This window comes from Xenopus tropicalis, chromosome 7 (assembly GCF_000004195.4).
Source record: "Xenopus tropicalis strain Nigerian chromosome 7, UCB_Xtro_10.0, whole genome shotgun sequence".
Taxonomy (NCBI): Eukaryota; Metazoa; Chordata; class Amphibia; order Anura; family Pipidae; genus Xenopus; species Xenopus tropicalis.
Window position 1 is genome coordinate 119011084 of NC_030683.2, and position 119417 is coordinate 119130500.

General features: G+C 44.8%; 4 protein-coding genes across 5 annotated transcripts in view; 2 read left to right on the forward strand and 2 right to left on the reverse strand.

The window, feature by feature from the left end:
* ethe1 (ethylmalonic encephalopathy 1) overlaps positions 1 to 6189 on the forward strand; it is an 11164-nt gene extending 4975 nt beyond the window's left edge. The window contains exons 3-7 of the mRNA NM_001005706.2: positions 3001 to 3149; positions 3947 to 4076; positions 4168 to 4257; positions 5394 to 5510; positions 5807 to 6189. Coding sequence (NP_001005706.1) covers positions 3001 to 3149; positions 3947 to 4076; positions 4168 to 4257; positions 5394 to 5510; positions 5807 to 5853 — 533 coding nt within the window. The 3' untranslated portion in view covers positions 5854 to 6189. The remainder of the gene's footprint in view (positions 1 to 3000; positions 3150 to 3946; positions 4077 to 4167; positions 4258 to 5393; positions 5511 to 5806) is intronic.
* A 19257-nt stretch (positions 6190 to 25446) lies between these two features.
* On the forward strand, positions 25447 to 80313 carry phldb3 (pleckstrin homology-like domain, family B, member 3). 2 transcript variants are annotated; one of them, XM_002939142.5, is made up of 15 exons: positions 25447 to 26056; positions 46596 to 46849; positions 52529 to 52660; positions 63986 to 64123; positions 64572 to 64700; positions 64885 to 65040; positions 65320 to 65430; positions 65733 to 65816; positions 66532 to 66622; positions 67873 to 68062; positions 71653 to 71731; positions 76064 to 76186; positions 76552 to 76765; positions 76854 to 76939; positions 78096 to 80313. In XM_002939142.5, exons 2-15 carry the CDS (start codon positions 46616 to 46618, stop codon positions 78228 to 78230), a joined length of 1902 nt encoding a protein of 633 aa, XP_002939188.2. In that variant the 5' UTR covers positions 25447 to 26056; positions 46596 to 46615; the 3' UTR covers positions 78231 to 80313. The 2 variants fall into 2 exon arrangements, with proteins under 2 accessions (XP_002939188.2, XP_004916448.1); XM_004916391.4 differs by having other exon boundaries at positions 52532 to 52660.
* Positions 80314 to 84661: 4348 nt separating this feature from the next.
* On the reverse strand, positions 84662 to 101244 carry lypd3 (LY6/PLAUR domain containing 3). Its single transcript, XM_031906727.1, has 5 exons — positions 101092 to 101244; positions 99695 to 99829; positions 95889 to 96050; positions 86991 to 87137; positions 84662 to 85397 (listed from the first exon to the last, which is right to left on the reverse strand). Exons 1-5 carry the CDS (start codon positions 101168 to 101170, stop codon positions 85165 to 85167), a joined length of 756 nt encoding a protein of 251 aa, XP_031762587.1. The 5' UTR covers positions 101171 to 101244; the 3' UTR covers positions 84662 to 85164.
* Positions 101245 to 110485: 9241 nt separating this feature from the next.
* Positions 110486 to 115094, reverse strand: pinlyp (phospholipase A2 inhibitor and LY6/PLAUR domain containing). Its single transcript, XM_002939143.4, has 5 exons — positions 115034 to 115094; positions 113436 to 113543; positions 112539 to 112688; positions 111169 to 111321; positions 110486 to 110766 (listed from the first exon to the last, which is right to left on the reverse strand). Exons 1-5 carry the CDS (start codon positions 115083 to 115085, stop codon positions 110621 to 110623), a joined length of 609 nt encoding a protein of 202 aa, XP_002939189.2. The 5' UTR covers positions 115086 to 115094; the 3' UTR covers positions 110486 to 110620.
* Between the last annotated feature and the right edge of the window lie 4323 nt (positions 115095 to 119417).

A 119417-nucleotide genomic window follows, 5' to 3' on the forward strand; every position in this document is an offset into this window, starting at 1 on the left:
ACAAAGGGTGCAAGCGTTTCTATGGCAGATCAGATGGGTATAAACAGTGCAGTCATTTTATATTTGCTGCTGGGTGTGGCATTAACACGGTTTAGTGCACTATAAAGGGACATTATATTGATCACGCTAAAGGTTTTTGCATGGTTTTATTGCTAAAAAGCAGCGCCTTTTTTAGCAATAAAACCATGCAAAAACCTTTAGTCTAAAAGATGTATCATTAAAAAGTTATTACTGGGTGACATGCAACCCTATCTCTGTATCCTTAGACGTATGCTCTTTCCCAGTGTCGGAATGGGGTGTCCAGGGCCCACCGGTGCTGACGCCTCACCCCAGTCTGGAGCTGCCCCCCCCCCACTACGTACCACATCTTGCATCCATGCGATTGCGTTGGGAGGGGGAGCTCCGGTGCTCACATTCATTGGTGGGGAGAGTGGGCCTGGGTTGGTCTGACGCTGCTCTTTCCTTTAAAGCAGGGGTCCTCAAGCTACGGCCCACGGGCCAGATACGGCCCCCCAAGGTCATTTACCCGGCCCCTGCCTCTGCTGCATCCTTACCCCTGGCTACTACCTGTTTGCCTCAGTGTGGTCCTCGGCCCCAGGACACCACGTTGCTGAGGACCACCCTGAGACAAACAGGTAGTAGTACCAAGCCGCAAACTATAGTCCGGCCCCCCAACATTCTGAGGGACCATGAACTGGCCCCCTGTTTAAAACGGTTGAGAACCCCTGCTTTAAAGGAAACTAAAAAAGTAGACTAGAAATGTTGTACATTATGTTTTGGGCTTCTGTACCAGCCCAAGGCAACCACAGCCCTTTAGCAGGGAAGATCTAAGCCCCCAAAGATGCTCCCAGTAGCCCCCCATCTTCTTTTCTTACCTGAGCTTAGGGGCCGACACACACTATACTGTATATATAGAATACAAATGTCACAATATAAGGCTGACTAGTAAATAATTTAGATTATTGGTTCATAGCAGCCCTGAAACCAGTGCATTCTGCATCAGAATTTAATAATCAGCCATGTAGCATCAGTTAATGTTAAAGGTAAACCTAATTTTCTGCTTGATTATTGGCAACGACCCCTAAGCTTAACTTCCTGCTGCCTAGAGCCCACTGAGCATGTGCAGTGTCACTGGCATTTCTAACAAAATCCAAGATGGGGAGCTCATGTTCACAACCTTGAAAGCCTGAATAATTGCTGCTATAGAGATGCTGAACCTTTAGGGTGGTTCAGTAAGTTCATTTTATAAAATAAGGTATTTCAAACCATTTTAATTTTTTGGGTTTAGTTCTCCTTTAAACCCAACAGAGTGAGCAGTGTGGCAGCCTATAACAAATACAGATAATAAAGCCATTATGCACTATAGCCCCAGCACTCCCAAGCACTCTCAGCTGTGTGAGTTGTAGTTGATCAACATCTGCACACAAACTGTGCAGCTGTGATTGGGCAAGAGAGTTCCCACAAAGCCGAGCGGCTGTAAAAAAGCAATTGGACTCTGTACCCTTGATAATGGCAGGAATATTAAACTCATTTCCTGGTTTTGGGCAAAGCAGGGTAATTAGCAGTAACCATGCCGGCAGTGCCAGCCTTTGCACTGGCATTCTGGGATATAACCTTCCCCGCCCAGCAGCTTGATCAATCTCATTATGTGTGGGTACTTTTCACTAGGGATGCACCGAATCCACTATTTTAGTGAAAAACGTTCTACTTCCGTGTTTATGTGACAAAAAGTCATGTGAGTTTAAAGGAATACTGTCATGGGAAAACATGTTTTTTCCAAAACCCATCAGTTAATAGAGTTCCTCCAGCAGAATCCTGCATTGTAATCTGTTTTTCCCATGGGGCTAGCCATATTCTTCATTTCCCAGGGTGCCACAGCCATGTGACCTGTGCTCTGATAAACTTCAGTCACACTTTACTGCTGCGCTGCAAGTTGGAGTGATATCCCCCCTCCCCCCCCGCAGCCGATCAGCAGAACAGTGGGAAGGGAGCAAGATAGCAGCTCCCAGTAGGTATCAGAATAGCACTCAATAGTAAGAAATCCAAGTCCGGCTTGGGACTCCTCCAGTTACATGGGAGTAGGAGAAACAATAGGTTAGCTCAAAGCAGTTCTAATGTGTAGCCCTGGCTCCTTCTGAAAGCTCAGACTCAGGCACACTTTACTGCTGCGCTGCAAGTTGGAGTGATATCCCCCCCTCACCCCCAGCAGCCTATCAGCAGAACAATGGGAAGGGAGCAAGATAGCAGCTCCCAGTAGGTATCAGAATAGCACTCAATAGTAAGAAATCCAAGTCCGGCTTGGGACTCCTCCAGTTACATGGGAGTAGGAGAAACAATAGGTTAGCTGAAAGCAGTTCTAATGTGTAGCCCTGGCTCCTTCTGAAAGCTCAGACTCAGGCACACTTTACTGCTGCGCTGCAAGTTGGAGTGATATCCCCCCCTCACCCCCAGCAGCCTATCAGCAGAACAATGGGAAGGGAGCAAGATAGCAGCTCCCAGTAGGTATCAGAATAGCACTCAATAGTAAGAAATCCAAGTCTGGCTTGGGACTCCTCCAGTTACATGGGAGTAGGAGAAACAATAGGTTAGCTGAAAGCAGTTCTAAAGTGTAGCGCTGGCTGAAAGCTCAGACTCAGGCACAATGCACTGAGATGGCGCCTACACACCAATATTACAGCTACAAATACATTTGTTGGTTCAAGAATAAAAGGTTAAATGGCAGAGGGAATTATTTGCTATGTTAACAGTGTAATTTAGAAATAAAAAGTACCCCATAAAAATCATGACAGTAAGGAGTCGGCTTTGGTTCAGCCAGAGGCATGAATTTGGCTGAATCTGAATCCTGCTGAAAAAGGCTGAATTTTGGCCGAATCTGGAACCCAATCCTGGATTTAGTGCATCCCCACTTTTCCCTCAGACCTTTGCACTTGTAGCCATGTTATAAACAGAATCGCCTTAGAATGTAACACAGAATAATTGATGTCTATCTCTTTGCCACAGCCAACACTCACTGCCACGCAGACCATATCACTGGCACCGGCGTGCTGAAGAAGCTTCTACCTGGGTGCAAAAGTGTCATCTCCAAGGACAGCGGCGCTCGGGCCGACGTCTACATACAAGAGGGGGATCAAATCAAGTTTGGGAAATTTGTAAGTGTTGCAAGTCTGGCGTTGTGCAGTTTTTATCTTCTGAGCGGATAAATGACGCCACAGTTGCAGGGAGGGACTATTTTGCCATTGCTAAATTCAGATTAACGTTTTATTATGATGTAGTGAGTGCTGTTCTGAGAAAAATTGCAGTTGGTCTTCATTTTTTATTATTTGCAGTTTTTGAATTATTTAGCTTTTTGTTCAGCAGCTCTCCAGTTTGCAATTTCTGCAGCTATCTGGTTGCTTGGGTCCCAATTTAACCTAGCAACAACCAGGCAGTGGTTTGAAAGAGACAGAAATCTGAATAGAGGAGGGCCTAAATAGAAAGATAAGTAATAAAACGTAACAATAAAACTGTAGCCTCACAGAGCAGTAATTTTTGGGCTTTTGGGGTCAGTGACCCCCCATTTGAAACTTGCAATAATAGGCCATTCTGTAACATACTAGAAGGTGCACCACCCCTTTAATTTCCCCCACGGATTTGTTTTAATGGAAATACCTTTAATTTCCCCCACAGAAAGTTTTTTTTGAAGCTGGCAGTTGGAGCCTTCCCTAGACAGCCATTGTCTCTGTTTCTTTCCTTATGATTCCTTAGGCCTCCTGTTGTGTTATAAACCCATCACAGTACAAACGTCCTAGACTTCTCGTTGCAGTGTAAGTAAATGGCATAAATACCTAATAGAGTGCAGAATAGGGGCAAAACAAACAGAGTGCTGAGAGCCAACAGACTTGCTGGGGATTACCAGAAAGTAACCTGCTAGAGTTAACTAACCAGAGGCTGTGTTGCTTTATGGCAGTGGGTGGAGGCGCGTTCCACTCCCGGACACACAGATGGCTGCCTCACCTACGTATTGAATGATCAGAGCATGGCATTTACTGGAGATGCACTCCTCATCAGAGGCTGCGGACGGACAGATTTCCAGCAGGGTAAGCATCCTCACCGTAATCCTCATTTCTATTTCCCAAGCCTCTGTGTTGTTGTTGTTGTTGTTACATATGGCGTTGTTGCTCTTTGCAGGTTGCCCCAAAACCCTGTACCACTCCGTGCACACCAAGATATTCTCCTTGCCCGACAGCTGCCTACTGTACCCTGGGCATGACTACACAGGTGGGTGGAGCAGGGTATGATGCTCGCTATCATTGGCTGGGCACACTGTGGGTGCTTGTATTGCAGGCAATTGGGAACCCTCTTTCTAAAGAGCAAGCTTTGTCTCTTGGGAAATCCTGCATGAAGTTAAGGTGGCCATACATGGGCCGATCCTAGCTGCCGATATCAGTCCTTTAGACAGATTCGGCAGCTTATCTGCCCATGTATGGGCATGAACAATGGGCCTACCTGACCAACATCTAGCTTTAAATCTGGCAGGTTTGATTTCTTCGTCAGATTGGGACAGCTTGGCTTGTTGATGCAGTCCCCGAACTGATGGCGGCTATACCCGCCATGTTAATTTGATTGTTAGGCCCCAGAGCCAAACGACCAAATTAGCCTGATATCGCCCACCCGTAGGTGGGGATATCGGGAGAAGATCCGCTCACTTGGTGACCTTGTATAGCCACCTTTATAGTCACCATATAGTGCAATCATTGGCTCTCTTTGTTTGCAGCCATTGTCTACCCCCTACTGACAATTATAGACCTAAGATATTTACTAAAGGACAGGGCAAATACCTTGGTGCCTGTTCTTAGTTGATATATATATGTATCTTTATTTGTGAAAAATGAGACAGGAACACTATATATATATATATATATATATATATAATATATATATATATATATATATATATGTGTGTAGTTCTCAGAGAAACCCCCTAGTGGTCAAAGGAGGAAAATCCATTTGGGGTTGTTAATGCTTTTAATGGACTGAAATAAATAATATCTTTTTAACTATTTCTTGAGTAGTATAGGAGTTTATAATTGGCATATTTCTGTTTGTGGTCTTGGTGTAGACCAGAACAGTTATTGTGGTTTTAACAGTGTAACTTCTAATAGGTAGTGGGTCAGCATTGGATCCCAAATACAGATTGTGGGAGGGGGGATTAGGTGAACTGGTCTGGGGGAAAGTTGCTTCATCCCTTCAGCATAATGCAGGTGAAAACTGTGACTGGCCTCACAACATATTGGGATTCTTCTCATTTACAGAGCCTTTTGCTTAAGTTTGGCTTTTATATTGTTCATTAATAGTCTCGGGGGCGATACCCCTGCATCCATCCATCCCCTGACCTCTTGCTCCCTTTCCTACAGGTCAGACAGTGTCATCAGTGGAGGAAGAGAAGCGCCTGAACCCCCGACTCACTAAAGACGAAGCTGAGTTTGTGAAGATCATGAATAACTTAAACCTGCCTAAACCTAAACAGATAGGTGAGACGCAAACACTACATACACGGTATCATGTGATTCTTGCATCAGGGTCTCACTGGCCACTTGGATGTCCCTCCTTGCTACCTGTCCCAAGGCCTAATCCTATTGAAGGCAAAGCCATATCTATAAGGGCAGTTAACAGGGACACTTGCAGAGTGTGCTTTCTGCTCTGCAGAGTGCCAGGGGGTGGGGCTTCCACTGCTGCCCAAGCTGTGAGAAGCCGATGCACTTGCCCATCTGTTTATTGAGATTCGATATTAGTCCACATAATTCATTCTTTATTCTCCTTTCTCCAGATGTTGCTGTTCCAGCCAACTTGAAATGCGGAATTCAGGATCCTTGATGACATCACGTTTATCCCGATGACCTCATTCCGACTCGTATAATCAGCCAGTGGCCTTAACAGATGAACGACAATGAACTCGCTGTTTCTAGCATATTTTTGTATGAGGGGAAGGTGGCTAAATGCTCCTTTTGTTTTTAATAAGATGAACCAATGTTAGTCCTGTTCTTTCGGGGGGAGATGGTTTTGCTTGCCTTTTTATCGTTCTCACAATGAGCTCATACCTGCTTGATGCCTTCCGGCTAATGATCTCCTCGTTAGCCTGCGCAGAGGTACGGAGCCTGCATTGCTGTATATTTTGTAAATTATTTGTTTTCCAGTAAAATATTGATCCTACCTCAGTGTCCTATTTTATATTATATTCCCTGGTTCTTTGAACTGGGAGTGTTGGATTTATGAGCCATGGGGGGCTGGAGGGAAGGGATCTGTGCTGGAGAAACCATTCTTTGCTTGAGACCTCAGCCAGAAGGTGGTATTTATGGTCACCCAGAGCCCCGGGGTGCATTCAGAGTGCAGGGCAAGAGGGGGTGCTGAACATTGAATCACAGTTATGGGGTATGTTTATGCAGACACTACACTATGGAGCACTGTGCAACATCTGTTTGACTTCTATACAACCCACTATGAAGATCTTATGGTGCATTGTGGGATATGTAGTTTTAATGCGCTTGTGTATTTCTTCTGAATGAGAGTGTAAGTTACGATTCAGCAACACATGAGCCCTGAATATTCTGTAAATGATATCCTTATAAACGGTGTTTAGTGATGTCGCCAGTTATAATCGATGCTTAGTAATGTCACATAGCTCACTGGAATGTGTTTATTATAATAAATATTGTACAATATTAGAAGTCGCTGAGATTAAAAGGCCAGAATTGCATGGGTAGGGCTTGCAGATGAGTGGGTGGGGTTTAAGTAGTTTGTGGGTGGGAGTGGGGCATGATCAGGCAGTTTTTGTTTTTGCATTGAGGCCTCATTCTGCTTAATTGACAGGACTCACTGTTTAGGGGTCCCGAACCTGGGCAGTAAACTAATAACCCTGGTACCATGGGCCCTGCTGACTAAATAGTACGGGGTCCATGATTTATGATGGTGACCCTGCCTACATGTAGCAGCGCTCTTCCAGGAGAATCACAACTGCGGCCTCCCCCTTCTCTCCATAAGGCTGAACTATTTTTCCTGTGACAGGTCCTGTTCCCCTTTACACAAAAAGAAACGGATCTGTGTGGCTAAACCCATACCAGTAACTCATGATGGTATATACATTATAATCATTTGCTGGTTGTTAAAGCCAATCCTGACTTAGTTATGTTCTCTGAGTTAATCGCTACGTACAATAGGGAGAAAACATAATCACAAAGTACCAAAATGACTGCTAAATGAATGCTGCTCATCCCGCAGCCCCTCGGCTCAGTTGGTATAGAAGCAGAACTACTGGGGAGATTGGGGGTGCCCCTGCTCCAACCCCCCACTAATATATATATGCAAACTGTGCTATTGATAAGGAGTATGGCAAGTAGAGTGTGGGGGGGGGGGGGGGGGGTTGCCTATATTGTACCACAGGCCTATAGAGCTTTAGTTGTGTTTTGGCAGAGGCTTATCAATAAAAATAAGTCGGTTTTGCCCCAGTAGTCCCCACATCTAAACACGAAAAAACCCAGCCCTGGTTATTAATAGTTGATGCGGCAATTTCTAACAACTTTTAGCAATTGTGAAAGCATTATAAATGCGAAGTGCGCCATCTAGTGGTAAGAGTGTGCATTCTGCAAATCTTCACTAATAATAATAATTGTAATATAGCTAACATGAATTTATAAAGTACCTCCATATACGCAGTGCTGTACACTAAATGGGTGTGTACACTGAACATACAGATTACAAAAATATAACCCATAACAGACACAAGAGCTTACAGTCCAAAATCACATATAAGAATTACTTTTTCTCTGTTTGCTTTATATAAATCAGAACTGCAAAAGTGGAGCCTATAAAGAGTGTATTGTCTACAGTCATTTTAAGCCTCATTCAGTATCATTATGTACATGCTGTTTCCCAGTGTCAGTTATATTTGTCAGTATCTAAAGATGTATTATGTTATAGGCATTTAGTCTTAAGGTAGGTGCTTACGGCAGAGTAAGGTTCCTCCTGTTTAATTTTATCTGGGAGAACTTGCCAACATTAATAGGAAAAAGTAGCTGAATTGGTATTGTCAGATAAATTTTAGAAGAATGTTACCCATGAAAGGGACGATCTAGTCAGTTTGTATGATGGCTTTGGTATTAAGGATAATAATGGGATTTTAAACTGCAGGTGAAATGAGGTTCCACCTGTTTGATCTAATACATAACACATCAATTATACACTGCACAACACTGCCATCTAGTGTGTGAGTCTCTTATATCATTTGCTACAGCAGAGACCTGTTTGATATCATTAAGACATGGCAGATTACCCCTCTAGAACAGTTGTGGTACTTTTTCAGGCCCTCAGCCTTTAGTCAGGGCGCCCCTTAGCTCATAACAAGGTTTCAGATATAGGAGAACATTGGTTAATCAGTCATTCTTCCATAGTTCCAACAATATCTAGCTAACAGGGTAGGTTTTCAGTTCAAACCTCACTGGGCTTTAGATTGTATAGGCAATTCCCCCCCCAAAAAATGCCAAAATTCACCACCAGGTGGCCTTTTCTATTGTGGCAAGTCTTTGCACTCTAGCACCATCTAGAGGCAGGATTTTACACTCAAAAAATGGTGTCTGGACATGGTGAGAAAAAAGTTTGAAAACTTATTGGCTGCATCTATACAATGCTGCTCTGACATCCTTACCCCGGCGGTTTCACAACAATTCGCACTAACTGTCATGTACATTGAAAGCTGACCCCCTGCCTCAATGAGAATCATGGTACCTTGTGACTGGATCGCACTTTTGCATGTCTGAGAGGTTCAGCCAATACCTAAATGAATAAACTCAATGGAACCATTGTCTGTGTCTGTAGTACCCTAAGGGTTAAATGCCGGTAAATTCCCTAACATTCATTGTAAGTGAAGAAGCTGCTCAGATGAGCAGTGAAATGTTTTCAAGAAAACTCAGTTGCTTTAGACTTAATTCTGCTACATACTGTATCTCCAGAAGGAAAACAGAGAAGGGTTCTGATGTTGCTCTGCTCAGGGGGGAAATGGGAAAGGGCATCTGAGGCTTCTGATCTCCCTGAGCAGAGCAACATCAGAACCCTTCTCTGTTTTTCTTCTCATGTCCCCTGTCAATTTCCATTGCGAAGGGTGACCAGTCGCCAAATTCTGCACACAGTTGCTATTCCCCTAGTGGAACTTATGGCAATCACCACCAATTTACACTCCGTCAGAGAAAGGTAAAGTAAACCCTATCCAGTAACACCTAGCACAGTCCATTAATTATAAACTGCACAACACTGCCATCTAGTGTGTGAGTATGTTAAATCACTTGCTACAACAGAGTAAACTGATACAAAAATGAGCTAAATCAAGGGCAATTCCATATCCACATAAAGGCACAAGGCTGCAGTTTTTATATGTAGTCCATGAAACTCCAGGTTATGATTAATAAGCTTATGATTAACATCAGGGGTAAATAATCACACCTAATTATGTGTATTTAAAAAGGGTTTCTGGGGCCCAGGAAGGCCGGGGTACACCGTGTTTTTTTCCCGGCCGTTCATACAGAGAAGGAGTGATTTAATAAAAAGTTTCACCAGGTCTAGTATACCATAGCGACCAGTCAGCAAGAAGCATTGGTGGATCAGCTGGTTGTGCAGTAGGGGCAGACTGGGCCAGCGGGGCATTGGGAAAAAAACAAAAAAACCCTGGCCTTCCTGGGCCCCGTGGCCCCCGATGACCCAGTCCACTCCCTCCACCCAGGGCCGCCATCAGAAATCACGGGGCCCCTCACAACACAATTTTCTGGGCCCCCCTCCTCCCACGCCCTGCCCCCCAATGGCCCCTCCACACAGACATTGGTAGCCAGGGCCTCCTAAAACATTGGTAGCCAGGGCCCCCCTAAAACATCGGTAGCCAGGGCCCCCCTAAAACATTGGTAGCTAGGGCCCCCCTAAAACATTGGTAGCCAGGGCCCCCCAGCATCCTCCAGTTACCCCCCTCCCCGGTCCTCCGGCTCCCCCCCAGAGTTCTTTCCAGCATTCTCCAGCTCCCACCCCCCCAAGCATCCTTCAGCTCCCCCCCAGAAACCTCCAGCTCCCCCACCAGAGTCCTTCCCAGCATCGTCCAGCTCCCAAACCCCCCAAGCATCCTCCAGCTTCCCCCCAGCTCCCACCAGGCTCCCTGCTGCATTTGCCCAGCGCAACCCCCAGTGACTTCCTCTGGCTCCCCGCCCCAGCTACTTACTCCTGCTTCCTTGCGGCTTCCTCTGGCATCCTCCAGCTCTCCCACTGGCAACTTTCTTCTTCTGCATCCTCCCCGCTGCGTCTTAACATTTTAAAAGGTTGCGCCCGTGCATAGGGACGCACGCATGGGGTGCAACCAATAAAATTTCCCGCTGGCCACCAATGAACCAATGGGGCCCGGAGTTCTTTAAAGGGGGCCCGAGCTAAAAAACTGTATCACGGCCGGGCCCCCTTTAAAGCGCCGATCGTCAGGGCCCGGGACAACTGTCCCCCCTGTGCCCCCCTGATGGCGGCCCTGCCTCCACCAACTGCAGGTTCTGGTACATCTCCCCCCCATTGTGGCTGCAAGGAGGAGGTGGGGGCAAGGGGGTTTGATGTCACAACTGGGGTGGGGGGCCCCCCAGGTGGCAACACCCAAGTCCGACTCTAAACACCAGAAATCTGGAGGACTGTCTGCTGGCAGGAGCCCAAGAGGGGGTGTGGGGGCTCCTTGGGTAGCAGCCTCGGTGGGCCTCACACATCCCAGTCTGACCCTGATAATCAGTAAAGTATATCCTTATAAATGGTGTTTAGTGATGTCATAACTTATGACTGGTGCATAGCGATGTCACTAAGAAACTTGCCCGCTGGGCTGGTATCTCTATAGGGCAACAGGACTCCTGGGAGACTCCCTTACATTTATACACACATGCAAATGCTATTCAGGAGTTCAGGACATGGATAGGGTTGAAGAAATAAATCATAAGCACTGATACAGAATAGCGCAACAATAGGTGTCCACTAGGGGGCAGTCCTGATCTTTCTGATTCCAAGGCACTGTGGGGACTAATAAGCTAGTACTTGTGGGTTTAGTTTGTTAGTGCTGAGACCAAGGTGCAACATACAAAGAACAGACACAAAGCACCCAGCTTTTTGCACCTTGCCGTGCAGGTTGGGCCCAGTGGTGCAGTTCTGTGAGCCCCCAGAATGTGGTGCAGGCAGGGCTGCCATCAGAACATTTGGGGCCCTGTATAAGTTACTTATATGAGCCCCCCATAAACACAAGCGCGCAGTACTCTATAATAAGCAGTTCATATAAAGAGTTCTATCAATTAATGTTCTAATTATTAGTTCATTGGGGGGCAGTGGAGTTTGGCCCAAGTTTAAACCCGACGCTCCTTCCTGCCCCTGCTCTGCGCTGTCAGTGCTGCATATGTCAGTTACGTGAGTTTTTGCACACGGTTACGTAAACTACGTAAATTTAGGGACGCAATAACTAGTCAGTATTAGTTAAAAAAAAAGTTAAAATAATGTGCAGACTTTTGGGGAGGGGGCAGTGGAGTTTATAAATAAGGTGCATATGTTTATTTGTAAGTATAAGTTACATAAATGGTGTAGGCACAGGGGCCCAATGATCTTGCTTTGGGGCCCAAAAGAAATTGCTGATGTTATTCTATACTGACCAGTTCATCTAAATGGTTAATAAAATAGTTAATTAATGTGCTATTAAGTCAATTAGTTCATTGGGGCAGTGGAATTTGCCCCCTGCCTGCCCACTCAGGCTTCTCTGCATTGTATTTTACTTGATATGTAAGTTTTTTAAGTTTCTAGGCAAGTTATGGTAAGTTATTGCGTGATTTATACATAACTTACGCAAACTGCGTAACTTTCACAACGCGACCGGGCCCCCTTCCCAAGAAGAATTCACCTTGCCCGGCACACCAGGACTCCCTCTCCTCCCCCCCCCTAATGGTGGCCCTGGGTGCAAGACATAACTGCATACAGAGTGTAAGATAGGTGGGTGCTGGGTGGTAGGTGGGTGCCATAAGGGTTTCCCCTGGAATCCCCCAAAGCTTACATGTCATTCAGAGATGCCAGTTGGGGTGAGCTGGGGGACCCTGTACTGACTATCGCTCAATTTTGTGCCCCTTGGTGCTGTAGCACTTGCACCCCTGGCAATGGTAAATGATGCCAAGTTCCATATCTGTGCTCCTTCATCAGGTCCAACGACCGCCCCCCCCCCCAGCAATTGTATGTATGTATGTATGTATGTATATCTTTATTTATAAAGTGCTACTTATGTACCCAGCGCTGTACAGTAGAATACATTAATATAAACAGGGGGTTATTAAGATAATAATAGATAAATACAAAGTATAACAATAAATGCAAATAAATAAAAGATACAGTTACAGTTGCAATAAGTTAAGAGTCAAAGACACAAGAGGATGGAGGTCCCTGCCCCATAGAGCTTACAATCTAGTCATTGCTATGGTTCCAAGTGGGCAGTCCGTGGGTGCCACCCATTGCTCTGGGCCTCCCTAGGGGGCAGTCTGAGAGTTTGCGGAGCTGGTTAGAGAGGATTTCTAGCCCCTTGTAGTATTTACTATAGGCCGTAAATCACTGGTTACTTGGGCGGATCACCTACAAGGAATTTGCTTGAGGTTTGTGTATTTATTTAGAAGTAGCCTAGCATCCTAACATTTACTTAAGTGCTTGGCATCCCTCACAGAGCCTGCGCTTATCCTACTGATACCGGGTCACACCGGGTCGCTCAGCCATAACCAGTGCTAATGGGGGAGACCTGGGTTCCCACTCAGTCAGTCCATTCGGGCATTGGTAATACTTCTAATAATAATTATACCTCTTTGATTGCCGGGCCCCCCTGCAATCAAATCTTTAAAGGGTCTGTAAACCCAACCATAACGCTGTCCCACTGCGCCCCCTAGTTTTGCTATAGAAGTTGCAGAAAAACGGAATTATAGATACAACAAAATTCCCCACTGAGAATTCTACTGATCAAAAACTTTATTATAAGTGCAAGAGAAGTGACCAATGAGAATGCTGATTCCCAGCGCTGTGTCAGGCATCTCCCTGTTACCTTACATATAGAGATAATGATGGCATTTTTCCCGTCATTATATGGCACAGGAATCAGACATGGGGATAAAGGGACAGACTTGTTCAGTGCTGGGAAACTGTGCTTATTGCTCCCAACTCCAATTGCAGGAACAGAGAACAGGGAGCCGGATTTACTCACATCAGCTGGGATTCTCATTGGGGGATTTCTTGCATTTTAATGCAGCCGCTGGCCCTGGGGATTTGGGGGAAGGTTTTATTGTGCAATGTTGCTTTAAGAATACAACCCTGATGTTGCTGCACTACAGCTCCCAGCATGCCTCAGCCTTCATTATATGTTACATTATTATGGGATTTGTAGTCCACCAACGACTGAATAAAATTTGGTTGTGCAGTGCAGTGCCGCAGGGTTTACATCCCCTTTAATAGGCCACTTAATATGATATAAACTTTATGTTGGTTAAGTATTTATCCTGGGGGGTATACTTTTCCTTTAAAGGGGTAGTTCACCTTTAAATTAACTCTTAGTATGCTGTAGAAAGCGCTATTCTGAGACAATTTGCAATTGGTCTTCAATTTTTTATTATTATTGGTGGTTTTTAAATTATTTAGCTTTTTGTTCAGCAGCTCTCCAGTTTTTAATTTCAGCAGCTATCTGGTTGCTAGGGGTCTGATATTTCCTAGCAACCAGACAGTGAATAGAGGAGGGCCTAAATAGAAAGATAAGTAATAAAAAGTAACAATAACAGTACTATAAATGTTCACAGTCACGTCGGAGCCGCACAGGATATTACTGGTTCTGTTTGGCCTGTGAAATAAAAGCAAGTGCCTGTGACAGAAACCATCAAACACATGGAGGCATTAAACCAAGTGGGGAAGGGGGGGGGGCATAGTTATTGCAGAGGGTGGTCTGTACCATAGGCGGAACATGAGGAAGCACTTACAGAGTGAGTAATGGGGCTCGGCAAGGGGGGGCAGAGAGGGAATATGAGCAGGCTTTGGGGGGATACAAAGACTTTCTCTGCCTGTGAAAGGGGCCAATGTGTTGTGGGGCCAGAAGGGGCAATATAATATGTTTTTCTATTTACGCTGCACAGGCTGCTCTCTAGGAATCGACTCCCTGCAGCCCCAGCCTTAATATTCATTCATGGTTAAAAAAATGAATTAAATATTACTATATTATTTAATAACTCCCATGGAAATGTTAGTATTGCTGCATAGATAGCCCCTCCTGTGCCCCAGAGCTGTAGCAGAACTATAATGCTGGTGTTGGAGTCTTGATTTCTTTTCTGGGGGGCGTAAATGCTGCTGCACAGCGCTGCTCAGTCAAACTTTACTCACTTGCTGCTGAACTACAAATCCGAAAATAATCTCCCAGCCTGCTCCCAAAAGGTCCCTTGCCTTAGGGCAGGGATCCCCAACCTTTTATACCCGTGAGCCACATTTAAATGGAAAAAGGGTTAGAGAGCAACACAAGTATGAAAAAGTTTCCTGGTGGTGCCAATAAGAGCTATAATTGGCTATTTAATAGCCCCTATATGGACTGGCAGCCTACAGAAGGCTCTGTTTGGCATTATATTGGATTTTTATGCAACCAAAACTTGCCTTCAAGTCAAGAATTCAACAATGGGCACCTGCTTTGGGGCCACTGGGAGCAACATCCAAGGGGTTGGGGAGCAACATGTTGCTCACGAGCCACTGGTTGGGGATCACTGCCTTAGGGTGTGCTGTTGTACGTAGGGAGGTTAGTTCTACTGTAAGTATCATTTAATTAATTTTAAACAACAGCGCCACCTGCTGGTCATATTACCAACTGTCTACAGTCAGCTGAATGTGGCAAATTAGGGTGGCATAACCTTTGGTTGATATGTGCCACCAGGCCTGGACTGGGATTCAAAATAGGCCCTGGTATTCCAACTACACAGAGGCCCAAACAGCCCCCCACCGGCCCAATACAGCAGCCCCTCTGGCATTTGCCAGAACCCACAGATTGCCAGTCTGGGTCTGTGTGCCACCATACATCAACCCACACAAAATAAAGGGTTAAAATCAGGCTTGATGATGATGATTAAGCCGTAGTGATGAATTAGTTGTCTCATTACACAATTCGGATCCCATAGGTAGGTAACTAAGTGCTGATGGAGTAAAAATCCCATATGGAGATGCAGGGTCGGACTGGGCCGCTGGGACACTGGGAAAATACCTGGTGGCCCAGCGGCCCAGATCCGAGACCTGTTGGCACTTCCCTTGCTGCCGATGTCCTCCCCTGATGTGTTCACAAATGCGCATTCAGGGGTGGAAATCTGGCGGGGGGAGGGTGGGTGTTAGGGGTGCGCGGCGGGGGCCCCTGCAGGGGACGCATACCTTGGGGCGGGAGCCCCGGTGGGCCCTGCACCCCCAGTCTGACCCTGTGGAGATGTATATAGGCCTCTCCTTCTACCCCTTGCCTTACCCTATCTACACTAAGGGGCACATTTACTTGGGCCGGGTTGGAGCTGCAGAGTGCCATTGAGCCCTATGGGAGACTTTCCTTGGGCCAGGTTGGAGCTGCAGAGTGGCATTGAGCCCTATGGGAGACTTTCCTTGGGCCGGGTTGGAGCTGCAGAGTGCCATTGAGTCCTATGGGAGACTTTCCTTGGGCCGGGTTGGAGCTGCAGAGTGCCATTGAGCCCTATGGGAGACTTTCCTTGGGCCGGGTTGGAGCTGCAGAGTGCCATTGAGCCCTATGGGAGGCTTTCCTTGGGCCAGGTTGGAGCTGCAGAGTGCCATTGAGCCCTATGGGAGACTTTCCTTGGGCCGGGTTGGAGCTGCAGAGTGCCATTGAGCCCTATGGGAGACTTTCCTTGGGCCGGGTTGGAGCTGCAGAGTGCCATTGAGCCCTATGGGAGGCTTTCCTTGGGCCGGGTTGGAGCTGCAGAGTGCCATTGAGCCCTATGGGAGACTTTCCTTGGGCCGGGTTGGAGCTGCAGAGTGCCATTGAGCCCTATGGGAGACTTTCCTTGGGCCGGGTTGGAGCTGCAGAGTGCCATTGAGCCCTATGGGAGACTTTCCTTGGGCCGGGTTGGAGCTGCAGAGTGCCATTGAGCCCTATGGGAGACTTTCCTTGGGCCGGGTTGGAGCTGCAGAGTGCCATTGAGCCCTATGGGAGACTTTCCTTGGGCCGGGTTGGAGCTGCAGAGTGCCATTGAGCCCTATGGGAGACTTTCCTTGGGCCGGGTTGGAGCTGCAGAGTGCCATTGAGCCCTATGGGAGACTTTCCTTGGGCCGGGTTGGAGCTGCAGAGTGCCATTGAGCCCTATGGGAGACTTTCCTTGGGCCGGGTTGGAGCTGCAGAGTGCCATTGAGCCCTATGGGAGACTTTCCTTGGGCCGGGTTGGAGCTGCAGAGTGCCATTGAGCCCTATGGGAGACTTTCCTTGGGCCGGGTTGGAGCTGCAGAGTGCCATTGAGTCCTATGGGAGGCTTTCCTTGGGCTGGGTTGGAGCTGCAGAGTGCCATTGAGCCCTATGGGAGACTTTCCTTGGGCCGGGTTGGAGCTGCAGAGTGCCATTGAGCCCTATGGGAGACTTTCCTTGGGCCGGGTTGGAGCTGCAGAGTGCCATTGAGCCCTATGGGAGACTTTCCTTGGGCCGGGTTAGAGCTGCAGAGTGCCATTGAGCCCTATGGGAGACTTTCCTTGGGCCGGGTTGGAGCTGCAGAGTGCCATTGAGCCCTATGGGAGACTTTCCTTGGGCCGGGTTGGAGCTGCAGAGTGCCATTGAGCCCTATGGGAGACTTTCCTTGGGCCGGGTTGGAGCTGCAGGGTGCCATTGAGTCCTATGGGAGGCTTCCAAAATCATGCTAAGTCTGAAAGTTTCGCCCGCCGCTTACGAGCGCTCAATACGAAAAAGTCGCGACAAGATACAAGCGCATCGTAACGGTTACGAAAAATTTGCGTCTTTTCGCGCAAGTCGTAATGGTTACGAAAAAGTCGCGACAATTTCCGAAAAGTTGTAAAGGCTACGAAAAAATCGCAAAAAATACGAAAAAGTCGCAAAATGTTCGTTTTCGAATTTGTGGGTTAGTAAATGTGCCCCTAAGCGTCAGTCTGTATATAGGGGCTGGGCTTGAAAGGTATCAGCCCCGGAGCCTACCCCTGAGCCCCCTTTTACCTGCCATTGCCTTGGGCAATATTTTGGATTGTAAAGGAGGACTTGACTCCAAGAGTTTCAAAACCTCTGGACTAACCCAATAATACAACGAGCCTTACACAAGTTCAGGATAAGCAAGGGAGGGCTGGAATATTCATCACTTAGGGGGCCCTAGGGTACTTGCTTCCTGCACTTAATGAGACCCAATTGACATTAAACATTCATTTGCCCTAGTGAAGTACAGACTGGTAGGCTATGGTAGGGATGCACCCAACTGTTCAGATGCGCCCATAGAGAACTGCTGAGTGTAACGACTGCTACTTGCATACTCTGGCAGTCACAGGGGTCTGGATACTCCCCGTGGAAGCCCCCGCCGCCTTTGTGTCCCAGCATAGGATCCAAGGCCAGATATTCGCTCATGGAAAACATCTGGCACATCACCCTATGCTTAGCACCCTATACACAACAATGTGCAGCATACCATACATGTGACCCAGGGAGCAGAACTCCCAGCATTCTGGGAAATATTCAGTGCCCTGTGCCAGAATAATGACTTGAACACTTAGCACTACATTCATAAAGAGAAAATCTGTCTTTAAACTGCCCATGTTTATTGTGTGGCTTTCCAGCTGTTACCAGAGTACATCTACGAGGAGCTCCGAAGACTCCGGCCAAAGAATCCCACTGTAAAGCATTTATGGCAGGGACTCTGCAGGGCACAATACAGGATTATATCAGAGATGGCTTTTGGGGTGCACCTCGGCTGACATTATAGGGCCCCCCAGAGCAGCAGCTGTAGGTAACTGGAATAGCAGAGTCATAGGGTGACAGTAGGGCAGGTTGGCGTCACTGACACTTTATATCAGTATCAGGGTCTGGAATTCAGGGGTAATATATCACAAATAAGGTGTCAGACAGATGACGGAGTGTTGGTTGGTATGAGGCTATGGCTGCCGGCTGGCATCAGGGTCACTTACTAGTAGTGCCATTCAGCAATGTGTTTGTGCAGACAGAGCCCTGAGCTTCTGGATTGGCTTCTATTGTTCATTCCATTAGAATCTTTATGATAAAAGGGTTTTTTTCTGTTCATTTTGCAAATGGTTTTACCACTTTCATGTGTTCACTGTATCTAACTCACTTTCTATTTAAATAAAAATAAAAACATTTAAGCATGTATATTATATGGGCTCCTCCATGATGATTTGGGGGTACCTGAACAGCTCTGATCCCAAGCAGCTCTCCCCAATTGTGCCCTCCCTTTAGTAGGTCAGTTGCCCTGACTCTGTAAATAAAAATGGAGAATGAATCCCCAATCCTGTTCTGTTCCAAACGGATTCATTTCCCCACCAAAGCCCCCCTGCCTCCACCTAAACTATAGTTGCCCTCCCTGACAGGTCCCTATTCCCCCATACTAGCACTGAATCTGCAGTTGAACAGCAGGGTTGGCCACCTCCATCTTTAGCCGATCCAGTATCTGGCTTCTGGGCAGAACCCGCTGATCAGGAACATGCCTGGTGGAATCTAGAACATGCCAGGTGGAATCCAGAACATTCCAGGTGGAATCCAGAACATGCCCGGTGAAATCCAGAACATGCCCGGTGGAATCCAGAACAGACTGGCAACCACTGCCCATACTCCTGGCTGGAGATTGTTGCCCAGAAGCCAGAAACAGGATCTGATGGGACTGAAGATGGCCACCAACTCCTCTGCACAACTGTCTGGTGTGGGGACCCAGGGACCTTTCAGGCAAGGAAACTTTGTGGTTTGGTGAGGGACAGGGGGGGCCCTGTGGGGAGAGTGTGAGGTTTATAATGGGTGGGGTCTTCTCTTAGGGTGACAACACACAGAGATACTGAGCAGCAGCTACTTGTCACGGCTACTAAATTCCAGAAAATACCTTGCCATAGATAATACAGGTATAGGACCCATTATCCAGAATGCTCGGGACCAAGGGTATTCCAGATAAGGGGTCTTTCCGTAATTTGGATCTCCATACCTTAAGTCTACTAATAAATCAATTAGGATTGTTTTGCATCCAATAAGGGGTAATTATATCTTAGTTGGGATCAAGTACAGGTACTGTTTTATTATTACAGAGAAAAGGGAATCATTTAACCATGAAATAAACCCAATAGGGCTGTTCTGCCCCCAATAAGGGGTAATTATATCTTAGTTGGGATCAAGTACAGGTACTGTTTTATTATTACAGAGAAAAGGGAATCATTTAACCATGAAATAAACCCAATAGGGCTGTTCTGCCCCCAATAAGGGGTAATTATATCTTAGTTGGGATCAAGTACAGGTACTGTTTTATTATTACAGAGAAAAGGAAATACATTTAAAATTCTGATTTATTTGATTAAAATGGAGTCTATGGGACACAGGCTTACCGTAATTCGGAGCTTTCTGGATAACGGGTTTCCCATACCTGTACTGAGAATAGCCTCTGCTAAAACACACGTAGAGACAATTATCAGTAAATGATCAGCATTGTCTGTTTCTGTAGCTGTGCCAAGTAGCTGCTACTAGTAGTGTGTCTTCACCCATATAAGTGCCAGCAGTTTTTGCTTTCTTGCATTTCTATATGTATACCCATATATACCCAGCTCGATACAAAAAATCAGTTCTGATGCCCCCCAGGGAGACATGGGAGCACCCATCCCAAACCCTAATTACACACAGATGCTCACTGAGAATTTGTGTAGTAAAGTAAATGTAATTGCATATAAACATTGAGGTGGTAAAATAACATTTGCACACAATCAACCAATTATAGATCCCCTTGTAAAACCTAATTTGCAGCTCTGTAATTAAATGCATATTAATTAGGGAACATTCTGCTGGCGTGTCAGATACACAAGGGACCCAAGGGAACATATTATGGGAGAATTCATCAAAGGGAATAAAGGGTTTAAGCAGCACATTGTATTCAGATAATCAGATCCCTGTATTACAAGTTGCCCTGTCTGTGTGGTGGATCTGCCCCCCCCGGGTATTTAGATGATTAGTAAATTAGCACAGTGACACCTTCAGGGGCTCCTGGGAATTGTTCTTAATTAATTTGACTTTTTACAGCTCAACCCCTTGTTCTACAAGATGAAGGGTCTCATCCCACAGACAGCCCTGCCCGGTCGCCCCCAGCTACAATTCTCATCCTTAGCCCTGTAGGTTGGTCCTTTGGCCTTCAGGATTGAGCAGGGTCTCCAGGGTGGGACAAGAGCAGTAGAATTGGTTACATCTAGAGTTCCAGATAGAGTTCCATGATAAGTATAAAAGAACGAGGCCAAAGGACCTCTGAGTAGTGATGGGCGAAAGTTTTGCCAGGCATGGATTCGCGGCGAATTTCCACATTTCGCCATTGGCGAAACGGATAAAAAAATTTGCCGCGTAAAAATTCGCCGCACATCCAAAAATTTTCGCCGGCGTCAAAAAAGAATAGTCACGGGCGTCAAAAGAATAGCCGCGCAACAAAATAATAGCCGCGGGCGACGAAACAATAGCCGCGCGACAAAATAATAGCCGCGGGCGACAAAACAATAGCTGCGGGCGACAAAACAATAGCCGCGGGCGACAAAACAATAGCCGCGCGACAAAATAATAGCCGCGGGCGACGGAACAATAGCCGTGCGACAAAATAATAGCCGCAGGCGACAAAAGAATAGCCGCGCAACAAAATAATAGCCGCGGGCGACGAAACAATAGCCGGGCGACAAAATAATAGCCGCGGGCGACAAAACAATAGCCGCGCGACAAAATAATAGCCGCGGGCGACGAAACAATAGCCGGGCGACAAAATAATAGCCGCGGGCGACAAAACAATAGCCACGCGACAAAATAATAGCCGCGGGCGACGAAACAATAGCTGCGGGCGACAAAACAATAGACGCGCGACAAAATAATAGCCGCGGGCGACGAAACAATAGCCGTGCGACAAAATAATAGCCGCGGGCAACAAATCAATAGCCGCGTGACAAAACAATAGCCGTGGGCGACGAAACAATAGCCGCGCGACAAAATAATAGCCGCAGGCGACAAAAGAATAGCCGTGGGCGACAAATTTTTTTGTCGCACGACATTTTCGCCGTTTCGTGAATTTTTCCCCGTTTTGTAGATCTTTTGAAAGATTCGCAAATTTTTCGGCGAAGCGAAACGGAACAGATTCGCTCATCACTACCTCTGAGGTGACTTCTAAACTCCTCGGTGACTTATAATATCCCTATACTTTACAACAGGGGGTACATTATTCACTATATACTATACATGTAATAATAAAGTTTAAGGGCCACTGATGTTGTCTTCTCCTGATTGGAGAAAGGGCCCTACTACATTGTGATCACTATCACTATTATGGTCCTGATTTCTTGAGAAGTGTAAAACTGAGGCCCTACTTTTTTGTTGATTATCACCATCCACTATGGGTCTCATTTCACTACAGGATCCAATGCAGGAGCAGATTTAAAGAACAGGTGGGGGGGGGGGGTCAGGTAAATTGGCGGGGGCCCATTTTAGAACAATGATAATTGGGATTGCTTATCCTGAACCACAAATCTTTGTGATATGTGATACACTTTGGAATTATTTACTGGCATAAGGGGCCCCTCTGATGCTGGGAAGGGGGGGGGCACATACCCTTACTACTCTGCATGTATTATACTTGATTCTCCCCTCTGAGAGAGGCACTGGGGGGGATGAGGTTAGGGGATATTGGGGTGGGTGGAACAGAGGAAGGGGGGAACCCAAATGGCAACCAGACCTACACAAAACACTTCAATATACACAAGTAGAGTCACATTTAACTATGTATTTAGAGAAAGTACTGTATATAATTATCATTATGGCTACAGCTTTCTACTACATACAAGAGGTGCATCTAAATGGGACCCCTATGGGGGGGTCTCCCTGATGAGAAGCTTGTGGTGGCAGGACCAGAATACACACAGCACCAGATTCATCAAAGAAACACAATGTGCCTGGAAGTAATTAGTGGTTCTTTGATCAGTCCCATTCTGCTTTGCTGTGTGCAGCCCTCCAGCTCCCTGCAGATTGTCTGCTCTACAGGCAGCAGTGCTGACAGGCAGCTACTTGGGATCTTGCCAGGGAAAGTATCAGGGCCATGCACAGTGCCACTATAGGGGGGCTCCCACCCAGCTTCTGTAGGAAAGGATATTATATCTATGTATGATCCATTCTCATATTCTGATCTCCCCAGACAGGTATATGCAGTGTCGGACTGGCCCCCCAGGATACCAGGAAAACTCCCGGTGGGCCCAGGGGTCAGTGGGCCCTCCTGCTCCTGACCATTTGGCCTACTTCATGGTTATTCCCTATTTCTGAATGGAAACAAAGAGGAGAAATAGATGGAAGAATAGATGCTAGCATGTAAATAAAAGAGACTGGGAGAATAAAGTGGTTGAGTGAGGAAAGGAGGAAAAATAGTTTCGAGAGTGGCCCATAGTCTAAGGGTTTCTGGTGGGCCCCTGGGGTCCCAGTCCGACACTGGGTATATGACAATTCAGAGTCCTGTCTGCTACAAGGTGCACCTACTATGGCTGCAAGGTATTATGGCTGGAGGTCTGGGGTGGGGTGGTAAAATGACAGGGACAGATTAGCAAAGGTCATTTCCACAACACACAGACATAACAAAATAGTAGCCAACGGGCTGTCGTACAGGGGATGTCCGAAACCAGACAAGAAAGGATCACAAGAATGCATAGTCTGGGGCCTGGGAAACCAGTTACTCCAGAACTACCAGAAATGACCTCTGTAACCCTGACAGGTAAAGATCCACCTGTATGTCGAGCTCCCCAATGTAGGAGACCAGGTGGTCCAAAGTTGGCTTATCCAATCATTGGGCCCCTGGGCACGTGATCAGAATGTAACAGGGGGCCGTCAGGCGAGGGTGCATGAATAAGGGTCACAATAGAAGCAAAGTAGAAATCCCAGCCCCAGTGCTGCCCTCCATATTCCCAGTTTATATGGTGGAACAGAGGTTGGGCCTGTAGATGAGCTCCAAACATGGATACTTCCACTTCTGGGGGTGAACATTGATGTACAAAAATATAAAATACTTTATTATATATTCCATATCTGGGAATTAAGGTGGGCACAAAATGACACACAGGAAGAGCTTGCTTCTTGTATCTCCAAGTCTGGCATCAATATTCCTCTGCACTTAGTACTTAGGGTTGCCCCCTGGCCAATATTTGACCAGCCCAGCCAGTAAATCTCCAGCTAGGGCCGTAATTATTGCCTATAAACCCTATAAACGACTCCCTTCCATGATCCCCCCCTTATATAGAAAGTCCCGCCTATGCCCCACCCATTTTCTTGCCCAATCGGCCCATTTCCTCACCCTCCTGATACTAAGGTGCCACCTTTTATGGTGCCACAGAACCTAAACATTAGACCTGCTCTTGTCCAGGTGTCTTATCAAGGGTTCACCTATGTTTTTTTCCTCTGTACCAAGAAGACAAATACAAAAATACAATAAATCTCTCCGGCTGTATTTCTGGCGCCATATTGTTTCTTGGCACGTTGGGCCATGGCGCCAAAGCTGAGCAAGGTGCAACTTGATTCCCTTTCTAGGGCTCAAATACCATTGCCGTGGGCACGAGTGCAGGAACAGTATGGGGGCAGAGTTGCACCCCTCAGGGCCCGAGAGCAATGAATGCTGCAGGCTGCGCTGGATTAGAACACAGAACAACAGGAGTTGATATTCTGAAAAGAAAATTCCAAGTGTAATCTCCAGACTGTGGGCCTTTGTGTCTGTAGGAATATGTCGTTACCACCTGACATTTCAATAAGAAAATGCTATTTTTACACAAGAAAACACCTCTGGCGTTTGTACGAGAAAAAAAAAGGTTTTCTTCCCCCAACGTTTCCTGTAGCAGAAACACCTCCACATCTGTGATACATTAACGTTATTCCCTAGTCGCCAGCATTCACAAGTAACTGCCTAGGGTACTCGCCATAACAGTTACTCTTAAAGGAACCAACATGCATGGTACAGGTATAGGGTCCGTTATCGGGATACCTGTTATCCAGAAAGCTCCGAATTAGGGGAACGCCATCTCCCATAGACTTAATTTTAATAAAATATTTTATATTTTTGAAAATGAATTTCCTTTTTCTCTGTAATAATAAAGCAGTAACTTGTACTTGATCCCAACTAAGAAATAATTCCCCCTTATTGGGGGCAGAACAGTCCTATTGGGTTTATTTAATGGTTAAATGATTCCCTTTTCTCTGTAATAATAAAACAGTACCTGTACTTGATCCCAACTAAGATATAATTACCCCTTATTGGGGGCAGAACAGCCCTATTGGGTTTATTTAATGGTTAAATGATTCCCTTTTCTCTGTAATAATAAAACAGTACCCGTACTTGGTCCCAACTAAGATATAATTACCCCTTATTGGGGGCAGAACAGCCCTATTGGGTTTATTTCATGGTTAAATTATTCCCTTTTCTCAGTAATAATAAAACAATACCTGTACTTGATCCCAACTAAGATATAATTACCCCTTATTGGGGGCAGAACAGCCCTATTGGGTTTATTTAATGGTTAAATGATTCCCTTTTCTCTGTAATAATAAAACAGTACCTGTACTTGATCCCAACTAAGATATAATTACCCCTTATTGGGGCAGAACAGCCCTATTGGGTTTATTTCATGGTTAAATGATTCCCTTTTCTCTGTAATAATAAAACAGTACCTGTACTTGATCCCAACTAAGATATAATTACCCCTTATTGGGGGCAGAACAGTCCTATTGGGTTAATGGTATGGAGATCCTAATTAAGGAAAGGTCCTTTATCTAGAAAGCCCCAGGTCCTGAGCATTCTGGATAATAGGTCCCATACATGGTACCCCAATGGGCATGATTATTAGGGTACCTTCTGTTTCGCATGGTTACAGACCCATAGGGCACAATGAATGCAGTTGGGTTGGTTTCACACAAACAGCAGGGAACTGGGGGGTTGGCGGTGTCTGTATCGGGGGCCACATAAGCAAACTAAGACCTGGTTTCTCTCCTCTTTCTGTGGTTGTTGTGGGTTTCTGTGGGTTTCTGCAGCCAGGCAGGGGGTGTATTTATTCAGTTTCTGCTCGGAGCGGTGCAAATACACAGAAACTTGCTGCACAACAGAGACAGCCTATTGTACCTACTATAAAGGAGACCTTTTTCTACAATGGAGTTTACATAAGGTTTGTTTTGATAGGCACAAGGCGAGAGGGAAGAGTGACAGGGGAACATGAGTGGATTGAAGGGGGGGAATACAATGGGGCAGAAGCAGAGAGAGACTGAGAGCGAGGAAGAGGAGGAGTGTGCAAAGCAGAGGGCTGGATCTGCTAAGTGCAGGCACTAGAGCTGGAGAAGTGAATTATTCACTCTGTCACAGGCTGCTGGGTGCACCTACTGCTCTGTGCTGCCCGGGAACCCGCCAGCTGTTGGCCATTTCACCCACTCAGGTCCTGGCATAGGAACCCACTCCTCCTTGGAACTGCCATCTTTCTTTAGCCCCTGGCACAGGTATTATTTCTCTTTCTGGCACAGAACCCCTGGCTCAGGTATTCACTCACCCTGGCACAGGCACCCACAGCACAGAACCAACTAACCAGCTGAGCACCACCTTGGCACTGGTACCAGCTAACCCAGCGGATCAGTTACCCATTCATTCCCTAGCTCTGGTACCCACTCCCTGGCACCGGTACCCACTCTGGCTGTGGAACTGTACAGAGAAACCTACAAGGTGTGGGAAACACTGACGTTGGAACTGACGGAGCCCAAGGGAGACTTTGGTCCCGGGGAGCAGCGGGGCAGAGATCAGAAAGCAGTCTGCTAAAAGCAGCCCCCGCCAAGGTAAGCGTATATATATATATATATATTTATATTTATGTACTGTATATATACAGCTGCTCTCTCTCCAGTTACTTCCTATAAATGGGATACAGGTGTGACTTTATACACAGGCAAAAGCAAAATCATTGTTAACCCTTCGTTCACTGTGCAGACACACCAGCTCTCATACAGATGTATGTGTATATATGATTAATTATAAACAGACCTGACCTCTCAGTTCAAGGTTCCCCCGGTTGCATTCAGCTTAATGGAAAACTTGGCAACGCTGGCTGATTTTATTTCTAGTTGTTGAGGTTTAGGATTGTAAAACCCTTGCTGAACTACGGCTCCCAGAATCCTCAGTTGCTGACTGCTGTTGGGAAATCTGTGTGGCTTTGCAGGTGTATACATTAATAATATGCTCACAGCATCCCCACTAACAGCAATTTGCCCCAAAGTGACCCACAACTCCCAGAATTCCTCCAACAGACTCAGACCTTAGGTTATCAGGGGGTGCTGGGAAATAAGGATCATACATTTCAAACCCAGCAATACTGTCTGGATAGTGTACTATGTGTATTTGTGTGTATGTGTGTGTGTTATGAGTGCATTAGTGCTTTCCTGGTTTCACTTTGGGTAAACTCATGTATAATTGCCCAGTTTTTCCGCTTAAAATCATCTCCATAGAAAACATATGGACTCAGGTCCCAGTGATTGGAAGTGACATGTTTATCTGTAAGAGGACCTCTTGCCGAGCTGTTACATATGCCCTAATTGTTATAGTGTATAAGGATACAATGCAAGGAAGTCACAAATAATTTGGAAGACTGTATCCCTATAATATTCCTTTAGCTTCCTTTAGAGCAACCATCTCATTATAAGTGCAAGAGAAGTGGCCAATGAGAATGCTGATTCCCAGCACTGTGTCAGGCATCTCCCTGTTATCTTACATATAGAGATAATGATGGCATTTTTCCCGTCATTATATGGCACAGGAATCAGACATGGGGATAAAGGGACAGACTTGTTCAGTGCTGGGAAACTGTGCTTATTGCTCCCAACTCCAATTGCAGGAACAGAGAACAGGGAGCCGGATTTACTCACATCAGCTGGGATTCTCATTGGGGGATTTCTTGCATTTTAATGCAGCCGCTGGCCCTGGGGATTTGGGAATAAGTTTTGAAACAGTTTTATTGTGCAATATTGCTTTAAGAATACAACCCTGATGTTGCTGGACTACAGCTCCCAGCATGCCTCAACCTTCATTATATGTTACATTATTCTGGGATTTGTAGTCCAGCAACAGCTGAGTAACGTTTGGTTGACCAGTGCAGTGCAGCAGGGTTTAGTATCCCCTTTAATCTACAACTCAAAGCTTCTAGTATGATAATTAACTGCCTACAATTGGCGTCAGCATTGATTTGAGTTGAGGCAAAACAAGGGGGTCAATGTGTCCAGTGTTTGTAAATGAGATTAGTAGGTCTTTATGTCCTTTGCACTTTTATTAACATTGTTCCAATAAATGGGTCATGTGATACTGGGGGTTCCTAGGGGGCAAGTACAACGTCCTTCCTAAGGTCCACTGGCAATGTCACCCTTCCCATCACCATCCTACTGGCTTCACGAGACACACAACAAGGGTTAAATTTGGTGTAACCGAATCAATGACGCCCTGCACACCTGTCTCAGAGCAGCAGTCAGAGAGACATCCCTGGTGGGAACAGATGACAGACTGTGGGGGCAAGCTGCTCGCTATTCCTAAACTTTCCTGCTGGGAAATGTGAGAAGAGGGATCTGCTTTCCTTTGCAGATAATACAAATGATGGGCAAGAACTAAAGTGACTTTGTTGCTTCGGGGCAACTCTGGGGCTGAACTAGTTAGGAACCTGGGCTAATGTTGCCTGTTGGAGCCCCCTAGAACATAAAGAGATCTGTTGGAAGGCTTTGGGTTGGGCAGCACAGATTTAAGTAGTTGTCTGAGGTTAGGGCCTCCATCATTGCCCATGGTACAGTTGAAGGGTGAAGACACACAGAGCTACTTAGTAGCAGCTACTTGTCATGGCTACTAAATGCCAGAAAATACCCTGCCATAGACAATACTGAGAATTGCCTCTACTAAAACACACACAGAGACAGTTATCAGTAAATGATCAGCATTGTCTATTTCTGCAGCCACTACGGGCATGGGACCCCTTATCCGGAAACCCGTTATCCAGAAAGCTCCGAATTACAGAAAGCCCGTCTCCCATAGACTCCATTTTAATCAAATAATTCAGAATTTTAAAACTGATTTCCTTTTTCTCTGTAGAAATAAAACAGTACCTGTACTTGATCCCAATTAAGATATAATTACCCCTTATTGGGGGCAGAACAGCCCTATTGGGTTTATTTAATGGTTAAATGATTCCCTTTTCTCTGTAATAATAAAACAGTACCTGTACTTGATCCCAACTAAGATATAATTACCCCTTATTGGGGGCAGAACAGCCCTATTGGGTTTATTTAATGGTTAAATGATTCCCTTTTCTCTGTAATAATAAAACAGTACCTGTACTTGATCCCAACTAAGATATAATTACCCCTTATTGGGGGCAGAACAGCCCTATTGGGTTTATTTAATGGTTAAATGATTCCCTTTTCTCTGTAATAATAAAACAGTACCTGTACTTGATCCCAACTAAGATATAATTACCCCTTATTGGGGGCAGAACAGCCCTATTGGGTTTATTTAATGGTTAAATGATTCCCTTTTCTCTGTAATAATAAAACAGTACCTGTACTTGATCCCAACTAAGATATAATTACCCCTTATTGGGGGCAGAACAGCCCTATTGGGTTTATTTAATGGTTAAATGATTCCCTTTTCTCTGTAATAATAAAACAGTACCTGTACTTGATCCCAACTAAGATATAATTACCCCTTATTGGGGGCAGAACAGCCCTATTGGGATTATTTAATGGTTATATGATTCCCTTTTCTCTGTAATAATAAAACAGTACCTGTACTTGATCCCAACTAAGATATAATTACCCCTTATTGGGGGCAGAACAGCCCTATTGGGATTATTTAATGGTTAAATGATTCCCTTTTCTCTGTAATAATAAAACAGTACCCGTACTTGATCCCAACTAAGAATTAAATAATCCTTATTGGATGCCAAACAATCCTATTGGGTTTAATTCATGTTTTATTGATTTTTTAGTAGACTTAAGGCATGGAGATCCAAATTACGGAAAGACCCCTTATCTGGAATACCCTTGGTCCCGAGCATTCTGGATAATGGGTCCTATAACTGTACTAGTAGCAGCTACTTTATTATGGCTACTAAATGCCAGAAAATCCACTGCCATAGACAGTACTGAAAATTATTTTTGCTAAAACACACATAGAGACAATTATCAGTAAATGATCAGCATTGTCTACTCCAGTAGCCACTACAAGTAGCTGCTACTATTAGCTCCATGTGTCTTCACCCTAAAGGGAATTTGGGCCGATATCTCCCATCAACCCTCAGCAAGGGGCTGCTGGGAAATACAGTAGTAACTGGGGTCAAAGCCATGGTGTTTTCTTGCCTCGGGCTATGGAAAAGTTTTAAGCACTAATTGTGGTAAATAATTTGCAGGCACTTTGTGGAAGAGTCACAGAAAGGGATTAGAAGGGATTGTCACGGCTAATTGGGTTAGGCGCCCATTCCACTTAATTAAATGCAATAGATTATAACCCTGTCGGGGTTGCCTTTTGGCTTCTCTTTTTGTCACTGATATGGTATATGCAATAGCATAGGGGAGAAGGAACGGCAATGGGCCGGCAAGCACAGCATTAACCAAGAGCAAAGAAAACACACGTCTGGATTAAACTGCTCAAGTGCAGTTGTCAATAGCAACCCATGAGAAATTACTTTTTAATGTCACATATCTGAAATTCTTCTTTATTTCTGGACATTGTGTTTGCAGCGACTGGGTGTCGGGCCCACATACACCTGGCATGCTTTTGTCACTCGCCGGCCAATACCAGCCGCTCGCAGCCTTCGGAATGTGGGGATCTGTGGGTGGGTGTGTTTATTTGTGTAAAGCCAAGCTGTGTGCAAGGTGTGTGCGCGTGCCTTACACGCTAAGATCCGCTTGCTTGGCGACCTCCCGATATCCCCACCTACGGGTGGGCAAAGGGGCCAAACGATCCAAATAGAACAACGGGTATAGACGTCCGGCGGTTCGGGGACCACATCAACGAGCCGCTGTGGTCCCTGATCCGACAAAAAATCAAACCTGCCTGATCGAGATCTGCCCGATTTATAATGGTATAACCTGACGCGTTTTATGCTTCTCATAGCACTCATAGGCAAATGCTACATGTCAGACATTCTGAATTTTATGAGCCAATGGTATTACCCGATGCATTTTATGCTTCTCAAAGCACTGATAGGCAAATGCTTCATGTCAGACATTCTGAATTTTACGAGCCAATGGTATAACCCGACGCATTTTATGCTTCTCATAGCATTCATAGGCAAATGCTACATGTCAGACATTCTGAATTTAACGAGCCAATGGTATAACCCGACGCGTTTTATTCTTCTCATAGCACTCATAGGCAAATGCTACATGTCAGACATTCTGAATTTAACGAGCCAGTGGTATAACTCAACGTGTTTTATGCTTCTCATAGCACTCATAGGCAAATGCTACATGTTAGACATTCTGAATTTAACGAGCCAATGGTATAACCCAACGCGTTTTATGCTTCTCATAGCACTCATGGCAAATGCTACATGTCCGACATTCTGAATTTAACGAGCCAGTGGTATAACTCAACGCATTTTATGCTTCTCATAGCACTCATAGGCAAATTCTGCATGTCAGACATTCTGAATTTAACAAGCCAATGGCATAACCCAACGCGTTTCATGCTTCTCATAGCATTCCTAGGCAAATGCTACATGTCAGACATTCTGAATTTAACGTGCCAATGGTATAACCTAACGCATCTTATGCTTCTCATAGCACTGATAGGCAAATGCTTCATGTCAGACATTCTGAATTTTATGAGCCAATCGTATTACCCGATGCATTTTATGCTTCTCATAGCACTGATAGGCAAATGCTACATGTCAGACATTCTGAATTTTATGAGCCAATGGTATTACCCGATGCATTTTATGCTTCTCATAGCACTGATAGGCAAATGCTACATGTCAGACATTCTGAATTTTATGAGCCAATGGTATAACCCGACGCATTTTATGCTTCTCATAGCATTCATAGGCAAATGCTACATGTCAGACATTCTGAATTTAACGAGCCAATGGTATAACCCGACGCGTTTTATTCTTCTCATAGCACTCATAGGCAAATGCTACATGTCAGACATTCTGAATTTAACGAGCCAGTGGTATAACTCAACGTGTTTTATGCTTCTCATAGCACTCATAGACAAATGCTACATGTCTGACATTCTGAATTTAACGAGCCAGTGGTATAACTCAACGCGTTTTATGCTTCTCATAGCACTCATAGGCAAATGCTACATGTCCGACATTCTGAATTTAACGAGCCAGTGAACTAATCTTAATTAATTATCACCTAGTACTCCTTCTCCTTTCATGATGCTAGGCTACAAATAAAAGTATAATATATATAGGTGTATATACTGTATATATTCGGCATCTGGCGCACCTATAGCAGAATTAAGGGCCCAGTGGCGACACCCCGAACCACCACATCCATTGCAGTAACCCCTGCCCCTTCCCAGCATATGGTTACAGTGAGCAATATTTGTTTAGAACTCTAATCTCTGGCATTTGGAAGTGAGGAATACATGTTCTAGGGGGATGGGAAATATGTGCTGCTGCTGCCTGCACTGCTTTACATATAACCTTGCTGTATCGTGTGTACAGGTCAGACGGGTCCTTCTGCTGCCAGCACTAAATTAGAACTTTTCCGGGCTAGCAGGGATTGCTAAAAGTGCTACACTACTGTGTCATCAAATGTTAAAGAGACAGGAGGCTTCCTAGCTGCTGCCCTACTCCAACTCCCAGCATCCTTCAGCAGTCGTTGGGCTTGTATGGGGATACAATATTATATATATATACTGAATCTTAGAATGCTGTAGATGGAAGAAATCTAAGTGACTCTGAAGCTGCTTAAATCAAAGCTAGAATTTAGTTTTAATTCTTTTTTTCAGCCTACAATATAAACATGCTATGTGGTTGCTTGTGTCAGTTACCTTAGCAACCAGATAATCCAAAGACGGTTAGTATTTTTTAATACCTTTCTGTTCAGGAGTCTTCTGTTTTATCTTATATCTGCAGGGACCCTAGCAACCGCACAAAAATGAAAACTGAAATGCCAGACCTGTGAGCTGTGGAATGAAAAAAGGTCAAATAATGAAAAAAAACACAATAAAAAACGTAAATAATTTGCAAAGTTAATTTTAAGCTGAAGCAATAGCAATGTATATGTATAAATATAATATTTTGGCCCTGGAAACAAAAGCAGTGATTTCACCCGGGCAGTGAATAGCTAACAGAACCAGTATTAGTAGGGCTGCCATCAGAACATTTGGGGCTCCTGTACATTTACATAGGGCCCCCCATAAACACAATAGCACAGTACTAAAATTTTGGCCAGGCCCCTTGTGTGCGCAATATAAACAGTTGATGTTATTTTATAATAAGCAGTGACCAATGAGAATGCTGATTCCTATCACCGTGTCAGGCATCTCCCTGTTACCTTACATATAGAGATAATGATGGCATTTTTCCCGTCATTATATGGCACAGGAATCAGACATGGGGATAAAGGGACAGACTTGTTCAGTGCTGGGAAACTGTGCTTATTGCTCCCAACTCCAATTGCAGGAACAGAGAACAGGGAGCCGGATTTACTCACATCAGCTGGGATTCTCATTGGGGGATTATTTGCATTTTAATGGGGATTTGGGGGAAAGTTTTATTGTGCAATATTGCTTTAAGAATACAACCTGATGTTGCTGAACTACAGCTCCCAGCATGCCTCACCCTTCGTTATATGTTACATTATTCTGGGATTTGTACCTGTTGTACCAAAGAGAAGAAGAGAAGTGAGATGTGTTGCTACCTGCACCCTGCGCTGACACTTTGTGTATAACAATAAGTGCCACCCTGCTCTGGCTGGGAAACGGTTAAGGGCTGGGGCAGCCTGAGGCAGAATGTGGTGTTGTAACTGAGAGAACACAAGGCAAACAGGTCGTGCAAATAGGTGTGAGGTGCATATGACATGTGTGCAACCAGGATGCGCAGACATTTAACCTTTTAGCCGCCCATAAAAACACGGGATGGAAAATACAGGTTGGCTGTAAGGAATGTGCTTAGTGTCACTATAACCCATAAAAAAAATCACTGCAAAATACAAGGGCCATAAGTAATGCCCTTGGGCTACTAGGTGGAACCTGTACTTTGGGGTTTTTCCCCCCCAAAACCTGTGACCAGGGTCGGACTGGGCCACCAGGACACCGGGAAAAATCCCAGTGGGCCCCGGCGGCCAGACCCAACCCGACCCTTGCATTAAATTTACGCACTCGGACGTCGGGTGGGGGGTCCTGTGAGGGGGGTTAGGGGGGCCCTTGTAGGGGGGGGATGGTTAGAGGACATGGCCGGCGGGGGCACCTGCAGGGCCCCTGGAGTGAGAGACCCCCCAGTCCGACCCTGCCTGTGGGGCTATTTGTAATGCTGATTGTTAGGGATGTAGCGAACCTCAAAAAAAAAGTTTGCGAACTTATTCGCGAACTTACGCCAAAAAGTGCGAAAGTTTGCGAACCCCATAGACTTCAATGGGAAGGCGAACTTTAAAACCTAGAAAAGCCATTTCTGGCCAGAAAACTGATTTTAAAGTTGTTTAAAGGGTGCCACGACCTGGGCAGTGGCATGCAGGAGGGGGATCAAGGGCAAAAATTTATCTGAAAAATACTTTGTTGACACAGCATTGCGCAAAACCACAAAGGCAGCTGGCAGACCTAGCGGAAATACGCGGCGTTTTTTGCTATTTCGCACAATTAGCACCATGGAAACGGGATTTGCTGAAAAACGCCATGTGTGGCTTGTGCGGCGTTTTTAGGGCGAGAAAAAACGCAGCGGAAAAAAAATACGCGAACCCAAATTGCGAACATGCGCGAAAAGTTCGCAAACTTGCGGACACCCGATGTTCGCGAGAATTAGTTCGCTACATCTCTACTGATTGTCTGATACAAGTACAGATGGAAATGAAGGCATGGGATTTCCCTATGTTTATACTGCCTGCGCTGTGATGCATCTGTCCTCAGTGCTTCTTTACATGAACGAAGCGTGTCCAGAGAGGCATCTGCTGCTTTGGTGCCCTATAGTGCCGGATTATATTGTAAGTGTTGGAAATACTCAGAATATGTTTATAGGCAGCCTGATAAACACCCAGGATATGAAATACATTATAGGCAAGGCTGCTGCTGCGCCAGATGCTGCACAACCCAGCATGCACTATTTCCCAATGTGCCCATGGGATTGTCACCAGGCCTAGCCGGTAAAACAAATGGTGAGGCTGGGGCCAGTATTATGAATTTACTTGCAATGTGGTTGCTGGAACATTCGCAATACCCTAAAGTTCAGCCCCTGGCTGCCCCCCTATAGGAACAGTTCAGTGTAAAAATAAAACTGGGTAAAATAGACAGACAGCGCAAAATTAACAATATTTGTAATATTGATAGTTAGGCAAAATGTAATCTGTAAAGGCTGGAGTGAGCAGATGTCTAACATAATAGCCAGAACACTACTTCCTGCTTTCAGCTCTTATTTAGTCAGTGACTTTAGGGGGGGCACATGGGACATAACTGTTCAGTTAGTTTGTGAGCCCGCAGGTCAGATTCAGATGCAAACTAACTGACAGTTATGTCCCATATGGCCCCCCTGAAGTCACTGATTGGTTACTGACTGCTAACAGCTTAGGGAGCTGAAATCAGAAAGTAGTGTTCTGGCCATTATGTTAGACATGTGCCCACTCCAGCCTTTATAGATTACATTTTTGCCTAACTAACTTTATTACAAATATTTTTTATTTTGTGCAGTCTGTCTATTTTACCCAATTAAATCTTTACACTGAACTTTCTCCTTCCTGATTCTCATCCAGACTTTTGTGACATCATAGCCCTGCCCCTTTCACCATCACCATACCCATATTACATCACAGACTGCCCCATTTGTCACTGCCACCCAACCCCTGCTGGCCAGTAAATTTATTCTATAGGGCTCAGTGGATAGCCCTGTTTCCTTGCAGCACTGGGGTCTTTGGTTTGATTCCAGCTAGGGCACCTAGGGTACAAGGGAATGGGTTTCCTCGGGTTAATCCTGCTCCCTTCCAAAACATACAGTCAGGTTAATTAGCTCCTAATAAAACCAACCCTAGTGTAAATATGACAGGGACCTTAGAATGTAAGCTCACTGGGGCAGGGACTGATGGGAATGTGATAGGGACCTTAGATTGTAAGCTCACTGGGCAGGGACTGATGGGAATGGGATAGGGACCTTAGATTGTAAGCTCTGCTGGGGCAGGGACTGATGGGAATGGGATAGGGACCTTAGATTGTAGGCTCACTGGGGCAGGGACTGATGGGAATGTGATAGGGACCTTAGATTGTAAGCTCCACTGGGGCAGGGGCTGATGGGAATGTGATAGGGACCTTAGATTGTAAGCTCCACTGGGACAGGGACTGATGGGAATGGGATAGGGACTTTAGATTGTAAGCTCACTGGGGCAGGGACTGATGGGAATGTGATAGGGACCTTAGATTGTAAGCTCACTGGGGCAGGGACTGATTGGAATGTGATAGGGACCTTAGATTGTAAGCTCCACTGGGACAGGGACTGATGGGAATGGGATAGGGACCTTAGATTGTAAGCTCACTGGGGCAGGGACTGATGGGAATGGGATAGGGACCTTAGATTGTAAGCTCACTGGGACAGGGACTGATGGGAATGTGATAGGGACCTTAGATTGTAAGCTCCACTGGGGCAGGGGCTGATGGGAATGGGATAGGGACCTTAGATTGTAAGCTCCACTGGGGCAGGGACTGATGGGAATGGGATAGGGACCTTAGATTGTAAGCTCACTGGGGCAGGGACTGATGGGAATAGGATAGGGACCTTAGATTGTAAGTTCCACTGGGGCAGGGACTGATGGGAATGGGATAGGGACCTTAGATTGTAAGCTCACTGGGGCAGGGACTGATGGGAATGGGATAAGGACCTTAGATTGTAAGCTCACTGGGGCAGGGACTGATGGGAATGTGATAGGGACCTTAGATTGTAAGTTCCACTGGGGCACGGACTGATGGGAATGGGATAAGGACCTTAGATTGTAAGCTCACTGGGGCAGGGACTGATGGGAATGGGATAGGGACCTTAGATTGTAAGTTCCACTGGGGCAGGGACTGATGGGAATGGGATAAGGACCTTAGATTGTAAGCTCACTGGGGCAGGGACTGATGGGAATGTGATAGGGACCTTAGATTGTAAGTTCCACTGGGGCACGGACTGATGGGAATGGGATAAGGACCTTAGATTGTAAGCTCACTGGGGCAGGGACTGATGGGAATGGGATAGGGACCTTAGATTGTAAGCTCACTGGGGCAGGGGCTGATGGGAATGGGATAGGGACCTTAGATTGTAAGCTCACTGGGGCAGGGACTGATGGGAATAGGATAGGGACCTTAGATTGTAAGCTCTGCAGGGGCAGGGGCTGATGGGAATGTGATAGGGACCTTAGATTGTAAGCTCACTGGGGCAGGGGCTGATGGGAATGTGATAGGGACCTTAGATTGTAAGCTCACTGGGGCAGGGGCTGATGGGAATAATAATATAATCTCTGTACGGTGCTTCAGGATAATGTAAGTTGGTGCTGCAAAAATAAAGGATAATAAGACAATGTTATCATGGGTTCAGAACTGTGTAACGTTTACATGAAAGCGTTTTTCAGGGAAGTGTAGGCGGAACAGACAGTAAGCGGGTAACTGGAGATGGGGGTTTCACTGGGACAAAGGCACTGAATGTGGCACAGACAGGGTGAGCGCTCTCACTTTCTCTTTCATGTAAAGGATGAAGAATCTGCTTGATAATTGCAGCCTGCAAAAGCCAAATCAAAGCAGAAATAAAAGCCATATAAGCCCAACACAAGGAGAGCTTGTGGCCTTTTAAAGGGGAAACGGCTACTGGTATTTAGAAAATGGAGAGACAGTTGCACAGGAAGCAGAAAAGGAAAAGCAGTATATTTATATATACACATTCAGGGGTAATGCTGCTCATCCTACAACTGGTTTTGCAATCTCTAGCCTGACCACAACTCCAACTGTCATAGGCCGGTTATGTCACTGTATTTCAGCCACAGATTATAGTAAAATAATAATAATGTCACACAATCAACTCTACATACCCCTTGGGCAGACTGGGGGGGCATTATTATTATTATTATTATTATTATTATTAATGAACATAATGCAGCCTGTCTGAATGTCTTTATAGGTCTTTATAGAGGCCAAACAAGTTGTCACTTGGCAGGTTGGCCTATAATTTAATGACCCAGATGGTTTATATGAGACTTGATGCAATGTTGGAAATAGAGATGAAAGATAGCAGAGATAAGAGGGCTGGTATTTTTTTCTCAAAACAAGTGGCAACCCTAGGAACATTAAATGGCTACATCTGGCTATGCGGTGTGCCCATATTGCCCATAATGTCCAGTATGTATGGAGAACTGAATTGTCTTCTACCATGCCCATTTTTAGGGTTATTATGGCCAATGTTCTTCCTATGTTCTTCTCAGATTGGCTTATTTGGGGCATTGCATGGATGTTCATATCACCCAATAATCAATCCATGGGGCAGTTAGTCACATAACTGCCTTAAGGTGCCCATACACCTTCAGATCCACTCGCTTGGCCACCTACGGGTGGGCGATATCGGGAGAATCCAGGCTAATTTAACCCTGGGGCCAAACGATCGTATTATAACAACGGGTATAGGAAAAGTCAGTCCGGGGGCCGCATCAACAAGCCGATGTGACTAGATATTCTAACCTGCCCGATCTGGCTGATTTCAGGCCAGATATCGGTTGGGCAGGCCCGTCGGTAGTGCCCATACACGGGCCAATTAGCTGCCGAATCTGTCTAAGGGACCGATATCTGCAGCTAGAATCGGCCCGTGTATGGGGGCCTTTAGTCAGGAGTCTTTTGTCCCAATTAAGGCTCAAATCAAAGTACGAGTTTGAATCCCGAAATGGGTAAAATATGGATTAGATACAAAATTTTTGATGATCGCAAACATCATGAAAATGCTTACGAAAAAATCGTATTAGTCAAGATAATATCGTATTGGCTATTCGAGAGCCACAAAATTTTTGTATCCAAACGATCGTAAATGGCTGGAAAACATTTCTGGTTTTTATCCCTCTGTGCATGATTTTGGAAGCCTCCCATAGGGCTCAATGGCACTCTGCAGCTCCAACCCGGCCCAAGGAAAGTCTCCCATAGGGCTCAATGGCACTCTGCAGATCCAACCCGGCCCAAGGAAAGTCTCCCATAGGGCTCAATGGCACCCTGCAGCTCCAACCCGGCCCAAGGAAAGCCTCCCATAGGGCTCAATGGCACTCTGCAGCTCCAACCCGGCCCAAGGAAAGTCTCCCATAGGGCTCAATGGCACTCTGCAGCTCCAACCTGGCCCAAGGAAAGTCTCCCATAGGGCTCAATGGCACTCTGCAGATCCAACCCGGCCCAAGGAAAGTCTCCCATAGGGCTCAATGGCACTCTGCAGCTCCAACCCAGCCCAAGGAAAGTCTCCCATAGGGCTCAATGGCACTCTGCAGCTCCAGCCCAGCCCAAGGAAAGTCTCCCATAGGGCTCAATGGCACTCTGCAGCTCCAACCCGGCCCAAGGAAAGCCTCCCATAGGGCTCAATGGCACTCTGCAGCTCCAACCCGGCCCAAGGAAAGTCTCCCATAGGGCTCAATGGCACTCTGCAGCTCCAACCCGGCCCAAGGAAAGTCTCCCATAGGGCTCAATGGCACTCTGCAGCTCCAACCCGGCCCAAGGAAAGTCTCCCATAGGGCTCAATGGCACTCTGCAGCTCCAACCCGGCCCAAGGAAAGTCTCCCATAGGGCTCAATGGCACTCTGCAGCTCCAACCCGGCCCAAGGAAAGTCTCCCATAGGGCTCAATGGCACTCTGCAGCTCCAACCCGGCCCAAGGAAAGCCTCCCATAGGGCTCAATGGCACTCTGCAGCTCCAACCCGGCCCAAGGAAAGTCTCCCATAGGGCTCAATGGCACTCTGCAGCTCCAACCTGGCCCAAGGAAAGTCTCCCATAGGGCTCAATGGCACTCTGCAGCTCCAACCCGGCCCAAGGAAAGTCTCCCATAGGGCTCAATGGCACTCTGCAGCTCCAACCCGGCCCAAGGAAAGTCTCCCATAGGGCTCAATGGCACTCTGCAGCTCCAACCCGGCCCAAGGAAAGTCTCCCATAGGGCTCAATGGCACTCTGCAGCTCCAACCTGGCCCAAGGAAAGTCTCCCATAGTTCTCAATGGCACCCTGCAGCTCCAACCCGGCCCAAGGAAAGTCTCCCATAGGGCTCAATGGCACTCTGCAGCTCCAACCTGGCCCAAGGAAAGTCTCCCATAGGGCTCAATGGCACTCTGCAGCTCCAACCTGGCCCAAGGAAAGTCTCCCATAGGGCTCAATGGCACTCTGCAGCTCCAACCCGGCCCAAGGAAAGTCTCCCATAGGGCTCAGTGGCACTCTGCAGCTCCAACCCGGCCCAAGGAAAGTCTCCCATAGGGCTCAATGGCACTCTGCAGCTCCAACCTGGCCCAAGGAAAGTCACCATACCGAAGCTTGAATGATTCCGAAACTTGTACTCAGCACGACAAATACGATTTTGTCACACAAATTGTCTCGCTTTTTGTGGCAAAGTACGAAAAAGTTGCGCAAATTAACAAAAAAGTCGCAAAATTGGATTCGGAAGCGATTCAAGGTCACACTTGGACGGTCTTCCCAGTGGGAAAGTAGACATATCAATGAACACACAATACTAGGGCACCAATAGGGTCACATTAAAGAGACAGATTACCCTACCTACCAGTTTGCCAGTACAATGAATCCCAACAAGGGCAACTGAACTTATTTATGTTTGATCAAGTATTGGGCAAGAACCTTCCTCTCCTGTATGGCAACATTCCAGCTTCTTGATGTCTTCCCAACCACGTGCCCGTAGGCTGACATTTGTGCATGAATTAGTACACTACGGAGGTGTGCAACCATGTGCAGGTGTGTGTGGGAACAAACGCGTCGGGACAGGCTTGAAACGAAATAATAGCATTGTCTGACCCTCACCATTAACGGCTGTTACGCCCAACCAATGAGAACAAACAGCGTTTCCAACTCTCACGTTGAGACAAGGATTATTTTATAACTTTCCGGAATTTTTTTGTATTCTCTAGATCCTGGAAAAAATAAAAAAGCATTCTCGTCATACTAACCTCCCAAACACCGCCTTGTAAAGCAGTAATATATAGGACTTTTCCGTTTGAATAGAGACGCATGATTAAGTGCTGGATATAGGAAGAATGTAAAGTGACCAGAATGTTTGTTATTTTGCACCATTAAAGTCCTAAAGTGGGGAATGGGACGTAGAAGGAGCCATTTAGAGAGAAGGCTTTGCAAATAATAAACAAGGGGCAATAAAATCTAGTTAGCTTTTCCCGTAGTGGCAAGTCTAATGCTATTTTGCCTTCCTCCAACCTGTCATTTCTCATGTTTGTGGGTTCTGGGGTCACATGTTTCTGGGTACTGGGTCACATGTTTCTGGGTACTGGGGTCACATGTTTCTGGGTACTGGGGTAACATGTTTGTGGGTACTGGGGTCACATGTTTCTGGGTACTGGGGTCACATGTTTGTGGGTACTGGGGTCACATGTTTGTGGGTACTGGGGTCACATGTTTGTGGGTACTGTGGTCACATGTTTCTGGGTACTGGTTCACATGTTTCTGGGTACTGGGGTCACATGTTTCTGGGTACTGGGGTAACGTGTTTCTAGGTACTGGGGGGTCTCATGTTTCTGGGTACTGGGGTCACATGTTTGTGGGTACTGGGGTCACATGTTTCTGGGTACTGGGGTCACATGTTTCTGGGTTCTTGGGGTCACATGTTTCTGGGTACTGGGGGGTCACATGTTTCTGGGTACTGGGGTCACATGTTTCTGGGTTCTGGGGGTCACATGTTTCTGGGTACCAGGTCACATGTTTCTGGGTACTGGGGGTCACATGTTTCTGGGTACTGGGTTCACATGTTTCTAGGTACTGGAGTCACATGTTTCTGGGTACTGGGGTCACATGTTTCTAGGTACTGGAGTCACATGTTTCTGGGTACTGGGGTCACATGTTTTTGGGTACTGGGGTCACATGTTTCTGGGTACTGGGGTCACATGTTTCTAGGTACTGGAGTCACATGTTTCTGGGTACTGGGGTCACATTTTTCTGGGTACTGGGGTCACATGTTTCTGGGTTCTGGGGGGTCACATGTTTCTGGGTACTGGGGGGTCACATGTTTCTGGGTACTGGGGTCACATGTTTCTGGGTACTGGGGTCACATGTTTCTGGGTACTGGGGTCACATGTTTCTGGGTACTGGGGGGGTCACATGTTTCTGGGTACTCGGGTAACATGTTTCTGGGTACTGGGGGGGTCACATGTTTGTGGGTACTGGGGTAACATGTTTCTGGGTACTGGGGTCACATGTTTCTGGGTACTGGGGGGTCACATGTTTCTGGGTACTGGGGTCACATGTTTCTGGGTTCTGGGGGTCACATGTTTCTGGGTTCTGGGGGTCACATGTTTCTGGGTACTGGGGTAACATGTGTCTGGGTACTGGGGTCACATGTTTCTGGGTTCTGGGGGTCACATGTTTCTGGGTTCTGGGGGTCACATGTTTCTGGGTACTGGGGGTCACATGTTTCTGGGTACTGGGGTCACATGTTTCTGGATACTGGGGTCACATGTAAAATAAATAAAGAATATAAATTGTATTATGAAACTATGGTGATGCATAACTAGTAGGCCCCCCGACTGAATATTTCAAAATGAAGACCCCGTTCAGTCTGGAAGCATTTTGAGTGCCCCATATGGTCCCCAGTTCTTGGCAATTAAACATAATGTTAGTAGATACCACAGACTAAACCACAGAAACAAACAGTAATGTCATCATAAAGCTCATGATATAAACATCCTTGGAAAATGAATGGCAAACACACACATGACTCAATGCTCCTGAGATTCTCCATGGTTAAACTGTATACTTTTCTGCCTTCCTTTCCCTGTAATCACTACCGGGGGGGGGGGGGGGGGGATGTTCCGATTCTTTGTTACACCATTGGGCAGTTTATGATCATTCCTATTTGCCATAAAATTTCACGGGGCAAATCAGCAACTAGTTTATTGTACCAGTCTAGTGCTGTAATTGTGTACTCGTGATGGCATGACCCCCTCCAGCCCAATAGATAATGACTGCCTATGGCATCTTACAGAAGCCCCCCTACAGAATACCCAAAATGACAATCCGGGCCCTGGTGTTGTGTATCATCAGTTGGTTTTTGGGTGGGTTAAATAATGTAATCTGCAGGAGAGGAAATGAAGAGAAGCCATATCTCCTCATTACTTGCAGTTCTGATTGTACCATGTGTGGCTCCTTTTATGCTCTCTGTCCATTAGGCCCTTTGGCAGATCCATTGGAGAGTGTAGTAGATCAGCTCATCTATGGCCGCTTTTATACTATCGCTAACAAATATCTGATTCATGTCTCTGGGTTGCTAACGTAAGATAAATCTGCTATGACATTACCCATTGGTACCCAAAATATGGGGTTTCCGCCCAGTAGGGCTGAGAGTATAAGTTTGTTGTGAATGCCTATTGGCTCTCATAGATACTGCTTGGAGCCCATCTTGGTGGTCCATTAGATCAAGATTTCTTTGATGTCTTAGATCAAGGACCCCCAACCTTTTTTTTTTTTACTTGTGAGCCACACTCATATGTAAAAAGTGTTGGGGAGCCACACAAGCATGAAAAATGTTCTTTGGGGGTGCCTAATAAGGGCTGTGATTGGCTATTTGGTAGCTCCATGGGGACTGCTGGCCTGCAGGAGACTCTGCTTGGAGTCTCTCTGCTTCCAAAACCTGCCTCCAAGCTAGAAAGGTAAAAAGAAGCAGCTACTTTGAGGCAACTGGTTGGGGATCACTGTGTTAGATATTTTTGGAACATAGGCTGTTTCAGCAATGTTTTTATGCATCTTAGCTCCTTTTTAGGCGCTAAGGGGGTGGCCCTGCCCAAATGTTGGCCCTCAAAGGGGAGCTTCATCCAAATAAGCCTCAACAAACACTTAAGGTGGCTGTACACGAGCCGATTGTAGCTGCCGATATCGGTCCCTTGGACTGATTCGGCATCTAATCGGCCTATGTAGGGGCACCAATAACGGGCCTGAAATCGTCCAGATATCGATCAGGCAGGTTAAAAAATTTAGTCGGATCGGGGGCGTTATCGGCTCGTTGATGCGGTCCCCGATCCGACTTCTCCTATACCTGTCGTTCTAATTCGATTGTTTGGCCCCAGGGCTAAACGACCGAATTAGCCTGGATTCGACTGATATCGCCCACCCGTAGGTGGGGGATATTGGGAGAATATCCGCTCGCTTGACAACATAGCTGAAGGTGTATGGCTTTACAGAATTCCTCCAGACAAACCATTTCGAGTGTCCACTAAAAGCTACTTGCTGATTGGTTGCTATGGGTTACTAGACCTGAACTTTGAAACCTTACAGCCACATGAAAACACTGTACAACCTGTGGTGTAACATCTGTTATTGCAAGCTCCAACATGATCATCAGCCAACTGCTGTATAACCTGTGCCCTCTGCATGTACATGAAGCAATAAAGCCACTGAAGTGTTAATAAGAGCCCAACATTACCGGTGCCAGTGACTTTCCTATCTTGCAGCTGTTGTGTCGCTATAGACAAAAAGAGGAGCCCAGGGGAGATTTTTAGATCTGAATATTTAATGGAACAGCCTGATCCTCCATTGTTGTTCAAGTTACAATGTCTTCCGTTGGTTGGGATGAAAACCAAAACTTCCTCCCTTACAGTTAAAAGATAAGAGAGACGCGAATCCAATTTAGAAATGAACACACCTATTTAGCGTTGTTGCTCTTTTCTTATTGTTAGGGAGCATTGATGTTGGGAGCCCTTAGTAACCAGTTGGCATAAGATTTCTGCCATGCTGAATGCTGCGCTTTTGCAGCAATGCCATTGGCCAAGGATTATTTTTAGTTTTTGCAGAATGCCCCACCTAGTGGCAGATTGGTGAATGTAGTTACAAGTAACTCTAAACAGTAAATAAAAATAGAAAACAAAAGAGAGGGTGTTCTTTAAACATTAAATAGTTGCTGATTTTTGATTGGCAAGCTGTCTAAGAGTAAAATGGAGGATTAAGCAGGTATATAAATAGCTGTATATTCCAGCGCTGTGGGATCAGCATACAAAATACTCAGGTCAGCATGACGGGCTATGGAAAGATGTGCCACGCAAAGTGCAAGGTGCTGAGTGGAACATTACAATGGGGCTGGTGTGAGAAACATAGGAAAGTGCTTAATGTCGTTTTTATGGCTGTTTGCCTTTGCACTGATATATTATGAATGATAACGCACATTCCTAAAAGTTAAATGCCGGAACGTGAGTTTGTGTTGTATGGCACAGAGCACTTGTACGTTGGTTTATATACTCTATTTGCAGACCAAGGCAGGTCTTCAGGGGACACCAACCATGAAACTCAGCTTTCTGATGACTGAGAAGTGTCAAATACAATAGAGTTATATGTGGACAAATGTTTTCTTTTCTTTGCTTTGGATGTTGGGCACAAAGACCAGAACAGTTTTTGGCATCCCAAAACTGCACGGTGCATATATCAGCACTGAGGTACAGAGCCTTGCCTTGGATGGACTAGTCAGGGTTACCGAGCTAGACTCACCTGCATTGGATTCACCATAGAATTCAGGGAGCATCATTAGGGGCAGGTCTAGTTGGGGTTATCTGATCATAATGCAGATATCTACTGGGAAGGTTTGGAGATACCTTCAGGTGAGGACTACATTGGGTTGAGGATTCCCAGTTGATGGCAGATCCAATGTCATGGAGTAATCATAGTAAGACACCAAGAACCAACCAAAACAATTCCTGTAGAATACTTATTATAGCATAGGTAGGGGGCTCTTTAATTTATAACCAAATGATGTTGTCTCAGGCCTAGGTAGACATACCTCCCAATACTATCAAGGGACATTGAAGGAAACTGACCAAGCTCTCCTACCTTTAATACGTTACTTGCTTTCCTTTGCCCAAGTTTAGTTCTGCTTCACCCTGGAGTCTTGGGTAACAGCATTTTGTACTCTCCTGGGGCCAATACTGTCCTAATTTTATTTATAATAAAGCAACAATATTGCCATTATTGTCTTTTTGGCCAAAAGGAGAACCTGTCCCACCACAAACAGTAAGAGCAAAACAGAAAGCTCTAGGAAGTGTGGGAAGCCCCCAGAATAGTAGCTGTAAATGTTCTACCAGAACAGCTGCCTCACTGTAGACATTTTTATAAATGGAACAATAACATGTTGTCTGTGGGTATTCCCATAACCTGCTGCTTTACCACAGTTCATTTAGAATGTCCTTTTGGAACTGACAGAAAATTCCGGATAAAAATCTGCTGAGAATGCAGAAGTTCTTCAGATCAGTGAGGGTAGTTTTTGAAGCTACTGGAATTTTTTAGAAGGTTTATTTTGTTTCGCTATCATTTATCTTCTTGGTCTTCTCATATTATTGCCAATTGCACCATATATCTGGGAGGAGGGGGAGGATTTGTGGGTAAGAGAGGAAACCACCTTAAATGCTCATACTTGCAGGGGATAGTCAGTGGGAGAGGGGTACAGTATTTAGGTGCTCATAACTGCAGGGGTTAGGCAAGGGGAGGGGCAAGTAGGTTGAAGAAAACACTATATTACATGCCCATGTCGGGACAGGTACAACAATTTTGACTTAAAGTCAAGAAAAGCAGTGTAAGTGGGTGAGAGAGGATGGTGACGTGACTATTATTTGAGAGTATTACTTTGGAAGTATCCAGGGCCGGCCTTAGGCCAATAGGCCTTATGAGCTATTGGATCCAATAGAGCCCGAACCCATGGGGAACCAGCGGGAATAAGGTGGGGTTACATCATCAGTCACATGGAGAGAGTGAGAGGCAGGGACTATTTGCCCACCCAGCCCAGGAACCCTGTGGCAGCTGCCAACACCTTGTGCAGGGGTCTCACCAAAATGGTTCCCATCGTTTATAAGATTGACCCTGAAAGTATCCATTGATTTGATTGGCCCTACATATGGATAGTGTGCCAGCCTGTAACTGTGCCAAACCCAAAGTAAATCTATTACATATAAAAATGAATCCTGTGCTCAGTTCTTAACTCTTCTTCTCTTTCCACACAGAGGGCCAACCCCAGTAACCCATGGTTGTAGGAAACCCAGGATCCCTCCTGGGCCAATCAGAGCTTCCTGTTCCTCGGGAGCCAGCCAATCAGAAAACCAAGCCTATGTCCCCAGAGCGAAAGAGTGAGGAGGAATGTCGGTGTGAGCCCCCGGCAGAAGAAGTGGAAAGAGATTCTGTATCCTCTGAGGGGGGACGTGTGACTGACAGTACCGATGAGGAGGAGTCCAGCAGCACAGAGAGCGTACCTGCCCAGGTAAGTGTCACCCCAGGAGGAACCTTTTGCCCCCCAAGGGGCCTCTTTGACTCTGTCCAGTTCAATTGCCCTCTCTAATCAACCCTAAACCTGACACACTTGAATTTAAGCTAAAGGAACTCCTACCAAAAGACTATAGTATTTTGCACAAATAACAAAAAACAGACTAAAATGGAGTCATCCAATCACAGTTGAAGATTCCATGTAGAACGTTCTACAAACTGAGACAGTACAGGGTTAAAACATCCGTCATGTGAGATCACTGGGTTCCCAGATACCAGAAGCTGTTGAATAGCACTTTAAGATAAATGGTGTCGCTCTGCCTGTATAAGGCACTTATAATAGGACAGGCCTGGGATAAAGCGAGACCAACCGTAAATTTTATCTGAGCCTCACACTTTCCACTGACGTCTTTGAACTCTACAAGTGACAGGGGGACAATGAGGCACGGAACAATAATCTGGAGCCAACGGGAAACTATTTCGAGTATGTTGTATTGTTGTAACCTGGTTTGTCCCCCATGCTTGACAGGGACTATTTCCTGACTAAGATAAAATGATTTGTACCCTTTAAATACCCACAGCTTCCATAGGCTTGTATAGTACAGGCATGGGACCCATTATCCAGAATGCTCGGGACCTGGTGTTTTCTGTAATTCGGATCTCCTACCTTAAGTCTACTAAACTGTAGTTAAACCCACTAGGATTATTTTGGCTCCAATAAGGAGTAATTATATCTTAGTTGGGATCAAGTACAGGTACTGTTTTATTATTACAGAGAAAAGGGAATCATTTAACCATTAAATAAACCCAATAGGGCTGTTCTGCCCCAATAAGGGGTAATTATATCTTAGTTGGGATCAAGTACAGGTATTGTTTTATTATTACAGGGAAAAGGGAATCATTTAACCATTAAATAAACCCAATAGGACTGTTCTGCCCCCAATAAGGGGTAATTATATCTTAGTTGGGATCAAGTACAGGTACTGTTTTATTATTACAGAGAAAAGGGAATCATTTAACCATGAAATAAACCCAATAGGGCTGTTCTGCCCCAATAAGGGGTAATTATATCTTAGTTGGGATCAAGTACAGGTACTGTTTTATTATTACAGAGAAAAAGGAATCATGTAACCATGAAATAAACCCAATAGGGCTGTTCTGCCCCCAATAAGGGGTAATTATATCTTAGTTGGGATCAAGTACAGGTACTGTTTTATTATTACAGAGAAAAGGGAGTCATTTAACCATGAAATAAACCCAATAGGGCTGTTCTGCCCCCAATAAGGGGTAATTATATCTTAGTTGGGATCAAGTACAGGTACTGTTTTATTATTACAGAGAAAAGGGAATCATTTAACCATGAAATAAACCCAATAGGACTGTTCTGCCCCAATAAGGGGTAATTATATCTTAGTTGGGATCAAGTACAGGTACTGTTTTATTATTACAGAGAAAAGGGAATAATTTAACCATGAAATAAACACAATAGGGCTGTTCTGCCCCCAATAAGGGGTAATTATATCTTAGTTGGGATTAAGTACAGGTACTGTACAGAGAAAAAGGAAACCATTTTTAAAAATGTGAATTATTTGATTAAAATGGAGTCTATGGGAGATGGCCTTTCCGTAATTGGGAACTTTCTGGATAATGGGTTTCCGGATAAGGGGTCCGATACCTGTATAGTGTATTGTATAGTGCTTAATAGAATATTCAAGAATCTTAGCACAGACGTGACGGTACTGAGAACAGACAAGTGCACGGCTTGCACAATACAAGATATTTATAGTAAACACTTCATCATATCTCATCCGACTTCTCCCTCACATTCCGGCTGATGTCACCCTGATACCTTAGAATGAAACCCAAAGGGAGGGAGCGACCAATGGCCAGACATCTCCATAGCCAGCATTAGAACCCTGCAATAGATATTCACATATTTGTGATTTTTAACTCTCTGCATTCATTACTGGCTGATGGACTCACTGGCCATAGAGACATTTCTGCGTGTTTCAGATTTTTTTGCTGGGGTTTCACATGTAGGCCTTCGGGGCAGTTTAACATGGGAAACAAAGTTAAAAACATAAAGCACATTGATATTTCGATTTTTTTTAGTGTTTAGTTCGTCTTCCCCTTTTCTTTTAGAGAAATACAAAGTGGACTTCCTGATTCTGCAGTGAGAAAAAGAACTTTGTTCTTTTCTAAAAAAAAGATAAATTTACAGAGAGGGCCAATCAGTATGACTTTATACCTGCTACCCCACAGCCCCAGTCCCTTCCCAGGGGCTATTATCCCCCCACTGCTACTATAGGCACCATCTCTCCCTACTATACCTGCTATCCCACAGCCCCAGTCCCTTCCCAGAGGCTATTATCCCCCCACTGCTACTATAGGCACCATCTCTCCCTACTATACCTGCTATCCCACAGCCCCAGTCCCTTCCCAGAGACTATTATCCCACTGCTACTATAGGCACCATCTCTCCCTACTATACCTGCTATCCCACAGCCCCAGTCCCTTCCCAGAGGCTATTATCCCCCCACTTCTACTATAGGCACCATCTCTCCCTACTATACCTGCTATCCCACAGCCCCAGTCCCTTCCCAGAGGCTCTTATCCCACTGCTACTATAGGCACCATCTCTCCCTACTATACCTGCTACCCGACAGCCACAGTCCCTTCCCAGAGACTATTATCCCCCCACTGCTACTATAGGCACCATCTCTCCCTACTATACCTGCTATCCCACAGCCCCAGTCCCTTCCCAGAGGCTCTTATCCCACTGCTACTATAGGCACCATCTCTCCCTACTATACCTGCTACCCGACAGCCACAGTCCCTTCCCAGAGACTATTATCCCCCCACTGCTACTATAAGCACCATCTCTCCCTACTATACCTGCTATCCCACAGCCCCAGTCCCTTCCCAGAGGCTATTATCCCACTGCTACTATAGGCACCATCTCTCCCTACTATACCTGCTATCCCACAGCCCCAGTCCCTTCCCAGAGGCTATTATCCCACTGCTACTATAGGCACCATCTCTCCCTACTATACCTGCTATCCCACAGCCCCAGTCCCTTCCCAGAGGCTATTATCCCCCACTGCTACTATAGGCACCATCTCTCCCTACTATACCTGCTATCCCACAGCCCCAGTCCCTTCCCAGAGGCTATTATCCCCCCACTGTTACTATAGGCACCATCTCTCCCTACTATACCTGCTATCCCACAGCCCCAGTCCCTTCCCAGAGGCTATTATCCCCCCACTGCTACTATAGGCACCATCTCTCCCTACTATACCTGCTATCCCACAGCCCCAGTCCCTTCCCAGAGGCTCTTATCCCACTGCTACTATAGGCACCATCTCTCCCTACTATACCTGCTATCCCACAGCCCCAGTCCCTTCCCAGAGGCTATTATCCCACTGCTACTATAGGCACCATCTCTCCCTACTATACCTGCTACCCGACAGCCACAGTCCCTTCCCAGAGACTATTATCCCCCCACTGCTACTATAGGCACCATCTCTCCCTACTATACCTGCTATCCCACAGCCCCAGTCCCTTCCCAGAGGCTCTTATCCCCCCACTGCTACTATAGGCACCATCTCTCCCTACTATACCTGCTATCCCACAGCCCCAGTCCCTTCCCAGAGGCTATTATCCCACTGCTACTATAGGCACCATCTCTCCCTACTATACCTGCTATCCCACAGCCCCAGTCCCTTCCCAGAGGCTATTATCCCACTGCTACTATAGGCACCATCTCTCCCTACTATACCTGCTATCCCACAGCCCCAGTCCCTTCCTAGAGGCTATTATCCCCCCACTGCTACTATAGGCACCATCTCTCCCTACTATACCTGCTATCCCACAGCCCCAGTCCCTTCCCAGAGGCTCTTATCCCCCCACTGCTACTATAGGCACCATCTCTCCCTACTATACCTGCTATCCCACAGCCCCAGTCCCTTCCCAGAGGCTATTATCCCACTGCTACTATAGGCACCATCTCTCCCTACTATACCTGCTATCCCACAGCCCCAGTCCCTTCCCAGAGGCTATTATCCCACTGCTACTATAGGCACCATCTCTCCCAAATATACCTGCTATCCCACAACCCCAGTCCCTTCCCAGAGGCTATTATCCCCCCACTGCTACTATAGGCACCATCTCTCCCTACTATACCTGCTATCCCACAGCCCCAGTCCCTTCCCAGAGGCTATTATCCCCCCACTGTTACTATAGGCACCATCTCTCCCTACTATACCTGCTATCCCACAGCCCCAGTCCCTTCCCAGAGGCTATTATCCCCCCACTGCTACTATAGGCACCATCTCTCCCTACTATACCTGCTATCCCACAGCCCCAGTCCCTTCCCAGAGGCTCTTATCCCACTGCTACTATAGGCACCATCTCTCCCTACTATACCTGCTACCCGACAGCCACAGTCCCTTCCCAGAGACTATTATCCCCCCACTGCTACTATAGGCACCATCTCTCCCTACTATACCTGCTATCCCACAGCCCCAGTCCCTTCCCAGAGGCTCTTATCCCCCACTGCTACTATAGGCACCATCTCTCCCTACTATACCTGCTATCCCACAGCCCCAGTCCCTTCCCAGAGGCTATTATCCCACTGCTACTATAGGCACCATCTCTCCCTACTATACCTGCTATCCCACAGCCCCAGTCCCTTCCCAGAGGCTATTATCCCACTGCTACTATAGGCACCATCTCTCCCAACTATACCTGCTATCCCACAGCCCCAGTCCCTTCCCAGAGGCTATTATCCCCCCACTGCTACTATAGGCACCATCTCTCCCTACTATACCTGCTATCCCACAGCCCCAGTCCCTTCCCAGAGGCTATTATCCCCCCACTGCTACTATAGGCACCATCTCTCCCTACTATACCTGCTATCCCACAGCCCCAGTCCCTTCCCAGAGGCTATTATCCTCCCACTGCTACTATAGGCACCATCACTCCCTACTATACCTGCTATCCCACAGCCCCAGTCCCTTCCCAGAGGCTATTATCCCCCCCACTGCTACTATAGGCACCATCACTCCCTACTATACCTGCTATCCCACAGCCCCAGTCCCTTCCCAGAGGCTATTATCCCCCCACTGCTACTATAGGCACCATCTCTCCCTACTATACCTGCTATCCCACAGCCCCAGTCCCTTCCCAGAGGCTATTATCCCCCCACTGCTACTATAGGCACCATCTCTCCCTACTATACCTGCTATCCCACAGCCCCAGTCCCTTCCCAGAGGCTATTATCCTCCCACTGCTACTATAGGCACCATCTCTCCCTACTATACCTGCTATCCCACAGCCCCAGTCCCTTCCCAGAGGCTATTATCCCCCCACTGCTACTATAGGCACCATCTCTCCCTACTATACCTGCTATCCCACAGCCCCAGTCCCTTCCCAGAGGCTATTATCCCCCCACTGCTACTATAGGCAGTATAGCTGCCTTCACATTTTCTGGACCCAGAACATCCTTCCATGCCTGGACGCCTAACACAGCTCTTTTGATAAGGCCCATCTTGTCACCCACCCCCCACGCACAACAGACATTCTGAGGCAGGGTGGGTGTAGTCTATTACATAGAATGCTTCATGAAGGGCTTATACGTTGGTTTCATGTGTCTTTGATTTCTTGTGTTTCTCCCCAGCAGGAGAAGGCCGTTGGCAATGAGGTTCAGAGGTGCCTGGAGGCCAAGCAGCTGAAGGTCATGGCCCATATATCAAAGCTGGAACAGAGTCTGAGGGAGCTGCAGCTGCAGAGAAGGGAGCTGAACATAGAGGTAACATATATACATATAATATTTGTATGGTTACCAGGGCCTCCAAAGTTATGGCCCTGCCTGTGTGGCATGGGCCCACAAAAGTTTATGTAATAAAAGTTTCTCAACTAGTAACTCATAGCAACCAATCAGATATTTGCTTTCAGTACAGCTTAAGCCACGCCGCTGATTCACCCTGGGCATGCCCTGTTATGCCCAGCCATGCCCTTGATTCCATCAAACCCCCGCCCAATTTCCTGGTAAGCCTGTCACTTTCGGAGCCTGCACTGCCTAAATGGCAACCACTGGGAGATGTGGCCTGGCGCTACCATAACCCAATAGTGGACAGCTTGTCACCTTCTGATGTTGTTTATAAACAGCTCCCAGCATCCCACTGATGGACGGATGATACCTATCATTGGTGTTGTGACTGGGTCGCTACCTCACCCCTTTAGTACCAGCCACATACAGTATTGAATCCACATGCTGCATGGCTAGTTAGCAATTCAATTAGATGCACACTGCATGGCTGCATTGGTCCGTGTTCTGCAGGGCCCATAAGGGTTGGGTTTTTTCCTGGTGTCCCACTGGCCCAGTCTGACCCTAATTACCCCAATTGGTTGACAGGTCTGAGGATGTGGACTCAGGGTCGGATTGAGCTGCCGGGACACCGGGAAAAAACCCAGTGGGCCCTGGCGGCCCAGATCCGACCCTTGCCGGCGCCCTGCGGGGGGGTTTAGGGGGTGCACCAGGGGCCCCTAGGGGGTGAGGGGTACTTGGCCGGTGGGGGCACCTGCAGGGCCCCTGGGGCGGCAGCCCCGGTGGGCCCTGCACCCCCCAGTCCCATCCTGTGTGGACTCAATATGTGGAGGTATAAAGGGGTAAGGTGGCAACTGTACTTATTACTTCATTACATATCCTCATTATTTATCCTCATTATATATCCTCATTATATCCTCATTGTCCCTTATTATCCTCCTCCCTCCCTTATTTACACATTCCTTCCCTCTCTGCCATTGAATATTCCCTTCTCTCTCTTCACCATCCTCCTGTGTTTTGGTTTCATTCCTGACCTGTCCTGTGCCATAATCCCTCCCCGTACAAACCGCGTCGCATCAGAGTCACCCCTGCATCCCGACAAACCTGTATTTCTAGACCCCACGCCCTAAGGGGAGGAACGAAACTGCAGTCGGGAAGGGGAGGGCCTGGGTAGATGACAGGCATATAAACTGGAATTTAGCCCTTTTTATATGAATAATAGGTATTCACAGAATCCAGTATTCCTGTAACTGCTACACTACTTTCAAAGGGGAAATAAACCTAAAAATAAAATGTAGCCTAATGAAAGAAAATGCCACTCCGAGCAGCTTTTCAACATACATTCCTTCCACTTTGCCAGCGGTTTAGGTGTTATTTATAAATGTAATTACTATAGAAAGCAGTATTTGTCCCTTTCTGTTCTCTGCACTGCTGGTTCTGAGTTCTGAAACAATGCTACAGAGGCTGGCTGTTTAGCAGGTCTAGGACAGAGGAGACATGACTTCTGCTACATTGTGTCAAGAGTCGGTGTCACCAGTGCAGAACAGGACAGACTGATATTTCTTGTAGATTATATTTACATTTCCTCTACAACGCAGGGTTTTGCATGGCATTAAGAGTGGAGATGCAGTTTGGGGCGGCTGATACTCTTGATAATCATTTGGCCAACGGGAAACCAACTGTATAATCTGTAATCATGTGACAGATAATGTATCATCTTGCAACTGCCAACTGGTCACTGTCATCCAGAAACTGCTTCTATTTTAGTTTAGAACAGGGCCCAAAAAGCACTAGCTATGGCACTATAAAGGTTAGAGAGCCACATCTGAGCCGCATAGAAACATACATTTGTGGCTTGGTGCTGCCCCTTTGGGACACCCTACATACAGTAGCACCCAGTGTCTAATGGGCTAATGCAGGAGTACCCAAACTTTCTTACTCGTGAGCCACAGTCAAATATAAAAAGACTTGGAGATCAACACAAGCACCATAAAAGTTCATGGAGGAGCCAAATAAGGGCTGTGATTGGCTATTAGGCAGCCTCTATGCACACTATCAGCTTACAGGGGGCTTTATTTGGTAGGAAATCTTGTTTTTATTCAACCAAAACTTGCCCCCAAGTCAGGAATTCAAAAATAACTCCCTGGTTTGGGGGCACTGAGAGCAACATCCAAGGGGTTGGGGAGCAACATGTTGCCCCCGAGCCACTGGTTGGGGATCACTGGGCTAATGGATCAGAGCACTGCTACAATTTACAAAATGCTGGCAACTCTGTGCCAAATAGCCTTTCTATTCTCAGGGTGGCAGGGGGGCATATATACTGTAAGTTTAAACTCAAACACTGCTTTTAGAATTTGCAGTGGGTGGGTAAACCCAAAAAAAGTCATTAAAACTCAGGGGAAGTACAGAAGTCTGCAGTGGTTATATTTTGCATTGTCACTGTAAATAGCCACAGCCCCAATGCTGATATTTGCACCAGGCAAAAATAAACAGAAAATGATTTACTATGGGCTGGAGAGCAAATGATGGAGCGCTAAATGTTGTCCCTTAGAGCCTATAGAAAGGCAGCATGGAGCCAGGCCCGGACTGGCAAGCTATGGGTTCTGGCAAATGCCAGAGTGGCTGCTATAAGATGCCATAGACAGTCACTATTTATTGGGCTGGGGGGCAGTTTGGCCCCTGTGTATTTGAAACGCCAGGGCCTATCTTGACTCCCAGTCCTGACCTGCTTGAAGGTGCTTGGCATTTTGCACCTATTTTGTGCGCTTTGCACCCTTGTTATAAATAAGCCATAATGCATCACTATCTGTATACCAATCAGTAAAGTCCAGGCTTGACTTTTGTAGCTCAATCAGACCCCAAACCCTTGTCTATGTCTCTATGGAACACAGTGCTATACAATATTCCCAAAATACCAAGGCCATCCCCATAATCCCCCTGGGACACAAAAGCTTCTCAGAAGCCCGACGTAGGTCTCTAAAGAAGAGAGGATGGGGTTAACTATTGTGGTGTTTTGGTTGTTTTGTCACAAATCCAAGCAATTTCTAGCAAACATGAAGGAGGCCTCTGCCTTTATTTGTGGCTCTGCCTTCCTGACACCTAAAAGGCAATGCAGTTTATTTTGCGGTGCCTTGTGTCATTACACACCCAGTGTCCCCACCTTAGCTCAGGGCTGCCGCTAGAAAGGTTCTATTCTTCGATGTTTAAACATAAACACGGCAATAGATTCCTACTGGCAACTCATGCCCAGTGCCTTGTGTGCCAATTAACCCTGTGTAGCGATATCCAACCCCTGATATCCAACCCCTGATATCCAACCCCTGATATCCAACCCTTGATTTCCAACCCCTGATATCCAACCCCTGATATCCAACCCCTGATATCCAACCCCTGATATCCAACCCCTGATATCCAACCCTTGATTTCCAACCCCTGATATCCAACCCCTGATATCCAACCCCTGATATCCAACCCCTGATATCCATCCCCTGATATCCAACCCCTGATATCCAACCCCTGATATCCAACCCCTGATATCCATCCCCTGATATCCAACCCCTGATATCCAACCCTGATATTCAACTGTGATATCCAACTCCTGATATCCAACCCCTGATATCCAACCCCTGATATCCAACCCCTGATATCCATCCCCTGATATCCAACCCCTGATATCCAACCCTGATATCCAACTGTGATATCCAACCCCTGATATCCAACCCCTGATATCCATCCCCTGATATCCAATCCCTGATTTCCAACCCCTGATATCCAACTGTGGTATCCAACTGTGATATCCAACTCCTGATATCCAACCCTGATATCCAACCCTGATATCCAACCCTGATATCCAATCCCTGATTTCCAACCCCTGATATCTAACCCTGATTTCCAACCCCTGATATCCAACTCCTGATATCCAACCCCTGATATCCAACCCCTGATATCCATCCCCTGATATCCAACCCCTGATATCCATCCCCTGATATCCAACCCCTGATATCCAACCCTGATATCCAACTGTGATATCCAACCCCTGATATCCAACCCCTGATATCCAACCCTGATATCCAACTGTGATATCCAACCCCTGATATCCAACCCCTGATATCCAACCCCTGATATCTAACCCCTGAAATCCAACCCTTGATATCCAATCCCTGATTTCCAACCCCTGATATCCAACTGTGGTATCCAACTGTGATATCCAACTCCTGATATCCAACCCTGATATCCAACCCTGATATCCAACCCTGATATCCAACCCTGATATCCAATCCCTGATTTCCAACCCCTGATATCTAACCCTGATTTCCAACCCCTGATATCCAACCCCTGATATCCAACCCTGATATCCACCCCCTGATATCCAACCCCTGATATCCAATCCCTGATTTCCAACCCCTGATATCCAACCCTGATATCCAACTGTGATATCCAACCCCTAATATCCAACCCCTGATATCTAACCCCTGATATCCAACCCTTGATATCCAATCCCTGATATCCAACCCCTGATATCCAACCCCTGATATCCAACCCCTGATATCCAATCCCTGATTTCCAACCCCTGATATCCAACCCTGATATCCAACTGTGATATCCAACTCCTGATATCCAACCCCTGATATCCAATCCCTGATTTCCAACCCCTGTTATCCAACCCTGATATCCAACTGTGATATGCAACCCCTGATATCTAACCCCTGAAATCCAACCCTTGATATCCAATCCCTGATTTCCAACCCCTGATATCCAACTGTGGTATCCAACTGTGATATCCAACTCCTGATATCCAACCCTGATATCCAACCCTGATATCTAACCCCTGATATCCAATCCCTGATTTCCAACCCCTGATATACAACTGTGATATCCAACTGTGATATCCAACCCCTGATATCTAACCCCTGATATCCATCCCCTGATATCCAACCCCTGATATCCACCCCCTGATATCTACCCCCTGATATCCAACCCCTGATATCTAACCCTGATATCCAACCCCTGATATTACAGTTCTACCTCAGGGCAAGTGTGAGACACCGGCACTGCTTGTTTCAGCTTTTCTCCCATTTAGCTTATAACTTTGTGTAATGGTCAGGCCAGATCAATAAAATAAAAACTGGACCATCATGCTCACCTTATAAGATGGCTGTATATGGCTAACTGTATGGTACCTGTCTGTTTGGCCCCAGGCCCTTTGGATGGATAACAGTATACAGTATGGCAACCTTCCCGAAAACCTTCCCTCTTTCCCTTTCTGTTGTTAATAAAAAAACAAAAAGTAAATCCAATTTTCCAATGCTGCTCTCATTCACTAAACCATGTGCATTGCTTCCATTCTAAACAAACACTCTTTGATCATAGTGACCCCCTTCAGGGATTTTCCATTCCTAGTATACACAGCCAGCGGAAGCTTTCCCTGTATAATGTACACACATAGAGTCCCAGCATGGACCCAGCTCGCCTCTGCACATCTGTGAGCCATTACTTGTGTTTAACCAGTGAGAGCTTAGAAATACAACTCTGATTACTGGGCACAGCCAGAGAGCCACCAAAATGCTCTCACTTTGATGCACGCGCCTGTACGTCTAACGGTGAGATTCACTTTAATTATAATTGAGAACAATTGATGTGCCTTCTTGTTTATACTGGCTCCAAATAACTGGTAAGTTATTCATCAAAGGGCAACTGCAAGAGCACTAAGGAATGCAAAAGCATGTGCCAATCACAAATTGCCATGCCATAGCCCTGCCCCTAATGTCAAAAGTCCCTCCCTCTTTGATGTCAACGCCCTGCCCACACTGCCTGAAAAATTAAAGTGGCCACCTTAGCCGGGCTGTACTCTGCACCACGTTGGATAAGAATTCTGGCACAAGGTGCACAGCCATAGGGCTGATGGTGAATACAAAGCTCCATTGTGGCCTGATCCGACTGGCACAGGGCGTAACTGCCACCTTTTGTAATTAAATACCTGCCTTCAGGTGGGGGAATGAGCAGATTGGGTGGGAAAATGGGAGGGACAGATGCAGGACAGTCCTTATAAAGGGGAATCTGGCAACAGAGAGGGACAGGGAAGGGAGAGATGTATAGGGTATTACAAGTTTACTGGCAATTACATTTACAATTACTTTGCATCAGGTGTCATTTTTGAATTTCACCGACCAAACAAATTGGTTCTAGATTCACTCTGGATTTGTAATGAATTACTGTTAAACAACATGAATGAGTTTGGAAAGAAAGGAAATGTTAGGCTGAAGGAGAATGTACAGTGTTTAAAAACTATAATATACAATATAATAAAGCAATCGGAAAGATGGAAACTAGTTAAAAAAGAACTGTTGGACAGCCTGAAACAGTGATATCACCGAATATTGAGGGCAGTGGGATGGACCTGTCTTATTATTAGGCTTCCACTCTGTACGGAGTTATCCAAGTAGAACACAGGGATTCAGCTTTCTGCCTCCTTCCGGTGAGGCATCAGCTGCTCTTGGGGCTTTGTGGCTGGAACAGGTGCACACCGCAAAGTGGGTGTAGTGACAGTTAAACAATAGGGAAACTTAACAAAACACAGCCTGTCATGTGTGCAAGTGTACATTCAGCCTCGGCACTTGGCTAGTTCAGCCTCCCAATGGGCTAGTCCTGCCTCAGCAGAGAGCTCGGGCTCCTTCCCAAGGGAAAAGCCATGGACTGAGAGAAGAGGCCAGGAGGTCAGTGCGCAGTCGGATTTATGTCTTCCTATTGTTCTGACCCAACTCTTGACCCGAAGGGGATAAAATGTTTGAGTGTAAGCTTCTGTTTATCTATCTACGCTCTCCACTTTGTTTGCTGAGAAGGCAGGGCTTCTGTGGCACTGGTGCATGGAATTGGCTGCTTGGCTGAGAATGTGGGGGCTGCTGGGAGCGTTGGGTGACATTCCTGGTATGGCTATGAGTGTTGTGTTTGTGCAGCTTTTAGGAAGCTTCGGTACGTTGGGTCATTTAATGGGACACTGGGTTAGAGTGCGGCATGCAAGGAGCTTGACGTACAGCTGCAAGGACCTTCTACTTGCCATTCAGTAGGCAGGAAGTAGTGGGCTTCTGTACTGGCTGTGACCCACGGTGGGTTGCAAGCTGCAAGTGAAAGTGACAGCCCTTGGCAATGGATGAATTCTTGGGCCCCGATCCAAGGGTGGAAAATGTAATTAATTAGAGATGTTTAAGCTCCAGCAGTTGTTCAGCTACAACTCCCAGAAGTCCCCTCTTAGGTAGAAGGGCTGCAAGCTGGATGTACCTGATGTACATGTAACATAGATTGCACAGTGTAATATGTTCCTGTAGTTCTAAAAAAACATTTTTGCACCACGTGTCCCTCTGATGTTGGAATCCCTGAGCGTATCTGGTAACTGGGACTCTGGTAACTGGGACTCTGGTAACTGGGACTCTGGTAATTGGGACTCTGGTAACTGGGACTCGGGTAACTGGGACTCGGGTAACTGGGACTCTGGTAACTGGGACTCGGGTAACTGGGACTCTGGTAACTGGGACTCTGGTAACTGGGACTCGGGTAACTGGGACTCTGGTAACTAGGACACTGGTAACTGGGACTCTGGTAACTAGGACTCTGGTAACTGGGACTCGGGTAACTGGGACTCGGGTAACTAGGACCCTGGTAACTAGGACTCTGGTAACTAGGACTCATTTAACTAGGACTCTGGTAACTAGGACTCTTGTAACTAGGACTCGGGTAACTAGGACTGGGGTAACTAGGACACTGGTAACTGGGACTCAGGTAACTGGGACTCTGGTAACTAAGACATTGGTAACTGGGACTCGGGTAACTGGGACTCTGGTAACTAGGACTCTGGTAACTGGGACTCGGGTAACTAAGACACTGGTAACTGGGACTCAGGTAACTGGGACTCTGGTAACTAAGACATTGGTAACTGGGACTCGGGTAACTTGGACTCTGGTAACTAGGACACTGGTAACTGGGACTCTGGTAACTGGGACTCGGATAACTGGGACTCTGGTAACTAGGACTTTGGTAACTGGGACTCGGGTAACTGGGACTCTGGTAACTAAGACTCGGGTAACTGGGATTCTGGTAATTAGGACACTGGTAACTTGGACTCTGGTAACTAGGACACTGGTAACTGGGACTCAGGTAACTGGGACTTGGGTAACTAGGACTCTAGTAACTAGGATTCTGGTAACTAGGACTTGGGTAACTAGGACTGGGGTAACTAGGACACTGGTAACTGGGACTGGGGTAACTAGGACTCGGGTAACTAAGACACTGGTAGCTGGGACTCGGGTAACTGGGACACTGGTAACTGGGACTCGGGTAACTAAGACACTGGTAACTGGGACTCGGGTAACTAGGACTCTGGTAACTGGGACTTGGGTAACTAAGACACTGGTAACTGGGACTCGGGCAACTGGGACTCTGGTAACTAGGACTCTGGTAACTAGGACTCTGGTAACTGGGACTCGGGTAACTAAGACACTGGTAACTGGGACTCGGGTAACTAAGACACTGGTAACTGGGACTCGGGTAACTGGGACTCTGGTAACTAGGACTCTGGTAACTAGGACTCTGGTAACTGGGACTCGGGTAACTGGGACTCTGGTAACTAGGACACTGGTAACTGGGACTTGGGTAACTAGGACCCTGGTAACTAGGACTCTGGTAACTAGGACTCATTTAACTAGGACTCTGGTAACTAGGACTCTTGTAACTAGGACTCGGGTAACTGGGACTCGGGTAACTAGGACTCTGGTAACAGGGACTCAGGTAACTAGGACTCTGGTAACTGGGACTCGGGTAACTGGGACTCAGGTAACTGGGACTCAGGTAACTGGGACTCTGGTAACTAAGACATTGGTAACTGGGACTCGGGTAACTGGGACTCTGGTAACTAAGACATTGGTAACTGGGACTCGGGTAACTGGGACTCTGGTAACTAGGACTTTGGTAACTGGGACTCGGGTAACTGGGACTCTGGTAACTAAGACTCGGGTAACTGGGATTCTGGTAATTAGGACACTGGTAACTTGGACTCTGGTAACTAGGACACTGGTAACTGGGACTTGGGTAACTAGGACTCTAGTAACTAGGATTCTGGTAACTAGGACTTGGGTAACTAGGACTGGGGTAACTAGGACACTGGTAACTGGGACTGGGGTAACTAGGACTCGGGTAACTAAGACACTGGTAGCTGGGACTCGGGTAACTGGGACACTGGTAACTGGGACTCGGGTAACTAAGACACTGGTAACTAGGACTCTGGTAACTGGGACTTGGGTAACTAAGACACTGGTAACTGGGACTCGGGCAACTGGGACTCTGGTAACTAGGACTCTGGTAACTAGGACTCTGGTAACTAGGACTCTGGTAACTGGGACTCGGGTAACTAAGACACTGGTAACTGGGACTCGGGTAACTAAGACACTGGTAACTGGGACTCGGGTAACTGGGACTCTGGTAACTAGGACTCTGGTAACTAGGACTCTGGTAACTGGGACTCGGGTAACTGGGACTCTGGTAACTAGGACACTGGTAACTGGGACTTGGGTAACTAGGACCCTGGTAACTAGGACTCTGGTAACTAGGACTCATTTAACTAGGACTGGGGTAACTAGGACACTGGTAACTGGGACTCAGGTAACTAGGACTCTGGTAACTGGGACTCAGGTAACTGGGACTCGGGTAACTGGGACTCGGGTAACTGGGACTCAGGTAACTGGGACTCTGGTAACTAAGACATTGGTAACTGGGACTCGGGTAACTGGGACTCTGGTAACTAAGACATTGGTAACTGGGACTCGGGTAACTGGGACTCTGGTAACTAGGACACTGGTAACTGGGACTCGGATAACTGGGACTCTGGTAACTAGGACTTTGGTAACTGGGACTCGGGTAACTGGGACTCGGGTAACTGGGACTCGGGTAACTAGGACTCTGGTAACAGGGACTCTGGTAACTAGGACTGGGGTAACTAGGACACTGGTAACTGGGACTCAGGTAACTAGGACTCTGGTAACTGGGACTCGGGTAACTGGGACTCAGGTAACTGGGACTCTGGTAACTGGGACTCGGATAACTGGGACTCTGGTAACTAGGACTTTGGTAACTGGGACTCTGGTAACTGGGACTCTGGTAACTGGGACTTGGATAACTGGGACTCTGGTAACTAGGACTTTGGTAACTGGGACTCGGGTAACTGGGACTCGGGTAACTAGGACTCTGGTAACAGGGACTCTGGTAACTAGGACTGGGGTAACTAGGACACTGGTAACTGGGACTCAGGTAACTAGGACTCTGGTAACTGGGACTCGGGTAACTGGGACTCAGGTAACTGGGACTCAGGTAACTGGGACTCTGGTAACTAAGACATTGGTAACTAAGACTCGGGTAACTGGGATTCTGGTAATTAGGACACTGGTAACTTGGACTCTGGTAACTAGGACACTGGTAACTGGGACTTGGGTAACTAGGACTCTAGTAACTAGGATTCTGGTAACTAGGACTTGGGTAACTAGGACTGGGGTAACTAGGACACTGGTAACTGGGACTGGGGTAACTAGGACTCGGGTAACTAAGACACTGGTAACTGGGACTCGGGTAACTGGGACACTGGTAACTGGGACTCGGGTAACTGGGACACTGGTAACTGGGACTCGGGTAACTGGGACACTGGTAACTGGGACTCTGGTAACTGGGACTCGGGTAACTAGGACTCTGGTAACTGGGACTCGGGTAACTAAGACACTGGTAACTGGGACTCGGGTAACTGGGACTCGGGTAACTAGGATTCTGGTACCTGGGACTTGGGTAACTGGGACTCGGGTAACTGGGACTCTGGTAACTGGGACTCGGGTAACTGGGACTCGGGTAACTGGGACTCGGGTAACTGGGACTCGGGTAACTGGAACTGGGTGATGGGCTGTGTGCTCCCTCAGAGATCAGCTGACAAGAAATAATGCAGCTCTAACTGTAACAGGAAGTAGTGTGGGAGTAAAAGACAGAACTCTGTCCATTCATTGGCTGATGTAACCAACTTAACATGTATGTGTTGTGTGCACCACAAATTGTATGATCCCAGGGGGCGGCCCTTAGTACTTAAAATGGCAATTCTATATTTAGCATTACCAAATGGCACATACTACATATGAGTTGTTTATACAATATATTTTTATAAAGACCTACATTGTTTGGGGGGTATAGTTTCACTTTAACAAAGATTCTCTGCTTGTGATTTGGTGGTTCCTTGAGGGAAATGGTCTTTTTGTTAACGTTGTCATTCTTTTTTTTCTCTTGTAGGTGGAGATGGAGGTGGCCCTGCTAGAGGGGGAGCTGAGGACAGAGAAGAAGGAAATGGAAAAAGAGGAGAATTTAATAAGATCGTTGCATGAGAAGCTAAGGGAGACGGAGAGGAAGTGGCAGGAGGAGAAGGACAAGGTGACAAGGGACTTATTAAACTTAATGAACACCGTGTCCTGTCATCAGCAGCTAATTCACCGAACCGTTGTCGCCTGTTCATTTAGTTACCGCAGAACTAATTAAGGCTTGGCAATTTATCAAAGTGCCCCGACACACCCCTTCTAGTGCCCTGCCTGATGCTCATTAGACATTGCTTGCATGGGGCTGTACACTATAGGCCCTCTGATTATTGTGTGACTAAATGGATGTTAAACATCCTCCAGACATTACACAGAATCAGCCACATTCAGGTCCTTATCAGTATTTGTGGTCAAACCTTGGTTTTATGGTGCTTTAAGCCCAAACAGGTCCATCAGAAAAGTTGAAACTAATATATTTAGTGATGAAGATCTAGCAAGGGTGCCTGGTAGGGTTAGCCAGGGTCTCCTGAAGAAGATCTCACTCTGGGTTTGTATTGTTCCTTCAGGATAAGCTCAAACTTCGGGACGAGAAGAAGAAAATAAAGGATCTGGAGCAGAAGATCAGCGAGGGCAAGTCCCAGCTTGAGAAGCAACCTGAGAGCTTACGGGAGCAGCTAAGGAAGAATATCCAAGAGGTGAGTAGGGAGTCAGTTCAGTGCAATAGGCATTCATTGACTTATGGAGTTATCACTTCCGTATATATCAATGTTCCGACGCCAACATCAGTAGGTGTTAATAATCAGGTCTATTTTTATAGAAGCCTGCAATTACAGAGTTGCCAAATGGGCAGGCTTTTACTGTACCAGCCTTTTCTACTAGATGACGGAAACGATGGAGGCTGCGGTGAAGTCCTTTGAGGATCTGGAGTTCCAGCAACTGGAGAGCGAGAGTAGCCGGGATGAGGAGAGAGAATCATCTTATAGACAGATCTCCCAGGACATCTCCAAGCGTCAGAATGAACTGAACAGGAGGAAGGTGAGAAGGCAGCCTGGATGTACTGCCGGCCATTTTCATTCAGTAGTAATGTCTGGAGTCTTTATATGACCTTCTCGCCAACAAGCAGGACTGTGGTGCATTAAATGGTCCTTCTCCTTTAGGATGTTCACTGTTCTTCCATTTCCAGCATCCAAAGTGGATAAACAAAGGGTAAAATGGAGTCATCATGGGGTGTGTGTACAGAGAGACCTGTCATTACTGCAGTTTAGCTGCGTGACAAGGTCCACGACAATATACTGAAGGTTACTTTTTCTCTAGGACAAGGTGCTGCGTTTGGAGGAGCACATACAGGGAGCAGAGGACCAGGCACAGGTGGAGAGGCAACGGCTCAGTGAGGAAAATACTCGGGTCTTCCAATCTCTTAATAAGGTATTCCTATGAAAGTGTAACTATACCATAGGAGTTGGGAGATAATGGGGGTGCCCAACACTTGGCTCTGTATATAGTTAGAGATGAAGGTCCTACAATCATGTAGAGAAAGTAAGATGTGCTATGGGTTGGGCAGTCACTTTGTGCTTTATATGAATATGATAACACTAGTTTCTGCCACTGGAATGGCACAACATTTATACTGTTAGATCAGAAATGAATGGCTGACAGGCAAGGGTTTAATGATTGCAGTGGTTCCCCCTGGGAGGAGAAGGTCATGAGTTCTAATGTTTCTTCTGCAGGAGAAGGATCAACTCGAATCACTAAATGCTCTCTCTGGGAAGGACCAGGGGCAGAATGAGAAGCCACAAAGCTCCACTAGAAAAGTAAGTACTGTCAGGACCTTAATAGTGTCCCCATGAACTCATTTAAAGGTAGCCTTTTCTGACACCTAGTGGCCATCATGCTAACTACAACTGATCCTGGAAGCCAAATGAATAGAAAGTGTGTATGTCTTTCATGTCTTCATACAAAAATGATAATATGTGCCTGTACATTCCATGCCCAAACACATGTCCTACATTCCAACCCTCTGTTCTATGACCTATAAGCTCTCGACTACTGTTGTGTAATGATAGCTCCTATCCCTAATCCTCCCTAATTCCACAAGAGAAAAACCTACTTCTTTTTCTAATTATAATAAACGCACTTTAATTATTTGGGGATTAGCAGCCGTAGGGATGCTGGCTGCGAGGAGGAAAGCCATTGGATTGTGACTCAGGGCGGAATTATTTGGGAGCACAACCTTGTACAGAAGGAAGGCAGTCGGCTGTTGAGGCGATTCTTATGTAATTAAGAACAATTGCCCTGGGTACATTTGGTAGAACTAAGTGATACCCACTAGAGCCTTGTGATATATTTTAAAAAGTTCCTTTTATCCCTTAATCCCGGTACTACTCTGTAATTTATATACTATAATCATTTCTTATTGGACACCTGCTGAATTGCATCACTGAGCACACATGTAATAAAGAAGAGGTTCTGGTGATCCCCACCCTATAATCTTTCCCCTTACCTTACTTAATACTTACTTTCTTCTAGGCCCTTCAGAGAACCAACAGCTTGCCCAAAAGAAGGGCAAGTGCTCCATTTGTCCGGCCAACTGACCGTCCACTCTCTCTCCATGGCAACAGTGAGTTATTAACCTTTCTTGAATAACAAAACTCCCATGTAAATGTGATTATTGTCTTGTGTTTTGTAAGCCGAATGCCTTATTCTGGATATCAGTGCAGCGCAGTGAATCTCTCTGCATACAGAATGCATGTGAGATTATATAACATATATAATATTTTTTTATATTTTTATTTACTAATGTGTCTGAGAGATGCTGGGGCTCATTTTCTAACTTTACTACCAAACTGTCTCAGTGCAGTAACCCATAGCAACCACCTATTCATGGCCATCTTATCAACTGCAGGGTCTAATTAGGACCATTTTGGTACAGATACAAGCTCTAATACTTAATAATACTTAACTCTGGAGCGCCCTCCTCTGTCCAGACTTCCCAGATGGGGTCTTATGGGATTAAAAAAAAACATAGCGTAATACAGTAATATAATATTGATTATTATATAATATTGATTTGGTAGTTGTGGTCACAAGATTTGTTTTGGATACAAACACGTTTGGAGGGGTGATTATCAATATGATATTACTGTATTGCGCTATATATATGTTGTTTTTTTTATTTATTTTATTTTATCCCATAAGACCTCATCTGGGAAGTCTGGTGGGCTTTTATATAATGTAAGGAGTGACGTCACAATCTTATCTTGCAAGAATATGACAGGCACAATGAAGGTGGGCAGCTGGCCAATATGCCACTGTACAGGGCCCTATAGGCAGGCTTACAATGGCAATGACTTACAATGGCAACCTGTGGATTCAGGCAAATGCCAGAGGGGCTGCTGTAAGATGCCATAGACAGTCACTATTTATTGGGCTGGGGGGGGCTGTTTGTGCCTCTGGGTACTGGGAATGCCAGGGGGGCTGTAAGATGCCATAGACAGTCACTATTTATTGGGCTGGGGGGGGCTGTTTGGGCCTCTGGGTACTGGGAATGCCAGAGGGGCTGCTGTAAGATGCCATAGACACTCACTATTTATTGGGCTGCTGGGGGGGCTGTTTGGGCCTCTGGGTACTGGGAATGCCAGAGGGGCTGCTGTAAGATGCCATAGACACTCATTATTTATTGGGCTGGGGGGGCTGTTTGGGCCTCTGGGTACTGGGAATGCCAGAGGGGCTGCTGTAAGATGCCATAGACAGTCACTATTTATTGGGCTGGGGGGGGCTGTTTGGGCCTCTGGGTACTGGGAATGCCGATTATTATACATGACTGTGCCTTCATTACATCCAGTGACAATAAAACTTGTTCCCTTCTAGCGTGCTTGGAAAGCGCGGGGCTGGCATTGCACTTGGCCGTGTCGTCTAACAATACGGGCGGCCAGATTGCGCTAGCCATCAGCCCCAACCTGCAGATCACACAGGCCCGGCTTCCCCAGGTGGATGACAGGAAGGGATCCAACAGGGAGAAGATTCCAAGTGACATTTCCACGCTGCAGCTCAGCTACGGGTAATTATGGGGTTGTTGTTTTGTTAGAGACATGAATCACTTATTCTGATTGGTTACGTAACCGAGGGGCGGAACCAGAGGGCTGGCAGTCACCCAGAAGCAACAGAAACATGATTTATAGGATATGTAAACCTTAAAAACAAGTTAATGTCTAATTTCTTAGAGCTCTCGTCTAAGCCCTGGTATTAAAATAGTGCTGACACATATCCGCAGAGCTTTACAGATTATACATCATTCCCATCAGTCCCTGCCCCAGTGAGCTTACAATCTAAGGTCCCTATCACATTCCCATCAGCCCCTGCCCCAGTGGGGCTTACAATCTAAGGTCCCTATCCCATTCCCATCAGTCCCTGCCCCAGTGAGCTTACAATCTAAGGTCCCTATCCCATTCCCATCAGTCCCTGCCCCAGTGGGGCTTACAATCTTAGGTCCCTATCCCATTCCCATCAGCCCCTGCCCCAGTGAGCTTACAATCTAAGGTCCCTATCCCATTCCCATCAGCCCCTGCCCCAGTGAGCTTACAATCTAAGGTCCCTATCCCATTCCCATCAGTCCCTGCCCCAGTGAGCTTACAATCTAAGGTCCCTATCCCATTCCCATCAGTCCCTGCCCCAGTGGGGCTTACAATCTAAGGTCCCTATCCCATTCCCATCAGTCCCTGCCCCAGTGGAGCTTACAATCTAAGGTCCCTATCCCATTCCCATCAGCCCCTGCCCCAGTGAGCTTACAATCTAAGGTCCCTATCCCATTCCCATCAGTCCCTGCCCCAGTGGAGCTTACAATCTAAGGTCCCTATCCCATTCCCATCAGCCCCTGCCCCAGTGAGCTTACAATCTAAGGTCCCTATCCCATTCCCATCAGTCCCTGCCCAGTGAGCTTACAATCTAAGGTCCCTATCCCATTCCCATCAGTCCCTGCCCCAGTGGGGCTTACAATCTAAGGTCCCTATCCCATTCCCATCAGTCCCTGCCCCAGTGGAGCTTACAATCTAAGGTCCCTATCCCATTCCCATCAGCCCCTGCCCCAGTGAGCTTACAATCTAAGGTCCCTATCCCATTCCCATCAGCCCCTGCCCCAGTGGAGCTTACAATCTAAGGTCCCTATCCCATTCCCATCAGCCCCTGCCCCAGTGAGCTTACAATCTAAGGTCCCTATCCCATTCCCATCAGCCCCTGCCCCAGTGGAGCTTACAATCTAAGGTCCCTATCACATTCCCATCAGTCCCTGCCCCAGTGAGCTTACAATCTAAGGTCCCTATCACATTCCAATCAGTCCCTGCCCCAGTGGAGCTTACAATCTAAGGTCCCTATCCCATTCCCATCAGCCCCTGCCCCAGTGGAGCTTACAATCTAAGGTCCCTATCCCATTCCCTACAGCCCCTGCCCCAGTGAGCTTACAATCTAAGGTCCCTATCCCATTCCCATCAGCCCCTGCCCCAGTGGAGCTTACAATCTAAGGTCCCTATCACATTCCCATCAGTCCCTGCCCCAGTGGAGCTTACAATCTAAGGTCCCTATCCCATTCCCATCAGCCCCTGCCCCAGTGGAGCTTACAATCTAAGGTCCCTATCACATTCCCATCAGCCCCTGCCCCAGTGGAGCTTACAATCTAAGGTCCCTATCACATTCCCATCAGTCCCTGCCCCTGCAGAGCTTACAATCTAAGGTCCCTATCCCATTCCCATCAGTCCCTGCCCCAGTGGAGCTTACAATCTAAGGTCCCTATCCCATTCCCATCAGTCCCTGCCCCAGTGGGGCTTACAATCTAAGGTCCCTATCCCATTCCCATCAGTCCCTGCCCCAGTGGAGCTTACAATCTAAGGTCCCTATCCCATTCCCATCAGCCCCTGCCCCAGTGAGCTTACAATCTAAGGTCCCTATCCCATTCCCATCAGCCCCTGCCCCAGTGAGCTTACAATCTAAGGTCCCTATCCCATTCCCATCAGCCCCTGCCCCAGTGAGCTTACAATCTAAGGTCCCTATCACATTCCAATCAGTCCCTGCCCCAGTGGAGCTTACAATCTAAGGTCCCTATCCCATTCCCATCAGCCCCTGCCCCAGTGGAGCTTACAATCTAAGGTCCCTATCACATTCCCATCAGTCCCTGCCCCAGTGAGCTTACAATCTAAGGTCCCTATCACATTCCAATCAGTCCCTGCCCCAGTGGAGCTTACAATCTAAGGTCCCTATCCCATTCCCATCAGCCCCTGCCCCAGTGGAGCTTACAATCTAAGGTCCCTATCACATTCCCATCAGCCCCTGCCCCAGTGGAGCTTACAATCTAAGGTCCCTATCACATTCCCATCAGTCCCTGCCCCTGCAGAGCTTACAATCTAAGGTCCCTATCCCATTCCCATCAGTCCCTGCCCCAGTGGAACTTACAATCTAAGGTCCCTATCCCATTCCCATCAGTCCCTGCCCCAGTGAGCTTACAATCTAAGGTCCCTATCCCATTCCCATCAGTCCCTGCCCCAGTGGGGCTTACAATCTAAGGTCCCTATCCCATTCCCATCAGTCCCTGCCCCAGTGGGGCTTACAATCTAAGGTCCCTATCCCATTCCCATCAGTCCCTGCCCCAGTGGAGCTTACAATCCCTGCCCCAGTGGAGCTTACAATCTAAGGTCCCTATCACATTCCTATCAGTCCCTGCCCCAGTGGAGCTTATAATCTATGGTCCCTATCACATTCCCATCAGTCCCTGCCCCAGTGAGCTTACAATCTAAGGTCCCTATCACATTCCCATCAGTCCCTGCCCCAGTGAGCTTACAATCTAAGGTCCCTATCCCATTCCCATCAGTCCCTGCCCCAGTGGAGCTTACAATCTAAGAACCCTATCACATTCCCATCAGTCCCTGTCCCAGTGGAGCTTATAATCTATGGTCCCTATCCTATTCCCATCAGTCCCTGCCCCAGTGAGCTTACAATCTAAGGTCCCTATCCCATTCCCATCAGCCCCTTCCCCAGTGGAGCTTACAATCTCACATTCACACACACTAGGGTCAGTTTTCATCAGGAGCCAATTAACCTGCCTGTATGTTTTTGTGTGGGAGGAAACCTGCCCTGGCAGGAATTGAGCTCAGGACCCTCAGTGTTACAGGACCCCATTGAACCACCGTGCTTCCCCCCAGTTTTAAAGATATTAACAGTTTTGCATTGCATATTGCATACATATAATGAATTTGTAACAACAGCGCCATCTCCTGTTTACAAGCTACAGTTGTCAGAAAATTAGGTTTGTTAGAAGAGGAAAGTCTTGTGATGTAACTGAGCTTAGAACTGACCAGGGAAATGTCACATGACTCTTCTCATTCACTTCATTTTCCTAAGCGGATTAACCTTGCATGACTTTTCAATTGTAAGCTCTTTTGGGCAGGGCCCTCTTCACCTCTTGTATCGGTTATTGATTGCTTTATATGTTACTCTGTATGTCCAATGTATGAAACCCACTTATTGTACAGCGCTGCGGAATATGTTGGCGCTTTATAAATAAATGTTAATAATAATAATCTATCTTTCTTTAGGAATATATTCTGCAGCTCTTGTGCCCTCTTGTGTCTTTTTCATGAATTCATGGAATTTTTGTTCCCTCAGGCCGTTGCCCAAAATAGCAGAAATAGAGCGACAGCTGCGCGAGGCCTTGGCAGAGAAAGAACGCCTACTGAAGGCTCGGGTGAGTAAAGATCTATCCGTAAGGTTTTCCGTGTCAAATACAGGCTGTAAGCCAGGAATCTGAACAGGGCGGCCACCTTTTGGGGTAACAATACCTTTGTGTTGGGGGTGGGCAGTGATGTCACTTGGGGGCGGGCAATGATATAGCAAATGGGGGAAACTGGGCAGGGAAATGGGCGGGGCATAGGTAGGCCTCTGCTTATAAGGGGTGGGCAGGAGCAGAGAGGGTGATTTTCTGGCTAAGCTGGTCAGATACTGGCTTTGTGGCAAGCTCTAAATGTTTCTTGTGCTTTAGCCATACTTGTTTGGGGCCGAGATACACCAGCACCCTTCTAGTTGTTCTATGTAAACATAAGCAGCCCCCCAAATGGGGTGATAACGATATTGCAGCGGGGGCCCCTGCAGGGGATGTGTACCTTGGGGTTTGCAGGGCCCCCAGGGCGGAAGCCCCGATGGGGTGTGGGCAGGGTCAGAATGGGCCCCTGGGACACTGGGAAAATACCCATTGGGCCCCAGCAGCCCAGACCCGACCCTGTTGGCGCTTCCCCTGGCCTCCGATGTCCTCCCCTGATGTGTTCACCTATGCGCATTTGGGGGAGCCCCTTTGGGGGGGAGGGGTTAGGGGCCCCTGCAGGGGACGCGTACCTTGGTGGGTGCAGGGCCCCCAGGGCGGGAGCCCCGATGGGGTGTGGGCAGGGTTGGAATGGGCCGCCAGGACACCGGGAAAATGGTGGGCCTTGGCCCCAGACCCGACCCTGTTGGCGCTTCCCCTGGCCGCGGATGTCCTCTCCTGATGCGTTCACATACACGCATTCAGGGGAGGAGGTTGGGTGGAGGCCCCTGTGGGGGGCGGTTAGGGTTGCGTGGTGGGGGCCCCTGCTGGTGACACGTGCCTTGGGGGGTGTGGGCAGGGTCGGACTGGGCCACCGAGACACCGGGAAAATACCCTGTGGGCCCCTGCCATGGTGGGCCCCAGCGGCCCAGACCTGACCCTGTTGGAGCTTCCCCTGGCCGCAGATGTCCTCCCCTGACGCGTTTCACATACACGCATTCAGGGGAGGACGTCGGGCCCCTGCAGGAGACATCTACATTGGGGGGTGCTGGGCCCCCGATGGCGGGAGCCCTGATGGGTCCTGCACCCCCCAGTCTGACCCTGAGTAAGCAGATGAATTTTAGGGGGATTTTTCCCTATTCTGGGCAGTGTCCGGCTGTATAGTACATAGAGCCCCCCCCCCCCGTGCTTCTCAGCAGTGCAGCCTACGGGCAGGTCACATGATGCTCACACTCTTTGGGGAAGTCATGGGAGGGGTGGGTGCTTGTTCCTCTCTCTGTCTCAGACTGGAAGGCAGGATCCTTACAGCGTACATAGGGGGGTACAGGCAAAGGTGCAGCCTATGGGAAACACTCTGTCCTGTAACCGTATCAGATTGCTGTAAGTATGCCCCTATCTCTCAGCTCTAGGACATGGCACTGAGTGTGTATTGTGGCTCTTTTGTTCCCTGACCCTGGAGATTAGCTTAGGGAGTAGTTGGTACCAGTGCTGACACACAGACAGATAGTCCCTTGTGCCCTTTAGTCCTGTTACATGATACATTTCCTTATCAGTACATATAAAAGTGGATCTATGATTTAATTCAAATGTTAAATGCTAATTGTGCCCAATGTTTATCTAATTACCATTGATTGGTCTGCTGAGAACAAGGAACGTGCTTCCATTTGTGTGTATGTATGTATCTCTCTATCTAATCTATTTATCTATGTATCATCTATCTATCTAAATCCCTATCTATCTATCTATCTATCTATATATCTATCTATCTATCATCTATCTATCTATCATCTATCTATCTATCATCTATTTATCTTTCTATCATCTATCTATCTATCTATCTATCTATCTATCTATCTATCTATCTATCTATCATCTATTTATCTATCTATCTATCTATCATCTATTTATCTATCTATCATCTATCTATCTATCTATCTATCTATCTATCATCTATCTATCTATCATCTATCTATCTATCTATCATCTATCTATCTATCTATCATCTATCTATCTATCATCTATCTATCATCTATCTATCTATCTATCTATCTATCTATCATCTATCTATCTATCTATCTATCTATCTATCATCTATCTATCTATCTATCATCTATCTATCTATCAATCATCTATTTATCTATCTATCATCTATCTATCTATCATCTATTTATTTATCTATCATCTATCTATCTATCTATCTATCTATCTATCTATCATCTATCTATCTATCTATCTATCTATCTATCTATCTATCTATCTATCATCTATCTATCTATCATCTATCATCTATCTATCTATCATCTATTTATCTATCTATCATCTATCTATCTATCTATCATCTATCTATCTATCATCTATTTATCTATCTATCATCTATCTATCTATCTATCTATCTATCTATCTATCTATCTATCATCTATCTATCTATCATCTATTTATTTATCTATCTATCATCTATCTATCTATCTATCTATCTATCTATCTATCTATCTATCTATCTATCTATCTATCTATCTATCTATCTATCTATCTATCTATCTATCTATCTATCTATCTATCTATCATCTATCTATCTATCATCTATTTATTTATCTATCTATCATCTATCTATCTATCTATCTATCTATCTATCTATCTATCATCTATCTATCTATCTATCATCTATCTATCTATCTATCTATCTATCATCTATCTATCTATCTATCTATCTATCTATCTATCTATCTATCATCTATCTATCTATCTATCATCTATTTATCTATCTATCATCTACCATCTATCTATCTATCTATCTATCTATCTATCTATCATCTATCTATCTATCATCTATTTATCTATCTATCTATCATCCATTTATTTATCTATCTATCATCTATCTATCTATCTATCTATCTATCATCTACCTATCTATCTATCTATCTATCTATCATCTATCATCTATCTATCTATCTATCTATCATCTATCTATCTATCTATCTATCTATCATCTATCTATCTATCTATCTATCTATCTATCTATCTATCTATCTATCATCTATTTATTTATCTATCTATCATCTATCTATCTGTCTATCTATCTATCTATCTATCTATCTATCTATCTATCATCTATCTATCTATCTATCTATCTATCTATCTATCTATCATCTATTTATCTATCATCTATCTATCTATCTATCTATCTATCTATCTATCTATCTATCTCCCTATCTATCTATCTATCTATCTATCTATCTCCCTATCTATCTATCTATCTATCTATCTATCTATCTATCTATCTATCTTTCTATCTATCTATCATCTATTTATCTATCAGCTATCTATCTATCTATCTATCTATCATCTATCTATCTATCTATCTATCTATCTATCTATCTATCTATCTATCATCTATTTATCTATCAGCTATCTATCTATCTATCTATCTATCTATCTATCTATCGATCTATCATCTATCTATCTATCTATCCATCTATCATCTATCTATCTATCTATCTATCTATCTATATCTGTCTGTCTGTCTGTCTATCTATCATCTCTCTCTCTCTATCTATCTATCTGTCTATCTATCTATCTATCTAACTATCATCTATCTGTCTGTCTGTCTGTCTGTCTGTCTATCTATCATCTATCTGTCTATCATCTATCTGTCTGTCTGTCTATCTGTCTGTTTTTCTTTCTATCTATCTATCTATCTATCTATCTATCTATCTATCTATATCTATTTAAGCCATTAAAGCTTATAGTAACTGCCAATACAATGAATTTTGTAACAACAGCTCCACCTGCTGGTCAGTTCCTGTAACTGTACAGACAGAGAGATATCCCTTCAGAAGGGAAACAGAGAAGGGTTCTGATGTTGCTCTGCAACCAGTGACCAGTGGCGGTGCTGTTGTTACAAAGTTCATTGTAATGCTTAGAAAAGCAGAATGGGCAAGTTTACATTAATTTTTTAAAGATTTACTTACCCTTTAAACAAAGTAGGTCTGAACTGGACAACCAACAATGACCCAAATCCCAGAATTGACTGTCAACTAACAAAGTGATTTGGCACTTTGGGCTAAGAATCTTACAGTTGAATGTAACTTCCATTTTGATATGGAGGGTGGGTGCTTTCTCAGGTCTCATCCTGGGAGTTTGAGCAAAGAGTTGAACTTACTATGAATACGTGGATCTGTAGGCCACTGCATAGTTACATCTCCTTGTGTATTACTACAGATTTGTTCTAGAATTTGTCTATGGCATATACAGCAAAATATTAACCCCCTGTTTCCCCCTCAGGAAGAGAAAAGAGCAGCTAAAGAGATGACCCGACGCTTAGAATCAAGTCAGAACCAGGTGAAGACTGAAGAACCAGCACCAGTCACAGCAAAACCAGCCCTGCCAGAGACTAAAGGAGAACCTGTAAGTGTATCAGATTCTAAGAATGTTAATCTACTCTTCTCTACAGTGATGTCTTTAGTGCTTTCTATCACTTCCTGATCCCAACAAACTTCAAAGGAGCTGATAAAATGAATTACCAGTCCACTGATAAGCCCCTGATAATGATCCACTCAAAGGCTGCTGCTTAGAGAAGGGGCAGTTTGTCTGTTTAGAGGTAGATATAGGGTTCTGAACTAATTTTCCTGTTTCTAAAGGAAGCGAGGGGGAATGGTCAGTGAAAATTGTACCCCAAGTTTTCATCCTACCCCAATGTACCAACTTTTCCAAACGCATGAAAGCCTCTCCATTTCTACGGACCCATGTTAATACCACTTTTACATTTTTAGGAAAAGGTTCTCTCTGTCCTGCGAGCCCCAGCGCCCTTAGACCTGCGATCGCACTTGGAGGCATCAGGCCACTGTGTGGAAACCTGCCCCCACGTGAGGGTCAGTCCCACGTGCTGCAAGGGTTATCTGGTAAAGATGGGCGGCCGAATAAAGACATGGCGGAAACGATGGTTTGTGTTTGACAGACAAAAGAGACGGCTGGCATATTACACAGGTACCCGACTGTCACATTGCCTTCCCACCAACCTTATATGTTTCTAAATGGATGTTTTTGATAAAAAACCTGTATCCTTTCAATGCAGATAAAGACGAAGTGAAACTGAAGGGTGTGATATATTTCCAGGCTATTGAAGAGGTGTATTATGATCACCTACGGAGTGCTTTTAAGGTAAGATATTCCCTGATGACCATATGAAGAACAACTTCAGGGTATCTACTTGGGAAACTTAGTACAGATATGGGATCTGTTATCCGGAAACCCATTATCCAGAAAGCTCAGAATTATGGAAAGCCTGTCTCCCATAGACTTCATTTTCATCAAATGATTCATAATTTTAAAACTGATTTCCTTTTTCTCTGTAATAATAAAACAGTACCTGTACTTGATCCCAACTAAGATATAATTACCCCTTATTGGGGGCAGAACAGCCCTATTGGGTTTATTTAATGGTTAAAGGATTCCCTTTTCTCTGTAATAATAAAACAGTACCTGTACTTGATCCCAACTAAGATATAATTACCCCTTATTGGGGGCAGAACAGCCCTATTGGGTTTATTTCATGGTTAAAGGATTCCCTTTTCTCTGTAATAATAAAACAGTACCTGTACTTGATCCCAACTAAGATATAATTACCCCTTATTGGGGGCAGAACAGCCCTATTGGGTTTATTTCATGGTTAAAGGATTCCCTTTTCTCTGTAATAATAAAACCGTACCTGTACTTGATCCCAACTAAGATATAATTACCCCTTATTGGGGGCAGAACAGCCCTATTGGGTTTATTTCATGGTTAAAGGATTCCCTTTTCTCTGTAATAATAAAACCGTACCTGTACTTGATCCCAACTAAGATATAATTACCCCTTATTGGATGCAAAGCAATTCTATTGGGTTTATTTCATGTTTTATTGATGTTTTAGTAGACTTAAGGTATGGAGATCCAAATTACGGAAAAACCCCTTATTTGGAATACCCTTGGTCCCGAGCATTCTGGATAATGGGTCCTATACCTGTATATTGATCAGTGTGTGAGTTGGAACCAATACAGCCCTATATGGAAATATCCGAAAAGACTTAACTGCTTTACTGGACCCAATTAGGAAAAAAAATGCTGCAGAACATCAGTTTCTGACACTTGGGGGACTAATTTTTATTATAATAATTATTTATAATTAATTATTTATAATTAATTATATAATTAATTATAATTATTTTATTATTCCACCTTATATATTGACTTCAGGAGTGATAACAACCTCTATATAACTTCTTAGGAAATGAAAGCGCAAAGAAAAGAATAATTCAATCTTATTTTTGTTTTTCTAGAGTCCACATCCAAAGCTGACGTTCTGCTTGAAAACATTCGAACGCCTTTTCTGCATGGTGGCCCCTACGCCAGAGGCGATGAGGATCTGGATGGACGTCATGGTCACCGCCGCCGAGGAAAACTCTCGATACTAAGAGCGAGAGGTCTGAGGACTTGTACAAGGGACTCACTAGTGTTTGAGAGAAAGCGAGAGAGAGAGGAACTTACAAAAGGGGAATTACATAAAGAGGAACATGTGAAAGAGATTCAGGAAGAGATGACTTTGCAGAAGTGAAGTTCTATGGAGGCCTGGCTGGATATTATATAAACCACATACTGACGGACCTGGGATTAAACAAGAGACAACACTGACATGTGGTACATTCTCAAACTGTCCCCTGAACTGCGGTTTGCTCTGTAGAGAGTTGAACTAAATATGGATGTAAATAGACAGACAATGATGCACACTTTATCAGCCATTGTGAAGTGCGCTTGTGTATAATGTAATACAATGGGAACCAAGATAACCTGTGATTTATTTTTGAATGTGTGGGGCAAACGAAGACCTGTAACTGCCAAATGGAAGACTGCAAAGCCACTAGCGTTGATAGTTACTAAAACTCTCAGGAAATACTAACAGAAGTGTAAATAGAGGACCTTCTTATGAAAGAAGCAAGACCATAGAGTGTGCATAAAGGTCCTTCTTATGAAAGAAGCAAGACCATAGAGTGTGAATAAAGGACCGTCTTACTGTATGAAAGAAGCAAGACCATAGAGTGTGAATAAAGGACCTTCTTATCGTATGAAAGAAGCAAGACTATAGAGTGTGAATTAAGGTCCTTCTTATGAAAGAAGCAAGACCATAGAGTGTGAATAAAGGTCCTTCTTATGAAAGAAGCAAGACCATAGAGTGTGAATAGAGGTCCTTCTTATGAAAGAAGCAAGACCATAGAGTGGGAATAAAGGTCCTTCTTATGAAAGAAGCAAGACCATAGAGTGGGAATAAAGGACTTTCTTATGAAAGAAGCAAGACCAAAGAGTGTGAATTAAGGTCCTTCTTTTGAAAGAAGAAAGACCAAAGAGTGTGAATTAAGGTCCTTCTTTTGAAAGAAGCAAGACCATAGAGTGTAAATAAAGGTCCTTCTTATGAAAGAAGCAAGACCATGGAGTGGGAATAAAGGTCCTTCTTATGAAAGAAGCAAGACCATAGAGTGTGAATAAAGGACCTTCCTGGGGGACTGTGCTAAATCACGAGACCCAATGGAACTTGGGCTGGATGTACTAAGCCTCAATCACTTGTGCAGCAAAGACATCATCTGAAGGACCATAGACCCTTTCCACCCACTTCTATTCTTCAGAGGACTCGCCAGTTCTTCCCCGCCAAGGAAATATGACATAATTAATGTTGTGGTGAGAGCAGCCAAGGAACTATTGTCTGTTATATGAGAGGAGAACTTCATTTTAATGTTTTTCAGTATGTATAGTAGATCACACATTGGTGCCATGGTGCATCATGCTCTTTAATAATTCTTTTGCCCTTGGTTTGCTACAAACACTTGCATTTTGTGAATAAAAGTTGTAGCAGTTCTTTGACTAGGACCAGTGCAGGGCCTAGCTGGCTAGGTGCCCTAGGCAACCCAGATGGCCTCCTTGCTCCACCCCCTGCAGACTTGTTGGCCAATGGGAAGGTGGGAAAGTGAGGTAACAAGAGCCCGGTCTAGGATTAGATGACACAATTGTGCCTCCACCGTTGTGCTCTAGACCTCTTGTGCCTACCCCTAATTCCAGCCCTGACTAAGACCTATGTTTATGCCAACTTCTAATCCTATAATCAAGCTTCAATTTATTTAGCTTTAAAACCTAAACCTGAGGAAAACTGAATGACTACTTACTCCTAAGATGGAGCAAAGGGTCAGTGACTGTGATCATTGGTTAATATGGAGAGAAGGTGCAACTGATTGGTCCAAAGGTCTGGTGGGACAACCAGTTGGACGGTGGAATATTTTGGAGGGAGGAGACTGAAGTCACTTTGGCTCATATTTTATGACTAGCGAGTGTGTGTTACATGGTGTGACGTTTGTACGAGAGACATTTGTGCCCCTGCACTGCTGTACAGTTCTTAGATTTGTATGTAAGCTTACTCTGTGATAGATCAAGTTTCGGAATTGTCTGTTATGAACGCAACATTGTATTTTATTTATTATATATAAATAAACATATATGGTATATTTTTGGGAAGTCCTAGCTATTGTGTTGCTAATAAATGAGCATTGCATCCATCCATAATTAAATACCACGGTGGATTTGCTTACAGCTCCCAAACATTGTGGAATTACCTACCTTTTACCCTTTATAGTAGGGGTACTGTACAAGCCTGGATATGCTGACGCCCTTGATGATCCATGAACCCCATAGTGATCTTTCAAAGCTCCATATCACCCGAAGACTCTATGTCTGGTCTCTAGCTGGTGACCATCCATGATTTACTATTTTATCAGTCTTTAGTTCTCCTTTAATATTATTCACAAAGACAGGGGTTCAAAACTGAGAGCTGTGACATTTATGGATAGGTCACAAACAACATTTTGGGGATGGACCCCTTCCCTATGTTGTTTCTTAAATGTTGCGTCTTAAACTTTGTTTAAAGGAGAAAGAAAGGTAAAAACTAAGTACGTTCCCTGTCAAACTAAGGAGTTCCCTGTCAAAGGATTTGTTGTGTCTGTTTTCCTCTGCCAGAGACACGCAACTCTCTGCTTTCTCCCCTCTCCTGCTCCCCCCTCCCTCAAGAATGCTAAGAACTCACACACCCCTTAGGAATGTGGATCTGAGCCAATCAGCAGGAAGCTGACTCATAGTCTTACTAACTGAGCATGTACACCAGTCTTGGTGCAGGAGTGAGGCATTATGGGAACTTTATTTACACAGCTCAGCATTTTTTCTTCCTGTTTGGCTTCTGATCATCTGAACAGGAGGAATATGGGGAGACTTAAGGGCACTATTGAGAGAACTGAAGGTATGCTTGCAGCTTGACATTAACTCTTTATTAGCCTTTTCTTCTCCTTTAAGACACAATGGGGCTCATTTATCAACACAGGGCAATTTGCCCATGGGCAGTTAACCATAGCAACCAATCAGTGATTAGCTTTTTTAGGCCAGATGCATGTAGAACAATGAATGCCACAATTTGATTGCTTGCCATGGGTTAATAGCCATGGGCAAATTTGCCCAGTGTTGATAACTGATCCTTAATAAACATTATAGGGGATTATAGGGCACTCCCAAAGCTCTCACCAATCCCAGTATTACCTGTATCTGTAACAAGCACTTATAGTGACAAGAGCCCAACTTAACTGTACAGGGAACCCTGTGAGGAAAGTCAAGGCGTTCTTCCAAAATGTTCCATATTCTTATAATTTCCTATAGGCTGAACCTCACTTACTGGAGGTTAAAAGCCCAACCGGAATAGGGGCAGATCAGACCCTAGGTGGAGACTGGTTTGCCCTGTTTGTTGGGCATTAGTGTTATGCAGGGGTTTTTGATCATCATGTAAAAAGCCCGAGGAGCGGCTTCACGCAACCTAAACAAACTGAGGTGCCTTAGCACACAATGTTCTAATTGTTCTACGTGTTCTAATGTTCCGCCATACAAAACATACACTGGTGTCCTCAATAACAGCACAGTGCTCTTTCCTCTATCATTACATACACATGTAGTCATTCCTACTTCGTTACTATGGGAAGCAGTAGAAATCCTGGCAGGAAAATGTATTCTTTACCTGGGATCAGATCTGCCGCTACTCCAGGGAACTCCACCCAATCACAACTCATAATTTCAAGCAACTTTGCAATACACATTGAGTAAAAAATATGATATTTAACGTAATAATATGGTTTGGAACAGTTCCCTAAGCCCCGCCCCCTGTTCCTGTGCTGATCTGGCTGACTACTTTGTGACTCAAATAAATCTAACAGTAGTCGCCTGTCCCCAGCCTGCCTTCAGCCTGCATCCTCCCAATCCCACAATTCCCTGCACACGTGATGTCAATAAAGAAAGGAACATCACAGTGCAATGCATTGTGGGTTATGTAGTTCCTGCATGCTGCCTGTAAGCTGTGGAGAGATTGCTGCAATTTGAAACATCAGTGTTTTAGTCCCTCCTCCAATTTCAAGTGATGCAGAAATAGAAGAACTGTTTTGCAGCTGGATTTAAAAATGGTATTTATTCATACTTGTTCAAGGAACAGATTACAGTGATACTCTGGTTGACTTTCAGACTATAGAGTATTCCATTAATGTTTCCTACTGTATCTACAGTATAGCAGTCCTTTGGGGAATATGGCTGCAGTGCCACAAACCTACCAACTACTGACTTCCAGAGGTCAGGAGAGAAACCCCCCTACCCCAATACTGTGCAACATCCTGAAATCATTTTTACGAGTTTAATCAAATAAATAACATTTTTCTTTTTGGAAACCAGCCCATCCAACCATACTTTCTCATTATAGAATTATAAAATGATGTCCATAGGCCCTTATCCATTGCCCCAACAATGGAGCAGCAACATACCGAGCAGCAAAGCAGTAAACAGATCAGGATCTGTTTACTGCTTTGCTGCTCGGTATGTTGGCTAGTAAGGGCTTAATCATTCATTGCTGTGACACATGAAAAATGGATTTACAAACTGCTGCGGAAGTAATAGCGGAACCAAGGGCCTCACTTGCTGAGTCAGCGATTCTATGTGGGTTCTGTGGCCCAGTCACATGGTATTTCTTGGGGAGAAAAAGGAAGTATTTCTTGTTCTCATATTCAACAAAATACCTATTGTGTCATAGAGAAAACCAAATCCTTCCATCACATTCCCGTTATCTTTAAACAGAGTCATTTATTGCTGGAAAATATAAAGATGGGATGTTTGTTCCAATTTAAATCTATACACAACACCAGGCAAGTATTACTGTATGTATATTCATGTTCAGTAAATACTAAATAACTAAATCGCTAATTGTGCAGCCTATCTAAAGCTGGCAGATCTTACCTGACTTGTCTTGTTTGTTTTGATAATTTACTCCGATCCCTAAGCTTAGCCTCCCAACAGCAGCCCAGAGGTCACTGAGCATGTGCAAGCCCTTGGTTTCAAAAAGATGGTCTAACAAAGTAGCAAGATGGCAGCCCCCTGTGGACAACTTTGAAAGCATAAATCTTTACTTTAATTAGGCTTCTCAACCTCTGGGCTTGTGTTTATGTTTAAGTTCAGTAGAAAATACAGCATTTCTAATTATATTATATATTAAGCTGACCATACGTGCGATATTCGGTGCGTGTATGGCGCTCGACGAGGCGACCGATATTGAAAAGGCTGCGGATATCGGTCGACTCGTCGATCAGCCGGGTTACAAAGTTTTTGATCTTGAGCAAAATCTACATTCAGGGCTGAATCACCAAAAGGAGGTAGAATTTCTATTGTTTCTACCTCCATATCTGACAATTCAGCCCGGAACGTCAGTGGAGGTCGGGAACAATCTTTCAACCAACAACCAACCAACCCTCCAGTTTATTCCCCCCCCCCCCCGGAGATAATAAGATCCTTTATTGTGCATTGTTAGCAGCGATGTGTTTGTATCCGTAGGTGAAGGCAGGTTCAAGAAAGCTAGTATCTAGTACAATAAATCTTATACCACATTAATTACACAGTGATATGTACACAGATAGACTTAATTATATCTTACTAATTGATGGCTTTGTTGCTACTGGTAATTGCCTTTAGGCAATTAAGCTCCAATGTTCGCAAATCAGCCCCAGTGTCTTACAGTTATGGTTTTATTTTTTACTGATAATAATGTTCTTATCGATCCACAACTTTGAATAATGTTTTTCTTTATTATATGTTGTCCGCCTCCTGATGACAAGTGAAGAACACAGATTGTATACAATTATGTATAATTATCCTTAAATATAGTTATGGGTTCAAATTAATCTGTAAAATTATGGGTTCAAATTGGGTGAAATTACTCTGCAAGTTGAATGCTGATGGTTTCTACTGCACTTTTGTCTGCACCCACATTGATAATGAGGATATTGGTTATTTGTAGGGACTACTCAGGGCTCCAATATGGCCCCCCGGTTAAAGGAACATTTACACTATTACATCCACAGACACTGCTCCCTACCCCACAATAAAAGTCCTATTAGAAAATCTACATGAACATAGAAGCATTCTATAAGCCAGTGATTCCCAACCAGTCGCTCCGGGGCAACATGTTGCTCCCCAACCCCTTGGATTTTGCTCTCAGTGCCCCCAAGCCAGGGAGTTATTTTTGAATTCCTGACTTGGGGGCAAGTTTTGGTTGAATAAAAACAAGATTTCCTACCAAATAAAGCCCCTGTAAGCTGATAGGGTGCATAGAGGCCCCTAATAGCCAATCACAGCCCTTATTTGGCTCCTCCATGAACTTTTATGATGCTTGTGTTGCTCCCCAAGTCTTTTTACATTTGACTGTGGCTCACGAGTAAGAAAGGTTGGGGCCTAATACATTAGTAAAATAATTGCCATTGGTGTGGAGCCTGAGCCTTCATGAACTATTGAAACATGTGGTGACAGAATTTATTAGTAAGATTTGTAGGTGACGGCTACAATGGAGTAAGGCGGAGTCAGCAAGGCCAATTGGTAACAGAAACACAAGATGCTGAGAGTAAAACTTCATGTCGTAGTTGACCATTCTATGGCCTTTAGCTGTTGTTGTTGAAGTATAAGTCCCAGCTCCCAACGACAGCTCTAGGTGAACAATAGTGGAAGAACTATAGGTTGTATAGCAACCCAACTGTGTACATAATGGACCCCCACATTGTCTTTATACCCCAAACCTTGTCAGCACTATAGAAAGCTGTGCATACATCCATAAGGAAGGAATACAATGTAGGCAACTTTACTGGTCATCAGAATAGAGAAGAATATTATAAAGAGACGAATGATCAAGCTTGTTCCATTGCTAGCTTGGCCTTCCTATATATATTATATGTGAGGATATTGTAGCGTCTGTAACAAGAATCATTTTAGACTTTGAGGTCACCCCTGTGTTTGCTCCAGCTGAATTTACACTGTTGTATTGTTTGAAGAACTGTTTGCTTTGATGGTTAGATCCTCGAGCAAAACCAGGGGCGGCAAGTCTACATACTGGGTCCTGTTGGAGAGGTCATGGTTGCAGAGATTCCCTTCACAGCACGCACCCTTAATCTCAAGGGATAGATTGTCAGATGAAAAAGTCTGGATGGGGCACCGAGGTCTTAGTGAGCAACTCTTGATTGGTATCACCACTGTATAGTTACCTGGTGGGCAATTTAAAAGTTATATTTTGTTTATAAGTAGGAATCATCCTACCCAAATCCTATGTTAAATGACTAGGGTCGGTTATGAACACCAATGTATGGGGAAAGCAGTCACACAATGCATTCACTGACTAGACATTTCTATGAATGATTTTTAGCTTAATTTCTCATAATGTAATGTCTTCATTCCCTTTAGCCAAATTGCACTTTTCTGCATTTATTCAGTTCTATAATTATTATTATTAACATTTATTTATAAAGTGCCAACATATTCCGATCTTATAGGTTTCCAAGTCATGTTACAGCACGACCAAGCAATCCGCATGTTTCAGCCTTATCTCATAAACACTATACTAGTTCTTTAATCTGAGGCAGGGTTTATGAAGAGATCAATTGTTTGGAAATGTTTTCCTTTTCCACCTCCGCTTCGATTTAATAACAGATTTCATCATCCTACGTCATGCCAAAAGGTGGGAATGGATTATATACGGCATCTCCATACTGAGTATACTTGTTATTGTTTACTTTAAACTGAAATATATTATGTCCTAATAGAACAGGGCTGGAACTAGGGGATGGCAGAAGAGGCACATGTCTAGGGTGCAATACTGGGGGGCTTTAGGCATGTACCTCTTGTCTGCCTACTGCTAGTCCAGGCCCTCCAGTACCACTCATGATCCATGTCCCATCAGCAACCCTCCCTGAGCTCCTGGACGGCCTAGCCCGGCACTGAAATAAATATTAAACCTTAAGCAGGTCAGTGGGATAAGAAAGAATGGAAGCTGGCAGTAGGTCCCAATGTTTGACCCTTTTGGTTAGGTCTTTCCTTGTTATAGCTAATAGATACACGCTTGTTACCTAAACAGTGTCAAACAGGGTGCCAAGGGCCCACCAGAAAACAATAGACCTTTGGCCCACTCTCCCCTTATCTGTTCACTCACTTTCTTTAATCTCTTAATTACTTCTTTTTACATACTATTATCAATCCTTTCCTCCATTTCTTCTGTTTCTTCTCATATAGAATTGAGTAATGGCCATGGTATAGGCATACAAAGCAGATAGTTGGGTGAGCAAGAGGACCCACTGACACTTGGGCCCACCGGGAGTTTTCCTGGTATCCTGGTGGGCCAGGCTGACACTGTACCTATAACAAGGAAGGACCTAACCAAGAGGGTCAAACTTTGTCACTCACTGTTCCCCTCTCCATCCCCTTCATGTATTTTATGATAATTCTAAATAAACAATAGAACATCAATGGTCCCATTGAGGTTTCATATTCATATAAGCCACCATGCTAGAGATGGTGAATATAACCTTAACTGGTCTCCAAACAAGGACACCTCTCCAAAGATATGGACCCTTGTGTGGTAGACCAGTACCAGCCCCACTTTCTGGCATGCTCTATCAAGCTCATGGATTTTACTGTGTTTTGAAACACATTACCCTTCTAGGTGTGATCTAAAGACATTTATTTGCTTAATTCTAGGACCCTACAACTAAATTTAAATTAAAAACCCAATTATTAAAAAAGAGGTCATAATGTGATAACGAAAAAAATCGGAATATCATATAACAGATATTTCTATCACTCACCAATAGTTAAGTTGACATTTCCATCGAAACAGTAGCCATATTTGCCATAGCAGTTCAGAATGGAAACGTTTGATGAAGAACATTCCGTGGCCGAGTTCCCAATACAGCTGTAGCACTGCACATTGTTAGGCTCAGGCGTGGGCTTCTCTGGAAGGCAGAATTGCAGTGATGTTTAGGAGTAGGATTTGAACCATATTTTAGTTATAGGAGCAGGTTAGACCTTTGTTAGGCTTTGAGCCAGGAAGCTCCAGGATTCTAGTTGCTTTCCATAACCACTAGGCCAGGATAGCAGCTAAAGAGCTTTCTAATTACCTTTACTTGGCTTTTCATCTCGATCCAGCAGCCTTACTGGTCAGCCAATAAGAGCTGACTCTGCACTAAGTAAACCCTCCTCCTGAATCACTTCCTCTAAGCATTAACATAGTTTTGGCTTAAGTATGGTGGCTTTGCCCTAGCTCTTCCTTGATTTTGCCCTCCCTTGCCTTGGTCCTGTTCCTGCTCCAATCTTGTACCGGCTCCAGTCCAGATCCTGCCTTTATTTACACCTGCTCTGTCTTGCTTCTGTCTGTTCCTGGCTCTATGCCCACTAAATCCCACTCCTGACTGTCAGCCCTGCCTTGGTTCTGTTGCTCCAGGCTATCCAGCTTGCTCCCAAAAAGCCCCTTGCTTTAAGGAGTCAACACCCATCATGCATTGGGGATTTCCCCTTAAATCCCTGACAACCCTAATTCACCTTCTTTTCTTCTTCTAGTTTTTCAAATATTTAACCCACACTTATCTATCATGTTTTATCATGTCTTTCCGTCCCCTTTTCCTCTCCTCAGCTTCCTTCCACCTTTCTCATCCACCCTTCTCTATCTCTTTCCATTCTGGTTATCCCATTGCTTATTTCTTGACATCTGGCTCTTTTTCTGTCTTCTTTTTCAACCTCTGTCCTTTAGCCCAATCTCTTTTCTTCATTTCTCCATCAGCTGAACTTCTGCTCTGATTTTTTAAAGCCCACCAAGCAAGCCCAACCCACCAAGCTAGCCCAACCCACCAAGCTAACCCAACCCACCAAGCTAGCCCAACCCTCTAGAAAGTAATACATTTGGTCCTCAAAATTAGTTTTTTAATAAAAAAATTAAAAAAAGTATATTCTACAGTTTGTAGTGTTTTAGATTCTTATATGTCTATATTATATTACAGGTATGGCACCCATTATCCAGAATGAAATAAACCCAACAGGATTGTTCTGCCCCCAATTAAGGGGTAATTATATCTTAGTTGGGATCAAGTACAGGTACTGTTTTATTATTACAGAGAAAAGGGAATCATTTAACCATGAAATAAACCCAATAGGGCTGTTCTGCCCCAATAAGGGGTAATTATATCTTAGTTGGGATCAAGTACAGGTACTGTTTTATTATTACAGAGAAAAGGGAATCATTTAACCATGAAATAAACCCAATAGGGCTGTTCTGCCCCAATAAGGGGTAATTATATCTTAGTTAGGATCAAGTACAGGTACTGTTTTATTATTACAGAGAAAAGGGAATCATTTAACCATGAAATAAACCCAATAGGGCTGTTCTGCCCCCAATAAGGGGTAATTATATCTTAGTTGGGATCAAGTACAGTGTGAGGAAATGTGCCTTACCGGCACGGCGGGGACGCCCGCCGCGCTACCATCGGCGGGGACGCCCGCCGCGCCGTCTGTTCCCTGTGCCTGCCCCTTCATAGTGTGCGCGCGCGCGCACTTCCGTATACTTAAAGGCGCAGGCGCGCTGACGAATGACGTCATGACGCATGACGCATGACGTCAGCGCGCAATGGCGCCAAATTTGAAATATTTAAAGGGCCTTTCTATTGTTACTCATTGCCCGTGATAGGATTTGATTCCTGGTGCCTTTTGAGCCTTGTGTATTTTGTTCCTGTATCCTGCTTGTTGCCTTCCTGTGTTTTGACCCGGCTTGCTCCTGACTATCCTGATTTTCCATATCTGACCTCGGCTTGTACTTCGACTACGTTTTCGTCTCATCCTGCTGTATCGATTATTCCGGTTTGACCCTTGCCTGTCTGACTATCCTTGATTGCTGCCCGCCCCGACCTAGCCTGCCTGACGACGTCCTTGTTTAACCCTATTTGTACCGTGATCTTCGGCCTAACTGACGTTATCTACAGTCGTGCCCCTTTGCTTGCCAGAACTCCTGCCTCGTTCCCCTCGTTAAGTCCAGGTGGCATCTGAGTAGCTGAGGGCTCCTCCCGAAGCCAAAGGCGGTCACAACACTGGTGAAGCCGAGCCGAGACAAGGGAACTTGGCATCTGTTCTGGTTTAGGGTGCCGACCGTGACATTATCACGGGCCATGGAGGACCAAGATCACGTTGAGTCCGCTGCTGCTCCTCCCACTACTTCTGCTACCACTGAAGCGCTTCTTACTGCCTTGCTACAGCGCTTGGAGGATCAGGAGCAAAAGCAGAATTATCTCCTGCAGGGTTTCCACAATCTAACCCGCCAGCTGGAGACTACGCAATCTTCGCAGCAGCAACCTGTTCCTAGTTCTTCCCCTTCTGTGGGGGCATCTGCTATGGGAGGTAACACCTATAGACCCCAGGAGCCTAAGATTGCATTTCCTGAGAAATTCTCTGGGGACAGGTCAAAGTTTTTCGTCTTCAAAGAGGCGTGTAAATTATATCTTAGCTTTTTCCCTCATTCATTCCCTTCTGGGGAGGAGAAAGTAAGATTTGTTATGACCCTTCTTCTGGGAGATCCCCAGGTTTGGGCCCTTAGGCTGCCTCCCTCTGATCCAGCCCGCTTTTCCCTTGATGTATTCTTTAATTCCATGGCAATCCTTTATGATGACCCGGATCGTGCCTCATCTGCCGATTCGGCGATTCGTAAACTGCGCCAAGGGAGACGGGATGCAGAGGTGTATTGCACAGAGTTCCGCCGGTGGGCAGGAGAAACTGAGTGGAACGATGCAGCCCTGCGCAGTCAGTTCCGTATTGGGCTATCCGACTCTATTAAAGATAGCCTGGTGAATTACCCCTTGTCGTCTAGTCTGGATGATCTCATGTCCCTAGCCATCCAGATTGATAGGAGACAAAGGGAAAGAAGGAGTGAAAGGGGTCATACTAATTTTTCTGGGGTTACTTATATGAGGCCTGACTTAGGGACCAATGTTAAGTCTTCGGCTTCCCCGGTGTCTCCACCTCAGGAGGAGCCTATGCAACTAGGCCTATTCCATCTCTCTCCTGAGGAAAAGACACGCAGGCGGACCCTTGGGTTATGTTTATATTGTGGGGACAAGGGTCACTTTCTCAAACAATGTACCAAGAGGCCGGGAAACGCCCAAGCCTAAATGAAGAAGGGGAGCTTCATTTAGGTGCAGGCGTTTCCTCTCCCCAATTTGCCTCCAAGGTTCAGCTACCGGTCAAACTGTCCTGGCCTACGGGCTCCGTTAACTTGTCCGCTTTCGTGGACTCTGGGGCAGAGGGTAACTTTATTGAGGCCAGATTTGCTGCTAAACATGGCATTCCTGTAGTCCCTCTTAGTGTTCCCATGAAATTATTAACGGTGGACAAAAGACCTTTAGGGTCTGGTGTAGTAAATAAGAAAACTGTATCTTTATCCTTATGTGTGAACGATTTCCATGTTGAAGAGATAGTCCTTTTTCTTATTGAAGGTGCCTCTTCTCCACTCATTTTGGGTTTACCCTGGCTCCAGGTTCATAACCCCCAGATTAATTGGGTTACTGGGGAGGTTTCTCAATGGGGTTCTTGTTGTAGGGGTATCTGTATTCCCTCAACTATAGCAGCCACCTCACTTGAGGGGTTACCTGCAGCCTATTCGGCTTATGCCGATGTCTTTTCCAAAAAGGCGGCCGAGACCTTACCCCCACACAGACAGTATGACTGTCCCATTGATCTGGTTCCAGGTTCCTCTCCCCCTCGTGGTCGTACATACCCTCTTTCCCTACCTGAGTCCCAATCCATGAAGGAATATATCCAGGAAAACCTCGAAAGAGGTTTTATCCGGCCTTCTAATTCTCCTGCAGGTGCTGGGTTTTTCTTTGTGGGTAAGAAGGATGGGGGTCTCCGTCCTTGTATAGATTACAGGGGCTTAAACAAAGTCACTATTAAAAATCGCTACCCTCTCCCTCTAATTTCTGAGTTATTTGACCAGGTTAAAACAGCCAAGATCTATACCAAGCTTGATCTTAGAGGTGCATACAATCTCATCCGCATTAGAGAGGGGGACGAGTGGAAAACTGCTTTTAACACCAGGGACGGCCACTACGAGTATTTAGTAATGCCCTTTGGGCTCTGTAACGCCCCCGCAGTTTTTCAAGAATTTGTCAACGACATCTTTCGTGACCTACTGGGGGTATTCGTAGTGGTCTACCTCGACGATATTCTTATTTTCTCTTCTAATCTAAATGTACATCGTAAACATGTGTGTGAGGTCTTAAAAAGGCTAAGGGAGAATAATCTGTATGCAAAACTAGAGAAATGTACCTTTGAAGTTTCTACTGTTCAGTTTTTGGGTTTTATTATCTCCGGCAAGGGTCTAGAAATGGATCCAGGTAAAGTGAGGGCTGTCCTAGATTGGGCCCAACCCTTTTCGTTACGCGCTATACAAAGGTTTCTTGGTTTTGCCAATTATTATCGTCAATTTATTAAGAATTTTTCTCTAATTGTAGCTCCCATCACGAATTTAACTAAAAAGGGCGCTGATCCCAGTATATGGCCTCCTGAGGCTGTACAAGCGTTTGAAACCCTCAAAAAAGAGTTTAGTTCTGCCCCTATCCTTAGACCTCCCAATTCCGCTCTCCCTTTCATTGTAGAGGTAGATGCCTCTGAGGTAGGAGCTGGGGCAGTCCTGTCTCAAAGACATCCGATAACCAACAAGATGCATCCCTGTGCCTTTTTCTCTAGAAAGTTTTCACCTGCAGAGATCAATTATGACATAGGGAACAGGGAATTGCTGGCCGTGAAATTGGCTTTCGAGGAATGGCGCCATCTTTTAGAAGGGGCTAAACATCTAGTTACGGTCTATACCGACCATAAGAATTTACTTTATATTGAATCCGCTAAGCGCCTGAATCCAAGGCAAGCCAGGTGGGCTTTATTCTTTTCAAGGTTCAATTTTTCTTTAACTTTTAAGCCCGGCTCAAAGAATACCAAGGCGGATGCACTCTCTAGGAGTTTCGACTCAGTTTCCTCCGACTCTAGTGAGTGCACTCCTATCATTCCCAGGGAGATAATTGTTGCTACCTTGAGGTCTGACCTCTCTTCCTTATTGTCCCCTTTACAGTCTTCTGCTCCTACTGAGACACCATCTGGTAAATGGTTTGTTCCTGAGGTACTTAGGGAGCAAGTATTAAGAGAGGCTCATGATTCCAGGGTGGCGGGTCATCCCGGTATTGCAAAAACCATTTGTTTATTGTCCCGACATGTTTGGTGGCCCTCCTTCAAACAGGATGTTAAAACTTTTGTCAATTCCTGTTCAGTCTGCCAAAGGTCTAAGTCATCTCATCATCGGTCCCAGGGTCTGTTAAATCCCTTACCCATCCCAGAGAAACCATGGTCTCACATTTCCATGGATTTTGTTGTAGAGTTGCCCTCTTCTCAGGGTAAAACAGTGATTTGGGTGGTGGTTGATAGGTTCAGTAAAATGGCTCATTTTATTCCTCTTCCACATCTCCCTTCTGCTAAGACCCTGGCTGATTTATTTATTATGCATATTTTCAAGTTTCATGGATTTCCTGAAAATATTGTTTCTGACAGGGGGGTTCAATTTGTCTCTAAATTTTGGCGTGCTTTCTGTACTTTGGTTGGGACGGAATTATCTTTTTCCTCCGCCTATCACCCCCAAACTAACGGTCAAACTGAAAGGGTGAACCAGTCCCTTGAACAGTATCTCAGGTGCTATGTGTCCGATAACCAGTCCACATGGTCTGAACTACTTCCCTGGGCAGAATTTGCATACAATAATGCTACCCATTCCTCCTCAGGGAGGTCTCCTTTCTTTGTCGTTTATGGGTTACACCCCAAAGCATTTTCTTTTTCTGGCTCTAATTCCCCTGTACCCTCTGCCAATTCCTCTGTCTTAAGATTTTCTGAAGTCTGGTCGCTAGTGCATGATTCACTATCTGCAGCTTCCCTAGCCCAGAAAAAAGCTGCTGACAAATCCCGTAGGGAGGCTCCCCAGTACAAGGTGGGGGATTTAGTGTGGTTATCAACCAGGAATATTAAGTTAAAAATTCCTTCTCCCAAACTGGGTCCCAGGTTTATTGGTCCATATCCCATCATTTCAATAATTAACCCATCTTCTGTCCGTCTTCAGTTACCTCCTAATTTCAGAATTTCTAATACTTTTCATGTTTCTCTCCTTAAACCTGCTGCTAACACTCGCCATCAGTCTGTTCCTCCCCCGGTGTTGATTGAAGGTCAGCCTGAGTATGAGATCCAAGAGTTCCTTGACTCCCGCCGTGTGAGAGGTAAACTTCAATATCTTACTAGGTGGAGAGGCTTCGGTCCTGAGGAGAACTCTTGGGTCTCAGTTGATGACATCAAGGCTGATCGCCTCAGGAAACAATTCCATTTAAAGTTTCCTGAGAAGCCTGGGGGTCCAGTGGCCCCCCCTAGAGAGGGGGGTAATGTGAGGAAATGTGCCTTACCGGCACGGCGGGGACGCCCGCCGCGCTACCATCGGCGGGGACGCCCGCCGCGCCGTCTGTTCCCTGTGCCTGCCCCTTCATAGTGTGCGCGCGCGCGCACTTCCGTATACTTAAAGGCGCAGGCGCGCTGACGAATGACGTCATGACGCATGACGCATGACGTCAGCGCGCAATGGCGCCAAATTTGAAATATTTAAAGGGCCTTTCTATTGTTACTCATTGCCCGTGATAGGATTTGATTCCTGGTGCCTTTTGAGCCTTGTGTATTTTGTTCCTGTATCCTGCTTGTTGCCTTCCTGTGTTTTGACCCGGCTTGCTCCTGACTATCCTGATTTTCCATATCTGACCTCGGCTTGTACTTCGACTACGTTTTCGTCTCATCCTGCTGTATCGATTATTCCGGTTTGACCCTTGCCTGTCTGACTATCCTTGATTGCTGCCCGCCCCGACCTAGCCTGCCTGACGACGTCCTTGTTTAACCCTATTTGTACCGTGATCTTCGGCCTAACTGACGTTATCTACAGTCGTGCCCCTTTGCTTGCCAGAACTCCTGCCTCGTTCCCCTCGTTAAGTCCAGGTGGCATCTGAGTAGCTGAGGGCTCCTCCCGAAGCCAAAGGCGGTCACAACACTGGTGAAGCCGAGCCGAGACAAGGGAACTTGGCATCTGTTCTGGTTTAGGGTGCCGACCGTGACATACAGGTACTGTTTTATTATTACAGAGAAAAGGGAATCATTTAACCATGAAATAAACCCAATAGGGCTGTTCTGCCCCCAATAAGGGGTAATTATATCTTAGTTGGGATCAAGTACAGGTACTGTTTTATTATTACAGAGAAAAGGGAATCATTTAACCATGAAATAAACCCAATAGGGCTGTTCTGCCCCCAATAAGGGGTAATTATATCTTAGTTGGGATCAAGTACAGGTACTGTTTTATTATTACAGAGAAAAGGGAATCATTTAACCATTAAATAAACCCAATAGGGCTGTTCTGCCCCAATAAGGGGTAATTATATCTTAGTTGGGATCAAGTACAGGTACTGTTTTATTATTACAGAGAAAAGGGAATCATTTAACCATTAAATAAACCCAATAGGGCTGTTCTGCCCCAATAAGGGGTAATTATATCTTAGTTGGGATCAAGTACAGGTACTGTTTTATTATTACAGAGAAAAGGGAATCATTTAACCATTAAATAAACCCAATAGGGCTGTTCTGCCCCCAATAAGGGGTAATTATATCTTAGTTGGGATCAAGTACAGGTACTGTTTTATTATTACAGAGAAAAGGGAATCATTTAACCATGAAATAAACCCAATAGGGCTGTTCTGCCCCCAATAAGGGGTAATTATATCTTAGTTGGGATCAAGTACAGGTACTGTTTTATTATTACAGAGAAAAGGGAATCATTTAACCATTAAATAAACCCAATAGGGCTGTTCTGCCCCCAATAAGGGGTAATTATATCTTAGTTGGGATCAAGTACAGGTACTGTTTTATTATTACAGAGAAAAGGGAATCATTTAACCATGAAATAAACCCAATAGGGCTGTTCTGCCCCCAATAAGGGGTAATTATATCTTAGTTGGGATCAAGTACAGGTACTGTTTTATTATTACAGAGAAAAGGGAATCATTTAACCATGAAATAAACCCAATAGGGCTGTTCTGCCCCCAATAAGGGGTAATTATATCTTAGTTGGGATCAAGTACAGGTACTGTTTTATTATTACAGAGAAAAGGGAATCATTTAACCATTAAATAAACCCAATAGGGCTGTTCTGCCCCCCAATAAGGGGTAATTATATCTTAGTTGGGATCAAGTACAGGTACTGTTTTATTATTACAGAGAAAAGGGAATCATTTAACCATGAAATAAACCCAATAGGGCTGTTCTGCCCCCAATAAGGGGTAATTATATATTAGTTGGGATCAAGTACAGGTACTGTTTTATTATTACAGAGAAAAGGGAATCATTTAACCATTAAAAAAAACCCAATAGGGCTGTTCTGCCCCCAATAAGGATTAATTATATCTTAGTTGGGATCAAGTACAGGTACTGTTTTATTATTACAGAGAAAAATGGAATCATTTATAAAAATGTGAATTATTTGATTAAAATGGAGTCTATGGGAAATGGCCTTTCCGGATAAGGGGTCAGATACCTGTAAATGAATATGTTTTACATTTTTTGTTTGCTTTTCATACCCGTGGCTTTTGTGATATATTAATTACCTGGGTAGATAGTCTTTTCCGTGTTGAGGTTGTTGCACAGGCTACTGTTGCACTGTGACAGATGGAAATGCAAGCTGATCCCATAGAAGGGGACATGTTCCAACATATCGTCTATGCTTCTGTTGCCACAGCCTTTCACCAACAGGTAGGAGTAATTATGACCTGCGAAACAAGGTAAACTATTCAGAATTTCTTGGCATAATGCAATGCTATGAGAGGGTGGAACAGAGATGACGATTATACGGCCCTTCATATTGAAGACAGACACTCAAGTAGCAAGAAATATTGTTCCATGCGCAGGTTGGATTGGTAAGAAAGACACATTATCCATTTACAGTTTATTGAAATATTCCTAAAAAAAATCCTACAAAATCAGGATGAATTTGTCAACCAATCAGGGGGCAGTTAGTTACCCAGCAGTGCCCTGATCAGTTCTGAAGCCCATATTGCTGGAGCAACACACGGAATAACTTAGATGGCAAAAATATGTGGTGTTGAGACTAAACCATATCAAGACTCAATTAAGGATAGCAGGAGAGAACTGACTAACGTTCTTAAAGGGGCAGTACACCCCCCAGCCCCCCCCCCTGTTCAACATAAGTTGCATTTTTTTTGCATGTTATTTAATTACTCCATGTGTGATCTTTGTGAGTTAGACAATTAGATTACTGGTGCGCAGATAAACCCTCCTGCCATAATGGACTTGCAAACAGAACCATGGAGTAGCATAATTACAATAGATGATGTTCAGCAATGTTGGAGGCCCATTTATCAACATCTCATTTTTTTGCTTTTAGAGGTTTTTGAAACCATGAAAAACTAATTCTCTCTAAAACCACAAACGCCAAGTGATTTATTAAGACAGACTTTTTAAAAAAAAAAAGCATAAATGAAAGATCTTTCAGCTGGAGTCAAGGACAGCTGCCATTGACTTGTACATGAACTTGACCTTTTAGATGGCGCGTTTTTTTTAGTGCAAAAAACACGAATCATGAAAAAAACATATGAATGTTAGTTAATGCCCCCCCCTCAGAGTGTTGAAATAAATTGTTCCCAAATATTCCCCCAATCTCTGTCTGTGTTCTACTAATGCCTTCCTGCTGTCCTCATCTCTCATCCCTGTATCTGTCTGCCTCCGGGACTTCTCATTGGCTGTACCACACCTGTGTCATAAACAACCCCGCCCAGTCCGTCTGCAGCCCTTAAATGTTCTTTTGGGACTCACCACTAACTCATAAGCGTTTCTGGCCTTTGCCCTCCCTGCACTGTGAGCATTAAAGTGTCAACCATTTCATCTTATTATTTTATATTGCTTACATTTGGATAAAGGGGTGGTTCACAATTAGAATACAGGTATGGGATTTGTTATCCGGAAACCCATTATCCAGAAAGCTCCGAATTACGGAATGCCCGTCTCCCATAGGCTCCATTTTAATCAAATAATTCAGAATTTTACAACTTATTTCCTTTATCTCTGTAGTAATAAAACAGTATCTTGTAATTGATCCCAACTAAAATATAAATAATCCTTACTGGATGCAAAACAATCCTATTGGGTTTAATTAATGTTTTATTGATTTTTCAGTAGACTTAAGGTATGGAGATCCAAATTATGGACCCCTTATCTGGAATACCCTTGGTCCCGAGCATTCTGGATAATGGATCCTATACCTGTATTATAGAATTGTCAATTCAAAGCAACTTCTCAATTGGCTTTATTTATTTATTTTTTGTAGGTTTTGAATTATTATCCTTCTTCTTCTGACTCTTTGCAGCTTTCAAATGGGGGTCACCGACCCCGGCAGCCAAAAACTATTGCTCTGTGAGGCTCTAGTTTTATTGTTAATGTTACTTTTTATAACTTACTTTCTATTCGGGTCTTCTCATATTCATATAAGTCTCTCATTCAAACCCCTCCCTGGTTGCTAAGGTAAGTTGGACCCTAGCAACCAGATGAAATTTCAAACTGAAGAGCTGCTGAACAAAGTTAAATAACTAAAAAACTAACAATAATACAAAATGAAGACCAATTGCAAATGTCCTCAGTATATTACTTTCTGCATCATACTAAAAAGTAACTCAAAGGTGAACAACCCCTTTATGACCATTTACTATGTAACTATGCATTGTCAATTCCAATCTCAACATCAAACTAAAGGTTAAAGGAGAAGTAAAGCTTAACAAAGTAGGCTAGAAATGCAGTACACTAGTGTTTTGGGGTTTTGTACCAGCCTAAGGCAACCACAGCCCTTTAGTGTTGAAGATCTCTTTCCCCAATGAAGCCTCCAGTAGCTTCCTATCTTGTTCTTCTGGGCAACAGTCAGTTACCTGAGCTTAAGAACTGACTCTCATTATATATATATATATATATATATATATATATATAAAATTCAAAATAGCATTAATTCAGATATCCGTTACATGGCAGCTCAAAACCATTGTGTATCAGCATTTAATACAGGTATTCAACCCCTTTTCCGAAAACCCATTATCCAGAAAGTTCTGAATTACGGAAAGGTCATCTCCCATAGACTCCATTTTAAGCAAATAAGTCACAAGGAAATGATTTCCTTTTTCTCTGTAATAATAAAACAGTACCTGTACTTGATCCCAACTAAGATATAATTACCCCTTATTGGGGGCAGAACAGCCCTATTGGGTTTATTTCATGGTTAAATGATTCCCTTTTCTCTGTAATAATAAAACAGTACCTGTACTTGATCCCAGCTGAGATATAATTACCCCTTATTGGGGGCAGAACAGCCCTATTGGGTTTATTTCATGGTTAAATGATTCCCTTTTCTCTGTAATAATAAAACAGTACCTGTACTTGATCCCAACTAAGATATAATTACCCCTAATTGGGGGCAGAACAGCCCTATTGGGTTTATTTCATGGTTAAATGATTCCCTTTTCTCTGTAATAATAAAACAGTACCTGTACTTGATCCCAACTAAGATATAATTACCCCTTATTGGGGGCAGAACATGCCTATTGGGTTTATTTCATGGTTAAATGATTCCCTTTTCTCTGTAATAATAAAACAGTACCTGTACTTGATCCCAACTAAGATATAATTACCCCTTATTGGGGGCAGAACATGCCTATTGGGTTTATTTCATGGTTAAATGATTCCCTTTTCTCTGTAATAATAAAACAGTACCTGTACTTGATCCCAACTAAGATATAATTACCCCTTATTGGGGGCAGAACAGTTCTATTGGGTTTAATTACTGTTTAAATAATTTTATTAGCAGACTTAATTTAGGCAATCCGAATTACGGAACAACCCCTTATCCAGAAAATCCCAGGTCCCGAGCATTCTGGATAACGGGTCCCATACCTGTAATATAATAATCACCCCTTAGCATTAGCTTTCATGATAGAGTAGCAGCAGCCCAGAGCACACTGAGCATGTGCGGTGCCCCTGACACACAGAAGATGGCCTAACAAGATCCAAGATGGGTGAACAACTCTGAAGGCCTGAGTCATTAATGTAATAGGGCTGCAGAACCTGCTGGTACAGCAAACTCAATATGTGAAATTCAGCATTTTTCATCATGTTCAATTTTAGGCTTTAGCTCTTTTAATTCCCTAATCCCTAATTAATCATGTATCCCCAGTTCATCTCGTTTGGGCAGGGCCCTCATTACTTTATTCTCTATGGTTTTTGTGCTTTTTTTTTATTGTATGCTGTCTATTTCCTTTCTGTAATGACTGTGTAATATTCTAAGGCTCTTTATATGAAATAAGTGCATGTATTTTCCAATACAACTGCATTAGTTCTATATAGGAATTGCACATACTTGTCTCTAGAGTTGCGTTGGTCTCAGTACAGTATTGATCCGGATTACAAGAGGTCTTCGCCGCTTTGTCCTGTGAGCAGCTTCCGTCATTATAATCGAGGCAAGAGTAGCACTCTAACGTTTGCGCCTCGGCTCCTAGGAGAGAATAAGGTGGGAAATAGAAAAAAAAAGACTATGTTTAAGTACCACTTTACTCACAGGATACACACAGCCCATCATGACACAAATCAACCTTTAGTATGTTATAGAAAGGCCAATTCTAAGCAACTTTTCAATTGGTCTTCATTATTTATTTGTTTTAGTTTTTAAATTATTTGCCTTCTTCTTCAAACTCTTTGCAGTTTTTAAAAGGGGGTCACTGACCCTGGCAGCAAAAAAACTACTGCTCAGTGAGGCTCCAGTTTTATTGTTATTGTTACTTTTTGTAACTTTCTTTTCTATTCAGGCCCTTTCCTTTTCATATACCAGTTTCTCAATCAAACCACTCCTTGGTTGCTAAGGTAATTTGGACCCTAGCAACCAAATAGCTGCTGAAACTCCTAACTGGAGAGCTCCTGAACTGAAAATGAAATAACTAAAACACTACAAATAATAAAAAATGAAGACTAATTGAAAATCGTCTCAGAATATCACTCTCTGCATCATACTAAAAGTTAACTCAAAGGTGAGCAACCTTTAGATAGAGTAACATGGTGGGATTTGCTGAGCCAAATGCCTGGCTAATCTTTATTTTCTCTGTATGTCATATATTAAATTCTTGCCTGGTTTCTGGTTGAGGAACAAAGTTGACTAAGTCACTTAGAAGGTCTATCTGAAGTAGATAGCAAGTGATCCAGCTACTCTAGGCCAGTGATCCCCAACCAGTGGCTCAGGGGCAACATGTTGCTCCCCAACCCCTTGGGTGTTGCTCTCAGTGCCCCCAAACCAGGGAGTTATTTTTGAATTCCTGACTTGGGGGCAAGTTTTGGTTGAATAAAAACAAGATTTCCTACCAAATAAAGCCCCCTGTAAGCTGATAGGATGCATAGAGGCCCCTAATAGCCAATCACAGCCCTTATTTGGCACCTCCATGAACGTTTATGGTGCTTGTGTTGCTCCCCAAGTCTTTATACATTTGACTGTGGCTCACGAGTAACAAAGGTTGGGGATCCCTGCTCTAGACAGAAAGTGAGGAAGATGCAGCAGGTTGGAGCAGGTAGGATGAAACCTCCATACAGGCGTGACTTGCATTGCTGGAAGGCTTACAGTCATTGACAAGTATGTCATATTAGTCATGTATGGGTCTCTGTAGTGATGCAATACAACTAGTGATATGGATCTCAGTGCGGTCTTCAAGCCTTGCAGCTTGCACCATCACCCAACGCCCCTATCCTAAGGCAATATAAGGTTTCCCCTACCTGGTATCAGTGGCGCAAGTACCAAACAGACAAGGGCTATCATGGCTCTTCTGCAAGTCCTCTGAGGGATCCGCTCCATCCGTAGAAATGCTTCTCACTAACTCCCAGCAAAGCTTGTCTGTTCTCATTTACATCAGCAGAAAGAGTGTTTTATTTGTGAGACCTGCCCTAACACTTATCATCTTAGGAGAGAGTTCTTTCCAGGAAACTCCCTTCTACATATAATAATTTATTATATAAAGAGGCAGCCCTGCCCAGCACCAACTATATAGTCTTACAGACCTAACATAAACTTCATTATCAGCTAGATTATTAGAATATATATTATTCTGTTCTGTGCTGCCCCTACTACCCCCAAAATCATCCTCCTTTTGTGGTTTTTGCTCTAATTTCTTTGTTGTTTTTCTATTAATTCTACTACAGGTATCGGACCCCTAATCTGGAAACCCATTATCCAGAAAGTATAGAATTACAGAAAGGCCATCTCCCATAGACTGCATTTTAATCAAATAATTCAAATTTGATTCCTTTTTCTTTGTAATAACAAAACAGTACCTGTACTTGATCCCAACTAAGATATAATTACCCCTTATTGGGGGCAGAACAGCCCTATTGGGTTTATTTCATGGTTAAATGATTCCCTTTTCTCTGTAATAATAAAACAGTACCTGTACTTGATCCCAACTAAGATATAATTACCCCTTATTGGGGGCAGAACAGCCCTATTGGGTTTATTTAATGGTTAAATGATTCCCTTTTCTCTGTAATAATAAAACGGAACCTGTACTTGATCCCAACTAAGATATAATTACCCCTTATTGGGGGCAGAACAGCCCTATTGGGTTTATTTCATGGTTAAATGATTCCCTTTTCTCTGTAATAATAAAACAGTACCTGTACTTGATCCCAACTAAGATATAATTACCCCTTATTGGGGGCAGAACAGCCCTATTGGGTTTATTTCATGGTTAAATGATTCCCTTTTCTCTGTAATAATAAAACGGAACCTGTACTTGATCCCAACTAAGATATAATTACCCCTTATTGGGGGCAGAACAGCCCTATTGGGTTTATTTCATGGTTAAATGATTCCCTTTTCTCTGTAATAATAAAACGGAACCTGTACTTGATCCCAACTAAGATATAATTACCCCTTATTGGGGGCAGAACAGCCCTATTGGGTTTATTTCATGGTTAAATGATTCCCTTTTCTCTGTAATAATAAAACAGAACCTGTACTTGATCCCAACTAAGATATAATTACCCCTTATTGGAGGCAGAACAGCCCTATTGGGTTTATTTAATGGTTAAATGATTCCCTTTTCTCTGTAATAATAAAACAGAACCTGTACTTGATCCCAACTAAGATATAATTACCCCTTATTGGGGGCAGAACAGCCCTATTGGGTTTATTTCATGGTTAAATGATTCCCTTTTCTCTGTAATAATAAAACAGTACCTGTACTTGATCCCAACTTAGATATAATTACCCCTTATTGGGGCAGAACAGCCCTATTGGGTTTATTTAATGGTTAAATGATTCCCTTTTCTCTGTAATAATATAATATGTAATAAAGTATAATATTAAACCCCAGGTCCCAATCATTCTGGATATTGGGTCCCATACCTGTACTGTCCTGAACTGCTAGTATGGTGGTGCTAGTTGGTTATGTATATATAATATTTATTGCATTTACTTAACTTTAATACTAATTATTTCTTATACTGGAATTTTCTTTTCTTTCTAGCATTCTCTATGTTAAATTCTAGACATGATTTGGTTCAGTTCGAGATTTCACTATATATTACCCAGCGATAGACATTAGTCGTTACCATACAGGGGAACTGGCTAATGTGTGGTTAGTGCAAATTATATAAATACGTGTCTGTATCTGTTTAGAAGTACAAGGGATTCGTTTAATGCGTATAACATACATGTAGGTGAGTGTGCAGGTTTATTTATTTGTCTGTCCATATCATGTTAAAGGAAACTATACCCCTGAACAATGTAGGTCTCTATATCCTGCATAACAGCCAATATGTGAAACTCTGCTTCATCTAAATAAACCATTTTCATAAAAATATATACTGGGATCATAGGAGTCACAGTGCACACAAACAAGCCAAGGCACACATACATGCTAGGCCCCATCAGCCAATGAATGAGCAGAGCTATGTCTACTCCCACACTACTTCCTGTTACAGTTAGAGCTGCATCACTTCCTGTCAGCTGATCTCTGAGGGAGCACCCAGCCCATCACTAAATGGCGGCTCAAGGGAAAGGATGTAAAAGGGCAATATTTACTGATATATATATTCCAGTTTGGGGAGATTCTTTAATAAGTCACTTAACATAATATAAACTGTCTGTTGGTTACGTATTCATTCTGGGGGTGTAGTTTTCCTTTAATGTAAGATCAGTTTCCAATACTTAATACTTATTCATCCTTGATATGAACTATGCCATGCTGGAAACTTCCAGACAGATTTTCAAGGTTTCCGTTTAACCTGAATCCAACAAATGTGCTTAAAAGATCATCGAATGGATGGATTTCTGGATTATCCTAGGTTTATGCTAGCCTTGCTATTATCTTTTGAACAACAGGAGTAGCAGGTATTAAAAGACTTCAAAGAGGTTTCCACTGATTCATTTTTTTTGTGTGTGGGGGGGGGGGGGGTTACATGTCATTTAATATAAATGACATTTGGTAGCTCCCTTCCACTTGGGAATTAATGACCACTGAGATATAATCAAGATCAGTGATCCCCAACCAATGACTTAGGGGAAAAATGTTCCTCACCAACCCCTTGGATGTTGCTTCCAGTGCCCCCAAACCAGTTGCTTATTTTTGTCAAACAGTGCCTCCTATAGGCTGCCAGTCCACATATGGGCTAGCAAATAGCCAATCACAGCCCTTATTTGGCAACCCCAGGAACATATTTCAAGATCAGTGCTCTCCAACCAATGGTTTAGGGACAAAATGTTCCTCACCAATCTCTTGGATGTTGCTCTCAGTGCCCCCAAACCAGTTGCTTATTTTTGCCAAACAGAATAGCCAATCACAGCCCTTATTTGGCAACTGAAGCAACATTTTTCAAGATCAGTGATCCCCAACCAATGACTCAGGGGCAACATGTTGCTCACCAACCCCTTGGATGTTGCTTTCAGTGCCCCCAAACCAGTTGCTTATTTTTGCCAAACAAAGCCTCCTATAGGTTTCCAGTTCTCATACGGGATAGCAAATAGCCAATCACAGCCCTTATTTGGCAACCCCAGGAACATTTTTTAAGATCGGTGCTCTCCAACCAATGACTAAGGGGCAACATGTTGCTCCCCAACCCCTTGGATGTTGCTTCCAGTGGCCTCAATCCAGTTGCTTATTTTTGCCAAACAGAGCCTCCTATAGGCTGCCAGTCCACATACGGGCTAGCAGATAGCCAACCACAGCCCTTATATGTAACCCCAAGAACATTTTTCAAGATCAGTGCTCTCCAACCAATGACTTAGGGGTAACATGTTGCTCACAAACCCCATGGATGTTGCTTCCAGTGGCCTCAAACCAGTTGCCAAACAGAGCCTTCTATAGGCTGCCAGTCCAATATCCAAATAGCCAATCACAGCCCTTATTTGGCAACCCCAGGAACATTTTTCATGCTTGTGTTGCTCCCCAATCCTCTTTACATTTGGGTAAAAAAGGCTGGGGATAAATCTAGATAAAGTAGCCAAGGTTTCCTAGGCAGAAGCTAGTAGTTCAGTGTATTATGAATTGGGCTCGGTTGAATCAGGCCTTTGATCTGTCCATACAGCATGAATCAACTGCCTTTAATGGCGCAACTATACGCTTCTTAGCTTTATTAGGCAGACATGCAGGCTGGGACACGCAGAGAGATTTGGGCTTTGGGAAAGTTACCCAGTAATTGTGGTTTAATTTGAAATTCTCTTCCTTGAACAAATGACTTTATTAACTTGAGAATTTCTAAGGCAATTTAGAATTACAATGTTAAATGCAGAATAAAAGGAAAGTAGTGAAACAGAAGCATTAAAACAACATTAGAGGGAGCAGAGCAGAAAACCCCATTAAAAAAGGAGTGTATCCGAGACAGGGCTCTGAAAGCAAGAAGGACGTACGTTTCCCATTGGAGTACAAAATTAAAAATGATGTAAGCATATAAAGTCACGGGGGAAATTACATTTTCCATACCTGAATGTCACTGTGGGAAGAACAAAAGGAGTTTCTTTCTATTATACCCCCGGGGCACCCCGATGTGGTGGGGAGAAACTTCCGGATATGAAGGGGCCTATAACATTAATAAAGATGATTGGGTTTTTTTTAGAAAGCAAAGGAAAAAAAGGGGTTTATAAAATATTAACACATTCCTATAAAAGGAGAAGATACAGGGAAAAAAATTAAGGGCAGAAAGATATGAAAATATGACACAGGAAAATATTTTTCACTTGAACGAGATCACAGATAAATGAAAAACAAAAGGTTTAAATTGTCTCTGCCTACAAATAAGGTTGGACCTTTTATAATTGATGATACAGGTATAGGACCCATTATCCTGAATGCTTGGGACCAAGGGGTCTTTCCGTAATTTGGATTTTCATACATAGTTACATAGTTACATAGGGTTGAAAAAAGACCAGAGTCCATCAAGTTCAACCCATCCAAGTAAACCCAGCACACCTAACCCACACCTACCAATCTATACACTCACATACATACACTATATATACAACCACTAACACTAACTGTAGATAATAGTACCACAATAGCCTTGGATATTCTGCTTGTTCAAGAACTCCTCCAGGGCCCTCTTATAGGCATTAACAGAGTCTGCCATTACCCCATCACTAGGAAGGGCATTCCCCAACCTCACTGCCCTCACCGTGAGGAACCCCCTACCCAACATCCCCCGGCAGGGCATTCCCCAACCCCCTCACTGCCCTCACCGTGAGGAACCCCCTACCCAAAATCCCCCGGCAGGGCATTCCCCAACCCCCTCACTGCCCTCACCGTGAGGAACCCCCTACCCAACATCCCCCGGCAGGGCATTCCCCAACCTCACTGCCCTCACCGTGAGGAACCCCCTACCCAACATCCCCCGGCAGGGCATTCCCCAACCTCACTGCCCTCCCCGTGAGGAACCCCTACCCAACATCCCCCGGCAGGGCATTCCCCAACCTCACTGCCCTCACCGTGAGGAACCCCCTACCCAACATCCCCCGGCAGGGCATTCCCCAACCCCCTCACTGCCCTCACCGTGAGGAACCCCCTACCCAACATCCCCCGGCAGGGCATTCCCCAACCTCACTGCCCTCACCGTGAGGAACCCCCTACCCAACATCCCCCGGCAGGGCATTCCCCAACCCCCTCACTGCCCTCACCGTGAGGAACCCCCTACCCAACATCCCCCGGCAGGGCATTCCCCAACCTCACTGCCCTCACCGTGAGGAACCCCCTACCCAACATCCCCCGGCAGGGCATTCCCCAACCTCACTGCCCTCACCGTGAGGAACCCCCTACCCAACATCCCCCGGCAGGGCATTCCCCAACCCCCTCACTGCCCTCACCGTGAGGAACCCCCTACCCAACATCCCCCGGCAGGGCATTCCCCAACCTCACTGCCCTCACCGTGAGGAACCCCCTACCCAACATCCCCCGGCAGGGCATTCCCCAACCTCACTGCCCTCACCGTGAGGAACCCCCTACCCAACATCCCCGGCAGGGCATTCCCCAACCCCCTCACTGCCCTCACCGTGAGGAACCCCCTACCCAACATCCCCGGCAGGGCATTCCCCAACCCCCTCACTGCCCTCACCGTGAGGAACCCCCTACCCAACATCCCCCGGCAGGGCATTCCCCAACCCCCTCACTGCCCTCACCGTGAGGAACCCCCTACCCAACATCCCCCGGCAGGGCATTCCCCAACCCCCTCACTGCCCTCACCGTGAGGAACCCCCTACCCAACATCCCCCGGCAGGGCATTCCCCAACCCCCTCACTGCCCTCACCGTGAGGAACCCCCTACCAAACATCCCCCGGCAGGGCATTCCCCAACCCCCTCACTGCCCTCACCGTGAGGAACCCCCTACGCTGCTTCAAATGGAAGCTTCGTTCCTCTAATCTAAAGGGGTGACCTCTGGTGCGCTGAATGTTTTTATGGGAAAAAATAACATCCCCCATCTGCCTATAATCCCCTCTAATGTACTTGTACAGAGTAATCATGTCCCCTCGCAACAGCATCTTTTCCAGAGAAAACAACCCCAACCCTGACAGTCTCACCTCATAGTTTAACCCTTCCATCCCCTTAACCAGTTTAGTTGCAGTCTCTGCACTCTCTCCAGCTCATTAATATCCTTCTTAAGGACTGGAGCCCAAAACTGCCCCCCATACTCAAGGTGAGGCCTTACCAGGGACCTATAAAGGGGCAAAATTATGTTCTCATCCCTTGAGTCAATGCCCTTTTTTATACAAGACAGCACTTTATTTGCTTTAGTAGCCACAGAATGACACTGCCTGGAATTAGACAATTTGTTATCTACAAAAACCCCTAGATCCTTCTCCATTAAGGAAACCCCCAACACACTACCATTCAGTAGATAGTTTGCGTTTATATTATTCCTACCAAAGGGCATAACTTTGCACTTATCAACATTGAACCTCATTTTCCAGTTTGCTGCCCAGTTATCTAATTTTGTCAAATCGCTCTGCAAAGCGGCAGCATCCTGCATGGAACTTATAGTTTTGCACAATTTAGTGTCATCAGCAAAAATAGAAACAGTACTGTCTATGCCCACCTCCAGGTCATTAATAAACAAGTTAAAAAGCAAAGGCCCAAGGACTGACCCCTGCGGTACTCCACTAACCACACTGGTCCAATTAGAAAATGTTCCATTTACCACCACTCTGTGTAATCTATCCTTCAGCCAGTTCTCTATCCAATTACAAATATTATGTTCTAGGCCAATATTCCTTAATTTGATAACTTAAGTCTGGTTGTTCCCCACCTTTTTTTTTATTTCCACCACTGGGATCACCTAATATCCTTTTTTTCTGCAATAAGCTTGTTCTTTATTCCAACTATCATTAACCTATATGTATGGCAAAACAATCCCATTGGGTTTATTTGCTGCTTAAATGGACACTAAACCCAACCTTAAAGCTGCCCCATTGCGCCCCCTAGTTCTCTATAAAAGTTGATGAAAAACATAATCACACATGGAAAACAATTCACCAATAAGAATTCTACTGACTGAAAACTTAATTAAAGATGCAAGAGAAGTGACCAATGAGAATGCTGATTCCCAGCACTGTGTCAGGCATCTCCCTGTTATCTTACATATAGAGATAATTATGGCATTTTTCCCGTCATTATATGGCACAGGAATCAGACATGGGGATAAAGGGACAGACTTGTTCAGTGCTGGGAAACTGTGCTTATTGCTCCCAACTCCAATTGCAGGAACAGAGAACAGGGAGCCGGATTTACTCACATCAGCTGGGATTCTCATTGGGGGATTTCTTGCATTTCAATTCTGGATCATTCAATTCATGGAGCATTCTGGATAACAGGTCCCATACCTGTACACCATTTAAGAAACCTGAGAAAGTTACAATGAAACATTAGAATAGCCATAACCATAGATGTTACTTAAGAAATCAGACCCAGGAATGACCAAAGTTTGTTTATAGATGCGGTAGGACTTTGTCTCCCCTAGTGTTTTATCCTGTAATAATGCATTTATTAAATAAAAGTAGTATGTGGCGGTTGCATGACAACCCCATACATAATATATAATTTTCTTTGCACATCTTTCATACACTGCATTTAATTCATTATTGGTTTTACCCAGTGATTTAGTAAATTGCAGAGTATGCAACATGTTTAAAGAAAATTATATAACAAACGTTGGGATGCCACAAATCTGTCACATCTGATTTTTTTTTTTTAAAAAAAAGGGGTTAAGCATTAAGCTTCCGTCATCTTTCTTGAATTATTATGTTTTGTATTTGGATCCGTCATTGCTTTAAAATGTATAATAGATGTAATTTATATGATAAATGTATAATAGTATATTTATATAATAAATAAATATACGTAGGCTCTATAGCCACATCTTATTCTAACACCAATGATATTAATATGAAGTTGGTCCCCTTGATGATGCTAAAGCAGCTTTTATTCTCTACTTTTCTATGAAGGCTTCTAAGGAGTAGAACAGATTGTATTATGTATTGTTATTTCTAGTTCAGTCACCAGGGGGCGCTGTTAAGCAGGGACAGTCCACAGGATAGAGGGAGAGACCAGGGTACTACTTCATCTTTGGTTGAGTAGGAGAACACTTGAAAGACTCCAGTGTTAGTTGCTAGTTGGGGTAGACAGTGGTAGGTTAGATCCATGGAACTCACTGTAAGTGGTTAAAGTTAGTACTAGGTTAGTGTGATGAGCAGCTGAGGCTCCAATGAGGAGAGAGAAAGGGAGCAGTGTCCCTTGCCCAGATAGGGACCCAGTGGTTTAAGCACTAGGTTATGTAGGACTTATTGCGCCTCAAATGACCCCTCTGCTGAAAGACTGAAGAAGGTACAGTTTTCCTGATAGGATGGGAGTAGCAGGGAAGTAGGCGTCAGGCTGGGTCCCAGTGGCCTGGGATACTTTATGCTGGTCATATTATTTGTTTTTTTTCTCAAGAAGTTGTACTGGTGACTTCAATAAAGTGTTCCTGAGCTCATCAGCAACATCTCTAGAACCTCCTGTTTATTCAGTACTAAGGTGTTCAACAAGTTTCCTTGTGTGTGGCAGTAGGGCAAGTACTAGTCAGCCAAGAAGCTATAGGTCACCATGTTACCGGCTTTCCGCTACAGCTTGGAGCAGTTAGAGTGGGATTTACAGTAGATTCTTACTTGTGTCCTAGAGTAGAAACCCAGGCCAATGTCCAATATATGTGAGACTTGGAGAAGACATTATTTAGCTGCCATAGATATTCTTGGAACTATAGTAAGAGAACTGACACTACCATGTTTCCAGTATCTGCTTCCCTAATCTACTGCCTAGACCAGTGATCCCCAACCAGTGGCTCAGGGGCAACATGTTGCTCCCCAACCCCTTGGATGTTGCTCTCAGTGCCCCCAAACCAGGGAGTTATTTTTGAATTCCTGACTTGGGGGCAAGTTTTGGTTGAATAAAAACAAGATTTCCTACCAAATAAAGCCCCTGTAAGCTGATAGGGTGCATAGAGGCTGCCTAATAGCCAATCACAGCCCTTATTTGGCTCCTCCATGAACTTTTATGGTGCTTGTGTTGCTCCCCAAGTCTTTTTACATTTGGCTGTGAGAAAAAAGGTTGGGGATCCCTGGCCTAGAGTAACACAGTAAAGTCACAATAAACAGGTGAACGGCTGATATATAGTTTATTGTTACAAAGAGCCAATATACAGAGATCTATAAACAGACTGAAAACAGATGAAAACAGCAGACTTTGAATGAACTTTTCCAGATAGTTAGCAGTACAAGAAACCTAAATATGCACTAGGGATCCCAGGAGATTGAGGCACCATCAAAGCATAGAGGGCTGGAGGCTTCACACAGCCGCGTTACAGGGAAGAGAGGGAAGTCGGAGGCGTAGCAGGTGTCTTCGGTCGCACAGCCCTGCAGCGCAAACGGAATGCAGTCACCTAAGGGCAAAGAGTTTTGGAGATGTTCAGGGCTATTGACAAATACAGGTTTAGAGAACTACAATGGACAAGCACATTCAAATCAACCCTAACCAGAGCTTGGCGAGGTCACCAAGCAAGCGGATCTTCTCCCAATATCCCCACCCACGGGTGGGCGATATTGGGCTAATATTTGGCCCCAGGGCCAAATGATCAAATTAGAATGACGGGTATAGGCGTCCTTTGGTTCGGGGACTGCATCAATGAGCAGATCTGACTGATTTTCAAACCTTTCAGGCCAAATGTCAGTCAGGCAGGCCCCCATCGTTAGTGCCCATACATAAGCTGCCGAATTGGTCTAAGGGACCAATATCGGCAGCTAGAATCGGCCAGTATATGGTCAACTTAAGTCGATAAACTTACCTTGTTCTGAGTCTGACATTTTTCCTGAGAAACTAATGCATTTATTCTCAGATCCAGTGCATCTAATGGTCTCATTGGCCTCACAGCTGTCTGCATTCATTTCAAAGCAGGAGGGACATTCGATGCCATTCTCCGTGGTGTTCTGGGAAGGGGCTGAGAAAAGCAGAAACTCGGCTTTACTGGATCAAAGCAAGTAGAACACATGATGCACTCAATTTTCTACAAAGGCATGTTCACATACTGTATTTTGATGCTGGTTTTATTGGAGCTGGCCTTTGGCCACCTTACTATAACTACCACTAGATACTTACCCTGGCAGAATCTGGTTCCCCTTTGGTGCTTACGTTGTGCAAGAACTCTGATTACATTATGTAGGGACCCATAGGGTTACCAGTCCCTGGATGGAAATCCCCTACAAGTACTATTCCCCTAGCTGCTAGGCGGAAGCCTCTGTATCTATGTTACATTATTTATATATCTTTGTTGTTGGTTTTTAGAGACAGTGACCCTTTCCTAAAGTCAGAATTCTTATGCCTAAATAGGGTCAACTGTGAGGTGTATGATTATCTCTACTTTCTGTTTGGTGGGACGCTTGGGGAGGTGAAGCTTTTAGTTACATTGTACAATCTGATGGAGTATGAGCTCCCCCAACTGCCTAATGCTTAAATCTGCCTACATCAGCTTCACGCTACTCACGGGTATAAATACTAGGGATGCACCATATCTACTATTTTGGGATTTGGCCGAACCAAAAGATTCGGCAGAATATGGATCCAAATCCTAATCTGCCTATGCAAATAAGATTGTAGCAGAGGATTCAGTTCGGCCAGACACATGGATTTGGCCGAATCTTGGCCGAATCCCGAACTGAATTACTACAGTGGGAAACCCCTCTGACCTGCTATCTCTTCTTGTCCAAGTACTGGGGAGCATAGTGCAGGGGTCCCCAACCGCTGGTCCGCGGGGTACTTTCTAGTGGGGCGCCTCAGTTCCCGGCCTGGTAAAAATGCAGCGTAAACTAAGTACTGCCTGAAGAAAGGCGCATATAAAAGCATTACGCCGATCAACGCGATGTGCATGTAGAGGCTCGGAGGAAAGCATTGCACGTAGAACGCGCCTCCCCCTCCCGGTCCGTGGAAAAATGTTCATGCTTGTCACTGGTCCTTGGTGCCAAAAAGGTTGGAGACCACTGGCATAGTGGATTTACTTGGAAAAGTTTCAAGTGGGTCACTGGTCCTTATTAGTTGAATTACATCTTGGTGGAATGGGTTGAGTTTATCTGACTTACTGATCGGGAAGCGGAAATCACAGAATGCAAAGTGATTGCGCAGAATCATACTACAGAACTAATGGGGGTTCTACCAACTTACTGTGCATAGTATCGTTGTTACAGAACTCTGTATCACAGCAGGAAGACGTGAGCTCCATGCGAGTTGTCGTAGTGCTCAGATGGTAGGAGATATTACACATCTCTGGGTTCTGGCTGCATGATTTTAAGATAGTTGGGTAAGAGTCATTTCCTATGTTTAAGAAAGAAAAGAACAGACCTTAGAATTATATTTATGTTTTGGGGTATTTGTATATCGGGGGGCAGAATAGGAATGAGGCATGTTGGGTTGTTTTATGATGATGGACTATATAAGGGAACTGTATGATGATCATGTAGTAGTGCAGTGATCCCCAACCAGTGGCTCAGGGGCAACATGTTGCTCCCCAACCCCTTGGATGTTGCTCTCAGTGCCCCAAAACCAGGGAGTTATTTTTGAATTCCTGATTTGGGGGCAAGTTTTGGTTGAATAAAAACAAGATTTCCTACCAAATAAAGCCCCCTGTAAGCTCATAGTGTGCATAGAGGCCCCTAATAGCCAATCTTAGCCCTTATTTGGCTCCTCCATGAACTTTTATGGTGCTTGTGTTGCTCTCCAAGTCTTTTTACATTTGACTGTGGCTCATGAGTAAAAAAAGGTTGGGGACCCCTGTAGTATCTAGGCACTTTGCAACAGTGCAGTACAGTATATCTGGGCACTAACAATAATGGGTCATTTTGATTATTTGAGTGTTTGATGATGGAGCAACGCCTACTCAATGGTGTTAATAAAGCTTATCTGGGCACAGTGTGATGACAGAGAACATCTGACTGCATTGTGCTGATAGTAAGCAGCTATAATGGAGTGTAATTAGGAGTTGCAGTATAATATCTAAGCTGAAGGTGCTTCCCAGTACCCCATGTCTTGTGTGAGTGATTTATTCATGTAGTGTTTACTCACCATTCTGGATATCAGTGATGACCGTCAAACAGGACTCGCAAGTCACCAAGGAGCCTTCACAACTGGAATTGGTTTGATTATTGCACTCTGTGCATAACAGGCAGTTACCTTGACAAACACAGAACAGGAGGAGCGTTAAAAAAGAGCATTGTTTCAGAATAAGAGCTGTCACTTGGCTTTTGCCTTGCCTTTTGCAGACAGCAATGTAAGGCAACCTCTACAAGAATATCAAGAATTTCAATGCAGAATTTTCAATGCTCCCATCCTATACTGTATCAAGGTACAGAGGCCTCCATACACCGAGCAGAAACTTTGTGGAGAATCCATATGCATATTTATTACAGGTATGGGACCCGTTATCCAGAATGCTTGGGACCTGGGCTTTTCTGGATAAGGGGTCTTTCTGTTATTCGGATCTCCTACCTTAAGTCTGCTAATAAAACTATTTAAACAGTAATTAAACCCAATAGAATTGTTTTGGCTTCAATAAGGGGTAATTATATCTTAGTTGGGATCAAGTACAGGTACTGTTTTATTATTACAGAGAAAAGGGAATTATTTAACCATGAAATAAACCCAATAGGGCTGTTCTGCCCCCAATAAGGGGTAATTATATCTTAGTTGGGATCAAGTACAGGTACTGTTTTATTATTACAGAGAAAAGGGAATCATTTAACCATTAAATAAACCCAATAGGGCTGTTTTGCCCCCAATAAGGGGTAATTATATCTTAGTTGGGATCAAGTACAGGTACTGTTTTATTATTACAGAGAAAAGGGAATCATTTAACCATTAAATAAACCCAATAGGGCTGTTCTGCCCCCAATAAGGGGTAATTATATCTTAGCTGGAATCAAGTACAAGGTACTGTTTTTAAAAGCATTTTTAAAAATGTGAATTATTTGATTAAAATGGAGTCTATGGGAGATGGCCTTTCCGTAATTCTAGACTTTCTGGATAATGGGTTTCCAGATAAGGGGTCCGATGCCTGTACAACAAAATATATATAGACAACAACAAGAGATCGTCTGCACTCACCTATTACCAATATATATTGGAGCTTGCCACTGCTCCTGTATAAACAATAGCAAAAAAAGTTGTAGCCCCCACCCTTCCCAGCTACAGTCAGGTGATTCCGGCGGAGCCAATAAAAGGGCAACCAATTGGGGATTTTAATCTTGAAAGCAAGTAAGTTGCAGGTAAAACTCAGTCCCTTTGTTAAATGTATATTGAAGCAGTAGAATTCTTAATGAATCAGATAAGTCAGTGTAGGACTGGTCAGACCGGGGATGACTTTGACGCAGTTGGCCAGCTTGAATATATTGCAATATATGGGCAAACAATCCCTGTTTTGATTAAAGAGGAGGCATTTCTTAGTAGCTTAATGCAAAGTGCAGAGGGGCTCTTGTTGTTGTCTATATGTATTTTGTGGTCACGGCCTCATTGCACCCCCGCCTAATTGTTTAAAATTTAGTGGCATAACTCAACCCCTTTTGGTGGTAATGGGCCTAGAGTAGCTCTTAAAGCTACCTTTTCTACCAGGTTTTGGTCCTCAAAACATTCATGAAACACCAGCAGAACATGATCAAACCTCTTACCTGCTGTTATGAACACACAGAGGATACAGGCGCTGGTCAGGAACCCTCTCATTGTGATCGGAGATCGGTGATCTTCTACTTTTCCCTAGCTCTGTGACCAACCAACTTATACCAAGGGATAAGGGAGGGATCGGAAATCACGAGAATACTTGTCTGTCAAGATTTGCATCCGATAAAATCGTCTGTCAATGAACTATTAACTCTAATTACCAAAAACATCTGGAATATCAACACTGAGTAGAGTATTTGTACCTTTTTAAAACTGACTATGAATAGCGATGGGCGAAATGTTTCATCATGCATGGATCTGAGGCGAATTTCCGCGTTTCGCCATTGGCGGATTGTTTTGCAAAACGGATGAAAAAATTTGTCACCCACATCAAAAGAATAGTTGCGCAACAAAAGAATAGCCGTGCAACAAAAGAATAGCCGTGCAACAAAAGAATAGCCACATGTGACAAATGAATAGCCTCGCAACAAAACAATAGCTGCGGGTGACAAAAGAATAGCCTTGCGGCAAAAGAATAGCCGCGGGCGACAAATGAATAGCCTCGCGACAAATGAATAGCCGCGGGCGACAAAAGAATAGCCTCGCGACAAAAGAATAGCCGCGGGCAACAAATGAATAGCCGCGGGCGACAAATGAATAGCCTGGTGACAAAAGAATAGCCGCAGGCGACAAATGAATAGCCTCACGACAAAACAATAGTTGCGAGCGACAAAAGAATAGCCGCGGGAGACAAATGAATAGCCGCTGGCGACAAATGAATAGCCGCGGGCGACAAATGAATAGCTTCTCTACAAAAGAATAGCCGCGGGCAACAAATGAATAGCCTCGCGACAAAAGAATAGCTGCGGATGAGAAAAGAATAGCCGCGGACGACAAAAGAATAGCCTGGCGACAAAAGAATAGCCGCGGGCAACAAATGAATAGCCTTGCGACAAAAGAATAGCCGCAGGTGACAAATGAATAGCCTCACGACAAAACAATAGCTGCGAGCGACAAAAGAATAGCCGCGGGAGACAAATGAATAGCCGCTGGCGACAAATGAATAGCCGCGGGCGACAAATGAATAGCTTCTCTACAAAAGAATAGCCGCGGGCAACAAATGAATAGCCTCGCGACAAAAGAATAGCTGCGGATGAGAAAAGAATAGCCGCGGACGACAAAAGAATAGCCTGGCGACAAAAGAATAGCCGCGGGCAACAAATGAATAGCCTTGCGACAAAAGAATAGCCGCAGGTGACAAATGAATAGCCTCACAACAAAACTAGCTGCGGGCGACAATTTTTTTTTTGATGCGCGACATTTTCGGCGAAGCGAAACAGGACAGATTCGCTCATCACTAACTATGAAATGTTATTTATTAGCAACCTCTTTTTACTCTGATATATGGAAGTATTCATTGTTGTTTTCATTATAGATCCTCTATAAGGGCACCTAGCACTCAAACCTTCCCACTTTACTTGAGCTAAAACCTCCAGTGTTTTTACATCATGTCATGATAGAATGAGGCCTTAAAGCTCCATGAGGGGAGTATGGGAGGTTTGGGTTTCTTTAAGCACTTAACCTACTGAACTAAAATGTTGGGGTTCTTATCAGTATATTCTTGGGTTAATTTAATGTCGAAAGGCATTAGGCATGTTAAATATTTGCTTACTCTACTTTCCGTAATCACTTCTTTCATCCTGATAGGGTGGATTCTGCCGTTACGCCCTTTCTGAGATACATGTTGATAAGGGATTTGTAAATTCCTAGTATTGAGACAATGTTCCAATAAATACCTGTGAGTGTCACTTCATTTTATGTATGTTTATTTACTGGATGAGCAACTATGTTACTTCCTGTACATTAACTCTTTGTTATTGTTTGAGCTCCCTACTATACCTGCTATCTCACAGCCCCAGTCCCTTCACAGAGGCTATTATCCCCCCACTGCTACTATAGGCACCATCTCTCCCTACTATACCTGCTATCTCACAGCCCCAGTCCCTTCACAGAGGCTATTATCCCCCCACTGCTACTATAGGCACCATCTCTCCCTACTATACCTGCTATCCCACAGCCCCAGTCCCTTCACAGAGGCTATTATCCCCCCACTGCTACTATAGGCACCATCTCTCCCTACTATACCTGCTATCTCACAGCCCCAGTCCCTTCACAGAGGCTATTATCCCCCCACTGCTACTATAGGCACCATCTCTCCCTACTATACCTGCTATCCCACAGCCCCAGTCCCTTCCCAGAGGCTATTATCCCCCCTCTGCTACTATAGGCACCATCTCTCCCTACTATACCTGCTATCCCACAGCCCCAGTCCCTTCCCAGAGGCTATTATCCCCCCACTGCTACTATAGGCACCATCTCTCCCTACTATACCTGCTATCCCACAGCCCCAGTCCCTTCCCAGAGGCTATTATCCCCCCACTGCTACTATAGGCACCATCTCTCCCTGCTATACCTGCTATCCCACAGCCCCAGTCCCTTCCCAGAGGCTATTATCCCCCCACTGCTACTATAGGCACCATCTCTCCCTACTATACCTGCTATCCCACAGCCCCAGTCCCTTCACAGAGGCTATTATCCCCCCACTGCTACTATAGGCACCATCTCTCCCTACTATACCTGCTATCTCACAGCCCCAGTCCCTTCACAGAGGCTATTATCCCCCCACTGCTACTATAGGCACCATCTCTCCCTACTATACCTGCTATCCCACAGCCCCAGTCCCTTCCCAGAGGCTATTATCCCCCCACTGCTACTATAGGCACCATCTCTCCCTACTATACCTGCTATCCCACAGCCCCAGTCCCTTCCCAGAGGCTATTATCCCCCCACTGCTACTATAGGCACCATCTCTCCCTACTATACCTGCTATCCCACAGCCCCAGTCCCTTCCCAGAGGCTATTATCCCCCCACTGCTACTATAGGCACCATCTCTCCCTACTATACCTGCTATCCCACAGCCCCAGTCCCTTCCCAGAGGCTATTATCCCCACTGCTACTATAGGCACCATCTCTCCCTACTATACCTGCTATCCCACAGCCCCAGTCCCTTCCCAGAGGCTATTATCCCCCCACTGCTACTATAGGCACCATCTCTCCCTACTATACCTGCTATCCCACAGCCCCAGTCCCTTCCCAGAGGCTATTATTCCATTGCTACTGTAAGTGCCATTTAGCCCTGCAGTCCCTGATCAAATGCAAATGCTAAACAGTAATATTTAAGAAAAGTAATTCAAGAGATTTATTTATGAAATATGCAATTGAAACAAAATGTATTGTTCCAAAAAAGTGTAGTATGAACCTCTGTTTAATCAAGCATCACATTGCTTTTTGCTGGCACTTAAAGAGTTAAATATTTATACCAGAAGTATTGAATGCTTTTTTTAAAAGTTTAGTAATAATTATACCTTTAATAGATAATGAACTGATCTTGGGGACAGTGCCAATGTCATGTGCGAATCAGCCTGAGGGATAAGACTAATGATTGACAAATGACTCAGGAATTGCGATCATTACCTATAATGATATCATATAATTACCAACATACTACTGCCTGGGTGTCAGAGAACTTCCTGAGTAATGGTGGCCACAAACTGGCAGATTTTAGCTGCTGATTCGGCTCCTTCAATAGCAGCAGTTGATCTACCTGACCAATATGTGGTCAAAAATCTACAAGGTGTTGACCGAATCTCATCTGAGTGATGAACGCATTGGCTCGTCCTAGGAAACATATATTGGTTACAAGGGACTTCACTGCTCTACACCGGGCATAACGGATATGCATCTCTATGGCACTCCTGGAACATCTTTTTATTCTAGAAACACTTTTATTAATAGCTTCAGCCCCACGCTTTTCTACCAAGGAGCCACATGTAAAAAGAGTTGGGGAGCAATGCAAGCATGAAAAATGTACCTGGGGTGCCAAATAAGGGCTGTGATTGGTTATTTAGTAGCCCCTATGTGGACTGGCAGCCTACAGGAGGTTCTGTTTGGCAGTACACCTGGTTTTTATGCAACCAAAACTTGCCCCCAAGTCAGGAATTCAAAAATAACTCCCTGGTTTGGGGGCACTGAGAGCAACACCCAAGGGGTTGGGGAGCAACATGTTGCCCCTGAGCCACTGGTTGGGGATCACAGGGTTAAGTTATAGTGAGGTCAAGATCTTGATGGTTAAAAGGTTAAGATATTACTAGTTTGATGCAGCATTGACAAGTGCATTATGCGCTGTACATCTAACTGTACAGATAGTAGCCTACATGACTATATCTAGGCCAGTGATCTCCAACCAGTGACTCAGGGGCAACATGTTGCTCCCCAACCCCTTGGATGTTGCTCTCAGTGCCCCCAAACCAGGGAGTTATTTTTGAATTCCTGAC

Excerpts from the sequence above, each read along its gene's own strand:
- phldb3 (XM_002939142.5), top strand. The coding sequence starts at position 46,616 with ATGGTTGTAGGAAACCCAGGATCCCTCCTGGGCCAATCAGAGCTTCCT. Across the intron at positions 68,063-71,652 it reads ACGCTGCAGCTCAGCTACGG|GCCGTTGCCCAAAATAGCAG; the intron begins GTAATTATGGGG and ends TTGTTCCCTCAG. Across the intron at positions 71,732-76,063 it reads AACGCCTACTGAAGGCTCGG|GAAGAGAAAAGAGCAGCTAA; the intron begins GTGAGTAAAGAT and ends TTTCCCCCTCAG.
- lypd3 (XM_031906727.1), bottom strand. The coding sequence starts at position 101,170 with ATGGAGCGGATCCCTCAGAGGACTTGCAGAAGAGCCATGATAGCCCTT. Across the intron at positions 99,830-101,091 it reads ACTTGCGCCACTGATACCAG|GAGCCGAGGCGCAAACGTTA; the intron begins GTAGGGGAAACC and ends ATTCTCTCCTAG. Across the intron at positions 87,138-95,888 it reads GGAAAAGACTATCTACCCAG|AGAAGCCCACGCCTGAGCCT; the intron begins GTAATTAATATA and ends TCTGCCTTCCAG.
- pinlyp (XM_002939143.4), bottom strand. The coding sequence starts at position 115,085 with ATGAGAGGGTTCCTGACCAGCGCCTGTATCCTCTGTGTGTTCATAACA. Across the intron at positions 113,544-115,033 it reads CTGTGTGTTCATAACAGCAG|GTAACTGCCTGTTATGCACA; the intron begins GTAAGAGGTTTG and ends GTGTTTGTCAAG. Across the intron at positions 111,322-112,538 it reads TAACAACGATACTATGCACA|CCCCTTCCCAGAACACCACG; the intron begins GTAAGTTGGTAG and ends TGCTTTTCTCAG.